The sequence below is a fragment of the Telopea speciosissima genome, chromosome 2 (genome assembly GCF_018873765.1).
Source record: "Telopea speciosissima isolate NSW1024214 ecotype Mountain lineage chromosome 2, Tspe_v1, whole genome shotgun sequence".
Classification (NCBI taxonomy): Eukaryota; Viridiplantae; Streptophyta; class Magnoliopsida; order Proteales; family Proteaceae; genus Telopea; species Telopea speciosissima.
Genome location: NC_057917.1, coordinates 57891984 through 58036162, shown reverse-complemented (window position 1 = coordinate 58036162; position 144179 = coordinate 57891984). Strand labels below are relative to the sequence as shown.

Here is a 144179-nt window from a genome sequence, read left to right as displayed (position 1 = left end):
ATGCCATCCATATGGGATCCAGAGGAGGAGTCCACTAATTAGGAATTGCTTACCACTAATTATATTACTTAGTCCTCCCCTGTTTAATCATTTTGGATAATGTTGCCTTGGAAACAACAACATCAACATATCATCTTGTGAACAATGGGGGGAAAAAAGAAAAAAAAGAATGTTGGTAGCAAAAAGGTTGCCAATCGGTTGGAACTGGGAACAGTTTTGGGTGGAGTTGCTGAACACCCTTTAGATCCTGATGTTTCGGAGGGAGCTGAGGGCGTGAGGGAGGGAGAGTCCATATTTGCTGGGTCCCTTTCTGACGGTGCTGCTTTCCCTCCCCTTGCGGGTGTTGATGCTCCTAACTCTAAAACAGCTGAGCTTGCAATTAACAGTGAGGTGAGGGATGCGGGTGATGCTTTTCAGAACCAGCAGGTGTCTTCTGGGGTGGGAGCTTCTGGATCTGCTGAGAAGTTGCCGCGTAGGGCTAGGCTGGCTTCTTCTTCCCCTTCTTCCCCTCAGTCTGGCATTGTTGGTGGTGGAGGAAACAATTGGTCCTTCTTGTTCTCTCGAAGCTGTGGTGTGGAAGGAGGATTTAAACTCCACTTTGTCTCGCCTACGTCGGTGGAAGGGAAGCTTGTAGCAATATGCCCAAAAGATATCTTACAAGAGGGAGCTAACCAATGGAACAACACTCTCCTGGGTTATTTCTTGGGCCGAAAACTGTCGTTTATGCTTACTCGAGATGTCCTTCTTAGGCAATGGAAGCCTGTAGGCTCTGTTGAAGTCTTATTACTGGTGAGTGGTATCTTTATCTTCAAATTCGCCTCAGAAGATGATAAAATTCATGCCTGAGAGGAGGGACCCTGATTCGTTCAAAAGAAACAAATCTTTCTTAGGCCATGGTCTCCTCATTCTTGCTTATCCCAGATTTCTTGTTCTTCTGTTCCCATCTGGGTAAATTTACCTAACCTCCCCTTCCACTTGTGGACAGAGAAACTCATTGGAAGTACTCTAGGAACTCCACTGTACTCGGGTAAATGGACCAAATCACAAGCAAGACTATCATTTGCTCGGATTTGTATTGAAATTTTAGCGGCTAGTGATCTTCCATCCTCCATAACCATTGCCGATGAAGATGGGCGGAGTTTCACTCAATCGGTGCTCTATGATTGGTAGCCGTCTCGTTGCTCCCACTGTCTTGTGTTTGGGCATGGGAAAAACCAGTGCTCTCGCAATGGCCCATCTACTCCTGCTGCTTCTCAAGCTGCGATGAGAAGGGGGGTATCTTCTAATCGACCCTCTAATGAAATGGGGTTCTCAAAGCCCGCTATGAGGCATAGGCATCAGACTTGGATGGCTACTGGTCCCAAGAGATTGGAAGTCGATAGTTTGGAGAAACTTGTGTGGGATGAAGGTGTTACTCGGATGCCGGAGAAATCAGGGACGTTTCAATGTGCAGGATGTGTTGAAGAAGATGTTGATGTGGCTCTTGCGTCTGATTTGATGCCGAATGAGAGAGTGGGAATGGTGGATGAGCTGCAACAATGGGAAGAACGCAGATCTTTGCAGGCCCAAGCTTGCATGTTTTTGGATCAACAACCTTCTCCTTTGAACCAAGAGCCAACTGTCATGCCCGAATATAGCCACAATAGGTTTACAGCTCTTGCGTGTGAAGAGGGTGTGACTGATACAGAATTAATGCTACAGAAGTGGGTGGATGTCAGTCAACACCCTGTCGTTGAAACTGCTGAAGTGTTGCATCGATCAGATCCTTTGCTAGTGGATTTGCCTTCCCAATCAGATATCCACACATCCGACAATTTGTATAAGAGAGGGAAAGACCCTTTTTCAGATCCGCATACTCCTTCCAATGTAATCACCATAGTCTCAAAGGTGCTTCAATTTACAAATGTGATCGGTCATAGTGAACCCCAGTGCTAGGCTGGAGGTCAGTCCCTTCCAGTTGGAGAGGGTCAACCAAGAACTCATAGGAATCCTATCCACATTGGAAGCCAGCTGCAGGTCACCAACGAATCAAGCTTAAGGCTTTTGCCATCTGAGAAGCACAATGCCAAAGACTTCGATGAAGGTACTATAGCTCGAGGTGGTGAAATCCATGTAGTGCTTGAAGTTAATCCCGTTGATGCTGTTTCGAAAGTAATAGACAATGGCCCGTCTTATGGTCCTTCCTCTGCTTTGAAGAATCAAAGTGGGAGATGGGTGGTTCCACCCATTCCTCCCTTTAACCCGAATGGGAAGAAGGTCAATTTTATATTCAGATGATTGATGCTCTAAGCGGTGAGCCTATTGTCTCGGGTTAGTTGGCCTTTTTCGAGCCTGGCTTGGTTCTTTGGTTCTTTGGTTTGCCTGGCTTGTTATTTTTGAGTGTTTTTTTGGGTTGGGCTTTGCCCCTTGTCTTATCCTTGCTTTTGGTAGGGTTTGTGTCGGCTTTTTCTTGTATCCCCCCCCCCCCCCCCCCCCTTTTCTTCTCCCTTTGGTAATTGATTTACTTATTCATTCAAAAATAAAATAAAATTATATTACTTAGTAATAGTAACCCATTTGGCTAGTTGGATTGATTTCAAGTTAATTATGTTGTTCTTCTTTCCCTTCTCTACTTTTCATCTTACATTCTACTACATCCCTAACCCCCCCTCTTGGATGCCTAGGAAATGATGTGGATTGTTCATATGTCAAATTTAAGATTAATATTTAATACTTTCTCTCATATTTAGGTACACCCTCTTGTGTATGTACATGTACTCACCTGTAGTGTTTTTCGATATTGTCTTTTGATAGAGGATCTTAGGGTTCTCCTACACACAAACTTTCGGTCCCACTTAAACTACCTCGCGGTAGTTATTGGAGGGCGTGCTATTCTACGTCTAGGTGTGGGCATGCGAGTCCTTACTCCTAACAAAAAAAAAATGCCAAAAATGATAACTCACATACATTTGGAAGATATTTACTATCTAATCCATTAATACATGGCAGGATTAGCAACATTTGCCACATGATTTGTTATGTAAAGGTATCAATGTTTATGACTGAATATGAATGAAGAGATAGGAATTTTCATGTTTGTCACTCATATTTTGGATAGACCCTTTTATTTAAAAAAAGAAGAAAACATTTGAAAGGCTTTTCATACATATGCCGAATGTTTTGGCTTATGTTTCTTTCAATCCACCCATTATTGTCATCAAACATCAAATGACCTAAATATCTTCAGTGCCATAAAATGATGACCTATAGGGGAAAATGACAAAGATATTTTGATCAGTAAACTCCTAAGGTAGTGACATTATGAGAGAAATAGCTAATGGGTCACTTAATCTATCTTTTTGTATTATTTTGGGGATCTAGCTCCTCTCTCCTCTATTATAACTCTTTTAGTGGAAAAAAAAAACTAAAAACTTGTTGACCCCAAGGTACATTTTTTTACATTCTTAAACCCTTCCAACCGCCTCCACAAAATAATAAATAAGCTCTTAATTTCTAAATAAATCTTTCAATTTCTACCTTTAGTGAACAAATGACTATTGATCTAGGATCATTCCTTTAAACTAAGAAAATAGGATTCCAAATACTTTTGGCACCATAACAACAACAATAAAAACAAAGACAACAACAAATACTACAATAAACTCAGTCTTATCCCAACTTAATTGGGTTGGCTATATGGATCAAAACAAAACAAAGTAGGTAAACTGAGGTCTAAACAAAACAGGTGAATGAAAATATGGGAAAAGGGGGATGGGGCATGAGATGAGAACTGAAAAAAAAGGGAAAATGACAAATAAAAGATTGAAAAAAAAGAAAGAGGAAAGTAAGAGGAAATAGGCACAGCCCAGCAAGTTAGGAGAATCTCAGCTAGATGGAGTCTGCTACATGAACCCTTGCCCTCCAATACGCTCTATCCGAGGTCATATTTGGAATAAGACCTAGACTATGCATGTCCTTACTCACCACTTCTCCTATGGTCATTTTAGGTCTGCGCGTAGTTCTTTGGAGGATCATGATGATAAGTCATGATCATTTAATGAAGTTTGACTAAAAACAAAGACAACAATAATAATTATGAGGATGATGATGATAAGTCAATAATTCAATCATTTAATGAAGTTTGATTTTCCTTAATGGTTTCTACCATTTTTTTTGGGAAGGGGGGGGGGGACGGGAATTACCCAGATCTACGAGATAAGAAAACTAATTACAAAACAAGTAGGTTTGACTTATTTTTACACTTACTTGCCTTGTAAACCTACTTGTTTTGTAATTAATTTTTTTTATCTCATATGTCTAGAAAATTTCCCCTTTTTTCCCCATTTGTTTAGGGTTGTTTTAACTCTCTTTTGGGAAATATTGTAATATTGCTGGTAATTTGTAGGTCATATTGATGGTTAAAATTTTAAGAATCTTATAACCTACGTGAATTCAAAGAAAATGGATAGACTATTATAATTTATACAAATTGTCATAAGTTTTGCATTGTTTGCATGCAAATGTAGTTGTAAGTTTGCATTGAGGGTTAGGTTTTCTGATCTAGTGCTTCACATAACCAAGTTGTAGTCGGCTGCCTATTTCTGCCAGATGACAGATGCGTTGAGTTGAGTTTTTGGGGATAAGTAGAACCCAAGGTCCCCTGCTCACATGTTTCAGCCCAAATGGAGTTGGAAATATGGTGAAACATATCACTAAAATATGAGAAAAAGAACGCTGCCTGGTCGTTTGCAGCTTGCGCCCAGACACAGCCCCCTGAAATGACCACCCTGCCCCCTACAAAATGAAAAATTCCCATAGTTGATGCCCCTACGCATCCCCCCTCATTAGCCCCCCATGTTGGTGCAGGGGCCACGCAACCGGGCAGCATTCTTCTTCACTCAAAGTATTTAGGAATTTTACATGGGTACAAGGGACCACTGAAGAAGTGCATGGACACACTTGGCAAGGTATGGTATTACAGGGCTCGATCAATTATTGAATTTGGGTCTAAAATCTGACATGTGATCTATCCAGACCTTCGCCTAAGAATTCATCGGTCAGGTTTATCATTTGATCCTTCCACGTGGTGGAATTAGGTGTCTCGACCAGAGACCCCATATTTTGTCTGCCAACCAGGGAAATTTTTGCATTTATGTCTTATCAAAATTACAATAGTGTGAAGATTGTAAAATATAAAAATGATGGAAATCAAATAAAAATTGGGTTACATTAACTCATACCAACTGTTCAAGGTCGATTAGACAACGAACTTGAGGTATAAGCAAGGACTGTGTAATTGTCAAGGCTTTGCATGGACATCAGCAACACCCTATGTATATATTTATCCAAATCGAATTACTATATAATGCTTCAGATGACATCAAAGGAAGATAGAAATTGGAGGCGTAAGTTTAAGTCTTGGAGGTTTTAGGTAATTAAGATGTCTACACTCCTTATTTCAGTCGATACTTTACATTACATATCTCACTGAGTTAATGGTTCATCCATGCTTGTGGAGGCAGCTAGCTAGTGATGTTCAGTCTCATCATGCATCGCTTATAGTCTCACTCACCAATGTATCTTTTGCAAATATTGATGATTGAGAGACATTGGAAGCAAGTATTTGAAAGCCCAAACACAACTCTCAAGTCAAAAGAAAGATGGGTCAACCTCGATCTTGTATTGCTATTTTGCACTCAACTGGAACTCTATCGACAGAGATAAGACTGGATGAAGATCACCTCCTACAAGATAACAGCCGATAAAGGTTTCTCACATGTGATATATAACAATCTAATTGATTCAGGACTCTTTATATCACATGTGGTAACACTCTGTGTACTCAAGGACTCTCGGAATGTATATATATATATATATATATATATAGATATAGATAGATAGGACTCTGGTACTTGTAAAACTCTATCCTATCTATATATATATATATACTTGATATAATCGGATTACGATTGAATAAGAGAAGTCATTTAAGGATCAGGATCGTCTACGGCCTGCCGCCCGTAGCAGTCATAGCAGCGCACTAATGAGGCACAGTGCAATGACCATCTTACCCCTCCTCGGACACGGCGCTTGGGCAGGGGTAAGGTGGTCATTGCACCGCGCCTCATTAAGGCGCTGCTATGGCTGTAAACGATCCAAATTCATCATGTAATCCAATTAGTCATATTGGAAGGTGTAGTACGTACCAATGGATTTGGTAATGGCCTAGAAGTCGACTCAAGAGAGTATAAACCGAGTTGACTTGGGATCATATCAGGATTGGCAGGGGCATCCTATCTTCAATATCTTATTATTTTGATTACTTAACTAACTTAGTTGAATCAACCGATTTGAAAAATGTTCAATTAAGCAAGTCACCGAATTTGATAGTCATATTGCATTTCTACGTTTAAGTTAAACCAACAAGATTTATGGCACCACCGTACCAAAAATGTTATAATGCCTTCAACAAGGCATAAAAGCAACGAAAGTGATAGAGACATGGCAAAGTCTTTTATATTGGATAGTTTTTTTTTGGGTAAATTTTATATTGGATGGTTAAGAAAAGAAAAATGCAAAGCCTTATTTACATCTACTAGTCTAGGATTTTGGCCTTTCTAGTAAAGTCATGTGGAAGTTTGAACCCATGTTCTGTAATTTCCTTTGGCCCGCCCCCTCTTTTGACTGGAAAATCCACTTCATAGTTTGATTGGCCGATTCGTATTGGTATTGGTGGGACTGATATTGATTCTTGATCGATTCTATATCGTGGATCAATATGAGTAGTGTAAAAAATTCTGATTTTTTTTAATTTTTTTTTTTTTTTTTGAAGAAAATAAGGATAAACCTGTCTGACCCAGACTGATACCAATCGATCCGATTACTAAAACCCTAGGTGGGAGTGTACTTGATAATCCAAGAATCGTATTACATGAACTAATGGAGAAGAGATTAATTTCTCTACTCTAAGGAGTGAAGGAAAACTTTATCCATTAAATAAAGGAAGATTTGACCCATGAGTGTTCAAACCGTTAAGGGGCTTCATTAGTTAACTTTTCTCCCACATAATCGGTGTTTGGTAAAACATTTTTCAACTTACCCAAAACTTAAATTGGTTGGCTTGCAACACGTGGAGGAGTTGGGTTTTAATAATAGATATTCTAGGGAAACCCAAATTTCGGTTTACCTAGATTTTGCCTTTTTGGTTGAGTTGGTTTTTCCTTGGTGATGGTAATGCCGCAGGTGGGGGTCGGGTCTCCTCTTTTGTTTTTGTATTCGTCTAGGTATGCTTAGACAAGGCATTTATTTCGAGAATATGATGTCGATCTTGATGGCATTTATTTTGAGAATACGATGTTGATCTTGATGGTGTTGTTTAGTTGGTTGGTTAGAGATATGACATGAGTGGTATGCAGAGTAAAGGAAGGAAAGTAGGTTATTCCTATGGTGAAGGAGAAAGAATACTTTCAACCAACAAATTGGAATATTAAAAATAAAAATCACTATTGTAATATTGTTGGTAGTTATATGTGTGAACTATGTTTTAAATATTACTTGGAGATATTAAAAATTAATGAAAAAGCAAGGATACATATGTTGGTGACAACGGCTTAGGCATCTAGCTCATCCATTTATGGGTTTCACCTTTTAAGAATAATGTTTGATAATTGATATTTCGTTAGTATATTAACATTTATTTTAATTATTTGAATATTTAATGGGTGCATCGATCGTTGTCACAATGGTTGTGAAGTAAGAAATTGTACTATACTTTTGATTGCCCTTTGTCTTATTCCCAAAATTTGTTTACTGTACGAGTAAAAAGGTTTTTCAAAGGTGATTTATTATTATGTTTGTACATTTTTTCTAGTAGACAATAGGCATGTGAAATGATAAGATGTTGCTCATTGAAACAATTGTGATATACTAAAAGACAAAAAAAAAAAAGTAAGAACTTTACCAACCTTGGTTACAACAAGATTTTTCTTGTTGTGTATTTAATTAGAATTTTATTTATAATATAAACTAAATCTTATCTTTGTTTATTTAAATTGTTTGTATTTTCTTTTATCGTTTTGTGAAAATTTATGTTTATCATTAGTTCCTATTTTTTTTAAAAAAAATTTATTATTCATCATTTTTACATTTTTTTACAACTCATTCTTATTTTTATGTATTCTTATGTATTTTAAATGAGGAACATCTTAAGGTATTAAATAATTTCTAATCTTACTTTTTAATACTTTTAATATAATACATTTTTTTTTTCAATGAGAATAAATATTTTCATTTCACATTTGTACTCAAAAAATGCGCAAGATAATGTCAACTTTTGATGATGACATAATGATAAGTCACTTTCAATTTATTTTTGAAAACATTTTTATACCCATAACTTAATGAAATTTTGTGGATAAGACAAGGGGGAGGGGGAATAAAAGAAAGGGAAACAAACACTACCAAGCTGCGCTGCGTATGATAGTGTCTCCCTGTGGGAGGAGAGAGATAGATACAAGGAGACATTAATGTATGCAACGCAATTGGACAAGGAATTCAATCCTCCACTATTTGCCACTTGATATTACATAAGTTAGTCCATGTAATAGAAGACTCCACATACATCTCAATGGCCAGATTTTAGTCCAAAGTAAATAACGAAAGTTGTTCAAACTTTGATTTAATGATTTAGTAAAATTATCAAAATCCCATCAAATGCAGATCAAAATAAAATACAAAATGACATCTTTTTTAATTTTAGCTATTTCCTCTACTCATTTTAATTTGAAATTGTATTTGGTTTTTTTTTTTTTTTTTTGGGGTGCTAAAAGGTCATGTATATTAAAGAAGAAAAATGATAGAAACATAGAAGTTAGGAGATTCAAAAACAAAAACAAAAACCAACTAGATCAATCACCCACCTATGGCATTGCCATCAGTAGGAAATCAATCAGCGGACAAATAAAAACTCACAATAAAGAAAATAGCTTAGACCAAACGAATCTCGATCACCCTTGTGCATCAATCTTGAGTTCATCTTCCACTGAAGAAGGCCAAGAAGACAGAGGAGAGGAAATTTCAAACTTAGCAGCCGACTTTGCGAGGAAGTCCGCCACCGGATTTGCATCACGATAGCAATGCGTAATCTTCCAATCAATAAACCCAAGAAACTCTAAAGGGCAAACCACTGTTGCTAAACAAACCACGGGACTATCTTGTTGAACACCCTGATCACCACCACACCTGAGTAGCACTCAATCCAAAGTTTTGAAATGTGAAGTAATTTTGTCTACTCCAAACTCTGAACCAAAGCACTAAACTCGACCACAAAATTCATAGTGACAACCAGGAACGATCTAAAAGAAGTTGAAATTGTACCAATGAGATGCTTTCTTGGTCCTCTATCATGTGGACTAACCCATGTACTATTTTTTACCAAAAGAAAACCATGTACTACCATATAGCAAATAGTGAAGTTTATATTTCACTAGCCATAGTGACGGGCAGGAAAAAAAAACCCTTTAAATAATATTTAAACATTATGCAGACATATATGAGAGGATCGAGTTTTCCTCCACTCACAGTGAATGGGATTCATTCACCGCGGTCAAAAGAAGGTGGGAGGGGGTATCAGGATGGCATTTGGGGAACATCCTAAAACCCTATTTGGGTTTGTGAATCCTAGGATAGTGAGTGAACCAACCTCTATGGATGGAGGGAAACTTAGTCTTATATGTTATAACTATTTGAAAAAAATTTGCTTTTAATGTTTAAAATTGTTGATATATTCCCTCAAAAGAAAACTAGCTTTCACCCTCTCACTCTAGAAAGACTCATGAGACCCCATTTGTTTAGAGGGGAATGTGAGGTGGGATTGTGGGGAAGATGGGACTCAGATGTTGGTGGAGTTTTGTTAGGATGAAATTGTTGAGATAAAGTTATTTTTTCATGAATAGTAATCAAAGTGAAAGGTTAAGGGTGAGATTTTAAAATGCCACATCAAACAAACCAGTTAATGGTGTCCCCTTTAGTTTTTATCGGTTCACCATCACCCCAAGTCCCAAGATAACCAAACCGATACGAACATTGACATCCAATGCTCAATCGCAATTCAGAATATGACGAACTCATCTATCCCGTCTTCCCTCTCCCCTCTATACACTGATTACGTACTCCCCCCGGTACTGAAACGCTTTCTGCTGGACATTAATGCTCCCTTGACTCTAATGTACGGTTTTGGTTCCCCCTGGAGTTTATGTGAGAGAGAGAGAGAGAGAGACAGGTGGCGAGGTATGTGAAGGAAGAGGATAAAAAAGGTGGTGGTTGTTGCAGGATTCACATGCGTGGCTTTTTTAACTACCCGTGGGTCAAAGGCTTCAAAGCTTTGAGGAGAGAGAGAGAGAGAGACAGTGGTGGTGGTGGGATGTAAGCAGATACACCCACACGTGTTAGCAATAGCAGTAGGTATTAAGCTAATAACCTCATCAGAATCTATCTATAAAATCAGGCCCCAAACCACCCAACTCACATATGCCTTTACTGGGTCAGGTTCAGTTAATTAGTTCGATTAGTTCTTCCAGTGTTTAGCTATGAAATATCATGGTATGTCTTCTTCACTCTTTCTCCTCCTTTACTTTCTTGGCTTGATTGAATTGAAGGAGTTCATACTTAATTAATCCGTAGTTAACTCACTTCCTCTTTGTTTTGTTGTTTTCCTTTCAGATGGTAGCTGTTAGCTTGCTTTTACATGCTATTAATCCATAATTAATCATCCAAAAGCTGCTAAGAAAAGAGGAAGAATATTATTTGTTGGAGAGCGCATGGCCGGTGAGTGATTTCCATGTGAATATAACCTTGCCAAGCATACAGTCTTCTGCGGATTCACCTCTATTTCGTTGTCTGTTCGACCTTGAATTGAACCTACCAACATATATAGAACGAACAAACCCTAATCTCAAGCATCGATCTACCATGTTTTCTGATTTCATGTGTGTTTGTTATAAATTGTATCTAGCTTTACGGATCTTTTAAGGTGTCTGTCTTAGTGATAATCTGATGGATATACTAGGAAAAAGGTAATAGAATTGTTGAAGGGAGGAGAACAGTAAATAGAGAGGAGAGAGACAGAGAGATTAAGTAGAAAGAAGGATTGGAAACGAAACAAAATAGTGGCGGAAGCTCAGCTTCACAGGGGTATATATATTTCTATGTAATTTTATCTAAATGAACAGTAATTAACTACTTCGAGATTGTTACTGTTCACTTGATGAAGACAAAGATCGATCGAAGTGAAAGAATGAAACCAAATGAAATGCACAGATAAGTCCCACCTTAATTTGTTAGGCCTGAGATTACCATTCTACAAGACTACAACAACAGAAAGGGTTATACTACAGTACTTGGCGGAAGGAGAAACTTTTTGCAGATATTAATGAAGGGGTAAGCTAACAAAAAAACAAAAAAGGTTGTTTTAGGAAACGAGAGAATTATATCGGAAACTGTCTGAAGAGGTTCTCTGAGTCAGTTAGGCGGGGTGATGAAAATCCTTTACCGTACTGCAGGGTGTGTGGGTGGAGGAAGTGTATCACGCTAATGTACTTCATCTTTCCTTGCCACAGGGTGTGCAGTAGTCCTGCACTACGGCAGAGGATCCGGATTCCAAGGAGCTGCTGAAGAGGATCTGAATTGGGACATACCTACCCCTTCCCCCCGCCACCCCATTCGAGGATTCCCTCACCGAAAATAAACTGACATGTCCTGCTTTCACATAAGGAAAGGCATTCTAAAATTCTGACTACTGAACATTTAGGAAATGATGTTGATTGCTCACATCAAATTTCAGATCTAAGAATCAATGTTTTCTCCCATAAGTAGGTATACCTTCCTACAATTTGGATCCTCTATTGCTGTCTGTTTATGCGGTCGGAATGCAGCCTCACTCAGACAGGACATGGACTCCACCTGGGCATTGGGTAAGGTGGTCATTTCTCCCTTATCTGTATGAGGTTGCACACCGGCCACACGGGCAGGTGGCAACAGAGGATTCCAATTCACCTTCCTATGTGTGTCCCTGCACTAACATGTAGTCTTTTTTTTTTTTTTTTTTTTTTGTTCTTTTTTGATAGTTTTTATTTTTCTTTCAATAATTTGTTTTGCCATTTTTAGCAAATTTAGACTAGATTGAAACTTGACAAATAAATAGAGGACATTTGGGTCCACCTAAGCACAAAATTTTAACCTTACTAGAATTGCCACATGATAGTAATTGAAGGACATGTTATTCTAATTTGTTGTGAGCGAGCCCCTACCTACTCGTAGTGCCAAAAATAAGGAATCACATTTGGAAGACATTTAATATCTACCACCACAAAGATGGAACATACACCATCTAATGAGACATTAATACTTGACACCATCAATGTTTATGACTGAATAGGAACGACGATAAAGGAATTTTCTTGTTCACATTCTGGATTTTTGAAGGTCCTTTAACTGAATATAAAGAAAAACTTGAAAAGCTTTTAAATACATATGCCGGATGTTTTGGTTTATATATTCTTTTTCTTCCCATTTCACCAGTGATGTGACCACGCAATTGGATTCTTGTCTAATCATAAACTTCCACCCCTATTTTTTGGGTTGGAAGCAACTTTCTCTTTGGATTGACGGTTGCCCATGGTCAAGGAATCCCTCCTCCTCCATGGCCAGGGTGAAGGAAATTCACGTTGATCTTAATAAAGTTCATATATTCCTACCAAAATAAAAAAACCATGGCCAGATATTTTGGTCCCATCTATTATTTTCTTTAAACATATCAAACGACCAGAATACCTTAAATGCCATAACATAATGACTTGTAGTAGAAAACGGCTAAAGATATTTTGGTCACTTAACCCCAGGGGTGTAAGTTTGGCCTTATTGGCCCGGGCCCGTCCTAGCCCACCTTGAGCCCTAGCAGCGACTGGACTGGATTTTCAACCTTGAGGGCGGGTTAGGGTTACAATTTTCAGGCCCGAGGTTAGGGTCAGGCTCGGCCAGGGTTGAGGCCTCAGGCTGAGCCCCGCCTGGCCCTATGTTAGGTTATGCTTTACAGTTTTAGGGTTAACCCAAATCTCGGGCCAACATATATGTTTTCTAATAGTCAATTGAGTATGAAACAAACCAATACCCAATCACATGTTTCTCAATTTTTTTAATGCATAGAATGACACAAATGGAAAAAAAAAAAAAAAAAAAAAAAGGGTATGTAGGATCGCAAAAATATGGTCAATCAGGGCCAACTCAGCCTAGCCCACCCCAATCAAGGTCGATCTGGGTTCGAATGAGCCCCATAGGGTTAGGCCTGGGCTGAGATATCTCAACCCAACCTAGGACCAGGTTAGGCTTGGTCTGAGCTAAGAGGACTTAGGATTGGGCAGGGGTATTTGAATTTGAGGCTAACTTTTAACATGTGATCTATCCAAACCATCACCTAGGTTTTCAACAGCCAGATTTACCATTTGATCCTTCCCACGTGGTGGCCGGAATTAGGTGTCCCGACCAAGGACTTCCTTACATCATCAATCTACTAGTGAAACTTTTGGCTGTATGTTTTTATCAAAACTACAATAATGTAAAGATTTTAGGATTTAAAAAATTGAACAAAATTAAAATGTGCTCATATCAAGTGTTTAAGGTCGAATTGACAACGAATTTGAGGTATAAGCGAGGACTGTATACTTGTCAAGGCTTCACATGGACATCAACAACACCTTAGCTATGACATGAAAGGAAGATGAAATTAGAATAGATAGCTAGCCTTTAATTAATTACTTGGTTGAGGTATTGGATGTTTCAGGTAAGATGTTTGCAGTACTTTCTTAATTTATTTCAGTTCATCCTTTACATAGATTAATGGCTTCTCATAGTTTATCTATTTGCAAAGATTTATGTTTGAGGCATTGGAGGAAACAAAGATTGATGTTCGAGGCATTGGAGGGAAAAAAAGGTCGGCTCCTCTCCTATGCTGGCCGCCTTCAACTTATAAATTCAGTGCTACAACAGGGCTATATCTATTGGTCAGGTTTGAATCTATATTCTCTCACTTCCTTTGGTCAAGAGTCAGGACCAACCCTCACTAAGAAGATCCATTACATCTCAAGGGGTGAAGAGGATTCAAGATATGAACATTTCAAGGATTATCAAACAAATTTGGTGGATTGCTTCGAGGAAAGAGTCTTTGGGTACCTTGGATTCTCCAACGTACAGTATTTGAAGAGAGATTTTATTTGGACTGTGAAACAACTTCAAGATTGTTCCCGGGTTGGCATAAAGTGTTGAAGTACCGCAGTAAAGCAGAATGCTGCATGGTTCATCACAGTATAGGTAATGGCTGCATAACTCGCATCTGGCTTGATCCTTGGCACACGGATAGTGTTCTTCTTAATCGTAGAGGTTTTCTCCTTAACACTGAGATTAGCTGCCTTTGATTTGTAATTATTTTCATCCTTCTTCAATAAATTGATATTACCTATCAAAAAATTAAAAAGAAAAAAAAGGGATGTGTTAACTTTGATATTCTGTATTTAAAAATGTTTTATCAACCACATATATATAAGCTAAATTTCAGATTCAGATTTGATTATTGATCCTTCCATGTATGTCCATGCATGCACCCTCTTGGTAGTCCATAAACCCTAATCTCGACTGTCTGTGATCCTAACCTTAACTTTCAAATTTTAAGGCTGATGTGGCAAGTTTCAAAACTTTGGATTGAATGTGACACAGTGGCAGTGGTCTTGCTTATCCAATCTCTTCGGCTTCCATGTTTTGCTTGGTAGGATTGGTGTTTTTTGCAACCTTATTGATCTCTCTTCCATTGCTTGGCGAAGGAGGCAGCTAAGTATGGTCCTTCTACTATTTTAGATTTCCCTTTTCATATCAAAGAAGATTCAATAATATAGATGTTCTAGGGAAACCAGACTTTGGTTTACTTAGAATTTGCCTTTTTTGGTTGAGTTGGTTTCTCCCTTCAGATAGTAATGCCTAAGGTGGGGGTCTCCTTCTCTTTTGCTTTTGTATTTCTCTGGGTATTCCCAGACATTAATTTTGTATCCTTCATTTATAATTTTTCTGATCCAATAAAAAAAAATCCATAAAACCTCTCCCATCAATAATTTTTTTACTTTTGCATTCACTCAAGTGCAAGTGAACAATAGATTATCTAAAATTTATCATAAAAAATGAACTTAAAAGCATGGTAGATGTTGGTGATGTTGATATACGCGTCTTTGCAAGGGTAATGCCGCTATCATGTATATGAGACGCGATGCTCATCCTAACTTGTCAGCAGATCTGGCTAGAGCGCAACAAGAGTCGATTCGACAATAGGTGCAGCATCCCTTTGCAGGTAATACAGTTGGTCTATAATGAAATTTCAATATGGACCAATATTGATGGAGTCAGGGTCAAATCTACTCAAGACCTCCTATTGGCAAGAAGGCGGAATGTCCCCATTCTTAAGCCCCCTACACAGAACGTAGTCGAGGTTATTTGGAAACTACTAATGCCAGGGTGGAGCAAGCTCAACATTGATGGATCTTCATTGGGGAACCCAGACACCATTGGTGCAGGAGGCATCTTCAGGGATCACCTTGGCGCTCTTGTAAGATGCTTTGCTTCCTACCAAGGGGTGGGAACCAATTACATGGCTGAAATGGCAGCCTTCATGGTAGGGGTAAATGAGGCTCGTGGCTTAGGCATAGAGAAGCTTTGGATTGAAAGTGACTTGGCAGCCTTGGTAATCGCTATCCTCTCACGCAAGGTTCCCTGGAATTTTCTACAGTGTTGGTGGTCGGCCATGACCTTTCTAGACACTATCCAATGGAGAATCACCCACTGTTATAGGGAAGCTAACGTGGTAGCTGATGCCCTAGCAAATTACGTGGCCAAGCAATAGAGCCGGAGTTCTTGGGACAATCCACATTCCTTCATTGCTACAGCAGTCTCCTATGACGCGCAAGGCAGACCGAAATACAGATTTCCCTAGCTTGAGCGAGTGAAATTCTTGTCTTTGTTGTTCTCTAGGCTTGAGTGATTGCTAATGGCATTGCTGAAGGTGATCACCTAGGTTACTTTGAGATAATTGTGGATTTTTCCGACTACCTTGTAACACATTCACTTTATATTAATATATACATTGCTGATCTTTAGCAAAAAAAAAGATTAAGACCTTTGAAAATACAATTTTAAATGTAAAAATAATTAAATAAATAAAAATAATCGAAGATTTAACAAAGCTTTTTTTTTTTTTTAATAGCAACGTTAGTTAAATAGCATTAGAGAGAGAGGTCGTTCTTACTACACCTACCGATACAGTTCGTCACCAATACTAGCAATTATCCACAGATTAGAACTTCTCTTTGCCCATCCACAACATGCTGTAACTAGCAACCAAGAAATCTGTGAAGTTGCGTGCAGTGTGGAATGCTACACTAGGGACAACTCTTCCTCTCTAAAGCCCTATTCCTCTCGCCTCCTCTCCCCCTCGCCCCTCGCCCTCGCCCTCAATGGAAAAATTCTGAAACAAATCCTTACCCCTCCCCCTCTCGCCCCCTCTCTCGCTCCCTCTCCCTCACGCCCTCTTCCTCTCGTCCCCTCTCTCCCTCGCCCCTCTCCCTCGCCCTCATGGAAAAATTCTGACCCCAAATAAAGGTTAGGGATGCCTGGAGTGATCTCGGGCGATGCACAAGACCCCGATGGCCAAAAAGTGGTTGATTTGTGGGGTTTCCTGGGTTTCCCGGCTTTGTCACAGCAAGCTAAGGACACTACGCTCCCACGAGCGTCTTATGCTGCGGTGGCCAAGTCTACTCTACCAGAGATTGAGAGCCTGCCCTCGCCAGTTAGGGATGGCTCTCTTACGAGAATCAAGATACCTCAGGCAACGTACGTGGAGCAGTTGGATAAGCTTAAGTTCTCGCTTCTAGGAAGGTTGAATTTCAAGTTTACTACGATTGTGAAATTGTGAGAAGCTTCTCTACAATGGGGGTTAAAGGAGGGTGTTGTCATGAAGTCTCTCAAGAAGGGATTCGTTCTTTTCGGTTTCAACATTTTGGAGGATATGATGAGCATGTGGCGTCGAAGTCCTATTCGAGTGGATGGCCAAACTTTAAGGTTTCAGCAACGGAAGAAGGATTTCAAAGTTGATGATCAGTCCATTACATGCAGGCTCTCCTGGGTTCGTTTTTCGAATTTGCCTCAAGAATATTGGCATGAACAAGTGTTGTTATCTATTGCTAAGGCAGTGGGGAGACCAATTGCGATTGATAGAAGGGCCAAGGAGTCTCACTTCGGTCAGTTTGCATGGTTTGAGTTTATATTGATGACTCTATCCCCCGTGTCGAAGAGATTTTTGTGGAGAGAGAGCAAGAGGGCTCCTTTGAGATGTACGTGTTTAAGCAATCGGTTATCTTTGAGGTTCCTCCATCTCCCTGCTCCGGCTGTAGGCGCTATGGTCATAGGGTGGATTCCTGCCCACAACGTGTGGATGAATAGCCTGTTGAAGCTGAGGTTCCAGGGGCCAATTATGTGGATCCTCCTGCTCAAGTTAGGCGGCAGCGGCAAGAATGGCGTCCAAGAGCTGTACCTACAAGAGTTGCTCCGGCGGTAGTGCAAGTTGTTGATGGTTTGTTACCTTCAAATAGGATTTCTGGGGAGCAAGTCACGGATTCTGTGGATCCAGCTTTGACAACTTCCAATCCGAGGGCGATGATTAAAGAGCCGTTACGTAACATCGACATCTCTCCAAATCTGGACTTTTCTCCTTCCAGAGTCTCAGACTCTCTTTCCTTATCTGCTGAATTTGTTATCTCAGAAATCCCTGGAGGCCAGGGAGTCGTGCGTGAAGAGGAGGGTTCAAAGTCTGGTCTGACTTTGGGTCAGTTTGAACTGAACCGGGTTGGCTCGGTAGGGTGTCAAGCATAGGAAGGTGGAAGATTGGATGTGGTTCTCTCACCCATCTCGGTTACTAGCCACGACAATGGGCGAACAGTGGTGGCGACCCATTCTGTTCCTGGACTAGAAAATGAGGCAAAAGTTCAAGCCTCATTCTCTGAAGTGTCTCGTCATCGTCACGGGCAAGAGAAGCATATTGAATAGGCCAACATTATCACTGGTGCACGTTGGTGAGGCAAGTGCAATGTGGAGACTGATTTAGTGGCAGCCAGTTTGCAAGGTGTGCAGCAAGTGCACGATAACTCGAACTCTCTGTGATCATGCACTGCATGTTTTGGAATATTAGAGGAGTTGGAAACGAGAGGGCTCGAGCTCATCTACGCATGATTGTGAAGGATTGTAAGCCGGACTTTTTGTGTCTTGTTGAGCCAAAATTAAAGGTTGAAAGGTGTCCCAAGAGATTTTTCTCTATGTTTGGTATGAACTCTGAGCTTATTGCCCACCATAAAGAGGAGGGTATGCCGAACATTTGGTTCCTATGGAAGGAGGGATTGTCAAGGCCGGTTGTTATTCTTGAATCCAATTAGCACATCTCTCTCCAAGTGGAATTCAAAGGAGTTAAAACCTTTATATCAGTAGTTCTCGCTAGTTGCTTGCGAGCAGCTAGGCGGCAACTTTTGTGTGACTTGGTCTCGATCTCTGGGGGCGGCAGGCCCTTGGCTTGTCATTGGTGATTTTAATGCTTACATGTATGCTAATGAAAAACGAGGACCAGGGTGTTTTAATGTGGGCTCAGCAGAAGATTTTGCTACCATGGTGGACTCAGCCGCCCTAACGTCTATCCCCTTTTTTTTCAAAAGCTCATTGACATTAAAGAACAAAAAAAGAACAAATTACAGGACATAATCGAGATCGAAAATAGTAGGCAAGAACCCCACCGTCGGCATGGCCATCACCAGGGAACCTACCCACCACTAAAGAAATCTAAATCTCGGCATGCCCATGGCATCATGCCCCATCTGATCTTCAACAGGTTCACTTGGACAAACAATAGGATAGTTGGGAATGTTCAGGCGGTCTTGGATCGCAGTTTTTGCAATGACGAGTGGTGGCAGCACTATGACGACAATGTGCAACGGGTTTTGGTTAGGGGCTCCTCTAATCATTCACCTCTGTTGGTGTTTTTACGACAACCCTCCCCGTCCTACCAATCCTCCTTTTCGCATGTAGCGTTTCTGGGCGAAACATGAGGATTTTTGTCGCTTTGTGCAAAGTTCTTGGGCCGAGCCAGTGTTGGGTTCCCCTATTGTTGTGGTGGTAAAAAAATTGAAGAGACTGAAAGGCCCCTTACGGGAATGGGCGAGAGGAGTTTTTCCTAACATAGATCATGAGGTTTCGTGCTCTAAAACCAATTTAGAATCTATTCAAAGAGCAATCGATGCTGATGGTTTTACAGAAGATGTTCGATCGTGAAGTGCTAGTTCGCAAGGAATACGACATGGTGGTTGGTCTTCAGGAGTTTCTTTATGGAGTGAAAGAGCAAGGGATAAATGGGTTAAGTATGGGGATAGGTGCACTAAATACTTCCATTTATCTACACGAATTCGGCGTGCTAGAAACTCAATTCGAGAAATCAAGGATGATGGCTCGGCTTTGACTGATGTAGGGGAGATTGGAGAATTCATGGCCTCTCACTTTGAAAGTTTTTTCAAGAAAGGTTTGTCCGCCAGAAATGATGATTTGCTTTCTGCGATTCCCACTTTGGTCTCTGAGGAGGACAATGAAATGCTAGCCAGAATCCCATCCCAAAAGGAGATTAGAGATGCGGTTTTTGATCTGGACCCTACTAGTGCTCCAGGCCCGGACAGGCTCCCAAGGACTTTTTTCAAGGTCTGTTGGGACATTGTCGGCAGGGATGTCTGTAATGGAATCCAGAATTTCTTCCGGGAAGGGGTTGTTACAAAAGGGGTAAACTGCAATTTTTTTAGCCTAATCCCAAAAGTAGATAACGCTAATAAGGTGGGGCAGTTCAGGCCAATATGCTTGGGGAATTTTTTCTTTAAAAGTATTCCTAAGATGATGGCGTCCAGGCTATCTTCTATTCTCCACAAGTTGATTTTTGCGGAGCAAGGGGTGTTCCAAAGGGGCAAGGTAATCTTTGAAAACATCGGTGTTGCTTCAGAATTAACTAATTTGATGGAAGCAAGATGCAGAGGTGGTGGTCTGGGTATGCAGTTAGACATTCAAAAGGCCTTTGACATTCTGGAGTGGAACTTTCTTTTTGATGTCCTCAGGGCCTTTAGCTTCTCAGAGCTTTGGATTACTTGGGTGCACCGAATTCTGCTATCCACTAGGATCTCTGTTCTGATTAATGTTGGTCTTGTGGGATTCTTTGGTGTGGAAAGAGGGCTATCACAAGGAGATCCGCTCTTCCCTCTTTTATTTATTTTATCGGAAGAGGTCTTGTGTAGAGGCCTTGGAGGGCTGCGTGCCAGGGGGTGGATTAATGCTCTTCCAGGTCCTCGTCAGGTATTTACCCCTCGCATATTCTTTATGCTGACAATCTTTTAATCTTCATGAAAGCAGACTTGAGGAATGTGAAGCGGGTAAAACGGTTCTTAGAAGTCTATGGGGAGTGCTCTGGCCAAGTGATTAACCTGGCACAGAGCAAATTATTTCTCAGGCGAGTATCTGCTGTCAGAAGGCAACAGTTGGCCACGGTGCTCCAAATTCCTATCTGTACTTTCCCTACAAGGTACTTAGGCATGGAATTGATGAAAGGCAGAGTGAAACACGACATCATTCAACCCCTAGTGGATCAGTTTATAAAATGCCTTGCTGCTTGGAAGGGGCGTCTTCTATCCATGGCGAGCCATGTCGAGTTAGTTCGATCTGTGATGGGAAGCATCCCAGTGCATAATTTCTCTATCTACCTTTGGTCGGCTGCAACCATTGAGGTGATGGAGAGATGGATTAGGAATTTTATCTGGTCAGGTGAAGCGGATCATTCGAAGGCAATCACTGTGCGTTGGAAGGGTCTTTGTAAGTCTAAAAAACAGGGGGGGGTCTTATTATTCATCGATTGAGGGATCTAAGGAAATTAATTCTAAGATACCCTCACCCAAATTAAACTAACATGTCCTGGGCTTTTTGACACATGGAAAAACTTTGAATTCTGACCATTGGATATTCAGGAAATAATGTTTATTGCTCAAATATCAAATCTCAGATCAAGATTCAATGCTTTCTCTCATAACTAGGTATATCTTCCTATGTATGTTTATGCACTCACGTGCATAGTTGGAAAACTAGATTTTGACTGGGCGAGTCGTTCGAGTCGAGTCAAATTTTTAGAAAACCTGGTCAAGAGTCATGTGACCATGCAATGGGAATGGCATTCTCATTCCATTACGAAATCACACTCCCTATTGTCTGGCGTATGAAATAACCAAAATACCTTAAATGAGATAACATGCTGGCTTATACTGGAAAACGACTTAAGATATTATACTCACTTAACCCCTAAAGGTAGTGACAATAGGATAGAAATAACTAATGGACAAAATATATATCTTTCTACCCCTTGACCCTTCTTCTCTCCCCTTCATTAAAATTTTTTTTTTTTTTTTTTGAAAAAAATAAAATAAAAAACTTGTTATAGAAAATGGTAGGGAGGGGAGGGGGGGGGGGAGGAAGTGGAGAGGTTGCAGAGAGGGAGGGCTGGTAATTTGAAATGTACATTATTCTCTCCCATTATCATAATAGAAACAAAAATATCTTTCTCAAATTCTTCTCTCAATTTTTTAAGTAAATGTATTTCAATTTCTTGCTCTAGTTGTGAGATTCCACTTTATTGGAGCATCACAGTTAATTCCTTACCTCCTAGTTTGTAGAAAATAATGATGATTAAAAATTTTAAGAATGTGATAAATTACGTGAACTAGTAGAATTTCATACAAATTGTTTTTATATCTGATTTATTTGCAAGTTTGTCAAAACTAGTTATAAATTTATGTCTAGGATTATGTTTTCTTTTCTGGCAGTGCATATAATCAAGCCATGGCCGGATGCTTACTTCTGCCGCATGATAGATGGATTGAGCTGAAATTTTGTGTATAGGTAGAATCTAAGGTCTCTTACTCACATGTCAAGGTTCATCCCAAATAGAGTTGACAATGTGGCAAAACAGATGATTGAAACATCTAGGAATTTGATATGGGTTCTATGAACTACCAAGGGAATGCAAGGACATATTTGGGAGGCTGTAGCATTTGAAGGGCTAATAATTTTTTAGGTTAAATTTTAACATGTGATCTATCCAAACTATCACTTAGATTTTCAACAGCAAGATTTACCATTTGATCCTTCCCACGTGGTGGAAATAGGTGTCCCGACCAAGGAATCCCTTACCTTCTCTGTCTAGTGTCTATCAGAGCCGAAACTTTTGTCTTGTCGTTATATCAAAACTACAATTTAAAAAATGAATAAAACTAAAAGACCAAATGTTCTCGGAGGTGCAGGCTGTGCCCAGACACATGGAAGTGGGTGAAATGACCACCCTATCCCCCTAAATGGCAGGCTCATATGTCTAGGCGCAGGCTGCGCTGTGGCACAAAGAACATCAGCCCAGATTAAAATTAGCTCTAATATATAAACTGTTTAAGGTCGAATTGACAACGAAGTTGAGGTATAAGCAAGGACTGTGTACTTGCCAAGGCTTCACATGGACATCAACAACACCCTATCTATATATCCAAATCACTCTATTTGTTGCTCCAGAGATGACATCAAAGGAAGGTGGAAATAGAGGCGTAAATAGCTAGCTAGCTTTTAAATTAATTACTTGGTCGAGGTCTTGGATGTTTCAGAGGTAAGATGCCTGCAATACTCTCTTAATTAATTTATTTCAGTTCATCCTTTACATGGATTAATTAATGGCTTCATAGTTTGTTCATTCGTGCTTTTGCTTGTGGTGGCAGCGAGTGACGTTCAGTATCCTTGTGTTTGGAACCACCTCCATTGAGCTTACGGCCAATGCCCCGAGAGAATGCATGGCTAGCTGGAACCTGAACCTCCTCCTTTAAGAATATAATATAGCCTTGTCAGCAGCAGTTAATTCTTGATGACGTTTTGACCTCCTTGGAGGTTCCTCAGATTTTCTTGCTCGCAAATTCACCACAGTTGTGAAAGATTAATTATTTTGATTAACAGGAACTGGACTTTCCTCAGTGATGAGATCGAACCACTTCTAATCGACCACCTTCATGGCGCAAAAGATCGAGAAGAAGGAAAACTAGTATTGGTCTGGCCCACAAATTTCCAAAGCACGATTCATTGTTCCATCAACAGCACAATCCAAATTCCAAAGCTCCACTAACACCCAAAGGAGATTAATTGAACCGGATTCATTGCTCCACAAGCTTCCAAACCCGACTCCCAAGAAATACCGAAAGTTATCCAACGGAATAACAGCAACTAGGGCTGCAACAGGGTCGGGACTTTTAAAACCCAAGCCCAGGGTCGGGTTGGGTTGGGTCGGGCCTTTTAAAACCCCAGCCCAACCACTGAGTCCCTTTAGTGGGCCTAGGTCCGACCGGTCTGATTCGAGGCGAGAAAAATCCAACCTTGACTGCCCTCGGGGTCGGGCTGGGCGACCCTGATTGGCCCTAGCCATGGGGAGGAATGGAGATGCATGGGCTGGCCAAGTTGGGAAAGGTAGATGTATAGGCTGGCCAAGCTGGGAAAGGGAGATGAATGGGCTGGTTAGACTGGGAAAGGAAGATGCATGGGCTTGCTAGGCTGGGAAGAAGAAGAAAGAACAAAAACTAAAACAAAAAATAGAGGACGGGGTCGGGTTGGGCCGGGCTGGGCTAAGCCGAGGCCTCAACCACCGGCCCGCCCGACTCGACTCAAGGCCGAAATTCCTAACCTTGACCCGCCCTCGGGGTCAAGGTATCTCAACCTAGGCCTGTCCGGGCTCGGGGTGGGCCAGGGCGGAGTTCGAGCCGCCTGGGCCAAACTTGCACCCTTACAACAACGTGATTCAAAAGTATAGGATCTTCTAATAAAGATTCTTTCACCAAGTCCAAACCTCAGTCCTCATCCAAAATATTCAATCCCATATTAGGCACCCCGAACCTTAACTCATATAAAAAAGTGACTCATTTTGACCGGGTTTGATAAGACTAAGTCACAAGGTTTTTGAAAGGCAGTAGAGTCAGAAAACCTGGTTTTCCAACTACACTTAAAGATATTAAAAATTCATGAAAAAGCAAAGATACAATTGTTGGTGACAAGCGACAACTAGTGGGGCAAGTTTGGTGCGGACGGCTGAACCCGTCCTAGCCCGCCATGACCCGAGCAGTGCAGGTTGAGATACCTTGGCCCTAAGGGCGGGTCGAGGGTTGGAAATTTCTAGCCCTAAGATAGAATCGGGTTAGGGTTGAGGCCTCGGGCTAATCTCGGCTGGCCCTTACCCTGTCTTCTTCTTCCTGTTCTTTTCTTTTCTTTTTTTTTTTGTTATTCTTCTTCTTCTTCTCATCCTGGCCAACCCATGCATCTCCCTTTCCTAGCCCACCCATGCATTTTCCTTTCCGCTTGGCCAGCGTTGCATATCTCCCTCCCCCATTATCAAGGCCAATCGGGTTTGAGTGGCCCAGCCACGAGGGCAAGTCGGGGTTGGATTTCTTGGCTGAGTCGGGGACCAGGTCGGACACAGGCCCAACTTAGGACACTCGGGGGTTCGATTGTGGTTTTAAAAGGCTCGGCCAACCCAACCTGTTGCGACCCTAGTGACAACGGGTTAGGCATCTCATCAATGTATGGATCTCACCTTTTAAGAATAATGTTTGATAATAGATATTTCGTTAGTACATTAGTACTTATTTTAATTATTTGATTATTTAATGGGTGCACACCTTTGTCACTAAGGTGGTGAAGTGAGATGTTGTAATATTCTTTTGATTGCCCCTTGTCTTGTTCCAAAAGATATTTAATGTAGGGGTAAAAAAGGATTTTCAAAATAATTTGGAAGTGATTAGTAATTATGTTTGCACACTTTTTCTAGTAGGCATGTGAAATGACAAGACTTATCCTCGGAAGAAAATGTGATATATTAAATGGGCAAAAATTAAGTTTAAAACTTTTTTCCCCAACTTCTATTACAACAAGATGTTCTCTTGTTGGGTATTTAATTAAATTCTATTTATAATATAATATCAATCTTATTTTTGTTTATTTTTATTAATTTTTTGTATTTTCTTTTATCGTTTTGTGAAAATTAATGTTTATCATTGAAATGTCATAAAATAACCCTCCACTCGGGGCGTGACATGTGGACGGACTAGCGCAAGACCAGGAGTCAGGCCGAGCACACGATGCAGCGTCACTAGACCGGTTGCCTACAAGGGGGATGACCACTCCGTCCCGAGGCATGGCGAGCTCATGTCGAGCACTATGCCCTCCAAGCCATGGCCGAGCCCGCTCGGATCAGCCATAGGTGAGCACCCGGACAACTGAGCTTGGCGGTGACACACATGCACAGGGGCAGCTCCCACGCCAGTGTGTCGAGCACCCGGGCCTTGCCGCCCAAGGCCGAGCCCTCTCCAGAAGCAACGATAACGGCTCACCGGGGATCACGGAGCCACGTCAACATGCCCCAACAATCACGTGGAATTGATGAAAGGCAGAGTGAAACCCGACATCATTCAACCCCTAGTGGATCAGTTTAAAAAATGCCTTGCTGCTTGGAAGGGGCGTCTTCTATGCATGGCGAGGCATGTCGAGTTAGTCCGATCTGTGATGGGAGTCCGATCTGCGATGGGAAGCATCCCAGTGCATAATTTCTCTATCTACCTTTGGTCGGCTGCAACCATTGAGGTGATGGAGAGATGGATTAGGAATTTTATCTGGTCAGGTGAAGCGGATCGTTCGAAGGCAATCACTGTGCGTTGGGATGGTCTTTGTAAGTCTAAAAAAGAGGGGGGGTCTTAGTATTCATCGACTGAGGGATCTAAATTTGGCTATGATCTCCAAGTTTGCTTGGGCAATCATTAATGAAGATTCAGTTTTCGCTGCATTTATGCGAGGGAGATTTATGAATTTAGATGGCTCCTTGAAAAAGCATGTTGGGTCATCTACCATCCTCCCAGGTCTCAGGAAGGTGTGGGATTTCGTGAAAGCTGCTGAACGTTGGGTGGTTGGGAGTGGTTGCTCGATTCGATTTTGGTATGACAAATGGATTGGGGATCAAAGTATTGAGGATTTGCTTCTCCTCGCCCAGATTCCTCGCACTTTATCGGCTTCGTTACTGATTTTTGGGAAGAGGGCGCTTGGTGCTTTCCGGTGGTAACGGCTCCTGCTCTTCAATAGGTTTTCTCTAAGATCCTAGACCTGGGCCTTCCTACCTCGGATCGGAGGGACTTGCGTTTTTGGGCTCACTCTCTTTCTGGAACCTTCACAGTTAAGTCTGCCTAGAACGCTCTTAGAGGTAAGGCTACTACGTCGAATTGGACCTGGTCGGTGTAGCAGTGGGTCCTCCACCCCTGTTCTTCTGTGTTTGGCTGGCAGCTTATGCACGGAGCCCTTCCTACTAACGATAAGGTGTGTAGGAAGACAGTGCCTCTGGCATCCAGATGTGATCTCTGTCGGGCTGATGTCGAATCCGAAAATCACTAGCTTATAAACTGTGCTTTCTCACTTCAAGTTTGGGGAGAAATTCTCTATCTCTTTAGTGAAAGTTGGAGTGGCTTCCCATCAATTGAGCTTCTATTTTCCTAGTGGTGTAGAAAGGCTAAGGTGGTCCCCCTCCCCGATATTTGGGGGTTAACTCTGATTATTACTTGCCAACAAATTTGGATGGAGCGCAACAGACGAAGGTATGAAAACATGAGTAGAACTCCAAGGCAAGTGGTAAAGTTATGCCTCAATGATGTCGCGTCCTGTTCTCGCGGTACTGGGGTAATACTTAAATCAGTCCATGATCTGATGTTGGCAAAGAAGTTGCATCTTGACATATCCAGACCTCCTACGAAAAATATCATTGAGGTAAAGTGGAGACAACCCCCCCTGGATGGTGGAAACTAAACATCGATGGTTCATCCTTGGGTAACCCCGGGTCCTCAAGCACTGGCGGAATTTTCAAAGACTATTTTTGTTCAGTGATCAGAAGTTTTGCATCTTACCAAGGAGTGGGAACAAACTTCATGGCAGAGATGGCTGCCTTCTTTATTGGAGTCAAGCATGCCGGGAACTACATGTTGCAAACTTATGGATTGAGAGTGATTCGGAGGCAATGGCAACCTATATTATTTCTCGCAAAATTCCTTGGCAGTTCATGCAAGCATGGTGGTCAATCTCAATATTCTTGGACTCTATACAGTGGCGAATTTCACACTGTTATTGTAAAGCGAATGCGGCAGCAGATGCGCTGGCTAATCATGCATCTAAAGTGAAAGCTTCAAGTGCTTGGAGCATCGCCCCGGGCTTCATATCACAACCTGTCTCTTGGGACGCTCTAGGATGCCCCTCTTATAGGTTTACCTAATTGTTTTTAGGCATTTGGGTTTTCTTCTTTTCTCTTTGTAAAGAGTTCCAGGAGTTGCTATTTTGCTGATGGCATTGCCGAAGGTGAAATTAATGGCTATCTCCTCTTTTTGTTGTTTCTCCAGTCATTCTTGTAACATCCTTTCTTTCATTATAATTCATACGTTGCTGATCTTTACCAAAAAAAAAAAAAGAGTTAAATAGCATTGGTAACCTATTGTAAGTATGAGAAGGAATAGACATTTAGTTGAAAGCTCTTTTTTTAAAATTTTCTGTGAACCAGGAAATATTAAACAATTCTTGAGTAGATGGAAAGAAAAGGAAATGATGGCAAGGTATCTAGTTTGAGAATACGATTTGACCTTGATGTTGTTGTTGTTGTTGTCATGGTTGTTGTTTAGTTGAGTGATATGGAGAGTAAAGGAAGAAAATTAATTAGGTTAATTCTATGGTGGAGGAGAGAAAATACTTTCAACCAACGAATTGGAATATTTAAAAAAATACTATTGTTGATAATTATATACTTATATGCGTCTGAATTATGTTTTAAATATTACTTAGAGATATTAAAAATTCACAAAAACACAAGGATACATATGTTGGTGACAACGGGTTAGGCACCTCTTCCATGTATGGGTCTCACTTTTAAGAATAATGTTTGATAATTGTTATTTCGTTAGTATATTATTATTCATTTTAATTATTTGATTTATTTAATGGGTGCACATTTTCTAGCGCCCACATTCTCTCTCCGGGAGAGCATTTGGGCGTAGGCTACGCCCAGACACATGGGGCTTGACATAGGCAGGGATTGGGTCATCCAAGGGTTGGGCTGGTCATTTCGCCCACCCCCATGTGACTTTTCCCTTTTTCCCAAGTGGTGCATTCTTTCAATAGATTTCTAGGGGTCTCCAGTATTTTTGTGGTAGAATTTGAGGCTCTGTTGGATGGTTTGTTCATTGCTAAGGAGATATAGGTATAAGGGAGCTGTGGATTGAATCTGATTCGGCCTCTTTGGTAATGCCAATTCACTCTTCAAATATCCCTTGGTTTGTCCTTCAAAGATAGTTGGTGCTTAAACCATATTAGGATTTTTGCAATTGGAAAATTTCCCACTGCTTTAGAGAAGCTAACCCTATTACAGATTACATGACAAAGCAAGCGGCAAAATCTGGGGAGTCGATTTCAAACTGTGCTTTTCCTAGACACATTGAAGAACAGCTGGCACATGATGCCATGGGAATGCCGAGATTTAGATTTCTTTAGTGGTGGGTGTGATCCCGGCTAATGGCCTTGCCATAAGTGGGGTTCATCGCTTGCGTGTTTGTGTCTTGGTTTTGGTCTTTCTATAATTTGTTCTTTTTGTTTCCTTAATTCAATGATCTCTTAATAACAAAAAAAAAAAAGATTTATCTTCATTGAAAAAAATATGACATACTAAAAAGACAAAAGTAAAATTAAATTTTTTTTATCACCAGTCTTGATTACAATAAGATTTTTTCTTGTTGGGTATTTAATTATAAGGGACCCTAATTATAATTACAATTTTTCCTAGTGGTTAAATGTCATTCGTTGTTGGGTATTTAATTATAAGGGACCCTAATTATAATTATAATTTTTCCTAATGGTTAAATGTCATTCGAGAGGATCTTTTCACGTAAGAAGTACATAATCCCCTTTTTTTCTGGACATTAATGCTCTCTTGACTCTGATGAACGGTTTTGGTTCCTCCACCTAGAGTTTATATGAGAGAGAGAGAGAGAGAGACGGCATGGTATGTGAAGGTGGTTGTTGTTACAGGATTCACATGCGTAGCTTTTTTAACCACCCGTGGGTCAAAGGCTTCAAAGCTTTGAGGAGAGAGACAGAGAGAGAGAGACACACACACACGAAACACCCACACGCGTTAGCGATAGCAGTAGCAAATAATCTATCTATAAATCAGGGACCAGAGCACCCAACTTCTCACTCACATATGCCTTTCAGGGTCAGGTTCAGTTAAGTAGCTCAGTTCTTCCAGTGTTAGCATATATGATATACTTAGTATGGTATGATATGTCTTCTTCTTCTTCACTCTCCTTCTCCTTTTATGGTATGGCTTGATTGAAGGGGTTGGTACTTAATTAAACCATAACTCACCTTCCCTTGGTTTTGTTGTTTTCCTTTCAGATGCTACCTAGCTTGCTTTTGCATGCTATTAATCCATAATTAATCATCCAAAAGCTGCTAAGAAGAGAGGAAGATTAATATTTGTTGGAGCGCGCATGGCCGGTGAGTGATTTCCATGTTAATTCCCTTGTCAAGTATACAGTCTTCTGCGGATTCACCTCTATTTCATTGTCTGTTCGACCTTGAATTGAACCCACATATATAGAACAAACCCTAATCTCAATCATCCAACGATGTTTTCTTCTTCTTCTTCTTTTTAATTAAGATAGACAACAATTAAATCAAATCAAATCAAATCGAACCTTTTTGATTTCATGTGTGTTAATTGTTTTAAATTTTATCTGATTTTCTATGTGTTAGATAAGATTCTGTTTGGAGAAGGAAACTTTAAACTGTTTTGAATGCATACTCACTTTAAAGGAGATATTTTGTCTTTCATAACCTCAGGTTTAGCTTTCTGGATCTTTAAGGTGTGTGTTTTTATGTTCACAAACTAGTGGTGCAATGAATTAAGAGCCCATACCTTTCAGAACCATGCTGTTAGTACTTCATCAGAATTCATATAAGCTGATCGATATACTAGGAAAAGGTGTTAGAGATATATTAGGAATATATTAGTATTAGAATAAGAGAAGGATCTTCTTTTTTAATTAAGATAAAACCAACGATCAAATCGAACCCTTTTGATTTTATGTGTGTTAATTGTTTTAAATTTTATCTGGTTTTCTCAGTGTCAGATAAGATTTCGTTTGGAGAAGGAAACTATAAACTGTTTTAAACGCGTACTAGCTGTTTTAAAGGAGATGTTTTGTCTTTCATGGCCTCAGGTTTAGCTTTCTGAATCTTTAAGGTGTGTGTTTTTATGTTCACAAACTAGTGGTGCAATGAATTAGAAGCCTGGCGCCATACCTTTTGATCAGAACCATGCTATCAGTACTTCATAAGAATTCATATAAGCTGATCGACATACTAGGAAAAGGTAATAGAATAATTGAATGGAGAACAGTAAATAGAGAGGAGATCGATTAAGTAGAAAGAAGGAATGGAAGCTTCAATTCACAGGGTATATTGATGCAATATTGTAATTGTGTATCCAAATGAACACGGACAAGCGAGGGATGGACCATGTTCAGTTGTTGATCAGGACAAAGCTGGATAACAGACAAGTTATAGTTGTACGATGGTTGGTTGGTGTGGAAACAGAAACTTTTTGCAGATATTAATAATGAAAGGGTAAGGTAAAAAAGCTGTTTTAGGAAACCAGCAGAGAATTAGATAAAAAACTGTCTGGATATATAAAGAAAGAAAGAACTATAGTAGACTCATCTATCTCCATTTTATTGGGAGAAGAGGGTTCTCTCCTCTCCTCGGAGCTGCTGGGCAGGGCTGCTCAGAGACACTTTTTTTAAAAAGTGTTTCGAGCTACGAGTCAGAGGAATTACTAACTTGAAGTAGTAGATGTCGAGTAGTGAATGCATATCATGCAGATATGTGGTACATACCTACCCCTTCCATCCCCAACACACACCCACCCTCCTACCCACCCACCACACCCACCCAAAAAACTAAGGAAATTAATTCTAAGATACCCTCACCCAAATTAAACTAACATGTCCTGGGCTTTTTGACACATGGAAAAACTTTGAATTCTGACCATTGGCTATTCAGGAAATAATGTTTATTGTTCAAATATCAAATCTCAGATCAAGATTCAATGCTTTCTCTCATAACTAGGTATATCTTCCTATGTATGTTTATGCACTCATGTGCATAGTTGGAAAACTAGATTTTGACTGGGCGAGTCGTTCGAGTTGAGTCAAATTTTTAGAAAACCTGGTCAAGAGTCATGTGACCATGCAATGGGAATGGGATTCTCGTCCCATTACGAAATCACACTCCCTATTGTCTGGCGTATGAAATAACCAAAATACCTTAAATGAGATAACATGCTGGCTTATACTGGAAAACGACTTAAGATATTATACTCACTTAACCCCTAAAGGTAGTGACAATAGGATAGAAATAACTAATGGACAAAATATATATCTTTCTACCCCTTGACCCTTCTTCTCTCCCCTTCATTAAAGTTTTTTTTTTTTTTTTTGAAAAAAATAAAATAAAAAACTTGTTATGGAAAATGGTGGGGATGGGGGGGGGGGGGGGAGGAAGTGGAGAGGTTGCAGAGAGGGAGGGCTGGTAATTTGAAATGTACTTTATTCTCTCCCATTATCATAATAGAAACAAAAATATCTTTCTCAAATTCTTCTCTCAATTTTTTAAGTAAATGTATTTCAATTTCTTGCTCTAGTTGTGAGATTCCACTTTATTGGAGCATCACAGTTAATTCCTTAGCTCCTAGTTTGTAGAAAATAATGACGATTAAAAATTGTAAGAATGTGATAAATTACGTGAACTAGTAGAATTTCATACAAATTGTTTTTATATCTGATTTATTTGCATGTTTGTCAAAACTAGTTATAAATTTATGTCTAGGATTATGTTTTCTTTTCTGGCAGTGCATATAATCAAGCCATGGCCGGATGCTTACTTCTGCCGCATGATAGATGGATTGAGCTGAAATTTTGTGTGTAGGTAGAATCTAAGGTCTCTTACTCACATGTCAAGGTTCATCCCAAATAGAGTTAACAATGTGGCAAAACAGATGATTGAAACATCTAGGAATTTGATATGGGTTCTATGAACTACCAAGGAAATGCAAGGACATATTTGGGAGGCTATAGCATTTGAAGGGCTAATAATTTTTTAGGTTAAATTTTAACATGTGATCTATCCAAACTATCACCTAGATTTTCAACAGCAAGATTTACCATTTGATCCTTCCCATGTGGTGGAAATAGGTGTCCCGACCAAGGAATCCCTTACCTTCTCTGTCTAGTGTCTATCAGAGCCGAAACTTTTGTCTTCTTGTTATATCAAAACTACAATTTAAAAAATGAATAAAATTAAAACACCAAATGTTCTCGGAGGTGCAGGCTGCGCCCAGACACATGGAGGTGGGTGAAATGATCACCCTGTCCCCCCTAAATGGCAGGCCCATATGTCTAAGCGCAGGCTGCGCTGTGGCACAAAGACTATCAGCCCAGATTAAAATTAGCTCTAATATATAAACTGTTTAAGGTCGAATTGACAACGAAGTTGAGATATAAGCAAGGACTGTGTACTTGTCAAGGCTTCACATGGACATCAACAACACCCTATCTATATATCCAAATCACTCTATTTGTTGCTCCAGAGATGACACCAAAGGAAGGTGGAAATAGAGGCGTAAATAGCTAGCTAGCTTTTAAATTAATTACTTGGTCGAGGTCTTGGATGTTTCAGAGGTAAGATGCCTGCAATACTCTCTTAATTAATTTATTTCAGTTCATCCTTTAGATGGATTAATTAATGGCTTCATAGTTTGTTCATTCGTGCTTTTGCTTGTGGTGGCAGCGAGTGACGTTCAGTATCATTATGTTTGGAACCACCTCCATTGAGCTTACGGCCAATGCCCCGAGAGAATGCATGGCTAGCTGGAACCTGAACCTCCTCCTTTAAGAATATAATATAGCCTTGTCAGCAGCAGTTAATTCTTGATGACGTTTTGACCTCCTTGGAGGTTCCTCAGATTTTCTTGCTCGCAAATTCACCACAGTTGTGAAAGATTAATTATTTTGATTAACAGGAACTGGACTTTCCTCAGTGATGAGATCGAACCACTTCTAATCGACCACCTTCATGGCGCAAAAGATCGAGAAGAAGGAAAACTAGTATTGGTCTGGCCCACAAATTTCCAAAGCACGATTCATTGTTCCATCAACAGCACAATCCAAATTCCAAAGCTCCACTAACACCCAAAGGAGATTAATTGAACCGGATTCATTGCTCCACAAGCTTCCAAACCCGACTCCCAAGAAATACCGAAAGTTACCCAACGGAATAACAGCAACTAGGGCTGCAACAGGGTCGGGCCTTTTAAAACCCAAGCCCAACCCTGAGTCCCTTTAGCTGGGCCTAGGTCCGACCCGGTCCTGATTCAGGGTCAGAAAAATCCAACCCTGACCTGCCCTCAGGGTCGGGCTGGACTGACCCTGATTGGCCCTAGCCATGGGGAGGAATGGAGATGCATGGGCTGGCCAAGTTGGGAAAGGTAGATGTATAGGCTGGCCAAGCTGGGAAAGGGAGATGAATGGGCTGGTTAGACTGGGAAAGGAAGATGCATGGGCTTGCTAGGCTGGGAAGAAGAAGAAAGAACAAAAACAAAAACAAAAAATAGAGGACAGGGTCGGGTTGGGCCGGGCTGGGCTAAGCCCGAGGCCTCAACCCTGACCCGGCCCGACCCTGACTCAAGGCCAGAAATTCCTAACCTTGACCCGCCCTCAGGATCAGGGTATCTCAACCTAGGCCCTGTCCGGGCTCAGGGTGGGCCAGGGCGGGTTCGAGCCGCCAAGGCCAAACTTGCACCCCTACAGCAACGTGATTCAAAATTATAGGATCTTCTAATAAAGATTCTTTCACCAAGTCCAAACCTCAGTCCTCATCCAAAATATTCAATCCCATATTAGGCACCCCTGAACCTTAACTCATATAAAAAAACGTGACTCATTTTGACCGGGTTTGATAAGACTGAGTCACAAGGTTTTTGAAAGACGAGTAGAGTCAGAAAACCTGGTTTTCCAACTACACTTAAAGATATTAAAAATTCATGAAAAAGCAAAGATACAAATGTTGGTGACAACTGACAACTAGTGGGGCAAGTTTGGTCTGGACGGCCTGAACCCGTCCTAGCCTGCCATGACCCCGAACAGGGTCTGGCTTGAGATACCTTGGCCCTAAGGGCGGGTCAGGGTTGGAAATTTCTAGCCCTAAGATAGAATCGGGTTAGGGTTGAGGCCTCGGGCTAATCTCGGCCTGGCCCTACCCTGTCTTCTTCTTCCTGTTCTTTTCTTTTTTTTTTTTTTTTTTGTTATTCTTCTTCTTCTTCTCATCCTGGCCAACCCATGCATCTCCCTTTCCTAGCCTGCCCAGCCCATGCATTTTCCTTTCCCAGCTTGGCCAACGTTGCATATCTCCCTCCCCCCATTATCAAGGCCAATCAGGTTTGGTCTGGCCCAACCCTGAGGGCAAGTCAGGGTTGGATTTTACTGGCCCTGAGTCAGGACCAGGTCGGACCTGGGCCCAACTTAGGACACTCAGGGTTCGATTGTGGTTTTAAAAGGCTCGGCCCAACCCAACCCTGTTGCAGCCCTAGTGACAACGGGTTAGGCATCTCATCAATGTATGGATCTCACCTTTTAAGAATAATGTTTGATAATAGATATTTCGTTAGTACATTAGTACTTATTTTAATTATTTGATTATTTAATGGGTGCACACCTTTGTCACTAAGGTGGTGAAGTGAGATGTTGTAATATTCTTTTGATTGCCCCTTGTCTTGTTCCAAAAAGATATTTAATGTAGGGGTAAAAAAAGGATTTTCAAAATAATTTGGAAGTGATTAGTAATTATGTTTGCACACTTTTTCTAGTAGGCATGTGAAATGACAAGACTTATCCTCAGTAAGAAAATGTGATATATTAAACGGGCAAAAAATTAAGTTTAAAACTTTTTTTCCCCAACTTCTATTACAACAAGATGTTCTCTTGTTGGGTATTTAATTAGAATTCTATTTATAATATAATATCAATCTTATTTTTGTTTATTTTAATTAATTTTTTGTATTTTCTTTTATCGTTTTGTGAAAATTAATGTTTATCATTGATATGTCATAAAATAACCCTCCACTCAAGACGTGACATGTGGACGGACTAGCGCAAGACCGAGGTCCGAGCCGAGCACACAGTACGTGTCACTAGACCGGTTGCCTACAAGAAGGGATGACCACTCCGTCCCCGACGTGGCCGAGCTCCGCAATCGAGCACTATGCCCTCCAAGCCATGAGCCGAGCCCGCTCAGATCAGCCATAGGCTGAGCACCCGGACAACCTGAGCTCGGCCGAGCTGACACACACTCCTGGGGGCAGCTCCCATGCCAATTGTGCCGAGCACCGAGGGCATTGCCGCCCAAGGCCGAGCCCTCTCCAAAAGCAACGATAACGGCTCACTGGGGATCACGGAGCCACGTCAACATGCCCCGACAATCACGGGATACTAATCGGGCCGCGATCCCATGACAGGATCGAGACACACTCCCACAAGGACTCTTACCTCACTAGGAGCCCGACTCCGAGAATAACTCTCCATTCCGCTCCGTACGGAAGAGCCCTATCAATAGTGGACTCTTGCCGTCCCAGGACTCCTCCAACCGCCTCACCTCATCTATAAATACTCAAGTAAGGAGCTCAAAGGCTCAAGTTACTTTTCATTACGCTGTTGCATTGGAGACCTGACTTAAGCGTCGGAGAGCCTTAGACCGGAGCCACACCGGCTCTCTTGCGCTCACTCGATTTTTGCAAGCTCATCCATGGGTGAACCGGACATCGGAGGTTTTCATCCGCAACAGATTTGGCGCCGTCTGTGAGAACGACGTTAGCCAGTCACCGTCGTTTCTACCAATCAACAAAGCGAAGACAATGGTTGTGCAAACAAGATTGGGACAACACGGCTCTGCATCCTGCGGGGATGAGCCGCAACCCAATAGACAAGCGAGGCACTCACCATCGCCCCCTGAAACGTCACAACAAGGTGCAGCCGGGAGACCCCCACAAGGGAGAGGAACTCAGCGCAACGCGGGCGTCACGGCCAACCCGGCCCGCGGTACTGAAAGGCTTTCTTCTGGACATTAATGCTCCCTTGACTCTAATGAACGGTTTTGGTTCCCCCTGGAGTTTATGTGAGAGAGAGAGAGAGAGACGGCGAGGTATGTGAAGGGGATAAAAAAGGTGGTGGTTGTTGCAGGATTCACATGCGTGGCTTTTTTAACCACCCGTTGGTCAAAGGCTTCAAAGCTTTGAGGAGAGAGAGAGAGACAGAGACACTGGTGGTGGGATGTAGCAGATACACCCACACGTGTTAGCAATAGCAGTAGCTAATAACCTCAGAATCTATCTATAAAATCAGCAGGGCCCAAACCACCCAACCTCTCACTCACTCACATATGCCTTTTCTGGTTCAGGTTCAGTTAATTAGTTCAATTCCTCCAGTGTTTAGCTATGAAATATTATGGTGTGTCTTCTTCACTCCTCCTTCTTTTTTAGTTTCTTGGCTTGATTGAAGGAGTTCACACTTAATCAATCCGTAATTAACTTACTTCCTCTTTGTTTTATTGTTTACCTTTCAGATGGTAGCTAGCTAGCTAGCTAGCTTTTGCGTGCTACTCCATAATCCAAAACCTAAGAGAGGATCGAAGATTTGTTCTTGGAGCAAGCATGGCTGGTGAGTGATTTCCAGGTGAATATACCCTTGCCAAGTATACAGTCTTCTGCGGATTCACCTCTATTTCGTTGTCTGTTCGACCTTGAATATTGAACCTACCTACCTACCTACATATATAGAACGAACAAACCCTAGCTAGTCTCAATCATCTAACAATGTTTTCTTCTTCTTCTTCTTTTTCAAATCGAACCCTTCTGATTTCATGTGTGTTTGTTTTAAATTTTATCTAGCTTTACGGATCTTTTAAGGTGTCTGTCTGAGTCATAATCTGATCGATATACTAGGAAAAAGGTAATAGAATAGTTGAAGGGAGGAGAACATATATTAAATAGAGAGGAGAGAGAGAGAGAGAGAGAGATTAAGTAGAAAGAAAGATTGGAGACGAACCAAATAGTGGAAGCTCAGCTTCAATTGATGAAGACAAAGATCGACCGCAGTGAAAGAAAGAAACCAAATAACATGCACAGATAATTAGGCCCACCTTTGTCCGGCCTGACTGAGATTACCATTCTACGGTAGTTGGTGGAAGGAGAAATTTTTTGCGTGCAGTGCACATCCGCACATCCTGGAGGAAGTGTACCACATTGGCACGGACTTTAATCCACTGCTGTAACTGCAGTGCTACAAGTATCATGTGTGTACGGTGAACCCCACATGACACACATGGTAGCTGCAGTGTCGCACGATGAGTATAGCAACAGATAAAAATCCCACTGGCACACTTCATCTTTGTTGTGTCAAGGATGTACGGTAATCCTGTAATATGGCAGAGGATCCGGATTCCAAGGACCGGTAGAGAGAGAGTTAAAGAGGAGCTGCTGGAGAAGATCTGAATTGGTACATACCTACCCTTTTCATCCCAAATCCCAACACACCCCCACCATCCACCCAATAAAAAAAACAAGGAAATTAGTTGTAGGATTCCCTCCACCCAAAATAAACTTACACGTCCTGTGCTTTCACATAAGGAAAGGCATTCTAAAATTCTGAATATTGAACATTGAGGAAATGATGTTGATTGCTCACATATCAAATTTCAGATCTAAGAATCAATGTTTTCTCCCATGAGTAGGTATACGTTCCTACAATTTGGATCCTTTACTGCTGTCTGCTCATGCAGTCGGAATGCAGCCTCACACAGACAGGACATGGACTCCACCTGGGCATTGGGTAAGGTGGTCATTTCTCCCTTGTCTGTATGAGGTTGCACACCGGCTGCACGGGCATGTGGCAACAAAGGATTCCAATTCACCTTCCTATGTGTGTCCCTGCACTAACATGTAGTCTTTTTTCTTTTTCTTTTTTGATAGTTTTTTATTTTTCTTTCAATAATTTGTTTTGCCATTTTTAACAAATTTAGATTAGATTGAAACTTGACAAATAAATAGAGGACATTTGGGTCCACCTAAGCACAAAATTTTAACCTTACTAGAATTGCCACATGACAGTAATTGGAGGACATGTTATTCTAATTTGTTGTGAGCGAGCCCCTAGCTACTCTTAGTGCCAAAAATAAGGAATCACATTTGGAAGACATTTAATATCTACCACCACAAAGATGGAACATACACCATCTAATGAGACATTAATACTTGACACCATCAATGGTTATGACTGAATAGGAACGACGATAAAGGAATTTTCTTGTTCACATTCTGGATTTTTGAAGGTCCTTTAACTGAATATAAAGAAAAACTTGAAAAGCTTTTAAATACATATGCCGTATGTTTTGGTTTATATATTCTTTTTCTTCCCATTTCACCAGTGATGTGACCACGCAATTGGATTATTGTCTAATCATAAACTTCCACACCTATTGTTTGGGTTGGAAGCAAACTCTCTCTTTGCACTGACGGTTGCCCATGGTCAAGGAATCCATCCTCCTCCATGGCCAGGGTGAAGGAAATTCATGTTGATCTTAATAAAGTTCATATATTCCTACCAAAATAAAAAAACCATGGCCAGATATTTTGGTCCCATCTATTATTTTCATTAAACATATCAAACGACCAGAATACCTTAAATGCCATAACATAATGACTTGTGGTAGAAAACGGCTAAAGATATTTTGGTCACTTAACCCTAGGGGTGTAAGTTTGGCCTTATTGGCCTGGGCCCGTCCTAGCCCGCCCTGAGCCCTAACAGGTACTGGACTGGATTTTTCAACCTTGAGGGCGGGTTAGAGTTACAATTTTTAGGCCCGAGGTTAGGGTGGGGCTCGGCCAGGGTTGAGGCCTCAGGCTGAGCCCCGCCTGGCCCTATGTTAGGTTATGCTTTACAGTTTTAAGATTAACCCAAATCTCGGGCCAACATATATATTTTCTAATAGTCAATGAAGTATGAAACAAACCAATACCCAATCACATGTTTCTCAATTTTTTTAATGCATAGAATGATGCAAATGGAAGAAAAAAAAAAAAAAAAAGGGTATGTAGGAGCGCAAAAATATGGTCAATCAGGGCCAACTCAGCCTAGCCCACCCCAATCAAGGGCGGTCTGGGTTCGACTGAGCCCCATAGGGTTAGGCCTGGGCTGAGATATCTCAACCCGACCTAGGACCAGGTTAGGCTTGGTCTGAGCTAAGAGGACTTAGGATTGGACAGGGGTATTTGAATTTGAGGCTAACTTTTAACATGTGATCTATCCAAACCATCACCTAGGTTTTCAACAGCCAGATTTACCATTTGATCCTTCCCACGTGGTGGCCGGAATTAGGTGTCCCGACCAAGGACTTCCTTACATCATCAATCTACCAGTGAAACTTTTGGCTGTATGTTTTTATCAAAACTACAATAATGTAAAGATTATAGGATTTAAAAATTGAATAAAATTAAAATATGCTCATATCAGTGTTTAAGGTCGAATTGACAACGAATTTGAGGTATAAGCGAGGACTGTATACTAGTCAAGGCTTCACATGGACATCAACAACACCCTATGACATGAAAGGAAGATGAAATTAGAGGCGTAAATAGATAGAGCTAGCCTTTAATTAATTACTTCGTTGAGGTGTTGGATGTTTCAGGTAAGATGTTTGCAGTACTCTCTTAATTTATTTCAGTTCATCCTTTACATAGATTAATGGCTTCTCATAGTTTATCTTTTTGCAAAGATTTATGTTTGAGGCATTGGAGGAAAAAAGTCGGCTCCTCTCCTATGCTGGCCGTCTTCGACTTATAAATTCGATCAGTACTACTACGGGGCTATATCATCTATTGGTCAGGTTTGAATCTATATTCTCTCACTTCCTTTGGTCAAGAGTCAGGATCAACCCTCACTAAGAAGATCCATTACATCTCAAGGGGTGAAGAGGATTCAAGATATGAACATTTCAAGGATTATCAAACAAATTTGGTGGATTGCTTCGAGGAAAGAGTCTTTGGGTATCTTGGATTCTCCAACGTACAGTATTTGAAGACAGATTTTATTTGGACTGTGAAACAACTTCAAGATTGTTCCCAGGTTGGCATAAAGTGTTGGAAGTACCGCTCCAAAGCAGAATGCTGCATGGTTCATCACAGTATAGGTAATGGCTGCACAACTCGCATCTGGCTTGATCCTTGGCACACGGATAGTGTTCTTCTTAATCTTAGAAGTTTTCTCCTTAAGACTGAGATTAGCTGCCTTTGATTTGTAATTATTTTCATCCTTCTTCAATAAATTGATATTACCTATCAAAAAATTAAAAAGAAAAAACGGGATGTGGTAACTTTGATATTCTGTATTTAAAAATGTTTTATCAACCACATATATATAAGCTAAATTTCAGATTCAGATTTGATTATTGATCCTTCCATGTATGTCCATGCATGCACCTTCTTGGTAGTCCATAAACCCTAATCTCGACTCTCTGTGATCCTAAACTTAACTTTTAAATTTTTTTTTCCCACGTGGTCTACTCAAACTAGACTGGAACTTTACATGTGAGAAAAAAAGTGATCTTTGGGTTTACTTGTCCATAAACCTTGAACCTGCCTTGTGGCAGAACTAGATGCCATTTATAGATTCCAAATAGGTGTGTTCATTCCTGTTAGAATTTAGTAATTTTCTGATACAAAACAGAAATGGCCGGATTGGATAAAACTGAATATAGATGGGTGTTCTCTTGGAAATCCAAGTAGAGTCGGAGTAGGTGGAGTTTTTCAGGAACCATTTGGGATCTGTTAATTCACTATTTTCACAAATATTTGGGGCATAAATCAAATTTTAAGGCTGATGTGGCGAGTTTCAAAACTTTGGATTGAATGTGACACAGTGGCAGTGGTCTTGCTTATCCAATCTCTTCGGCTTCCATGTTTTGCTTGGTAGGATTGGTGTTTTTTGCAACCTTATTGATCTCTCTTCCATTGCTTGGCGAAGGAGGCAGCTAAGTATGGTCCTTCTACTATTTTAGATTTCCCTTTTCATATCAAAGAAGATTCAACAATATAGATGTTCTAGGGAAACCAGACTTTGGTTTACTTAGAAATTGCCTTTTTTGGTTGAGTTGGTTTCTCCCTTCAGATAGTAATGCCTAAGGTGGGGGTCTCCTTCTCTTTTGCTTTTGTATTTCTCTGGGTATTCCCAGACATTAATTTTGTATCCTTCATTTATAATTTTTCTGATCCAATAAAAGAAAATCCATAAAACGTCTCCCATCAATAATTTTTTTACTTTTGCATTCACTCAAGTGCAAGTGAACAATAGATTATCTAAAATTTATCATAAAAAATGAACTTAAAAGCATGGTAGATGTTGGTGATGTTGATATACGCATGATTAAGACCTTTGCAAGGGTAATGCCGCTATCATGTATATGGGACACGATGCTCATCCTAACTTGTTAGCAGATCTGGCTAGAGCGCAACAAGCGTCGATTCAACAATAGGCGTAGCATCCCTTCGCAGGTAATACACTTGGTCTATAATGAAATTTCAATATGGACCAATATTGATGGAGTCAGGGTCAAATCTACTCAAGACCTCCTATTGGCAAGAAGGCTGAATGTCCCCATTCTTAAGCCCCCTACACAGAACATAGTCGAGGTTATTTGGAAACTACCAATGACAGGGTGGAGCAAGCTCAACATTGATGGATCTTCATTGGGGAACCCAAGCGCCACTGGTGCAGGAGGCATCTTCAGGGATCACCTTGGCGCTCTTGTAAGATGCTTTGCTTCCTACCAAGGGGTGGGAACCAATTACATGGCTGAAATGGCAGCCTTCATGGTAGGGCTAAATGAGGCTTGTGGCTTAGGCATAGAGAAGCTCTGGATTGAAAGTGACTTGGCAGCCTTGGTAATCGCTATCCTCTCACGCAAGGTTCCCTGGAATTTTCTACCGTGTTGGTGGTCGACCATGACCTTTCTAGACACTATCCAATGGAGAATCACCCACTGTTATAGGGAAGCTAACGTGGTAGCTGATGCCCTAGCAAATTACGTGGCCAAGCAATAGAGCCGGAGTTCTTGGGACAACCCACATTCCTTCATTGCTGCAGCAATCTCCTATGACGCGCAAGGCAGACCGAAATACAGATTTCCCTAGCTTGATTGAGTGAAATTCTTGTCTCTGTTGTTCTCTAGGCCTGAGTGATTGCTAATGGCATTGCCGAAGGTGATCACCTGGGTTACTTTGAGATAATTGTGGATTTTTCCGTCTACCTTGTAACACCTTCACTTTATATTAATATATACATTGCTGATCTTTAGCAAAGAAAAAGATTAAGACCTTTGACAATACAATTTTAAATGTAAAAATAATTAAATAAATAAAAATAATCGAAGATTTAACAAAGCTTTTTTTTTTTTTTTTAAAGCTAGCAACGTTAGTTAAATAGCATTGGAAACCTATTGTAAGTATGAGAAGGAATAGGCAATTAGTTGAAAGCTCTTTTTTTTTTTTTTTTTTTTCTGTGAACCAAGAAATATTAAACAATTCTTGTGTAGATGGAAAGAAAAGGAAATGATGGCAAGGTATCTAGTTTGAGAATAGATCATTATCTTCTCCGGCTCCCCAGCCCGGTACAGTGGTTTGGTTCCTCTCATAGGGGGTTGAAAATGACGATCTAACCCCCTACCCGAACACACTGCTTGAGGGAGGTTAAAACATTATTTCTGCCTCTCTATGAGAGGAACTGGACCACTGTATCGGACAAGGAACCGGATTGGAAAAAAAATTGTTTGAGAATACGATTTGACCTTGATGTTGTTGTTGTTGTTGTCATGGTTGTTGTTTAGCTGAGTGGTATGGAGAGTAAAGGAAAAAAATTAGGTTAATTCTATGGTGGAGGAGAGAAAATACTTTCAACCAACAAATTGGAATATTTAAAAAAATACTATTGTTGATAGTTATATACTTATATGTGTCTGAATTATGTTTTAAATATTACTTAGGCCATCTTTGGTATAGTTTTTATTTTTGATTTTTGCCTTAAAAATCGTTTTTGGTTGTGTTTGGTATCATTTATGGAGCCTGTTTCTATTTAAAAAAGATTGAAAAAAAATCAAAAACCAAAAACGACTCTTGACCTATTTTTGTGTTTTGGCCAAAAGCTATTTTTTGTTCTATTTGTGCGCTCAATGTTAATGAACATGTGCTCTTATATGTTGCAAAAGTGGGGGTAAAAATGTCATTTGGTTTTATTATTAGAAATGCAAGCCCCAGTCCCCCTCGCCTCTTCTTCTTCTTCTTATTCTTCTTCGTTTGCTTCTCACCCTCTTCCCTGTCCCTGCTCATCGGCTCCCAACCCCTTCCCCTACAGCCCCACTCCCATTCATGCTCCCTCCCCCACAAATCTCCTATCTTCCTCACCCGCCTCAACCCCTGCAAACCCCCCCAATCTCCCATCTTCTTATTCCTGTCCCGTTTCACTTCTCCTTCGTTCTTCGGTTGCAGAGAGAACGTACAAAAATAGTTTTCACAAATAATTTTTATTAAATAGGAAAAAATCAAAAATAAAAAGCATACCAAAGAGCTAGATACTTAGAGATATTAAAAATTTATGAAAACACTTTTTTTTTTGGTAGCAAGAGGGTTATTCATTCATGCGCGCCCAACGCCAAGTAAAGGAAAATGAAATACATAAAAAAGATAGAGAGCATGATAAACACAAGGCCCGGATATACGGTATCCACAACCAAGGAATGAAAATTGACCCTGTCGCACATGCTATTGACTAGGTCATCCAGACTAGGAGTTGGGTCACAACCACTTCCCTAGGTAACAAGTAGTAGCCACTGCTAAAGTTGAGCGCACAACCGATGATAAACTCGGTGCCACAAGCACCTTGATTGGCTTCACCTGCAAACACATAAAACAAGAACAAAGAAAAGTCTCCCACATAGATTCCGGATATAACAACATGACCTTGGAGTACAACAACAGGAAATTCAGGCCGACGATGGCAAAAGACTCTAATCAAACACAGAGCAGGCCCATCGCTTTTCAGCACCAGCACGATGGAGCCCTTGGGGGACATAGCCACACTCTCAGTCGCCAGTGCCTCGGCGGCATCACACCCAAGTGCATTCTGTAGGTGCAGCGGACGAATGGTATATGCGAAAACAATAGTTCTCCTAGTCCTGAGAACGGGGAACAAACTCTTGAGGTCGGAGATCAAACTTCCACCACTGCACTACAAGAAAAAGGGTCTTTCGCAGCATTTTTAGACGGGCCTTAGCGGCGTTTATTGGTAAACGCAGTCATATAGGAATATTCAACGGCGTTTACTAACAAACGTCGGTATATAAAGTATAATACGTAGAAATCATGGCATTTATATGTAATCACCGCTACACATACATCTTTGGGGGCGTTTGGTTTGAACTGCTGGGATATGTAACAATACAACAGCGTTTATTTATAAACGTCGTAGTATCATAAATCTTTGGGGGCGTTCGTTCTGAATTGTCGGGGTATGTAACAATATAAACGCCGTAGTATCATAAATCTTTGGGGGCTTTCGATTTGAATTGCCGGGGTATGTAACAATACAGCGACGTTTATTTGTAAATGCTGTAGTATCATACTATATGTATCCGCCACATATGTATTTTTGGGCATTTAGTACAAAACGCCGTTATATGGGGTACAATATCACGACGTTTATTAATAATCGCCGCTTAATATAATGCCTTTTTTCGCACAAAAACTCCAAGCTCTATTCATTTCCCGTCTCTTGCCGCATGCTAAGATGCCCTCTCTAAATTCTCAAATCCCAATCCCTCGCGTTTCTCTCTCAATCTATCACGATGGTTCTCCCTCAAATCCCAATCCCTCACGTTTCTCTCCCAATCTCTCACATTCTCCCTCAAATCTCTCTCAATCTCTCACAGTCTCTTTCACTCTTGCTTCTGCTGCAAGCTCTGGACTATTTGTGGTTCAGCAGACAACCCAAACTATTCACTTCCTGTGCACTGATCACCGTCCCTCTGTCCCTCTCTAATCTTCACATTTTTTGTCAGATTTCTCTCAAATCTCTTTCAACCTCGCTCCCGCTGCAGCCGTTGTGGACCATTTGGGGCTAAAACAGGCGATTGAGGATCAAGGGACAGATTCTAGGGTTGGTGTTGCTCCGGCTACCACTGCCAGGAGCTCCAGCCTGCTGTAGCTGACGGTGGTGTTGCTCTCGGCCTCCTTGCTCGGGGAACATCTCCTACTCTGAGGTACGTAGTAAGCTCTTACTGTTCTTATTCCTCTTTGATCTCTTTCTATCTTTCTCTCACGTCGGTGGTTTAGGGCAAGCGATAAGTGTCAGCGAGAGAAAAGAAAGACGATTAATGGTGATGATCTGCTCTGGGCGATGGCGACGTTGGGTTTCAAAGATTATATTGATACCCTTAAGGTGTATCTGAATAGGAACAGAGAGGTAATTTGTGAACTTTCTTGTATGGTGTTTTTGTTTAGTTGAATTTTCTTTTTTATGTTCACTTGTGTTTGCTTATTCTTTTCATCGATCTCCAATCTTGTGCTCTTTGACTAGTTTGGAAAGTTTAAAACTAACTCGTTGATGTTTTCTTTTTCCCTGGTTGATTTTCGTGGATGGACGTGTTGCAGTAGATGGAGGTATTTTTTCTCCCCTTTATGTTGTGGCTCTGCTCTTTTCGTTTTTCTGCTAACCTCCAACATCTGTTCATTGTATTTTTTTCTTTCATTCTGTGGAATGGTTTACTCATCTTGTTGTCTATTTATGGTTCTGATAGGGTGATACCAAGGGATCTGCAAAGAGTGGTGATAAAAGGGATGCTGTTGGAGTTCAACCTGGTCCAAATGCACAGGTAATGGATTCTCCACTTAAGTTTGTGTTTCTAATCCTTCGTCGTCCAGCTTACGTATAAATGCTTACAGTGGTGTATTTATTGCCTGGTAAATAAATTTCACAGATTGCTCATCAGGAATCCTTCACACAGGGAGTGAGCTATATGAATTCTCAAGTAATAATTTTACCTCTGTTTCTATTTCAGCATTTAGATCAACATAGACATTCCGATCAAGCCGGACATTAAAAAGTTATATTAATTTCTAATGTACCACACATTTTTCTCTTTTAACCGGAGTAAGTTGTCTCTCCTGAGCGTCTCTAGCTGGTATCTAGTATACATTCCAGCCTTCTAGGTTCTTGGTCCAAGTGACCTATCAGTTATTGATCTTATGATGGTAGTAGAATGTACAGTAGGAAAATCAATATATATTAAGATGATAAGCTTTAGTTAATCCAAACTTATCTGATCATACTTTTGCTCAATTTTGGTGTAAAAAGGATCGAATTAAAGGGTAAAATAGGAGAGGAATTAGAAGTTTTAATTCTTCTTTTCCTTTTAAACTGACCTTTTGTTGTTGTATCCTTGAGAGAGAGAGAAGGAAAAGAGAAAAGTTGAAAACTTTTTCTTTTTTGGATTGTTAGGCCTGAAAAGGATTTTGGATTCATGTATGAAATTGAGTGGAGATGTGCTTAATGGCTCTTGATTATGATGATAATGGTGGGTTCTCTTCTTTCCGTTTCAATGTTTCTTTCTGAGATTTAGGGAGGAGAGTGAGTTCACATGTCCTTCAATGTGAACACTATTTGACTGATTTTGGAGTCGATGATGATGAATTGTGGGCTGCTACATTCACATCCACATCCCACCATACCCCTTTTTCTCTGTTCTGGCCTTGTGCTTCTGCAGTTCATTTAAATTCTCACCTGCCTTAGCTGAAATGTCTCAGAAATACTTTCAGAGTACAGCCTTTGACTCTTAACAGGAGAATCACTTTTGTCCCATTTCTTGATTTCCCTCCCTCTCTGGTGCTTGAATTGATAATTCTTGAAGCACAATGCGAAGTGGTCTCTCATTTTCCAACAAGATGGCTCACACAATAAGCTGTCTTATCTAAGAAGAATGATTTCAAAGCAACATGAACACTGTGGATGATACCCTTTGCTGATCCAACCACCAATAGCTCTATAGTCCTCTATCTGGGTTTGTTTTAGACATTTAGTTGAGCTTATTTAAAGCTAAAGTTGTATGGTATTTACTATTCAGTTTAACATCATTTTCTACCCTTAAATTTCATCAATTTTGTTTAATTTTGAGTTGTAGCTTTCTATAATACCTAGGTTTTAGCAGTAACTCTATTCTTGAATTTCTATTCTTTCTTCTTTTGTATTAGTTTCTCTAAGTTTCCATTCATTAGAGGGTCCCATGACTCCCATCCTCTAAATCTATTAATGATTATTAAGCTATTTGAAAATTGACTCTGTCCCCCACAAACATCAGAGATTAAAGTGGCTATCTCATTATTTACTCCTACTTTTAATTCAGGAAAGTTGGTTTAAGAGATCTCATGTTATTGAGATTATACATGATGGCTAGTTTGAATTTCTCAATGTAGCAAAACAATTTACCTTGTACCAGTGAATATCTTTTCCAAGACTATCAAAACCATGAAGCAAAACACTCTAATTTCAATACTAAAATGCTTAAGATTTTCTGAGTTCACTGATTTGATCCAAAGAAGAATCTGTCAACTTCTTTACTGTGGTTTTGAAATTTTTTTTTTTTTTGGTCTAAGGGAAAAATATTTGTCATAAACCTAAATACTAGAAATGAACCCAGGTGACCTTATGATGAAAGAAAGGGAACTAGGGACTGGTGATTCCTGGGTTTGCTTTAAATTCAAAAGTAGTTCCTTTCCTCATAGAAGCTTTTGTTTGACTCAGTTATTTTGAAAGCAATGGAGTAAATGATGAAAGCTTCTCAACTCTCTAATCTCAACACCACCCCATACATCTTCTTCCCCTGTTTGTTACTCTCAATCTCTAACTCCCTCTCATTGTAGAGATGGACATTGACCTAAAAAAAATATTTTAACAGGGGAAGGGATTGATATTTGATACTTCTCAGATTTGCTGTTAAATTTGTTGCTTTTCTCCATATATTCATTCACCTCTCTAAGTTTCTGATATTAATGGATTTATCTCCCCTCTTCTCCTTGTTACCTTCAACTCTTGAACTTTTTCCCAAATCCCAACCATTCACAGATTCTTATATGTTTTAAAACCAACTAAAGAAAGATCTCCAATAGGTTTTGTCTTGATTCTGACTTTATGGGTTGTACCGGGTGATTTATTCCTACATTTTTTTGGATCTTCTTATATGTTTTCTCACACATCAACAATCCATTGGTCTAAACATGACATTAGAAGAAAATTTTTTTAATTAAGATCCATTAATAATGGTCTCTCATTATAAGGTCAAGACCATGACCCCTTTCCTTTTAGTAAATCACCCTAAGGTCATATATGAACATTACAGCTTGACACCAGCACCCCCAGCCCCTTAATTCTCCCCTCTTGGCCTAAGAAGATCAAGATTGGGATTGGAAGTTGGAACTAAATATCACTTGTATGTATCTTTGAGATTTCTATTCATCTTGGGTTTTAAAACATAGATTACAGAGAAACATTTCTGTATTAAATCAATTATATACAGAGAAACACCAAAAGACACATATAGAATCTAGCCTTTTGGTTCAAACTTGGAAAATTTTCGGGTGCACAACCTTAAATATTCATAGACAGAGACATTGTTTTACTTTGTTTTCCCCTCAATAAGCAAACCTTAACAAGTGAAAGGAGACTATCTCAATTCTCCTGGCTGTTTGTTATGAAAGTTGAGTACCATGGGTTCTGGGTATATATAGAAAAGATTTTACAGAGTAGTGTATAGAAAGAAAAAAAACAGAGAAAAGGAGGGAAAAGGGTAATGTGGAGTTGGTAGCTTTGTCAATCCCTCTTTCTCTCTCTCTCTCTCTCTCTCTCTCTCTCTCTCTCTCTCTCTCTCTCTCTCTCTCTCTCTCTCGCTTCTTGAATATTTTCTGTTCAGTAGACAATATCCATAAGTTCTATTCGTGCTTTTGTGAAAATGTGTGTTCATGACTCTCCCTCTTTGGTGCTTTTCTAATATTTGGTTTGAGTGTGATGAAAGAGTGCAATTTGTTTCCTCATCCGCCATGAGAAAGTCTCATTTTATGAATTGATCAGCGAGGTCTTTAAAATGGCTCAGGTGGTGGAGTAATGATTGGACACCATCCATGTAGTTTCTTGGGGATGAAAACATGATGTCCTATGCTCCAACATCTACGGTAATCTGAATTTGACTTCATACTTTTCTCTTGGCCTACTAACTTATTATTTTTATAATGACAATGGAGATGTTGATGAGGTAATGGATAGTCTTTTATTCTTCTGTAAATTGGTCTAGATGTTTTTAAATGAGTTGCTTTCCGTGTAGCAAACTTCACTTGATGGCATAGAGTTGTTCATGATTCTTTCTCAATAATTACTCTTCCTTTCATTCTAATTCCCATTTTGTATACTGCACTCCCCATTGCTATTGGCTCCCCAATGCAACTCTAGGGTACATGGAAATTTGTTTGATTCATACATACTTTTTTTTTTTTTCTTTTAATGTTCTAGAAACTCCGGAAACAAGCAGAGATAGGTGTTGTGGTGTGGTGTGGAACTTTGCATGGCAGTTCAGTCATGAAGAAGTTGTTTCATGGAACAAATTTTGTAAAAAACACGACTTCCTTCTCCACATTATTTATTTTTAATTGTTGCTTTGTATTTATTTTTTTCACTTTCGAATAAATGTGTCTATATGTTTCCCTTGTTAGGTCAATGTACATTGCTGCAGAGTTATATGAGACGAGAGAGAGGAAGGCCAGAGAAGAAGAATAGAAAAACAACGAGCATTTTTAGCCAAGTGAGTAGTAGTTTTCTAGGTTCTTTGACTTTATTATCTTTTTCTAACTCAAGTAGGGAACCTATTCCATTTGGTTTAGGATTTCCTTTGTTCTCTTTTCAAACTTGGGTATTTTTTGAACTCTATTTTCAATCTTAAAGATATAGTTGTTAGCATTAGTTTTTTTCATGGTAGTTTAGGCATATTCATTGGTTGAAATTGGATATAGATGATGTATTGAAAATCTGGTCATGCTTCTTAGTTGAAAGTTAGCAAAAGTGTGTCTGCAGTAGTTCTTTTTTAGTTTGTTCTTTTGGGGATATTATCAGAAGATATGATTGAACTATACAGTGACATAGAGATGGTGTATCAATCATTGTAAATTCTTCTTCTTTGTTCTCTATGATACTTTTTGCCGATATGAGCTGATAAAATTGGTACATGGTTATATTGCTACAGGTACTGCCTATTGCGAGTTTGATTTCAAACCAGACACTTTTTTGACATGATCAAACTAATAAAGATTGGTACATGGTTATATTGCTGCAGGTAACGTCCATTTGAATACTAATGTCAATGAGTTATTGCTAAATTTTGTGTGTTTACTGGAGTTGCTTGGTGATTTAAAGCACTCCTTGTCTAAGGTGTTCATTGATTGAAGACATAGAGCAAAGTATATACATTGTTTATTTTGTTTTTGAATTTTAACAATTAGTCATAGGTTGTAAGTGTCCTTTGGGGTAAGGTAGATTAAATGTAATTAAGTTTCAAACGGTCATTTGTACAGATAAACTTAAACTATTTTGGATCTTGTCATTATCTCATTGTTTTTAGGGATGAATGTTTTCTTTTTTTTTGTAGAAGTCTTATGTCTCTTCACATCAATAGGTTAAAGGATAAGATAACTAAACAGGTTAAAGGATTTGTACCACAAAAATAACAGGTTAAAGGATTAAGTAAATAAATTTTTTTTTAAAATACTATATGTAGCGGCGTTTCTTACTAAATGCCGCTATATGGAACTTTTATAAACGCCGCTCTAGGATATTTTACCGGCGTTTATGTAAACATGTCGCAAATAAATCATATTATACCAATGCTTACCAATCTATAGCGACATTTCATAAAACGCTGTTATAAAGTATATATGGCAACATTTGTTAACAAACGCCGGCGAAAGTGATACATTTTCGGTGGTACATTTGACGACATATGTGCGGCGTTTATAATAAACGCCGCTGAATCATATAGCGGCGTTTTTTTAAGCTACAGAGACACTTAAAAAACGTCGCAAAAGACGCCTTTTCTTGTAGTGCCGGAGACATCCTTAGTCGCATCCGCCATGGCGGATTCTCCAGATTGTTCTTCTCCAAACAGGCAAATACCATTCCAAAGCCCCCAAAAAAACTACCTAGACGATGAACACTTTCGCTAGTCCCTAGTGGCTATTATCCCACTTCAGAGTTCAGAGCAAATACAATGACAGAGGGAGAGAGAGAGAGAGAGCAAAAAGAGGTCGTTGTAGTCTTTTAAGTCTCTCTCTCTCTCTCTCTCTCTCTCTCTCTTGTTGTCGAGAGTAACTACTGTTATGTGAATAAGTGTGCATTTTCTCAATGGGATTATTAAATGATGGAATTATATTTTAAAGACAAAATTATTTATAGGTAACTAGGGTTTAGATCAGATGGGCTAATTACTAGATTGCCCCTCACAGTCTGGGCATTAATACAAGTAGAATTATATTAGAACATATGAAGGGATATTACATAAATACCCTTACATCATCCACTATATAATGAGAAACATGAGATTGAAACCCTTTTAACAACAAAGGATTCAGATTTGATTTCTCCACAAGTGTTAAATCACTCAACCACTTGTCGGTCCAAAAATTAATCTTCCCCCCATTGCCCACCGTCCACCTTTTTTTACTCTCAACAAAATTCCACATTCTCCTCACCCCAGGCCAAACAGAGGATGATTTGTAACTCCTTTTGATAGAAATGTCAGAATTAACAAACCTAGGCCGAATGAACTTACTTAAAGCTGAATCATGGTGCTTGATTTACCAAACTAGCTTGCAAATGAGGGCCTTATTCACTTCCCTTAGTCTTCTAATTCCAAGAACTTCCCGTTTGGGTTTGCAAACATCCATCCATTAAACACACTTTCTTGGGGGTTTCTGCATCACCTGACCAAATAAATTTTGTGATCCATTTTCAGCAATATTTATAATGGACTCAGGCCACCAATAGACTGAAAAATTATGCACTGGAATGCCAGATATAACAAACTTCACTGACACCACCCGACTGGCTATGGACAACAACTTTTCTTTCCAACCCGATAGCCGACTCTTGTTATTATCAAGCAAAGGGAGAAGAGAATCTCTCTTAACACGTCCTTTGAAGATCTCAACACCCAGGTAACATGTAGGAAAGGAACACGTAGGAATATCCAAAGTATTTGCAATTCTCTATTTTCTTCTTGGAGGAATATGGCCAAAAATAGTTTCTTCTTAGGGGTTTCTGCCCCTCGCTGTGTCTATCTCTCTTCTCCTTATGAACATATCGATCTACCCCCTATTGTGGGAGGAGAGAGATAGACACAGGGAGGCACTAAAGTATGCTATGTAGCTAGACAAGGAACTCAAACCCTTGAAAGAAAACCTATAGAAGTGTGTTTTTTAAACCTATAAAAGTGTGTCATTTAGACGATCGATCCTTTTTAAAAGGGTCTTTCGAGGTGTCACTATGCCTAGTGAAGTATAGCACTTCACTATTTGCCACTTGCCCATACATGAGTTAGTCCACATGGTAGAGGACCCCAGCCACATACATCTCAATGGCCAAATTTTAGTACAACGTAAACAGGAAAAGTTGCTCAATCTCTGACTCAAAGATTTAGTAAAATTATCAAAATGTCATCAAATGAAGATGAATATAAAATACAAAAATGACATCTTTTGTAATTTTAACTATTTTCACTACTCATATTAAGTTGAAATTGTACCAATAAGATGCTTGTTTGATCCTTTTATCAGATGGATTAACTGCCCCCCCGCCCCCCCCACCACCACCACCACCACCACCACCATGTGCTACCACGTCGGTAATAGTGAAAAGTTATTTTTAACTGGGCATAGTCATGCATGGGCCCGGAAGACAACCGTCTTTGGAATCTAACAAGAAGAAAAAAAGGAAAAAGGAAAAGGAAAAGGAAAACTTTCTGTGTCTCACTCTAGAAAGATTTGGAAAAAATAAAGCGAAGGAATAAAGAAGTCAAGAGACCTCCACTCCTACAGTGGCGGAGGAGGGTAGATGACAAAAACAAGACGATCGAGCATTGATAATGTGAATAGCTCAAAACCGACACGAATATTCCGATCCAATACTTACCGCAATTCAGAATCTCATCACGAGCGCATCTAACCCCTCTCCTCCTCTATACCCTAATAATTACATAATCCCCAGTACTGAAAGCTTTTCTTATGGACATTAATGCTCCCTTGACTCTGATGAACGGTTTTGGTTCCCCCTAGAGTTTATATGAGAGAGAGAGAGAGAGAGAGGGATGTGAAGGTGGTTGTTGTTACACAGGATTCACATGCGTAGCTTTTTTAACCACCCGTGGGTCAAAGGCTTCAAAGGTTTGAGGAGAGACACAGACACGCGTTAGCAATAGAAGTAGCGCGCTAATTAAACCTATCTATCTATAAATCAAGGCCCAGAACACCCAATCTATCTCTCACATATGCCTCTCTGGGTAGGGTTCAGTTAATTAGTTGAGTTCTTCCAGTGTCAGCTATATGAGATCGATATAGTATGGTATGATATGTCTACTTCACTCCTCCTTTTATAGTTTCTTTGGAGTTTTGGGGAGTTGAGATCTTCTTGGATTGATAGAAGAAGGACCAGTTCATACCTATTTAAACCACCTTAACTCCTTTGTTTTCTTGTTTTCCTTTCAGATGCTATCTAGCTTGCTTTTGCATGCTATTAATCCATAATTAATCATCCAAAAGCTGCTAAGAAGAGAGGAAGATTAATATTTGTTGGAGCGCGCATGGCCGGTGAGTGATTTCCATGTGAATATACCCTTGCCAAGTATACAGTCTTTTGCGGATTCACCTCTATTTCATTGTCTGTTCGACCTTGAATTGAACCTACCTACATATATAGAACAAACCCTAATCTCAATCATCTAACGAATGTTTTCTTCTTCTTCTTCTTCTTTTAAAGAGGTTTTAGGTGGCTTTCTGTGTTTTTGTATATTTATTTTTTTCTTTTTTTTTTCTTAATATAATTTACTAATCCCAAAAAAAAAAAATTCAAATTTAAATCGAACCCTTTTGATTTCATGTGTGTTAATTGTTATAAATTTTATTTGGTTTTCTATATGTTAGATAAGATTTCATTTGAAGAAAGAAACTATAAGCTGCTTTGAAAGCGTACTCACTGTTTTAAAAGAGATATTTTGTCTTTCATGACCTCAGGTTTAGGTTTCTGGATCTTTAAGGTGTGTGTCTGTATATCTTTTATGTTTACAAACTAGTGGTGCAATGAATTAGAAGCCCATACCTTTCAGAACCAAGCTATCAGTACTTCATCAGAATTCATATAAGCTGATCGATATAGTAGGAAAAGGTAATAGAATAGTTGAAAGGAGAAAGGAGTGGAAACCAACAAAATAGTGGAAGCTTCACAGGTAATTGTGTATCCAAATGAACACTGACAAGGGATGGACCATGTTCAGTTGAGCACGAATATAGTACGAGGTTGGTGGAAGCAGAAACTTTTTGCAGATATTAAGGAAGGGGTAAGGTAAAAAGCTTTTTTTAGGAAACCAGCAGAGAATAAAATCTGAAACTGTCTGGATATATAAAGAAAGAACTATAGTAGACTCATCTATCCTGTCTCCATTTTATTGGGAGAGGGTTCTCTCCTCTCCTCTCTGAGGAGCTGCTGGGCAGGGCTGCCCAGAGAGACTTTTTCTATAAAGTGTTTCGAGCTACGAGTCAGAGGAATTACTAACTTCAAGCAGTAGATCGAGTAGTGAATGTATATCATGCAAACATGTGGTGTACATACCTACCCTTTCCATCCCAAACACACACCAACCACCTACCCAAAAATAATAATAATAATTCTAGGATGCCCTCACCCAAAATACACTAACATGTCCTCTTCTTTTTTACACTAGAAAGGCATTGAATTCTGACCATTGGATATTCAGGAAATGATGTCCATGGCGTCCCGAGCTCGCCCTAACCTGTCCTAAGTCCGAACCAGGCCTGGGTTGAGATATCTGGAAAATAGTCCTCTCCAATTCCCTAAAAATGTGCAGTGTATCAATGCTAGGTGGAGATGTCGACACCTGGCAGCTCGGACATCAAACGGTCCAAACTCATTGACTTGTATTGTGCTTGGACTGTTGGATGTCCGAGCTGCCAGGTGTTGAAATCTCCACCTAGCACTGCCGCACTGCACACTTTTAGGAATTGGAGAGGATTAAAATCTTGAGATATCTTGGCCTTGAGGGGGGGCCAAGGTCAAGAATTTCAAAGCCTGATTTAGGGCCAGGGTTGAGGCCTCTGGCTGAGCCCGATCAGGCCCAACCCGACCCTATTTTTTTGTTCATGTTCTCTCTTCTTATTCTTTTTTCTTTTCCTTCTTCTTCCTCTTCTTTCTTCTTTATTTTTCTTATTCTTTTTCTTCTTCTTCCCTCCCTTCCCTCCCGTGGTCAGGGTCAATCAGGTTCAACCCGGCCCGACCTTGAGGGTGGGTCAGGGTTAGGTTTTTCTGGTCCTGATTCAAGGTCGGGCTTGGGCCCAGCTAAGGAGACTCAGGTTGGATTGGGGGGTTTAAAGGGTCCGCCCCTGTTACTCATAGATATGCTTAAGGTCTACCTTTGTGAAATCTACTTTATTCTCTCCCACTATCATAATAGAAATAACAATTTCTTTTCCTATTTCTTCTCTTAATTTCTATATAAATGTATTTCAATTTCTTGTTCTAATTGTGAGATTCCACTTTATTGGAAAAATGAGTATTCAACTACTTGAAACGAAAAAGTAAAAATAAAAAAATAAGAGCACAAATACTCTTTCCACCATAATATAACAGCAGCAACAACAATAATAATGATGCTTATGATAAAATTCAGTAATTCAATCAATTAATAAAGTTAGATTTTCTTTGATGGTTTCTACCAGTTTTTTTTTTCTTCTTCTTGATTCAGGTTGTTTTAAGGCTCTTTAATTTGGGGAATATTCCTATTGGAGCATCACAGTAATTTCCTTGGCTCGCAGTTTGTAGAGACGATGATTAATTAAATTTTTAACCATTTATAGAATTTCATAAAATTGTTTTGATATCTGATTTATTTGCATGCACAAGTAGTTATAAATTTATGTCGAGGATTATGTGTTTTTTTTTTTTTTTTTTTTTTTAATCTCTCGCAGTCCATATAACCAAGCCACGGTTGGGTGCTTAATTAGTTGCTTACTTCTGCCACATGATAGATAAATTGAGCTGAAATTTTATACGTAGATAGTAACCCAAGGTCCCCGGCCTACTCACATGTAAAGTTTCATCACAAGTGGAGTTAGCAATGTGGCAAAAATAGATCATTGAAACATCTGGGAATTTGATATGGGTTCTAGGAACCGCGAGGAAATGCATGGACGACATACTTGAGAGGGTATGACATTACAAGTGGTAATTGAATTTGAGGCTAAACCATCACTTAGGTTTTCAATGGCCAGGTTTACCATTTGATGCTTCCCACTTGGTGGAATTAGGTGTCCCGGCCAAGGAATCCCTTACCTCGTATGTTTACCAGCAAAACTTTTGCCTTTATGTTATATCGAAACTACAATTTAAAAATTGAATAAAATTCAAAAAACTTAGCTCATAGATATCAAGTGTTTAAGGTCGAATTGACGACGAAGTTGAGGTATAAGCAAGGACTGTGTACTTGTCAAGGCTTCACATGGACATCAACAACACCTCTTGGTTGAGGTCTTGGATATTTCAGGTAATTAAGATGCCTGCACACTCTCTTTATTTTGTTCATTCAATTCGTGCTTGTGGAGGCAGTGATCGAGTGATGTTCAATTTCAATACCATTATGTCTTAATTGCCTGCGTTGTACTTTCACACACTATTTTATCTTTTTGCAAAGATTGTTGATGTTTGAGACATTGCTGCAGGGAGGTGGAATTGCAGCTACCCTCCAAGGTGTATTCTCTCTCACTCATTCTTTTGTTTTAGATATTTTATAATAAATATAAGAGACAAGTTGTCCGGCCACTAATTTGATAATGTAGGCATCTCATTTTGTCACATCATTAGCGGGCTAGGCGTGATGAGCTAGCAAAGTGTTCTATATGTCGTGGGACCCATTTTTATAGAAAATTATCTCTTCCAATTCTTTGTTTGACGCAGTTCCCCATTTCCTTTAATTGTAGGAGGGGGTGGATGGACCCCATCCCAGCAAGAGTAGGGTGGTCATTCCAGCTCCCTTGTTAGAGGAATTGGGGACCAGGCTTGACAGAGAACTGAAGGAGATAAAGATCCTATTTTTATGGCTTTGAAAGTCCTTCATGTCTCAATGATGTTGTAAATCTTTAAAATGAACCTAGAAAAAATGGTTGAATTAAAATAAGTTTTAATTAAATTATTAAAACAAACTTTTGATGTATAAGTTAGACCTAACCCAAACCAAGAATTAGGTTTAGCCTTGGCCTAGGGTTAGACTTTGACTAAACTTAAACTCCAAGTGTTGTCAGTCCGAGTCAATTGAAGAAAACTGACTTTTTTTTGTCGGTGCTGGTTTCTTGGTAGTTGCAGAAGTTAAGACTCTTAAGTTGCAGCTTCAAACGCTTGAATAAGTATTATCAGATCATTGCCAACCTAAGGACTGATCTATACTCATCTAGAAAAAAGTCTAAAGATTGTAGTGGAATCAACCAATTAATTGAGTTGTCATTGATGAACCTCAAATGCCCTCTTCGAGAGAGAGACAAAAGTTTGCACCCTTTCGTAGTAGCTCAGATTTTTGCTCCTTCTCACCTGAGCCTAGGCCAATCTAAAGCTCTTAGTCCCTTCTTGAGTTTTGTTTCTTGGTAAGTCTTTTTTCTTTCAGTGCTTTTGATTTCATTTAAATTGATCAAAGGTCCCTCTTCCTTCGGTATGGAGGTATTGTCTTGCCATTATTCTTCATAAAGTATGGGAGGAGCGGAATCGTAGAAGATCTGAGGCATATTTACTTCCGTGGAACCTAGTTAGTCGAAGCATCTTAAAGGAAATGGCTCTTCTCTCATCGTCTTTTTCTTGTAAGGTACCCTCTATTGTTGATCTAAATCTTTCAAAGAAGCTTAGAATCAGGATCACTCATCCTCGTGATCCGATTGGTGGAAATCGTTTGGAAGAACCCAATTGTACGTGAATTGGACTAAGCTCAATATAGATGGGTGTTTCTTGGGTAACCCAGGACTAGCAGAGGCAGGAGGTATTTTTCGTAATCACACTGGTAATCCATGTGGAAACTTTTCCAAAGGAATTGGTGTGGGTACTGTGAGCAAATTAATAATCCCATGGATACAGTTTGGATCTTTACCTGAACGGATATGGGAAGGCAGCGAAAGAGATCAAGAATCAAGCTTTTGATTACTAGCACCACTGACACGAACAATCTTTTGCAAGCCCTAGATATCTTGCAAGGCTTCTCCACAAAGAACACAAAGACAGAAAATAAACAATAGCCCAAAATCAAAAACAAGATCAAAGAACCTGAAAAAGAAATCTGGAAAGCAATAGTGATGCAGGCCCGAAATTGGAAGCAGACCAAGTAGAGACCCAACTCAGTCAACGGTTTAAGTTAAATTCAGTTTGGAACCAACCCTGCTAGTCCAGTTACCCCTTTACTAGGCTTAATGGGCTCCATATTAAGTAGTAGAGCTTGGGCTGGACACTCTTCATCAATTACTTCATGAATTAGGAATGATATTATGCGTGAGAGTGTAAAAGAGGCTAAACCATGTGGATATGTAACTTCTCAATTGGATTTCCTACTTTATTGGTGCTTCCTATTTTATTGGAGTTGAATTAACAAATTTAGTTCCAACTTATTAGAATTTACTATGTGATTGAATAAATCCTCCTCTATCTGTTGTGGGTCGAGGGCTCCTTCCCCTTCTTCAAACTTTGATTCGTATTTTTCATATAGAAATCTCTGATCAATGATAGAACAAGTATTTGTCTCTTTACTTTGTGTAGGATTTTATTTCTATTAATGTAAGTTTTCTTTTGTTATTAGATTTAATATCAACCATAGGATCTCGGGGTTGATATTGGGTTTTGGGATTCCTAATTTTGGAGTTTATTTTATAGCAATAATGTGTTATTGAATCCTCTACCGATTAGGGTTACCAAGCTAGTTTCTTCTACATTTTTTAATCCGCTTTGATGTAATTTTGATCGTAGGATGTAGCAGTCTTAGATATGAGAATTAGAGTTTATTCTTCTTTTTAAATATGTAAGACCTATGCTCCTTTAAAGGTGAATAATGGATTAATGAAAGTTTACTCTTTGTTGAGTATTTGGAACCTTGAAGTGTTCTCTCCTGTAAACCTGAAAAATTATGTTGCATCCTTGAAGAGTTGTAATTTTTCCGTGTCCTTGAAGAGTCACGTTAAACCCATTGCGATTTCTTTCTCCTTGTGTTCGTGTGTTTGACTCTCTCGATCTGTATCTTCCAACAAGACTGCATTAAATAGCCTAAGTAGCCGATTTGCCTCCTCAATGAAGCAAACCCCAGAGCCTCTTTTGTTTTCTCTTAGCTAGTATCCTCAAAAAGCTGTTGGAAACCCACATACATAGAGAGAGGATAACAAAAAGATTGAAATGACAAAGATATTGAGAGCAAGAGAGTGACTAGAGGTAGATTAAGGGTGAGGGCGACAGAGATCAATAAGAGATTGAGGGCGAGGGCGACAAAGATGAGCGAGGAGTTCGTAGGTGAGAGGGATCAGTGAGAGATTGAAGGCGAGAGAGATCAGAGAGGGCAAGAGAGATGAGAGGAGTTGTAGGTGAGAGGAACCAGTGTGAGATTGAGGGCAAGAGAGACGAAGCAATTCGTATAGAGTGAGAGTGAGAGAGAAAGACCTTATCGTATTAGTTTTCGACATATCAATATTAAAAGGAAATTAGTGGAATCTACGATTACCTCGATGTTGATTTCCACGTAACAAAAAAAATCTAGTTGCTCTACTTGTCGATCTACATGAACTCTAATAACACAGGCTTCACGACGATCTCACTAGGTTGTGGGATGAAGATTCTTCACAACAATCCACTCTCCAAATACAAGGATAGTAATGGAGATCCTTGGAAGCACTCACTCACAATTTGGGAGAGACAAAGCCTAAAGAGAAGAAGGGCCGCAAAGAGATGGGGCAGCCGACTAGCACCAACATTGTGCGCGGCTGCCTCCTTAAATATACAAAGAAAGAGGGATCGGTTAGGGCGCTCCAAAACCCGTTAGGTGGGTCCCACCTAATTCCTTTGAGGGCGTAGAATTTGGATGCAACCCAAATTCTAACAGGTACTAAGAAAGTAACACTTCCTTAGGTAATCCAGGACTAACTGGAGCAGGAGGTATTTTTCGTAATCACACTGGTAATCCACTTGGGAGTTTCTCCAAAGGAGTTGGTGTCAATGCAAGGCTATGCGATTAGGGAGTATTCCTTTTTCCATTTATTATTTATAACTATTTACCAGTCATGTTGACTAGCTTTGGTCATTAGTCATCTTTGGAAGCGTTCATGTCAGTTGACAGGTGCCTTTTTTAGAGTTAAATAAATGTATGAGAACTTGAGAAGTGTCCAAAACTGTTAAGAAATCGCAATCAAACCATCTTATTATTAAATGGAAAACTGTTAAGAAATCGAAATCAAACCATCTTATTATTAAATGGAAATGTTTCTTAATTTAGAATTCATTTGGTAAACGATACCGACTTTGAGATTATACCTACTGGATCAGAAGTCAGAACCAATAAAAATAGCGTCTCAATTCCTCAGAACCATTCAATTTGACATTTTTACCCAAATGGTCCCTGACTCGAAGTTAGCTCATCTCCAGGGAGTCCAGCATGTCTAGAGTGATGTCAGCCATTGGATTGTGCCACACATATCCCTAAGTATACACCGAAATGTATGCAGCACAGCTCAACCACTGGATGACCCCTGACAGCATCGTGGGCACTGAACTCCTTGGAGATGATCCTGATCCAAAACATCCCTGACTCTCATATTTATCGGTAGGCAAGGCAGACTTGAAAGGAAAGGAAGGTAGGTAAAGCAACGAAGTAGGATACCGATTTGACTTGCCTGATTTAAAAGGCAGCTTGTCTTACCAGTAATCATCATAAGAATATGTGGTCATCTATGCTCGAATTAAACCTTCTTCTAGTTATTAAATAATTGGACTTGGGTGATATATCATCTAAAGTATGGTAGTCTACCGTTGTAGTGGAGAAACTTTAATTTCTGGTCCTCACCTTTGCTTTGTATTGGCTCTAAAGAATTAATTAAAAATATGGAAAGAGTTTCTCTCTTCTTATAAGAAATGGCTTAATTGTGTTTCTATGTATGATATTATTTTATCGCATCTCATTGGTGGGTTCTCCTATTCTACTTACTTAGAGAACTTTGTCTTTTTTTGTTTTAATAAGCAAAGGTACAAAAGTTTGAGTAATTCTAAACCGTGAAAAATACCAAGAAAATGTATAATACAAGGTTTGTCATATCATTGCATTAAGGTCTTAATTTTGACAAATAAATAAAGGTTTTCGAAGTACACCCCACATCTACATCAAAGAGTGCATTTTTTTTGCTTATTAATTTTACAAAAAAGTTTGGGTCAGTTCAAAAATACCCGACCCAAGATTCAAACGGTCTTAAATATAGATATTTTAAGCTTGATCTTAGTTCATCTTTACCTACAAAAAAAAGTTTAATCTTAGTTCAAGTATTTAAGTTTGATCTTCCTTCATGTATATCAGTAGTGCTATATATACCTCTTGTTCTTCCAACTTACCATCCAATTGAGATTGGGGTTTAGTAATCGGTATAGGGATCTGTATTGGTCTTGGTCGATAGCGATCTTGATCAGTCTATATCGGTTTGGATCGGACAAATATACACATGTTTTCTGGTTTTTTTTTTTTTTTTTAAAGTTGTATTTATTTTTTTTTTACATATTTACCCTTGATGCATATTGATCCATTGATACACGATCGACGACAAGGTATCGATCTCTACCGATCCAATACCGTTTCCTCAAACCATGATTGAGATGTAAACTTAACCCAATCCAACATATTTTAAATGGACATAAGCTTCAGATCAATATAGTTGGAAAACAGTTTTTCTTTTCACAAATAGAGACTATTTTTTGGTTAATGGACACAATAGTACTCATAGAGCTTAATTGGTTACTTATTGTGTGGCCCACCTAGGAGAAGGGCTTCTTGCACCACCCCACCCCCAATATCAACCAATCGCATTTGGTGCCCAGTCCCTACTCACATATCAAATTTCAGTCGAAATAGAGTTTACTTAGGTTCCATTTGTTTTGGCGGGAAATTTTCACTTTCAAAAAATTTTGGATGTAAAATTTAAATATTGAAAAGTGTACCAATGTTTGTTTTTTCATAGAAACAAACATTAGAAAATTTTCAACATGTAAAATTTTACATTTACGAAGTAAAATTTGTCCAAAACAAATGGAGCCTTAGTGACAAAATAGAGCTTTGGAAAATATGGATTATGAAAATGTGCATACGATGGTCGAGGTACCAGTTGATATTCATGGACATACGAGGAGATGCATACCAATACATATATTTGATCAAGGGCATTATATTAATGTCTAGTCGTGTAGCACATGCACCATCATGGGGGTCAATGAGAGCGAACACATGAAGATCTGCCTGAATGAAATCTTTTATTTCACATGGGGTTGTAAATTCATCCGGAACTATGTCTGGACATAGTAACCACACAACCAGTTAGCGTTATTTTTCCCTTGATTCAATTAGGATATAAATTTTTTATTTTTTTTTTTGGTAAACAGAAAATTAGGATATAAATTTTGACATCTCCATCCAATGATCATACTAGCTATATCGCTTGTCCACATGACACAACAACAATGGGAAGCATTGTATGTAGTGGAAAGATAAAATGTAAAAAAAATCATTGGCCCTATTATAACGTATGAAGACACCAAGGATTTGAACAAACCGATGTTGGACGCAATAACAATTGGAAGCATTCTTTTCCCCCAAAAAAAAATTGTGAAAAAGCCCAGGAAATATCCTCACAATTTACATCTAATTAATGAGTGTTATTTGAGAAATGGTCACCCATAAAAACTCAGATTATCAAATCATCAAAATGCCTGAGCCACTTACTAATCTCCGAAAGAAGTAATAAGCGCATTACTCTCCTTTTCAAGAGGTGATTCCGGCAGGGTTTCGTTCATAACCATGAACTATCTCACCGGAAAATTCTAACGGACGACACCGTTCTCCCATCATAATTTTCTTCCTCCAAACTGCTTCCTCATTGTAATCACCTTCATCATCAACTTTTCTCAGAGAAATCTTCTTTGCCATCAAAAGAGCTTTACTGCTAATATTGTTGCTTAGATTCGATAAATGCTTTTGATGTTTCGTATATGAGTTGATCCCTTTGTCGTGTCTTTGTGATCTTACTCGTTTATGAGAAGCACATAAAATTGATAGAATTGAAATAACTGAGAAGAATGCTATTAGTCCAAAGAAGGTTATGGAAGCCGGAAAGAATGAAAACTTTTCCATGGGGAGGTGGAGAAGAGGCCTTGCCATGGTTACAAAGAAGAAGAAGAAGAAGAAAGACTTAGAAGAGAAGGGAAGGGGAGAGAGACATAGAATAGGGTTAAGCTTGAAGGAGAATTTATATGAATTATTGTTGTGTTATTTCAACACTTATTAGTGGAAATAGCTAAAACCCATTTTTTAGTACTTATTAGTGTTTTACCCGTCACACTGACTCGGACTATATATGGAAGAAGGAATGTTGATTTCTTATATTTGGGTCTTAGCTTTGAAGCTTTGCTTGATCGATGAGTTAGTTTTTGAGTCATTGAAAGGTCCCCACAGGTAAGGTAGACACGAGAAGAGAGAGAGAGTGTTTATAGGTTCACCTTTGCTTTGTTTTGTATCTGAAGAAATTAATTTATTGGTCAAGCTTCAAAGCTAAAAATTGGGGACTTTTTCTTCTGTTCTCCTTCTTTTACCGGAATGGAATATTATATAGTTTTTAGTAGGAGAATGAAGTGGGAACTTTTTCTAATGTTTAAACAGTGGGTCGGTAGATGACTACTATATATTAAGAATCTTACGCGGAAAGGAGAAGCAATGGGTACGATATATTGTTGGAAGAATGTTCATCAAATTTATTTTTTAATGATTTAATTTAACAGAAAAAGAACAATATTGCCTGGTACGGTGGGTAAGTGGGCTAGCAATTTGTTGGAGTTGGGTCAGTTTTGATAGGGCCACCTCAGTTCTAATACCTGCACTGTAACCGCAAGTTTAAGTAGCCCGGCCAACATTGGGCTGGTTCCATTTATGAACGGTTAGTTGGGTTTCAATTTTTAATCGGGCTTACCATTAATCAGACTAAACGGGTCTTAAATGGGTTACTGAATGATTTATCTCTAAATAGGTTATTAATTAAATACTTCAATTTTTAAAGGCTCGTATTACCAAGATAATAGTCCAGGTATAGAACTTAATTGTGTTCAAATTAAACACTTGACTTTATTTTTATTTTTTTGATAAAAAAACATTTTATTCATAGTCAACATGTAAAACTCATTCTCACAAAAAAAAGAAAATAACATGCAAAATTTATGGAAGGAAAAGAACACATCTTCAGAATCCATGAAATGGAATTGGGTCAAACTGTCGTACATGCCACTGATAGAGCCCTCTTATACAGGGAGTCAGTCATACTATTAATCTCCCTTGGAACACAGTTAAAGTTAGAAGCAACAAAATATGAAGACAAAAAACTAAATGTCTTCAGTTTACACTACAGTTCATGGTGTTAGATCATTAGTTCGTAGACAAATTGTAGTTATCAGCATGATAAGGTAGCGGTTGAGAACCCATACAAGGATAGGCATTATGGGAAACACATGGTGCAGCATTGAGATCATCTTTATTAATTAAAAAAATGTCATCTTCTCCATCTCCGACTACCGAAGTTGAACGTTGGTCATCTGAATGGGTAGAACAAGACCATAACAATAGTGAATTTTTCAATTGTCTTTGTGTCAAACTAAATCCACGCAAAGAGGAATTAAATCCTATTAATTTAGGTCCTGTAGAGCGCTCTTCCAGCTCCAAACAGCCATGATCCGATCGATGAGAAGTACTCGCATCATAAAATTGCACACAATGAGGAAGCAAATAGTTCGGGGGAGGGAGTGGGGGATGAGGTTTGAAGTGGCCATAGTTTGGCTAGGAAGATGAAGACATAATCATGAAATCTTATTCGTGTAAACATAATCAATGATTGCAATAGTGGAAAAAAACGATGAATTTCAAACTTACAGAGAATACGTACAATGAAGGAAAGAGAACACGCACAAAAGTGGATAGGAAAAGAAAGGAGGCTTGGAATTGGAAGAAGGGAGAGAGAGACGTCCCAACTCCCAACCCTACACTCTGCCCCTATTCACGTTAGTGATAGAAATAACAGAAAAAGGAGAAGAAAACCTCTACGATTAGTTGTAGAAAAATGAGAAGATTTTGTGTTGGTTTAGAGAGATCTATACTTGACTAATGCAAAAGGGCTTTATAATGATAAAGATTTAGATTGATTCATAAAATTTATCTAACACAATAGCAATTCAGAAATAGTCAGGCATATTCGGATTCTTAGGTGTTCCATCCCAGTCGGGTGACCGTCGAGCTAGACCCTCGCATTGGGAATGACCGTCTAAGAATTGGTTTAGGCTTAAGCCCGACAGTTTTGATAAATGGTCCAGACCGTTCTTGGGTTTGCCCAATTGAGCTCGATCAGGCTAATCAGTCGAATAGGAAAAGAATAGAATAGAATTGATTCGATTCAGATTCGATTTTGAGGTTACGAATATTATTCAGTTTCAATTCGGTTTTGATTTATACATACTGTATCTTGAATTGAATTAAAGTTTTGACCATGTTGTTTGATTGATTGACCGGATTCCATTCCGTGGCTTCAAAACATTTGTAGGCCAGAGGGACCTTTATCGGCAAATTATCTCCTCAATTTGCCTGTCCGTCAATTTCCTCAATTTTATCTAATAGGAGGAGGTGGACCCCATCAAGGTAGTGTGTTCGGGCAAAGGGTAGGGTGATCATTTTCACCCCCTATTAGATGAAATTGAGGTAATTACATGCTAGTTTCTACCCTTCCTCTGTAAATAATATTTTTAGGCTTAACATTTCCCCCAGTGATGATTCCTGGAAATGTACTTTAACGAAAAATAGATGTTTCTCTACAACACTGGCTGCCAAGTTCATTACCAACTCTAGTCCTATCAATCCTTTGCTATCCAAGTGGTGGAAGTTTTTTTCGAAACTCAACATTCACCCTCGTTTTAAAATTTTCTTTTGACGTGTTTTAAATGCAGGACTCCCTGTCAGAGACACTCTTTCAAAATGGATGCCCGTCGAGCCTCAATGTGTTTTTTATGACTCTTGTGTTGAATTAATTTGATGTCTATTCTTATCTTGTGATTGGACTAAGCGTATCTAGGCTTCTAGTCCTTTTGGACTGAGAACTTAACATTTCTCTGGCCCATCCTTCTTCTCCACCTAGTTGCATCTTTGATTGGATCCACTATTATGGATAAACAATCTTTAATCTGATTTTTCTCTATTTTTATTATAACATATTATTTCATTTGGAATGTAAGAAACAAAGTTATCATTTGTGATTCTAAAGCTGACCCCATGTTGATCATAAAAGATATATTAACATGGCCATCAGATTTGAATATTAAACCCCGCACAAGGAACCAGACCATGATGGACATTCCCATTATACATCTTTAGTACAACTTACCCCTAGCTTTGCTAACTTTGAATTGGAAATATCTGGTTTGCTAGTCGCAGGAATATATGAACAAGATCTTAAATTAGCAAAGTGGACTTATAATATTTTGATAGATGGAAAGAGTGTCCTAACAGATGCAGAAGAAGTGGAGCTTTTTGGCATTTGACAAGGATGGTGTAGAGCTAAGAAAGAAAATATCACAATCAAGTAGATCCGGCTATGCAATAGAACATTTTTTTATTTTTTAGTTTTTAGAACCAACTTTCCTATATCCTGGAATCTTATAAATATGTTTTTTATCCTAGTAGAAGAAACTGAAAATTTTTCTAACATAGAATTTCTAATGTATAGGCACAACATGACTGACCAAAATACGATGTACCCTGTTTTCTAAGTATTAATATAGTTTTATTTCCATAAAAATAAAAAAATAAAAATAAAAATAAAAATAAAAAATAGAAAAAAAAAATAAAAGGGGATCAATATCCCACCATTATCTGCTCCATTTCCTGGACAAGTCTATTTTCCCAAGTTCTTCTAATAGAGAGGTCTAATAGAGAGGGGCCAAAATGACCACCCTACTCCTATCCAAACACATTGCCTCAAATGGGATCCATCACCCTCATTTAGTGGAACTTGAAGAAATGGAGCGCACAGGAAATGGAATAGATAAAAATACCAGGTCGGAGGCTTGTACACATGTTTAATAAGTAAATCTCCTTCCTACAAAAAATTTCTCGTTTCATTCATTTGTGTTTTTTACATTACCATTCTGGAAATCGACCAGGAACTGGAAGACTGGAACTCCACAGGGTCGGAGTAGTAGGCAAAGGAGGAGCAGAACCGGGGATCAAAGCCGGCTAGGAAAGTTCGCAAAGAGAAGAATGGCTTTATCGTCAGTAAAACTGGTGAGCCTATCTCCTTTGGTGGCAAGTAGCAGACAACCTCGACCTAAACGCTTAACAGTACTAGGGTTACACAGATCGCCACCGGTCCAGGTAAATGGTCCTTTAGTTTCCCCCCCTCTTCTTTCATTTTCACGCTCTTTGCTCTGTTTTTACATCATACTTCGATCCTTAAAGACTCTCAGGACATTAAAACCTTCTCTGTTTGCTATGTAATCACAATGACTTTTATCCTTTATTCGTTGTGATAAGTATGCATTGATCCATTTCTAGATCAGTGATGTGCAAAGTTTGTGCTCTCTTCTCTGTGAAATTTATATCTAACTCTTCATTTTCCCTAGCATCGTATTTTTTGAGTTACTGCTTCGGGGATTTTATATGGATCGAATTGGGTTTCTTCCCATCACTTTGCTTTTGATATCTGTCTTCATTTGAAGTGTGGTTTCATTGAATCAATGGTTCATCTTCAAGGTTTTGTTTTTGAATTAAACAATTGTTTTTTCCTTACTGTCTATCTTGTTCTCTGAACTAATTTAATCCATGGCACTTGGGCCTTATTTAAATTATGTATAGTAGCTTGACTTATCTGTCTCCATTTTTTTTAGGTTCTTCAGCTTCACGAGATGAATGCAACTATTTCCTTTATAATCCATTTGCATCTCAATTATACAAAAATTGACAAAGTATACCTCAACTATCCTCATCATGATTACCCTGTTCTAAATATTAGATGGGTTAGAATAGGAAGATTCTTCCTATGGAACTTTTAGGGCCATGTTTTAAAAGATCATAATAACTTTTTTGGTTGCGCAAACCAAAAGAAATGATGACTTTTGGTTACAAATTTTTTTTTTTTTTTTGGAGGGGGGGGGTGTTGCCATTGAATTTCGATGCTTTGTTAGGGTATTAACATGTCTAGACCTCCACCTGCAACTACCAAGTGCTAAACTCTGTGATGAACCACTTAGGAGACATTGCAGGACAAGCATATGAATGCAATCTTCTCAAACAGACAAAGAGAAAACATGTATGGGTAGATGGTTTGTGTTATCCCATTGAAGTGATTTTTTCATACAAAATCTCCAAGATGGAAATCCTCTCTACCCTGACATTACATGAATCTGTATATCATTGGGTTTAACCAACAATTATTCAGCATATTACAAATTGGGCTTGATAGCATACGAGATTCATATTGAATTACCTATGATGTAGATCAAAGCATGAAGAAGAGGAGGACAATAGAATTCAGAACAAAGTTACTGTTCATGTGAACAGTGTCACAGCCTATATTTGCCTTGTGTGGGAATGGTTTTCAGAAGCTCTTGTGGGCTCATTGGAGATATCTGGTGGAGAAATATTCTATCCTTATGCTGCCATAGTTTTAGTTTCTATTTTCACTTTTAGAAATTAGATTTTATTTCAATGCGATAGAACATTAGGTAGTTACTAATTTCAGTCTTTCGTAATAGTTATAGGGAGATTTGGTTTCTATTTTTGTTTCTTTCTATATGTGTCTTTAGAGTTTCTTAGGCAGCAAGTTTTTCAAGTTTTATTTCTAGTGACTTAGTCCTATATATTATAATAGACCCAAGGGGTCTCCCCACGATTTAATGAATGAAGTTATGTTGTTGTTTTGCAATGCCTTGTCCTGAAAGAGGCTGAGAAGGGTGAGATGCCCAGGCTGAGATAGCTTGTTAAGGAGAAGTGACTCACGCCGCTCATATATTGTTGATTTCTAGAAGAGAGCTTGAGCGGAAGGGAAGAATGAACATTCAACGAAACGAGAGACGAAGAAGAAGAAGAATCAGTGATGGAAGGCGAACCAGACAGGTCAGAAGCCATTAGAGAAAAAAAAAAGGGAGCTCGTGATATCATGCTGAGTTTAATATTTTCCACACGTTCTTTGTTAACTTTCAATCATATATATAATACAAGAAGTGAAACTAATCTTGGAGAATTAATCAAGAAGCTTCTAGAGCCACTTGGAAAGTGACATGTAATCGCTAATCTAAACAAGTATGGATATCAACAGTATATGAGCGGTGTGTCACTTCTCCTTAACATAGCCAACCCCCTCCTATCCCTATTCCTTCCCTACACGATCCCCCTTCTCTTCCTTGTCTTTATTTTGTTTCCTTCATCTGCAACTAACTAACTGACCCATTACTGCAGCTGTTAGTCTCTTCTATAGATCACCACATAGTTGCACACCTATTGGAGTTTGTTCACTGATCTGTGGCACCAATCACACCTATGGGTTAGTTTCTAATTTCCTGCTGCCTGGTTCAAACCTGGTTTTCTCTGAAACTAAAGAGCCCCTGCTGCTGCAACTTGAAGGAGCCATATCTCAACAACTCCTGGTTGGAATCAACCCAAATTTTGAGGGCTATCCTTGCATCATAAGAGCTAAGTTTGATCCTAATTTGGTCCTCTTTCTCTGGGTGGGGTTATTCACCCTATGGAAGTCTAATCTCAATATGAATATAAGTCCCATCTGAGTTTTCTAGGTGCTATTTCTGGTTGAGTCAATTTTTTATTGTTAATTGTCTCTTACAGACCTGCGGCAGTGCTGATTAGACTGCTGGGTGTTGACCTATGGTGTTTGGAATACAAGGCCATATTGTGGGCTATTATTGAGGATTAGGAAACCTATTTATTCTACTGTTTTAGACCTGAGTTCCAGAATTGCATCATTGTTTCAAATCTGAAATCAGTACCCATATTGGTGTTATTTGTGATCCTGACCGGGGTTGGATAGTTCCTATCTAACCTGACATCAGGAACTTATGTTGTGTGTTTAATAGGAACTGATTCTGTTGGAATATGTAATCCAGAATACCGTGGGGGTATTCTGGTCTTTTTGGGGTTGGTTTATTTATTATGTTATTAGGTACAGTCGGCAATGTGGGTTTTAGTCCCACATCGCCTAGTTTAGTCTATTTGTAATTTCCCCTCTATTATAAATAGAGGGGCTTACCTATCAATTAATTAATTCAAGTATTTTACAATTTCCATCTTCTCTTCTCTCTTTTCTTCTCTCTAGAGTTACTGGTTACAGGTCCTAGGTTTTCTAGATGGTATCAAAGCTAGGCAACTAGTGACTCATTCTCTCCAAGATTGCCGATTTGAGAGTCGTTCCAAGTTTCTTTGATTTATGGAGAAACCCTAGTTCATAAAAGAAGGAGAACTAGGGTTTCGTATAAGTTTCGTTGAAGATTGATGTATGTTAATCATACCGGATCGTTAAATCTTTGCTCTCGGCTGTTCTCATTTATCTTTGATCGTGGCTTCTGCTTCTCTACTGGTTGCATGATACCCTGATGCAGTGGTGCTACTGTGATACCCCTGCTGTTACAGGTTCTGGTTCCTGTTATCGTCACTGGCCGAACACCTTTTTATCCTTGTTCTTGGTTGCAAATCCTTTATTTTCGTATGTAGTACTGGCTCTGCTTCGCTGCGATTGATTATTTACCTCTACTGCTGATCAATTGAGTCTGCTAAGTTCTGCTATCAATTTTCTGAACAAGGTCTGTCATCGATGTTCAATCTCTGTTGCAGTTTATTGCTGATATCTATTACTGTTTGGCGGTACCATTGGGTCTGAGAAGAAGATCTACGACACACCATATTGCTACTTTCCTCCTTCTCCGAGAAGCACTGCTGGTTCTACTTGTGTTATGATACAGGTAGCTGGCCGTTCTTTAAGTTTCGCCTCTTGGTCGAAGGTTTTCCCTTTTGTATCGTGAGGAAGAAGAAATCTTCTTCACTGTTCTCGTTCGCTGGTTGTTACAGGTTTCAGATCTCCGCCTGATACGTTGAAGTCGATGAGGGTATTGGGTTCCGTCTCAAATCTGATCTCTGCCGCTCCTCCTTCTTTCTCTGGTTTCTCATTGCAAGGTTGAAGACGTTCTTTCTTCTTCTATCTTGCTAGTTTCTTGCTTTGCCTTTTAAATTCATATCTTATTTTTATTCCTCTATTACCCCTCGTTTCTCTCTTTATTCCACTTAGCCTATATTTTACAGCCCTTCTAAGTATGTCCCCCATCTATAAATCTAATTCCCTACATGATCCATTACTTTCTTATTTACCAAGGGCCCCTTGCAAAATTCTGGTTATTTACAGAACTGCCATCCCTTATTCCACTTTATGTTATTTGCAATTTTGCCATTCCCCTATTTGACTACCCAATTGACCCTTGAAAATTCTGGTTTATTACCAGTTTGCCCTTTGGCTTGGATTATATTTAAAAGTGGATTTCCACCAAATTACAGTCATGCCATCCTTTTTTACCAACACCGTTCCTTTTCAATAACTCTAATTCCCGTCATATCCCATACATTTGGTATTTACCCATAACCCTTGGAAACTTCTGGTAAATTACAATTTTGCCATTCCTTCCTTTTTACTTACCCATAGCACCTTTGGAAAATTCTGGAATCTTATGTTTTTGCCCTATCTCTAACCTAATCTCTCTTATGTCCACGTGCACTACACGTGAGGGGGGGATTATATACAGTATACCTGCAGACATTGCAGAACGCAGAACTTGCAGGAACATTGGTGCAAAACATAGAAGATCAGTTTTCTCCATCATTGCCATTGGGTATCCTTCATTATTGGGTTGAGTTTGTCGTAAGGGGGAGATTGAAGTATTGAAGAGTATTGAAGATATTTGGTTGTTGCCTATTTGAGGACTTTCAGTTGGGTTGATACAGTATTTTTTCCGCTGCTTGATTCAGTTTGTTTTCACTGCTTGCTGCTCTAATTATTTCACTTCAAGATTCTATATCACTATGACAATCTGAGATTCATCACTGGATAGTTATTGAAGATCGTTGAAAGCTGCCTTTTTTGGAAGACATTCCAGTCCCAGTTTGCTGATCATGTCTGTCCAAGTTTTGAAAATCTATTTTTTCAAGTTCTTGAAGGTTTATTTGGGAGCTGCATTCATATGTCAAACTGGATTCTGCTGCAACTTAGTTTTTTTTTTCCCATTTTTGTTCAAGTTGGGCATTAGTACCTTGTAAGCGCCAACTTGAGGGGGAGTGTTAGCATTATTTAGAGTTTTTTTTCTTTAGTTCAAGCTGGATCTTCTTTCTTTACTTATTTGTATAATCCAGCTTGAGGGGGAGTGTTGGAATATGTAATCCAGAATACCTTGGGGGTATTCTGGTCCTTTTGGGGTTAGTTTATTTATTATGTTATTAGGTACAGTCGGCAATGTGGGTTTTAGTCCCACATTGCCTAGTTTAGTCTATTTGTAATTTCCCCTCTATTATAAATAGAGGGGCTTACCTATCAATTAATTAATTCAAGTATTTTACAATTTCCATCTTCTCTTCTCTCTTTTCTTCTCTCTAGAGTTACTGGTTACAGGTCCTAGGTTTTCTACAGATTCCTATCCAATGTAAGAAGAATCTCATGACAAATCAGTGGCAAGCATGGTTCATCACAATCTTACAAATTGATTTGACTTCTATGCAAGCTTTTCTCCATTCCACCTTATTACATTAACTAAAGATAGTTCAGGGACTTGGCTCAATTCAACTCAACAAGGCCCTATCCCAACCAAATGGTGTTTGTACACGAATCTTGTTCTGCCATTCAGGACTAAGACAAATAGAGATTGTTATGGATTTCTAAAGGGGGAAAAAAAAAAAAAAAAAAAAGAGTATATGCAAATAAAGATAGTGGAAATCCTCTGGCAGTGATATATCAAAAGAAAATAATTATGGCTATTTCATTTGGTGAGGTTCATTTAACCAAGGTATTCTTACTTTCAAAATTGCAGGTGAATTCTGAGATGTATTGCCAACAACGATTGCCACCTCAATCTATTAACTCTTCACGAAGAGATGTCGTGCTTAGATTGATGATTGCTTCTCTGGCTGCAATCAACATCTTATCTGTAGAATCAGTTGATGCACGCAATGTGAAACCTGAGATCAGACGAAAAATCAAGGAGAAGCTTGAAATGCTCAGGGAAAAGGCTGGAATAACAAAGTCTCAATCTGAGGATAAGAGCTCATCCGACAAGGGTAAGATGCTAGCATCACCACCCCCAACACTATATCCCCAAGACATCCTTGGGGGATCTCTGGTGGAAACAACCTTTCCTGACAGAGAAATAACATCTTAGTTGTTTGAACATTTAAGTGAAACATTAGTGGATCATGTTTGGATGTTTTAAACACTGATGTGGGATGGGAATCCAAACAACTATTTATTAGGATGATTCTGAAGCTACCATCTATGCCTCATAAATCTAATTCAAAATGTAATTAGCTAGGTCTATGTGCACTACATGGGTTTGGCTACATGAATCATGTTCCACCATTCACATTGTCTTTTTTTTTTTTTTTGTGGAAATTTGGGGGGGGGCGGGTGGAGCGGGTTGGTGTTAAGCCATTCCACGCTATTTAAACTCCTATTTGTCAACTCATGCCATTCTCCTTCCCATGTATAATAATAGATGAACAATTAAGTGATGCTTCAAAATCATGAATGTGGAATGATGCCAATTCATATGGTTCATAATGGCCTTTACTTTCAGTGCCGTCCACAGATGGTACCATGCTCCAGAGCAGCGAGAAAGGAGGGTTCTCTTCACTCCTCGCTGCATTCTGTGACTGCAAAGGCTATTCTGTTCACTCTCTGGAATGTCCATAATTCTCTGGACATCTTATGATTTTCACATGACAGAATAAACCTACCGGAGAATCCACTTTCACATTATTGTTCTGATAATACTTTGAGATGGTACTTAAGACCCAATATGTGCATAATCTGAGGGAGTTCAGATCCAAACTAATGGACTTTCCCGTGGGTATCACCAGTAACTGTGCTTAACGCAGGTCACAAAATGATCACTACCTGGCACCTGCCCTTCATCTGGCACAAAATGTAGGCCGTTTTAGATGATTGACGAGGTCTATCTTATTCAGGTTATGTTCATACCCAATTTATTAAATGAACTGGAGTCAAATGTACTGAATCAACCCAATGAATGATTAGTTGCTTCCCATGACAGATGATATCCTCAAGCGTGCTAGTCATTATTGTTATAACCACTGGATCATAAGAATCATATGAAAGGATCTTGGATTACAATCAAGTGATTGGGACATGGCAATCAGAGAAATTTAGAATAATCTGCAGGCAAGAGCGGTTTTTTATAATTCTGCAGAGTTTGATTTGCTTGTGCACCTTCAATCTGTATATTGGAGTGTTGGGTTTATCCGTTTTTGTTCCCAGTTTCTGGACTTCTGAAGTTTGGTCTGATATGAATTTCTGTAGGTAGGCATGTTCATCTCTGTTTTTCTGTTCTCGGGTGAGTTTTGATGTTTATACGATAAAGGGGGTGGTTCTGATCCGGCGATTCAAAACGTTAATCGGGATCTGGATCGGTTCCAGCTGATTCTGACCCAGATCAGATTCAGATTCTGCCCTAGCCTTAGAATCCATGTATGAATTGGCAAATCAGTCGCCATTGTTCTGATCCTGTGAATGTTCTGATTGAATTGTTGTAACTAGTATTAAATAAATTCATAAAAATTACAAATTCATTAGTTTGTCTCCACCCCACTCCCCTCCCCCCTCCCCCCTCCCCAATTTTAATGGAGTTGCAATGCCTTAATACTGTTTTTTGAAATGGAATCGCAAGCATGGATTTAGGTATCGGTATTGTATTGGTTGTATTGGTGTTGCCAGTAGCCGATACCGATACCGATACTTGACCAATACTTGCACAGTTGACCGTATCGGTCATGGTAACAGGCATATTAGTTGGATCAGCCGTGACTGATGACCTGATAGTCTGATACAGTAAAAACCTGCGATTCATGATTTAAAAGTATGATACCATATACGATATACATATTGACTATTTTTTTATATAAATTTCAGGACTTTATTTTTTATTAGTTTCCGCTTGATAAAATAGTGATACAATGGCCAAGCCCAAAAAGTAACTCAGATCGGCCGATTGATCCTAGCAAAACCCAAAATTATAATTGTCACAACCTCTCACCCATTGGATCAATTGTCATATGCATGCATAAAGATCTCTTGTAACTCAACACCATTAACTTTTCCATCCAAAAATATAAAGGATTAAGTTCCCCCTCCATCTATAGAAGATGGATTTTTTTAAATATTCTGGCCCTTCATGAAAGCTCCTTGCTCTTCTAAGTTGATCTTAAGAAGCAGCAAGCTAGGCCTAGAAGCAATTCATTTATATTCGTATACTGAAAATTATATAAGTTTATGTGCGCTTAAAATCTTATATAAGGATTGAGCTCCTATCTCCAGGGAGCCCAGCACGCCCAGGGAGCATCCAGTCGTTGAGTTGTGCCGCACACCAAGATGTGTGCGGCACAACCCAACCCTTGGATGCCCCTTGGGCACTCCCTGGGTGCTGAGCTCCGTAGAGGGGAGTTAGATCCAGCTTTCAATGCACAGAGTATCTCATCTGTACACGGTGGCACCCTAAGCAAACCCCACCATCCTAAGGTTCACAAACCCCTTATACGATTTTAGTATGTTCCAAAATACCCCTCTCAATACCCTTTCCCGTCCTCTCCTGGCTCCGTGGGCGGAGGAAAACTTGATCTATAAATAAATAACACCTTAACATTGATAAAAATTATATCAAGATTTGGTTGGTCAGGGGAATTTTTCATGGCTTACAGAAGACAAGGGATGGAGGGATGTTGTATTATTATTTTATAGAAGCACATTTTGGGTCAAAGCACTTTTTCAAGTGTGTGTCAAAGTTTCAAAATTGTGTTTTGTTTCATTCCCTCCTCTATTTTGTTTGAAAATGGTTGTACTCTCTTGTGTGCAAGAGGCTAGAATTGAGCTCAAGAATAGTCCCACATTGGTTGTGGGAGAGTTACTTGAGGGGTATATATATAAGATTGTTTCCTTAAGGTGTGAGCCCTTTGGAGAGGAAGTCACCCTATTCTCTAGTATGTGGAGGAGTCCTTGGGGTGCTTTTGAATCGCACCGAGCCGAGCCGAGCCTAGGCCGGGGTGTAGGTGTGGGCAAAACCTTATAGGAGTTTTGTACTTTTGAGTTTTAATGTTTTATTTAAAACTCGATTTGGTTCACCCGTGGTTGGTTCATCTATATGGTTGAACCATACTTGTCTATTCGTACATATATATGAATAGTTACAACCCCTCCCTGTACGTGGAGGTATACATACGGTCACACCTCCCTTGTAAGAGTTACACTCCTGTACGTATATCACCTGTATTCATACGGATGTATCACTTCATGAAAGGGTACTCCAGCATTATATATACACCATGTCATGCCTGCATTTCATATACACAACAGAAACGTATTGTCTCTGCAACAGTCCGTTCCAGAGACAGATACTTACTGTATTTTTGTTTAAGTAATAAGAGGGTTGTATAGCCGTTTGGTATCCTTGGTACTCGTATTAGGTTATGCAACCTATACGTTTAGGAGTTGTATTTATCTTGAAGGGTAAGGTGCAAGGTCAACCCCGTTGCAGAAGAGGGGGCATCTAAATCCTTAAGGAAAGTATCTTTCAGATACGACTCAACTCGGTCGTCTGTGCTTCTTCTTTTCTGGTTCGTTTCACTCTGCAACTGTTATGCGATAACAGGTATTTCTCTATTTTTGCATACCTGATTTGTCTTACAGTATATGCCTAGTATAACAAGAGATGAAAAATTAGAGATTTAGACTGATAGTTTGCAACTGATAACAGCTTAGGTAAGGGAGTTGAGAGATGGCTTTGTTTTTACTACATCAAAATCGGTCAGAATTAATCTGAAAAATAACCTTAGAATGCACGCTCAGATCTGAAAACTCAGCAATTTAAACCCAAAAACCTTAAAATCCTCGGGATCGGCTAATTCCGATTTTGAAACAGTGCTTCAAGCAGTTTTCTTGTTCATATCTTTAACAAGTCGACCCATCTGAAACCTCCAATATGAGAATAAAGCTAAACCCAACCCAAACAAAACATACAACCAAACAGCCTCCTCTTTGCTCTCCATCGCCGACTCTATCTCTTCTATACTAAACTCCTCCATTTTCACATTTCCAGCCATACCCTTATCCACCTTCCCATATACCACATAAGCCCTATTCCCCTCTCTGATAGTAACCGAAGTGGGAAACCTTTCAGTATCAAGGGTAGTTTCGTCATATACCACAGCCTCTCCCCAACCATCCCTGCTCCTCAAAAACCAAGCCCTGAATTGCGACACAACAACCAGAACGCCGTCCTTTCGAACGGCGATCCCATCCGCCGCCGTCAAATCCTTCCCTATCTTCACCAACCGAGTCGTGCCGTCGTCGGGATCGACTTTGAATAACTTTCCGGTGTTCGTCTGTACCACCAGCAGATACCCGTTGTTGACGTAAGCAATGCCGTTGAGGCCGCAGAAACGGTAGGGTTCATCGCGGTAGACGTGTTGGGAAGTGAAGAGTCGAGATCTTGATAAGATGGACGGTTCTCCGTCGACGTTTACTTTCCAGATGAAGTTGCCGGCGGCGTTAGTGACGTAAGCATTGCCGTGGTAATCGGCGGTGACGTCGTTAGCGATTTGACGGTCAGAGGAGTTAGGGTCAGTGAGTAAAGCCAGGAAGAGTCGTTGGCGAGAACGGAGGTCGTAGGCGGCGAGGGCGTTGAAGTGTGGGTGAGGATCGAAAGCGTGGATGACGACGAGGAGACGGCGGTTGAAGGAATCTACGGTGAGGCCGAGGATGGAGACGTTGGTGGGAAGGTCGAGGTCGGTGATTAGGGTTTCAACGACGCCTGCATCGGAGACAGCTTTAATGGAGCGATCGTGAAGCGAGCCTACGACGAAGTGCTGGGCTTTGGGATCCCAAGTTAAGCCTTCTGGGAAGAGATTTGATGATCGGAAATTGACTATATGTCGATTTCTGGCGATTACTAGATGGATAGATACGAAAAAGAAGACGATTAAGATCTTCAATTGAACGAACGAGGACATGACTCTCTCAATCTCTCTCTCTCTCTCGCTCTCTCAGTGGGATCTTTATCCTCTCAAGACTCAAGTGCAGAGCACGAAGGTGGGTGATAGGATCATCGGGATCCACATCAAACAGTCATAATTTTGTTTTAGTTTTCCTTTTCAAGTTTGGAGAGCTTACGGGAACTCGAACTTACAAATTCATGGTAGAAAGACTAAGTTCAAGTTCGGATCCGCCGATTACGACGGCAACGCTTACGTCACCAACGCCGCCGCCCCTCCACCTATTTATTTGTCTTGGATCAAAATTAGCCGGGACTGAGTCGGAACCAATTCCAATCTTCTAAACCAGGAAATCAGATTCATTCCCTGTAGCCATGTAGGTCTGCAACAGGGTCAGGTTGGATCGGGCCGGGCTCAGCCCAAGACCTCAATCTTGACCCTGTCCAACCTTTACTCAGGGTAAAAAAATTTTCCGACCCGTTCTCAGGTTCAAGGTATCTCAACTCAGGCCCTATTCGGGCCAGGGTGGGCTTGGGTCGTTAGGGCCAATCTTGCACCCCTAATTCCATGTTATAGACTATAGAGGATCCAAGATCGATATTAATGGTCTGACTTTAACCCATACAAGCATCTAAAACTATGGCAAATATATATAGGGCAAGGTTTCTCTAAGCACAATTTGGATCCTCTACTACCGAGTTGTCCGACAGGACCCTACTGCCAAGACACAGTAAGGCAGTAAATGATCGCCTTACCCCCACTCGGGCAAGGAGCTCGGGCAGGGGGTAAGACGGTAATTTATTGCCTTGTTGTGTCTTGGCAGTAGGGTCCTATCAGGCAGCTCGGCAATAGAGGATTAGGGTCCCTCTAAGCAACAAATACCTGATGCCACCTCATTATGATTTTATATTTATTTTTTGGGAAAAGGATGTCTGAGCCACCAGGGTTGGGTACGATAGCACCTCTATGTCTATTTCTCTCCTTCTCAAATGAAATGACTTTGTTGCCCTTCAATGTATAATACCATTTTGTTTCACCAAGGATGTGCTCCCCTACGTTGCTTACTTTGAAACCCTCTCCCTATTTTTTTTGGGGGCGTTGTTCTTTGTGTCACAGCACAGGTTGAGCCCCAGGCACATGGGGGTGGGCGCAATGATCATCCTGCCCCCTTGCATAGGTTGCCCTTTAGTAAAAAGAAGAAATAAATATAAAAATATCTAGGGTACAATTACCACCCCAAAAACTTTCAAACAACTGCTACCCGCCCCTGTTGCATACTAATAACTAAGTGACCCCCACCGTTATAGACCCGTAATGGAAAGGGTTAGTAGTGATACTGTGCCATTGTCACAAAATTTGTAGGACGAAAATGCCCTTCGTCCAAAGTGAAATTTTTTACAATTACCACCCCAAAAACTTTCATATCTACTATTACCCTCCCCCCCCCCCCCCCAAAAAAAAAACTTTCAAACAACTGCTACCCTCCCCTGTTGCATACTAATGACTAAGTGACCCCCACCGTTACAGACCCGAAACGGAGGGGGTTAGTAATGATACTGTGCTGTTGTCACGGAATTTGTAGGACAAAAATGCCCTTCGTCCAAAGTGAAATAAAACAATCTTCAAAGGGTTATTTTTTTGTTTTCTTCGTCTCAGCGACTTGCCCTCCATAGGAATTAGGATGATTTACTACTATAGCTACTCTCTTTCATAGAAATTGCGTTCCTTGAAGGAGAACCATAACCCTTTATTATCTCATCTTCTTCATCTTCTTGTCTCCCTATCCATATCCAACACTTCGCCACAGATACTTTTTCTTCTCTTGATTACCATTTTCAAGCCAAATCGTCATCGAAAACCTTATCCCTCTTTCATTCTCAATCTCGATGATGGTTATTGCCTTAGGTGAGAGAGAGTCTGGATTGAATCGTATAGGTTCGGACGTTTATGGCTGAAAATGGTGAAGACAAACTCATCGCTGTGGCTCGCCACATTGCTAAGACTCTTGGCTAGACCGAGACCATGGCTGATGACATTCTTCAGTTCTTCTCCTCCTTCGACGATCGCTTCTCTAGAGAGAAGTTGTCTGAGAAGATCAACAGCGACGATCCTCGAAGTTATGCTGCCTTGGAGCAGACTCTGAAATCTCTTGATCGTCAAATCTCTCAGTATGTCTCGGCTGATCAGCCCATTTGGTCTGTTTTCGTCGATGCCTCAGCCTTCCTCGACACCATTGATGAATTACTCTCCACATCCAGGGATTGGAATTCCTTAGCTGGCGAGAAATCCATTGCTGCTTGTTTGGATCGCGTTGATGAACTTCTTCAGCTGGCGATGTTTCGGCAGCCGACGAAGTTCTTCTTCCTTCGGTTTACTGCAATAGGTGAAGTGAAGAGGAAGTGAAGGTATAACCCTTTGAAGATTATTTTATTTCACTTTGGACGAAGGGCATTTTCGTCTTACAAATTCTGTGACAATGGCACGGTATCACTACTAACCCCCTCCGTTACGGGTCTGTAACGGTGGGGGTCACTTAGTCATTAGTATGCAACAGGGGAGGGTAGCAGTTGTTTGAAAGTTTTTTTTTGGGGGGGGGGTAATAGTAGATATGAAAGTTTTTGGGGTGGTAATTGTAAAAAATTTTACTTTAGATGAAGGGCATTTTCATCCTACAAATTCAATGACAATGGCACAATATCACTACTAACCCCCTCCGTTACAGGTCTGTAACGGTGGGGGTCACTTAGTTATTAGTATGCAACAGGGGAGGGTAGCAGTTGTTTGAAAGTTTTTTTTTGGGAGGGGAATAATAGATATGAAAGTTTTTGGGGTGATAATTGTAAAAAACCCAAATATCTATGAGGTGGCATAGGATCCCCGAGCGGTTCAAAGATACTTTTCCCCATATATAATAGTGTGTTATCCGTTAACTGATGGTTGTAGGCTTGTAGCCAAGAGTGGGGTTCCTTGCTCTAGCATTAACTGTGAAAGAACATTATAATTATGGACACAGATTTAATCCCTTATTGGGACTGTCTGAATACACCTCTATCATTGTATTTAGAACTTGTCACATTCCTTTAATTGCCCCTTGTCTTAATCCTAACAATTCTTTAAAATAGGGGTATAAAAGGATTTTCAAAAATAAATTGAAAGTAATATATCATTATCAAAAGGTATCAATGTCATGCATATTTTTCAAGTACACATGTGAAATGACATTGTTACCTTTGTTGGGAAAAAAAAATTATGTCATACTAAAAGGGCAAAAACGTATGATTACAACAATAGTTGTCAAGGCACCACCTTGACGTCCAGGCGGTTTCTTGGGGGTCTAGGCAACTATCGCCTTATTGCTAGGCACCTTGCACTGGTTTTAATGGTATCGAACCTGGTTCTTGACACTTATTTATGCCAAATATCATTTAACTAAATGATTTATTTCATTTTCTTAAGACATTATTCATAAGGGCAAGAGATTTCTACTTTGTTGCATAGTCTCTACACAAGCGTCTGGGCCAATGGGTGAGCACGCCTGGGTATCTACCCAGGAGGCAGAAGTGACATCTCACGGTGCCTTGTGAGAGGACGTAGGAAACACCACCAAATAGAGATCTTTTTCCCTATTCATAACTAAGCAAACACCCTTATTTGAATCCCAAAAAAAAAAAAAAATAGTCCAAAAATCAAATTCAAAATGGTTAAAAAATCAACCCCAATTTAAGAACAAAAAACTGGATTTTTTCGGCAATAGGTGGAAATTTCAACTTTCAAATGCTAAGATTTGTCTAAAATCTAGAAATTCTATAACTTTTAATAGAAATATTTTTGAAATTCTCATAATCATGTTAACTAATTATTACTAAAGTTATTTTCGTCCCGTCCCGGCCCTTTTACTTACAATGCTCTGTTTTGGTTGCAAGGAAAATTGAAGGAAATGGAACATAAGGGAAATTTTTGAAATAATTTCTCAACATAATTGTATAAACTACCTAAATTTCTTACCATATTAAAGTAATGATACTTTTTAATTTACATTTTAAATCTAAGAGATTTATTTCCAAAGTAAAGTGACATTTAATAACCCGTAAGGACATGACCATGTGGGGTAAAAATTACAAAGGGCTTTTTTTTTTGGTTAGTTTAAAATTTCACTTCCCTTCTCTTCAATTTTCCTTGCAACCAAACGGAGCCACAATGAAAACGAGCATGAAGATTACATGAGCTTGAGTTGGCCTAGTTTTGTTGGCTTTGCCAAATGTGCGGCTCTGGGGTGTGGACTAGGGGAGTCAACTTGGGTGTCAATCTGGAACTGAAATCGTATACCGAAATCGAAACCGCCCGCGTAAAACCGTACCAAACCGCATCGTTGCAAAAACGGTACTGTACAGTATATTCAAACGGTATTGACCACGGTACGGTTTTTACGTTCATACCATCGGTATGTACCGAAACCGTACCGTTTTACCGAATTTGTACCGTGTACCAAAACCATACCGTTTTACTGAATTTGTACTGTAATCGTACCGTTTTGGGGTATAAACATGTAAAAATGGAAAATAAAAGAGTATACACCATACGGTGATACACTAAATACTAATACTAATATGGCATTATCTGATTTACCAAAAAAATATGGCATTCTTTGTTTTAAAGATCCCATATTTAGACCATTTTTTAATACCATTTTTGTGAAAATCGATTTCGTACCGTAGTGATATGGTAACGGTATTGGAAATAGGATTCTTAAATGGTACGGTACGGTAACGGTATTAAGTACCTATTTTTTATACCGTACCATATTACCGAAACCATACCGGTTGACACCCTTACTTGTTAGGCCTGATTGGTTGTGGTCAAGCCTAATAGTTCCCCACCAATTTGAGGCCTTGAATAGTTTCTATCTATTTAAGTAAGTGGACCTCATAGATGGTTTTACATGTTTCTATTCAATTGATCGGTCCTTACCATGGTTAGCAAAAACGTGAACAACAAAAAAAGGGAAACGGATGGCATGAATTTTAAACGGTAAATAATTTTAAACAAACGATCAAATAAAACGGTTGAAAGAAAAGAGAATAGTAAAGAACAAAAAATAAACAGTACAGGTTTTAGACTCAAAACAAAAAAAAATGACACTATTCTTATATAAATTGAGGAATTTTTACTTGAATACTTGCTTCTAATATTCAAAACAACTATATCATCTAAAATTTATATATATATATTTATTCCACAATCCATTGTACGTTCCAACTTCCAAGATATATCATCTAATATCAATTTTCAATTCATCCTTCATAATGTCCAAAGTCTTGTTCAACGATGTGGTATATTTATGGTGTTGCTCATTATTGTCAACACACTAATGGAGTAACACATTAGTTGTAGTTGGGAGTCATCGCTTTAAAAATCCTTTTTAGTAGATGTATTATTTTTAACTCATTTTCAGGGTCCATGCAATGATTTTTAGTTGAAGGGGATATGAAGAGAAATGTAGTTCTTCGAGTCATCTTTACGTCGGTGAAAAAATCAGGTCAATCAGAGCTTGGGAGAAAGAGATATGGTCAGTTAAGTGAGTCAGTGCAGACGACAAGCAATTTTGGATTAAAAAAAGGTCAAAAAACTAGAAAGCATTTTAAACGAAAAAGGGGATTGGTTTCCGTTTCTTACCTTATGTTTGGGAAACAAACAGAAATACGCGTTTAAAACGGTAAAACACTGCAACACTGTTAAACACGTTTTTGCTAACTAGGGCCCTTACTTGTCCATAATCAGGCTTTAAGCAAGCTAATAGGGCTAAATGAGCTTAAACAAGTTATAAATAGTCGGTTATTGTTTGATCAATATATTTGGACGATCCTAATCGAATGATCGTTTGACCATTACCTTGCATCGAGAATGCCTAATTATTAGTAGGGCAGTAGTTGAACGGATCATTCTCTCTTCCATTTCCTTGCCCCAATCCATTTCCTCCTCTAAAAAGGGGCGAAAATGACCACCCTATCCTCTGCCCAAACACACTAATCGGATGGGATTTTTATCTTCTCCGTTACTGACATGTTCCATTTTGCTCCATTACACCCTTAGATTGCCGACACATGGCATATTAAAACCTACGGTCAGATTTGGAGATGACATTCACTCACCCAACCCTAACCTAACCCGAGTTATTCTCTCTCCTCTCTCACTCCTCCCTCCCCCTCTCTCTCTCTGCTGCGACTCTCCAAAAACGACGAGCAGTTCAGGCGGAAACTCTCCCTAGGGCTCTCATTTTTTTTATCTTTATTGTCTTGTTGAAATTTCTCTGTGTGCGCTTGCTTCTGTACCTATGAATTCTCTGTTTCCTCTCTTCTGGGCTATACCTTCTTACTTTGAAGTTGGTTTTCCTCTGTGATTGTGCTATATACAGCTAACAGGTTGAAAGAAAATCCATGATTCAAGTGTGTTCGTGTGATTCTCTAAAAGACCCAATTAAAGAAAATAAACCATTAGAGCCCAATATATAACATAAATACAGGAAAGAAGGCAGAGAAAGAAAGCAGGGACGGGTGGTTGTTCTAACATGTAAATCACCTGTGTTGCAGACCGTCCGCATGGGCACGTTGCAGTTAGTGTTCTCAGGTGGAACCACAACTTGATTTGGGAAATTTGGGACTCCATTAAAGTACTGATGCGAGGATGGTACGAAAAAACCGGGTCTTTGGTCGAGAGATTGGCTCCTGAAGCTCCTCTGAAACATTCCAGTTGGGTCCTTTAGGAAGAAGAGAAGATTCAAGATTCACATAACAACCTTCTGACATCAACCCAAGTGTGTCCATATCCAAAGCAGACAAACATGTGAGCCTATCAGCAGAATTGAGTTCGGTAGGTTGAGATTGAGCCTGGGTCTTTGGCTCAAGCAACAAGTAACTCAATTTTTGGCTGGGTGGAGAACAAGAGAAGAGATTAACCGAGAGCATAGTTCAGTTTTGAAAATTGATGAAAACCGTTTGGTTGGCTGTCAGAGAAACCATGGAGGATTTCAGTGGGCAGTGATGACGGATCAGTGAGAAAGGCAAAAGAGGGAAGTCGACATCGGAGGAGACAATATCAGAGGTAGGGCGTCGAAAGAAAGAACCATCTAAGAGAAAAAGATCGTATGACATTGAAAACAAAGACGAAGAGTTGAATGAAATAAAAAGCAGAAAAGAAAGATAGAAAGGAGAGGTTTGATTTTATTTGCTTTGTGTTCTTTGATGGAAATACCTGAACAGAGAGAGAGAATAATGGGCAAATGACTTATTTTATTGAGGCCTCTGCAAAGGTGAGACTTGGGAGGAAGAAGAAGACAAAGCAAAATGGCAACTTCAGGGCTGCTGAGTGACGCCTGTCCCAGTTTCTCTAATAAGTCTCTCAAAACTCTTAAAAAACTGTGTCTCGGATTTTTATCAAAAGGGCTCCTGTTTTATTCCGTTCGCGTTTCTTCCTCCCAAATCTCTGCGCCCACGATTTGCAGGGCTTTGATATGCCCTCGGGAGAGTTTCCGCCGGAGCTGCTCGTCGTTTTTGGAGAGTCGCAGCAGAGAGAGCGGGGGAGGGAGGAGAGAAAGAGGAGAGAGAATGGGTAACTCGGGTTAGGTTAGTGTTGGGTGAATAAATGTCATCCTCCAAATCTGACCGTAGGATTTTAATATACCATGTATCGGCAATCTAAGTGTGTAATGAAGCTAAATGGAACATAACAGTAATAGAGCAGATTAAAATCCAATCGGATGGATCCACTCCCTCTATTAGAGGAACAGGGAAAATGAACCAGACAGAAAACACATTTAGTAATCGGTCGGTCGAACCGGTCCCTCTTCAATTAATCGGTTCAGGCGGGCCGCTAGTTCACAACTATGACACTTTCCTAGACTGTGGATTGTAGATTATAGACCGTAGACTGTAGAGTTGTGTAAGGAAATTTAGTATAACATAAACGGAAAAATATTGTTACGTGGTCACATCGTGGTCGTGTGACTCCTGTGTCAGAACATAGGAACATTTGAAAGTACTTTTCTACCCCATGAATAAAAAATCACATCCATAATGATTCCTTGTAGAGTGTGTGCTCATTGGCCCACGTTACTACACTAGTGCAAGCGTTACACGCGATCAAACAGCAATATTTTTTCTATATAAAAAATCTGCTAAAGTACAGTTTTTCTGGTCTATTATTGGCTGATGTAGTGGTGGAATCGGATGGAGACAGATCCTTTCTTGCGATTAGTAAAAATAAATGCTGTGCGCCAGGGAGTACAAAGAGTTTTTTTATCTTTAGTGGTTCATTGTAACACGTCATCAATAGCGTATGACGGTGAGTCCGGACCCTCTATTTTCAGCTACCCTTATTTTCGTGTGCATCTTACCCACAATGAGGTGCGTAAAGACTATGGTACCTTTGTCCAAGCGTCTTGTCCAAATGAGAGTAAAACGGTCATTACGTGTCTCGTTATGTGTATGGTGCACATGAAAATAGGGGAGACAGAAATAGAGGATGTCGATTCTATGACAGTGGACCAAAATTTAAAAAGCTAATTAGCATTAGCGAGTTCTGGACGAACGTAGAGGCAAACAGAAGAACCATCGAGAGTGTAAAAAAATATCTATGCTGCTGCTTTGGTCCCCCAGAATCTTATGTGGAAGCTTATCGGTCTTCCACGTCTGCCAAAACGTTCTTGAAGGTTCCGAAAACCCAAACGTTCAAACCCTATACAAAAGCTTCAGATATTTTCTCCATGTCTCCAGATATTTTCTCCATGTCTCGAAGATATATATAAACAAGAAAGACTTTAAAAGTAAGGAACCATCCCTTTTTTGTTTATGTTTTGTCTAAAAGTTAAAACAAATCTCTGCGGTAAACAATTTCCTAAGTTCAGATCGCGTGAGATACTACGTTTACTTTTCTATTAAATTGAATTCACTCATTCCACTGTTACGATTTAAGAAGAATTATCGATCATCATTGCCGAATTTGCCGCCGATTTTTGTCTGTAAACGAAGATAGGATCTTCTCCCACTGGTGGATGAACTGAAAGTTTTCGAATCGACAATGGAGATGGATTCCGACCAACGAAGTCGATCTGCTTCTTATTACGGCATCCTTGGCGTTGATAAGAATTCCTCAATCAATGAGATAAGAAGCGCCTACCGGAAGCTTGCTATGGTATGTCCTCTCTCTCTCTCTCTCTCTCTCTCTCTCTCTCTCTCTCTCTCGGAGCTGAAAGAATTGAAATTATGTAATTAGAGTGGAATATTGAAGGTAACACTGAAATTAAGATTGTTTGTGTAGCAGCAATGGCATCCAGACAAGTGGACGAGAAATCTGTCGGTGTTAGAAGAAGCGAAGCGTAAATTCCAGCAAATTCAGGAGGCATATTCCGGTATTATTTAGAAATTCGTTCTTTGTTCGTTTCTCAAAGTTTTCCTGATTTCGTTTCCCTCTTTTATAATTTTAATAACTGAATGTAGAGTTTTTTCTTGAATGTTTGTTTGGTGAGTACAGTTTTATCGGATCGGAGGAAGAGAACAATGTACGATGCTGGCTTACATGATCCGTACAACGATGAAGATGAAGAAGAGGAGGTTAGCATCCTTCCTCTTCTCTTTCTTCTCTCTCTCTCTCTCTCTCTCTCTCTCTCTCTCTCTCTCTGGTTTCGTGTTTTCATCTCTTTTGATGACTGTGTGATCTGAAAATTTTCTATCTAAGATTATTGTTTAACAATGGTTACCTTATTTGACATTTTTTTCAGGGCTTCGTGGATTTCTTACAGGAAATGGTATCGCTAATGGCGGACGTTGAGAGAGAGGTAACGATTGGTCTAACAAAATGACCTTTTTTCCGTGTTGGTATTCAATTCGTCGGATTAAACCCAAAGTATTAACTGATTATTCTAATTGGATGGACATTAGAGACATTGAAAATTGATCCTGCAGTAGATATTTGCTGCGTGTTTGCCCCCCACGCCACAAAAAAAAAAGAAAATATTTGCTGCGTGCATATCCTGATTCTGATAAGCGTAGAAAATATCTGGCATCTGGGCGTGTCGATTTGCCAGACAAGAACTTTCCTGAAGAGGATAGCGATTCTAATTTTAGATATTATGTAAGGGTAATTTGGTCTTTGTATACATTATAAAAAAAATTGTAGATCTTTATGTTCTGGTAGAGCGTCGGGCAAGCTACTTCCGATAGAGATTTCACAATAAACGGTGATGAGGTGTGGACAAATAGATTAATCAAAGTGATTGTTTGGCATTTTTGCGCTTGCGCAGGAGAAAGATTACAGTATGGAGGAGCTGCAGCAGATGTTCGAGGAGATGGCTCAAGGGTACGACAGCTGTTCTACTTCTACATGGTACGGTGGACCCCCCTCATTTTTCCAAGTGAAAGAAGAAAAAGACTCCTCTTGTAGACAGTTGAAGAAAAGGGCAAGAATGGACTCCAAATCGACGGTGGAGAAAGATTCATCTGTAAACGCGTCAGGCTTAGAAACGTTTGGAAGGACGAGTTTTGCCAATTAGCCACCCCCCGCTCGTTCCTATGATTCGTAGCCACGTGTTTTGAATCTTTCAAGTGGAGGAGAAAGGAGGGATTTTTTGGTATTATCTTCCCACTCTAGATAGGTTGTTAGGTAGCTTTTGGATCAGAATTTGTGTAGGTCGGCAAGACATTCAAAAAGTGGGTGTACGAATTAAGTATTATTAATTTGGACATTAAAATCACATTCCTCATCCTATGATCCAACGCTTTGAAACAAAATCTTTTTGACCCCATCCATTTAATAAGGCCCAGCTTCAAAAGATTCCAATAATAATATAGTATCTTCTACCAAAAAAAAAATATTAATATAGTATAAATACACTATGATATCGGTTAATACATGGTTTTTTTTTTTAAATATCATCTGATTTGGATTGATACAGTTTTTATCAAACCGATTTTTGAACCTTGATTATGACCCTTTATAAAATCTAATTGCATTGCGCTATCAACCAGCCCCTAAACCAATGAATCAAAGAAATAAATGCATAAAGAATGATTAGAGCTGATGTGGTAGTAGCCCCCAATTCAAAATAAGTTACGAGAAAATCATCTGAGGTGGTATGGTTAGGTTCAACTAAAGCCTTCGTATGCCTCTATTCGGATGATTGACTTGATTCAAATTGAAGGTATTAAAAGAGTTAGGGGTAGATATAAAATGACCTTTGGAGAAGTGGTGAGACAAGACATACATAGTTTGGTCGAGCCTTGTTTCAAGTATGACATCAAATAGAGCTAATTGGAGGGCAAAGATCCAATCCCTATTAATTTAAATAAGATTAATTTATAATTGTTGTGTTGTGTTCATTTTTTTATTATTATTAATATTTTGTCTTTATAAGAATCTATGTAATGGACTTCATTTAATTGAGATAAGGTTGGATTATTGTTGTTATTACTTTTCAGGGTGATTGGTCGTAGTGCTATCCTTATTTTACTTAAACGCAGCATTAAACGCAACAGATCAATGTTAGCCGTTGATTCTTATGACTGCAATCTTAACCGTTGGTATTAATTGTACCTAATTAACCTAAGGTTACCAGTACCACCTCCTATCTCCGGTTATGAAAACAACTTAAATGAAGAAATGAAAATTACTTTCTTCTCCGGTTATGAACAGGCCGTCTCTGGCGATAAACCAGCTGGAGACGAAGAAGGAGATGGAGAAGAAGTGTCATATGTGTTCTGCAGATCGTCTATGGACACGACAAATAGCGTTTCCAGGTATCAGCCAAGATAAGAAAAGCTCCCGTGGCAACGCCGAAGACAACAAATGAAGAAGAGGAACCATTGAAACCGTCGGAGATTTGAGAAGAAGAAATTTTTTTTCAAACCCTAATGCGGAATGATGGTTCCTGCAACTTCTTTTTGAATAGTGCATCATTGAAACTAGCCTCTTGTACCAAGATTCCCAAGTGTATTCAATAAAATTTAAAAAAAAAATACAAGTTTTGAAAAACTTTTCTTCTTCTTTCTAATTCCAATTTCTGTTGCGCAGTCCATAGAATTCGTTTTATGTGATCTTTCAATTTCATCATCAAGACAATAGATGGGTTAGGGGAGGAGTAGGGAAGAGGGAACATTAGGTTAATACCACGAACTCTGCAATAAACCCTAATATCCTAAAAAAAAAAGTGGAATTCTACTGAGATGGGATGAAAAAACAGAGCCTGGGTAGGGACTGGGATGGGGGTGAGGGGTTAGGGGAGGAGTAGGGAAGAGGGAAGGCATGAACAGGGTTGAAAGAGTAATAGTCATCTCTGCTTACATGAGGTACCTATACTGGATGACTCTGTTGGATTCAAGTTCTTGATTTGGGGATTTCTCAGTTGGATTCTTAGGGTTCTAAAGACTCTGTGTTTCTAATCTTCTGAAGTCTCGCACCCCCAAAAAGAAAAAAATAAATTTATTAACTTTCCACGAAGAACAATATTATTCAACACATTATTGATTGAGGTCTCTGACAATAGTCTAAAAAAATAGCTGGTTTTCAAGAAAAATTTTAATCAACCCTTATGTTTCCAGAGTCATACTCATACATCAGTCTTTATAGGATTTGGGTTTGCAAATCCTGAACCTGTTTGAAATTCCTTACCCTTAACCACAAAAATTAATCTACCATTAATAAAGAAGAAGAAGACTAACAATTCAAAGCCAATCTACCATTACTCTGTTTTTATCTTCCTTCATGTGTCCATGGTTGTACAAAGTACAAGTTAGATTTTCTCTCAATTGATTGAAATATAGCGAAGATTCGCCGGAACGATGTTGGATCTCAAATGGGGTATTTCTCACAAATGAAGGAAGAACATTTACCAGAAAAAAGGTTTTCCCCACCACGAGCCGAGAAGAAGACCCTTTGATGTTCGATGAGGGCTTCTTTTTTTTTTTTTTTTTTCCGTCTTCTCCTCTAACCGGTTAAGGGAAAAGTGTTAGCCAGTTAAAGGAAAAATGTTAACAAGTTATGGGTTCACATGTTGGACAGTAGTCACAGTACATATGATTGTGAATTAAAATCAACGATTTATATTGATCCGTTGCGTCTAACGCTCCGTTTAAAGAAAATATGGCTCGTGGCACGATCTTTTTCCCTTTCATCAATATGGAGTGAGACCACAATGATGTCAAAGAGCGACAAAGAAGAACTGTAAGCAAGTGTTTTGTCTCTTTAATACTATTAGTTACTGGCGGCTGTCCTTATAACTTACAAACTAGAAAAACCTTCTACAGAGGCTGAGGCTAAAGGGAAAGCACAAGACAGAGCTAAATACTTAAAAAGATATAAATAATTATTTTATATCTATTTTTTTTTTTTATTAATAATTATTTTTTCAAAAAAAATACATTAACAATTTTATCCATGTGGGATGAAGCCATGAAGATGTTAGAAGATTCAGACGTTTTATTTGTTTCATACATATCAAATCAAAACTTAAATCAGTTTAAATAATTAAACTCAAATTATTAAATCAAAAAAAGAATCATTTATTAAATGGTTTCACCCATTTCCCTTTTGATCATGATAGGCTCAGTAAAAATCGTCGTCCGCATCACATATAACCGTGAGAGCATCGAACAGTGGTTGTTGCTTCGTCAAGAGCACGATGTGTCCGATCAAGAAGTAGACCCTTTTGGAAACCTTTCTCTCTCTCTCTCTCTCTCTCTCTCTCTCTCTCTCTCATTCGCTTAGAACTTATTTTGAAAATAGGCATTACTATACCTATTTTCCATTGTAGAAAGTAGAAACTATTTTATCTATTACTCCTATAAATTGTTATTGTAAATAATTTTTCATAAATAAAACATAAACAAAAAATATAAATAGATAATGCCAAAGAAAAAGTATGGAGCGGAAGTGACAAAGTGAAAAAGTATCACCCATGACCCACCTACCCTTGGAGCAGTCCATATTCCATAATATATGGTGGTCGTTGAATGGAACTGACTGGTGTGAGTCATGACATTCATACGTGTGATCCACGACTCTATTAGTGTACTCTTTGATATTTGTCCCCATTTTGGGCCAACGTGGATGATGATGAAGAAGATGATGCTTTGAGGTCATCGTACTAATTAAATTACTAAGACTGAGGAAGACCACTTAGACACCTTCCCTTACTGGCTGGTTTACTCCTTACCAACTGCATATCATATCATATCATATCCATTTTGGTTGGTAATGGGTTTTTGGATGGACACTTGGGACTTCACCATTTGGTTGGATGACCTTAAGCCAAGAATAATTATCACCTCCAATTCGTCGATACCTCCAATTCCTCTAATAAAGGGAAGTGAACCCCATCTTGGGTTGTGTTTTTGGGTAGGGATAGGGTGATCATTTTCGCCCCCATGTGAGGATTTGAAGGAAGTGGAGGAGGGGACAGCGAATTAGAGGGGACAACGATTCCCTCAGCGAGCATGAATCACACCCCATGTAAGACTCTTAACTCGTCTTATGTGGCAAAAGAAATCCAATGAAGTTGGATTGAAATAAAGTAAATATAATGGTGTGTATGTGATGATCTAGGTATCCAACCCAGTCACATTACACCAGATGTGTCTCTTTAAGATCGATCGAATCTCATGGCACTAGCAAGGTTGGTTTCTCTTATGGACTAGTTAGAGGTGTCAATTGGTTAGTTTCAAAGTCTGGTTTTGGTCAGTTGCATTAGTTTTGATTCAGATCAATCGATTGCTCGATTTGGAATGGAATTGGCAGTGATTTATCGATCTTGATTTCGGACATTCCGGAGTGATCAATTCTAGGGTTTTTGGAATTGATTCCAATTAGTTCAGAACCAGTAGGGACCGATTCAACCCTGATTGACTTAACAGACTCTTATCATGCTGTTATTCGATTTTCAAATTTTCATATACATATAGAGAAGGATTGAGTTTTCCTTCTCCCTTGACCGAGACCTTCAGATGGCATCAAGAGGGTATCATCCAAGGGATAGGGCTATTATCGATCATTCATAAATAGAGGGAACAAAGAAGTACAACTAGGGATAGCTGTCGGGTTTCTTCACCGCATAGTAAAGAAAAATTAACCTCAAAAAATGAAGTAAAACATTGGTTTTTATCGTTTTTTCAGGTTTTGTTTGTCCCTTCGGTTGGTCCGGTTCGATTTCAACTAGTTTTGTAGCAGCTCAGCCAAAAGCTGAACCAACCAGGGTATTGGCTTCAATAGGTCCGATCGACTCGGGTTGGAATTTGATACCCCTAGGACCAATGATGGATGCAGTGTTTACCAGAAATTTATGGTTTTATTTATGGGGGAAAGAATGCCACTCGATCGTGTGCTGAGGCTGGAAAAGCAGAGGTGTGTCGATCATTTTGCGTCCAACTGTGTCTAGGCACAGGTACACGCCACAGCACACGGCCGGGTGGTCTACCTTTTCCCTTTATTTATTTATTTATTATTATTATTTATCAATCCTAGACAAGGTGCAGAGCGGTGATAAGTGCATTAGTGGAGACAATGTAAAGCTAAATGCTCTATCGAATCACTAACATTTTCAGTGGATTCTATGCTTTGCATGCACTTTGCATCTATTTATCCACCTGAAATTTCTAATGTCTAATTCCTACAGAGAGAAATAGATTAAAAGCTAAAGTAAAATTTTAAGAAATCGTTTTCAATTTTCTTCCCAGAACCAGAAGCTACAATCTTCATCGAAACAGAGCAGGAGAAATCTAAAAGCCACAAAAGCTGCAACAAAAAATTTAAAGAAATTCGAAATTTGATTAACTGTTATTCAAGTCAAAACAATTGAGAAGAACATAGAGGAAATAGTCTCTCCTCTACCAACCAAACAAATCAAAGATGGAGAAACTGAAAGACATGGATACACAGAAAGATGATCGCTTTAAACAATTGAGTAAAAGGGCTAAACTAACCTAAGGATTATTCTCTCCCAAAGACCCAATCTTTGAAAATCCAAGTCTTTAATCCTCATAGTCTCCAAAAAGGAAGCAATCCCAACAGTCCACATCCAACAAGAAGCGGAATTCCGGCAACTGAATTCCGGCTAGAAACAGAGTAATACGGGTCGAAGGGATACAAATTTCCTGGGGGACCAGTTATATAATAATAAGGAGTCGGTGGTGATTGACCTGAGGATGATGGTGGTGGAGGGCAGTTCTGCGTGTAAGGATTCTTTGGAGGCGGCGGTGGTGGTGGCAGTGATGGTGGTGGCGGCGGCGGAGGATGCTGTTCACATGGTGTACACTTGACTCCGGAGTCGGGCGTCGCGGATACGTCGCCGTTGATAGGTGTAGAAGAGACAGCGACGATCACAAGAATCACAATTGCGAATCCACTTGTTGAAGACAACATGTTTCGATGGAGATGGAGGTCTTGTGATGTGAATCTAATGGAGTCTCGATTGAGAAAGAAGTAAAGGGTTTTGAAGAAGAGAACCAAGAACGAAGTGGGAATTAAGAGGTAAGTATAGTATTTGACTACTCGAGTTTGAGTCGTTTGAGACTTTTGATGAACGTTTTGTACACGTTAGGTGCATGGGCAATTGGGCAGTGTAAAAGGTCACTCGGTTTGGTAGCTTTTTTTTTTTTTTTTTTTTTTAATGGAAACTTGGTTTGGTAGTTTTTTTTATTTTTTTATGGAAACTCGGTTTGGTAGTTTTTTTTATTTTTTATGGAAACTCGGTTTGGTAGTTTTATTAAGGCCAAAGCCATCTCTCTCGGACGAAATTATGCTGTTGGAATGTTCCTGCTACAAGGTTGGCAGCCAAGGAAATGAGATCTTAAAGGGTATTTTAAATACTCTTCTAGGTTTTACTATTTTCTAAAATACCCTTTAAGATCTCATTTCCTTGGCTGCCAACCTTGTAGCAGGAACATTCCTGCTACAAGTGTAACAACAAAATATTTTCCATCTCTCTCTCTCTCTCTCTCTCTCTCTCTCTCTCTCTCTCATTTAACATTATCCATACCCGTATCGGTCTTAGCCGACATCAATATCGATATGTATCGGTTGAATTGGTCATTTAATCCAATCCGAGATCAAAAACTCACTTTTTGATTAAAAAACCGTTTTTAGCCACATTGGTTGATCTATATATCGGTATTGTATTGGTATCATCGTATCGAATTCCGACACTACCAATACATATTGGCCGATATGATCTATAGGATACCGATAATTAGAACATTGCTCTTGATACAACATAAAATCACCTCACCAATCAGAAGCCGCCACGTGGCCGAGCCGAGGTCACCCCAAGAACCGAACCGAGCTGAAGCAGAAACAGGGCCGACCTGCTCTCCATCAAGTCGCATGGCTGGGCCGAGCACTCGGTTGAGCCCGAGACACATCACCCATGCCGACCTCCCTGGCCAAGCATACACATGACGGCCTAGGCCGAGGTGACAGCCGAGATCGACCTCCCATGCTGACCTCCATGGCCGACCTCCGAGGCCGAGCCCTCCACCAAGGTCATCACAACGGCCCGCCAGGAATCGCGGAGCCACATCAGCATATCCTGAGAATCACGGGATAAGGATTTAGCCACCATCCCAACGCGATACGGAATCACGCCAAGTATGGACTCTTACTTTAACAAGAGTCCGACCCCGAAAATAACTCTCCACTTCGCTCTACGCGAGAGAGCCTTCTAAGAGAAGAACTCCTACCATACTGGGACTCTCCCAACCTCCTCACCTCACTCTATAAATACTCAGGTATGGAGCTCGATTGCTCTTCTCACTTTTTACTAGCTGTTACGCTGTTGCATTGGAGACCTAACTTGAGCGTCGGAGATTCCTAGGCCGGAGCCACACCAGCTCTCTTGCTCTCACTTGTCTTTTTGCAGGCTCATCCATGGGCGAACCGAACGGCGGAGGTTTTCACACGCAACAGATTTGGCGCCATCTGTGGGAACGACGTCAGCAAGCCATCGTCGTTTCTACCAACTTCAAGAGCAGGAACAATGGTGCAAACAAGATCAGGACAGCACGGCTCTGCCTCCTGCGGGGATGAGCCGCAACTTGATAGGCAAGCGAGACATTCGTCGCCCCCTGAGGCATCACGGCAAGGTGCGACCGAAGACCCCCTCGGGCAGTGGGTGTGCAGCCCCGCAAGAGCGTCGCGGCCAATCCAACTCCCCCACCTGAGGGTGGGAATGGTGGAAGTGTGCTGGACACAACAGCAGCTGATCGGACACAGGTCGAGCCATACTTGAACGGGCTGAACCTACCACTGCCGCCACCCTTACCGAAGGATTTGGATTCGGAAGTCCCGACTCATAACCGACAAGTTATGGATTTGCAGCTGCAGATGCTCCACACCAACGAGATGCTGCGTACTTTCATGACGCAGATGGCCCAGGGTGGGTTGATGGGTCAACCACTAATTGCACCCCCTCTAGCCCCGGTGGTTCGCGTAGAGGGAAATTTATCGTAGAATGGTGGCCGGCATCGGGCCGAGCCTAGCCGAGCCGCATCGTCACATCCGCCTAGTCAGAAAACTCCTCCTCCGCGTCCCAACAGGAGTGCTCGTCGGGGTGAGTAGGAGCATCGTCAGAGCCCAAAGACCGGGCAAGAGATCGAACCAGGGGCTTCCGTAGAGAGGAGATCGGTATTTTTGGGCTGGCTCGAAGAGGACGGACAACAGAGGGCACATCGAGAACAGCAGGAGGTAGCCCCCCAGCGCCGAAGCCCACCGCCTCTTAGAGAAGAAGAGCCGAGAAGGCCCCGTGGGTCCAATTTCTAGATGGAAAGAAGAATAAGGAGAGGCGATGCTGACTGAGCGGACCAGAATGGCCGACCTCAATGAGAAGACCGAGCAAACAGAGCCCAAGCTGAAGGATAAAATGGTCGACCTCGGCCAAATAAATGGGATGATTTACACCGAGTGGACGAGCCGAACGGTCGAGCACATGAAACAGAGCCGGAAAAGCGGCTACGAGACTTGGCAGAGCAGGTTGTGGGATTAAAAAAATAGGTGACCCCGGACGCCTATTCACTGGTTGGACGACACCCATATCCTCCCGAGATCATGATCGCGCCACTACCGGTCGAGTTCAAGCCTCCTCCCTTAGATCGGTATGACAGGTCGACGGACCCGACGGATCATATCAACTACTTCAATGCGATGATGACCATGTACGGGGGAACCAAGATTGTCTCTTGTCGGGCTTTCCCTGCATCCCTCAAGGGCGCGGTGACCTCATGGTTCTCCTGGTTGCCACTGAACTCCATAATAGGCTTCGCTTAGCTCTGTCGAGCCTTCATCACGCGCTTCCAGAGTAGTATGAAACACAAGAAGACGACGGTCAACCTCCTCAGCGTGAAGCAACAATCTGATGAGTCGATCTAAGCGTTCGTCTCACGTTTCAACAAAGAATCCTTAGACATTAAGGATTTGGATGAGGCCACGCCCAATACTGCGATGAGTAATGGGCTAGCTAACATGGATCTCATCAAGGACTTGGCCTGGAAGCCGACCAGAAACCTGGCCGAGATCTTGGAGAGGTACAATGAGTTTGCAAATATGGCCGAGGTGCTCTAAGCCCGGAAGGGAAACGAAGGTCGAGCCGAGAAGAATAGGCCGACGATCGATGACCGTAAGGAGGAAAAGCGGCCCAGGACAGATCGTCGAACCGAGAGATCAGACCTAGCTCGGAGTCCCGATTACACCCCACTGAATACCTCGCGCAAGGAGATTTTGATGCAAATACAGGACGGCGGGTACATCCGCCGACCCCGACCGATGCAAGCCGGGTCATCTCAAAATCCCAACAAGTATTGTCAATTCCACAAGGACACCGGTCATGACATCGAGGATTGTTATCAGCTGAAAAGAGAAATTGAAGAGCTGATAAAAGCGGGGCACCTGAAGCGATATGTCAAGGGAGGCCGAGAAGAACGTGGGGGTCGGCAACCTGAAGATCGCGATCAAAGGAGAGCCGAGCCGAGGTCCAAAAATAGGCAGGCCGAGCGTGACGAAGATAAAGCCCGAGCTGAGAAGAAAGATGACGGATTTGGGCTGAGCAGTGACAAGGGAGCTCCCATATACACTATCCTTGGAGGGCCCGGACAAGAGTCCACTTGGAAGGCTAAGGCAAATGCACGGTTCATCGGAGTCGCTGAGATGCCTGGCAAAAGGCCAAAGTCTGAGGCGACGATCTCCTTCACCGAGGCTGACCTGGAAGGTATAAGTCTACCTCACGATGATGCTTTGGTGGTGCAGGTGGAAATTGCAAAGAGACCCATTCATCGCGTATTGGTCGACACGGGCGCATCCGTGGACCTTTTGTCGCTAGACACATACTGACAATTTGGCTTCGGCGATGAAGCGCTTAAGCCAAAGGGCACCTCACTTCATGGGTTCTCGGGAGCCGCCGCCACCATCAAGGGCTCAATCGACCTACTGGTCACGTTCGGACAAGCTCCATGTCAAGCGATGATCCAAGTCAAATTCATGGTAGTGCGATCGATGGTGGCCTTCAACGCCATACTCGGCCGACCATCATTGACTGCTCTCCAAGCCATCATCTCGCCGATACACTTGAAGATGAAGTTCCCAATAGAGAACGGCATTGGAGAAATCCGAGGTGATCAAAAGAAAGCTCGTGAGTGTTACGCCACATTTGTCAAGCAAAATAAAGGCAACGTTCGAGGAATGGCGATGTGCATCGAACACCTCCCAGAAGACCAGCGAAATGAGCTCACATAAAGGCACGAAAGACCCGTAGAAGACCTCACCCCGTTCTCCCTCAGGGATGAAGATCTGACGAAGATGGTACAACTCGGGTCATTGTTGAGCAAGGAACAAAGGAATCGGTTCAGAAAATTCTTGAAGACTAATGTAGACGTATTCGCCTGGTTGACTTCCGACATGCCCGGTATACCTCGACATATAGCCGAGCATCGACTGCATATAGATTCGAGTCGAAAGTCGATTCAATAGAAGAGAAGGAACTATACCCTTGATCGCCAAGCTAACATCAATGAAGAAGTAGAGAAGCTAAGCCAATCAGGATTCATCTGAGAAGAAAAATTCTCGACTTGGTTGGCGAACGTCATTATGGTTCCCAAGCCAAACGGGAAATGGAGGATGTGAGTCGACTATACCGACCTTAACAAGGCCTGCCCAAAGGATGAATACCCGCTACCTCGAATTGATCTCTTGATTGACGCCACGGTGGGGCACGAAATGCTGAGCTTCATGGACGCGTACTCCAGCTACAATCAAATCATGATGCATGAGGAGGATGAGTCATACACAGCATTCTGAACTGACCAATAAATTATTTGCTACAAGGTCATGCCGTTCAAATTGAAGAATGCCGGAGCAACATATCAACGGCTGGTGAACTATATATTCTACAGGCAGATCGGAACAAACATGGAAGTCTACGTGGATGACATGTTAGTAAAGAGCTTGAAGGCCGAGCACAACTTGGCCGACCTGGAAGAGGCCTTTGGCATATTAAGGAAGAACCAAATGAAACTGAACCCCGCCAAGTGTGCATTCGGCGTGACCTCAGGAAAGTTCCTCGGCTTCATGGTCTCTATCAAAGGCATCGAAACCAATCCTAGAAAAATCAAGGCCATCCAAGAGATGAGCCCTCCAAGCCCTTCAAGGCCCTCAAGAACATCCGAAACCCGAAGGACTTCGTCTGGTTGGACGAGTGCCAACAAGCTTTTGAAGAGCTGAAGAAATACTTAGAGAACCCGCCTCTTCTCAGCCGAATCGAGCCAAAAGAGGAGCTTCAAGTTTACTTAGCTGCTACCCGGTGGCGCTCAGCGTGGTGTTGGTCAGAGAAGAAGGCCAAGCTCAGAAGCCTATATACTACATTAGTCATGTTCTTGTCGACGCCGAGTCGAGATACTCCAAGTTCGAGAAGTTAGCATTCGCTCTTGTCACAGCCGCGAGAAAGCTAAGGCCATATTTTTAAGCTTATTCGATCGCGGTGCTGACCGACCAGCCTCTCAAGAAGATATTGCACAAGCCCGACGTGTCAGGTCGGCGGATCACCTAGGCCATTGAGCTGAGTGAGTACGATATAAACTATCGCCCGAGGACCACGATAAAAGGAAAAACCCTTGCCGACTTCGTCGCCGAGTGCATAATACCTGACCTCAAGGTCGAGGAAGAGAAGACAGCAGAAGAAGCCAATGCAGAAGCTAAGGCCGACCCGACCTGGACCATGAACGTTGACAGCTCAAGCACCCCCGGAGGAAGCGGGGCTGGGCTGATCCTGGTGAGCCTCGAGGGCTTTCGCATCCAATATGCCCTAAGGTTCAAATTCCCAGCCTCAAACAATGAGGCCGAGTATGAGGCTCTCCTAGCCGGACTCCGAGTCAGCAGAGCCATAGGCATAAAGCGATTGAAGGTGCGAGGAGACTCCCAACTCATGGTCAACCAGGTCAATGAAGACTATGAGGCGAAAGATGAAAGGATGATAGCTTACCTGAACCGAGCACGAGATTTGATCTCCGAGCTTGAGCACTTTGAGGTGACCCGAGTACCGAGAAAGGAGAACGCGACGACAGACTCCCTGTCAAAGTTGGCTGAGGCCGACCTCCAACATCTGAGCCGACCAGTGTACATAGAAATCCTAGAGAGGCCCTCATTGCATGAAGAAAGCGTCAAACACATTGAGGAGGATGGGCTGACCTGGATGGACCCCATTGTCAACTACTTGGAGAATGACCAACTCTCGGAGAATCAAGATGAAGCAAGGAAAGTCAAAATCCGAGCTGCCAAGTACACCATGATCGATAGGGTGCTCTATAAAAAAGCCATCTTAGCGCCCCTTCTCCGATGTCTCAGTCCAAAGGGAGCCGAGTATGCCTTAGCCGAGTTGCATGAAGGAATATGCGGAAGCCACATGGGTGGCCGAGCTCTAGCATACAAAATACTACGACATGGATTTTATTGGCTGAGAATGCAAGAAGAGGCCATGAAGTATGTGAAGACATACGAAAAGTGTCAGCTCTTTGCACCAGTGCCGAGCCGACCTGCAACAAAGCTGACCCCAATGCTAAGCCTGATCCCTTTTGCTATGTGGGGGATGGATATTCTCGGAGATTTCACCCCGGCATCAGGGAATCGAAAGTATGTGGTTGTGGCAATCGACTACTTCACCAAGTGGGTCGAGGCTGAGCCCCTGGCAACCATCACCGAGAAGACCAAGGAGAAGTTCTTCCGGGATAAGGTCATCTACCGGTTCGGACTACCAAAAGTGCTCATCACAGATAATGACACGTAATTCAATAACCCAGACTTTTGAGAGTTCTGCGAGCAATTCTATATTGACTTTCGACCAGTCTCGATAGCTCATCCACAAGCAAATGGACAAGTAGAAATGTCCAACCGAACACTACTCGCCGGTATCAAGAGAAGGTTGGATGAGGCCAAAGGAAGATGGGTGGAAGAGCTCCCAAGTGTCCTATGGGCATATAGGACAACTGTAAGAACACCAACCGGGGAGAGCCCTTTTAGGCTAGGATACGGGACCGAGGCCCTCACCCCGGTCGAGGTCATGGCATCTTCATACCGAGTGCTCAATTTCGATGAGAAGACCTACGAAGATGGGCTGAGTGCCAACCTTAATTTTCTCGACGAAGTTTGAGAAAATGCCCTACTTCGGAACACAACATACCAACAGAGGATGGCAAAGTACTACGACTTAAGGGTGAAGGAACGACACTTCCGCCAAGGGGACCTCGTCCTAAGAAAGCTCAGCGTGTCCCAGCTAAGACAGCAAGGAAAGTTAGCACCAAATTGGGAAGGCCCATACATAGTCTCCAAGCATATTCACCCAGGGACTTATCGCTTGCAGACTCCGGGGGCAGGAAGGTACCGAGACCTTGGAACTCGAAAAATTTGAAGAAATTTTTTTAGTAATTTCCTCAAGCATTCTGCTCGGCATGGTTTATGATGAGCATATTTGTATTTGGCTTCGGTCCCGACGTTTGATTCAATAAAACAAAGTCTTTCTCCACCACTTGGTGTATTTTTAAGCTCCGAGATCAAGTCATAAGATCGGTCCTCATAGACCTGGCCGACCTCCAAGACCGACCCTCATAGGTCGGCAACCAAGTCATAAGATCGGTCCTCATAGACCTGGCCGACCTCCAAGATCGACCCTCATAGGTCGACAACCAAGTCATAAGATCGGTCCTCATTGACCTGGCCGACGTCAAAGACCGACTCTCATAGGTTGGCAATCAAGTCGTAAGACCGGTCCTCATAGACCTGGCCGACGTCAAAGACCAACCCTCATAGGTCGACAACCAAGTCGTAAGACCGGTCCTCATAGACCTGGCCAACCTCCAAAACCGACCCTCATAGGTCGGCAACTAAGTCATAAGATCGGTCCTCAGAGACCTGGCCGACCTCGAAGACCGATCCTCATAGGCCGATAACAAAATCATAACACCGGTCTACATAGACTTGGCCGAGCCGAACGAATACCAAAGTTCAAGCAAAATTTTTAAGGCATTGGGCTCGACCCTAGCGTCGACTCGACAGCGTAGCCACTCAAAGGGTATCCGACCCGAGCTCGGCTACGAGGCCAGGTCGGCAGTTCAACCTCAACATTTAAAACAAATTCACAAAGAAAGGAAAGCAAACAACTGCCGAGCTCAAACACTTAGGCAAATTTGGAAAAGAACGTTCTATTCATTGAAGGCTGGCTCCTCGGCAAGGTTACAAAAAGTAGGTAGCTCGACCCTATACAAAAAAATAAATAAATAAATAAAGAGAGAGAGAGAGAGAAAAAGAGAAAAATTTGTTCAAAACCCCGCGCAGGGGGACATGTACATCAAAGAAAAAGAAAAAAAAAGGGGGGGGAGACCTAGAGCTCGGCGATATGGAGGGGGTCCTCGGCGGCAGGGTCCTCGACGGTAACCTCCTTGTCAGCAACATCCTCGATAGAAGGGGCGACCTCTTCCGGGGGACCGATCTCGGCCAGGCCGGCCTAGTCAACCTCCACCCCAGCCTCGTCTCCCAACTCCTCAACCACAGTGGTCGCGTCGTTATCAAATCGAGAAAGGCTGAGGATAGGGAAGGCAGCCTTTATGTCCTTCAGGAGGACGACTCGGCCCTCGTCATAGCCCTCTCCGTACGGCAACTTCCTTATTTGATGGCACACCTTAGTGTATTCCTCCGAAATGAGGTACTCGGTAATAGCATCGACAAGAGGTCTTCTTTGGCCTTCTTCTTGGCTCGGTCGAGCTGAGCCTTTAAGGCCTCAACCTCTTCCCCCCGCTTCACCTCAGTCTCCTCCGGGGCCTTGACCTTCTCCTCGGCCTTGACCTTCTCCTTGACCTTCACCACGACCTCGCGAGCTTCTTTATTCCCCTGCTAGACCTGGACCTCGAGAGAGTCATTCTCGGTTAGAAGCCGCTCAAAATGGAGCATGGTCTCCACTGCCTTGGCGAAGCCCTGCAAGAAAATTGCCAACCCAAGATCAGATCAGGTCATACCGGTCGGGTCAAATTAAAGAAGCCGAGCAGGAAACTCACCATGTTGAAGTCCTGGAAGAGAGTGGAGAGGAGCTTGGGGTCGGACAGCGCCTCGAGCTTCTCCTTATCGGCAGTGAGCCTACCCGTGTCTAGCCACTCCTTGGCATGCACGGCAGAGGTCAAACCCGAGTCCCCTGGGAAGAGCCTCCAGGTCAGCTGAAGTGGACGGTTGCTGGCCAAGGTCCTTCCCAAGATCAGCCGAGCTATAAGGGGAGGCGGGGCCACTGACGGAGGATTGTTGCCCGTTAAGTTGACGGAGATCATCTTGGACCGCTTGGGGCCCCTCGAAGGGCTCGGCTCTCCCCTCCGATCCTTCCCCTTCCTAGAAGGGCTCAGCGGGGCCTTACCCTTGTCGGCCTTAAGGCCGACCATTGCATCGGTTGGGCTCGACAGCGTCGCCTTTCCCTTCTGCACCTTGGAAGACTCACCTCGAGACTTTTCTTCTCGGTGTTCTTCCTCCTTCTGTCCGCAATGGTCTCGGCCCTGAGCCGAGCTAAATCCATTGGGGGAATGTGGCCGACCACTGCAAAAAAGATAAAACGTTAGAAGCATACCAAAAAAGAAAGAAGACTAAGTAAATGGGTCAGCTCGGGCGATAGAAACCGGCTCAGCACAGACTCGTACCAGGGGTCATATGCCACCTTTGAAGGAACCCCTCGTCCTAAAGCTGGAGGACGTTGAAGGGCTGACGCTGGAGGATCAGGTCGAGCGAGGTCAGCTCATTCTCGGTCAGGGGCAAGACCCTATTAACGTAGTTCAAGTGGATCTCCTTCCACTCGGCTCGGAGAGGGCTGTTTGGAATGGAAGCAAAGAAAAAATGAGGCTTCCAAAACTTATTGAAGCTTGGGGTACCAACCAAAAACTTGTAGCCGCTTAAGGCCGCACCCTTCCCAGTTCGGCGAGTGAAATAGTACCACCCCTTCTCTAGCGACTTCTTCAAGAAAAAGAGCCAAGAGAAATGCTCTACGCTTGCACCTTGCCACATCTCACAAAATAGGGCATAAAAGCCATACACGGCCAGCCAAGAGTTCAGCACAAGCTGACCTAGGAACAGGTGGAAGTAGTCCAAGATCTGGTCCACCAGGTCGAGCACGGGGAGCCTGAATGCGTACTTGAAAGGTAGCTCGTACAAAGCCACCTTGTCGGGCCTGATATAGCAGGCTATCTCCCCTGGGTTGGGAGCTCGGAGTTGGATGTTCTCGGGATGGTGTAGGTCGTCCTGAGGCAGTTGAGGTCGGCATCCATGATTGTGCTCGGGACGGTGCCGACACTCCCTTCTTAGGGTTCAGGGGCATCAGCGGATGAGCTGACCGAACCAACCCCACCTTTTGAAGAACTATCCTCACTGGACTCCTCATCATCGGACGAGGATGATCCGGAGCTCTCAGCTCGATCCTCGGGAATTGGTTGGGCCTTGAGGCAAGACTCCAGAGGTGACAGAATCTCGGCAACATCGGCCTGACGAGGTTTCACTACACCGAGCTCGTCCGAAGTCTAGCCCAACAAGTCTATCGTGGGAGAACGAGCTGGGAGCTCTCGGCTAGGACTCGCGCCCTCTGCCACCCCGGTGAGCACCTCGCCCACATGACTACTACCAACTGACATACTGTGCGGAGAGGACTTTCTGGTTGAAGAAGAGCTGAAGACGAGCTGAATACGAACGAAGAAAAAGTTGAGCTGAGCATGAACTAGAAAGCACCGAGCACGGTAGAGCTGAGAAATCTGAGCTAGCCGAGCAGTCAACTACTTGCAGCAGTGAAGAATGAACAGGGAGGAGTTGCCTATTTATAACTCTTGGGCCGAACTGATCCAACGGCCAAGGAGAGTTTAGCACGATTTAATGGTCCAGATCAAAAGACGATTCGAATTCCAGAGCTCATTTATGGCGATGGATGATGTGGCACTGACAGCTCAGCTGTCAGACCGTACAAAGTCATGTCACTGACAAAGTAAGGTCAGCTCGACCACAAGAAGGACCAACCGAGCTGACCAAAAAACTTCACTCATCCGCGTTGGACCGACCCTTGATGAGTGGGGGGGCCTGTGATACAGCATAAAATCACCTCACCAGTCAGAAGCTGCCATGTGGCTGAGCTGAGGTCACCCCAAGAACCGAACTGAGCTGAAGTAAACACCGGGCCGACCTGCTCTCCATCAAGTCGCATGGCTGGGCTGAGCACTCGGTTGAGCCCACGACACATCACCCATGTCGACCTCCCTGGCTGAGCATACATAGGACTGCCTAGGCCGAGGTGACTGCCGAGATTGACCTCCCATGTCGACCTCCATGGCCGATCTCCAAGGCCGAGCCCTCCACCAAGGTCATCACAATGGGTCACCAGGAATCACGGAGCCACGTCAACACATCCGGAGAATCACGGAATAAGGATCGAGCCACAATCCCAATGCGATACAGAATCACGCCAAGTATGGACTCTTACGTTAACAAGAGTCTGACCCCAAAAATAACTCTCTACTTCGCTTTACGCGAGAGAGCCTTCTAAGAGAAGAACTCCTACCATACTGGGACTCTCCCAATCGCCTCACCTCATTCTATAAATACTCAGGTATGGAGCTCTATTGCTCATCTCACTTTTTACTAGTTGTTACGCTGTTGCACTAGAGACCTGACTTGAGCGTCGGAGATTCCTAGGCCGGAGCCACACCGGCTCTCTTGCGCTCACTCGTCTTTTTGCAGGCTCATCCATGGGCGAACTGAACGACGGAGGTTTTCACACGCAACAGCTCTCTCTATCTCTCTCTCTCTCTCTCTCTCTCTCTCACACACACACACACACAAACACACACATATATCCTATATAGTCTATGTATTTCTTTGATTTCCTTCAAGGCTTCAATTATATGTGGCTCATTTATATATGGAAAAATCTTGTTATTAACAAGTTTGTGCAATGTCACATACAAAATTTTATCTAAGCTTATTACCAATCGACTCAAATCTTCGCTTAGTTCATTCATTTCACCTCTCCAGGCCGCCTTTATACCAGGTAGGCAAGTCAATGATAATATTATTATTGCTCAAAAAATTCTCTACTTTCTCAACCACACTCGTGGTAAATCGGGATTTATGGCAATCAAAATTGATATGTCTAAAGCATATGATAGGATTGAGTGGGACCTTATTTTATCAGTCTTCAAATTCCTTGGTTTCGGAGAAAAATGTGGCTTACTAGTCCGTGCTCTTATCTCTTCTACCTCTTTCACCATTAAGTTAGATGGAAGTCCCTTTGAATTTTTCCATGCTTCTAGAGGTTTGCGATAGGATTGCCCTCTTAGCCCATATCTTTTCCTAGTCATTATGGAAGTTCTTTCCCGTCTTCTTTTTGTTTATTACGAATTAAATATGTTTTGCATAGTGAAAATCTCTAGATATGCTCCTGAAGTCACTCATCTTCTCTTTGCTGATGACATTTTCATTTTTTGTCGAGCCACCTCTGATGACATTTTAACTATTAAGGCAATTTTGGATCTTTTTTCTGACCTCTTTGGACAAGAGATTAATTTGTCCAAAAGTTGCATCCATTTTAGTAAAAATGTCCCTACAGATCTCAGACATTCCCTTAGCTCTCTGGTGGGTATTAAAGAGATGCCCTCTGATGCTATTTGTTTGGGTACTAACTTATTTCATGGCAGATCAAAACATAGGGAGCTGGAGGGCGTGCTTGCTAGAATGCAAAGAAAGCTTACGGCCTAGAAATCTAATCTTTTAACCTATGTTGGACTTAGTGTCCTTATTAAATCGGTGCTCGCTTTGACTCCTGCGTTCTTAATGAACTGCTTTCGATTCCCTCTGACAATTTGCCGTAAAATTGATTCCTTATGTCCAAACTTTTGGCTGGGAAATTGTAGTGGCTCAAAGAGAAAGAAAGCCCTAATCTTTTGGAGCAGAATGTACACACCCAAAGTGTTTGGAGGCTTTGGATTCCATAAGGTAGAAAACCACAACAGAGCCCTCTTGCTAAAACTGGGTTGGAGATTGCTCACAGAACCTCACTCGTTGTGGGTTAGAGTGCTCAAAGCCAAATACTTTCATAAGCATTCGTTGTTTGATCGTGCAACAAGAAATAGGAAAGGCTCTTGCGTTTGGAATAGTATATCATATGTTATTCCAAATCTGGAAAAGTTGGTGATTAAGAAACTTGGTAATGGATCATCTACTTTCTTTTGGTTTGACAAATGGATTCCTAACCTGTCAGGTAGCCTTTCTGACCTACTTTCTTCCCCTATAACTTCCATTGATAAAACAAAACTTGTTAAGTGTTTTTTACAAGGTAATCATTGGAACTCTGACCTCCTTAATTCTATTATCCCTTCATCTATAACTTCCCTTATACAATCTATTAGTATTACTGATTCTGATGATAGGTGGTGGTGTATCAAAGCTAAAAATGGCATTTTAACCACCAAAGTGGCTGCTCTTGAATTTGATTTTCGTTGTACTAATGTTTCTGATATTGAATTTGCTTGGTGGAAGTTCTTTTGGAAGATTCAGATTCATCCTAAATTTAAATTCTTCATATGGCATTTGCTACATGCACGAATTCCCACCAAGGCTATTCTCTCGAAGTGGATCCAGATTGACTCCACATGCGCTCTTTGTGAAAATGGTGTTGAATCATCATGGCACCTTTTCCTTTCTTGTGATTGGGTCAAACACATCTAGGTGGGAGGTCCTTTGGGGCTAAAAACCGATTATTTGGCCTTGAGTGATCTGAAATCTACATGTCTGTTCTTTTTCCTCCAATTTAAGTCAAACAAACATCTTCTTTGTTGGTTTTTTAGTGTGTTTTTTATCACTTGTTACTTTATTTGGGCTGTTAGAAATAAGGCTGTGGCGCCTTTAGAGAGACCTAATCCTATGTGGGTTATGAACAACATTCAAAAGTGGATTTCTAATTTGAAAATATCCCCCCCCCCACTCTTTCATCCCTGGTTGTAATGGATAACTCTAATGATTTTTTAGTTTCTCCCTCCTCCTTCAAATTACCCGTGCTTAACTTTCCTGTTTTAATCTGTGCAGGATACTCTAGTACTAGACTAACTACAGCTGGATGGTCCTATTTCTTTTTGATAGATGGAGGCTAAAGTTTTTTGATACAGGAACTCTTCAAAATACGGATGAGTTAGCTGCTGTTCTTCTTGCTCTCCGGAAGGGTTGTGACCATGCTGCCTGCATTGGGTCGAAGATCAAAGAAGTTTGGGTTGATCACAAGTTGATTACAGATACTCTTCCATCTCCAACCAAATGCTCATGGCCGTGGTTTTTGTTCAAGGACTTTCTATATATTTCTAATCTTACTCAAAATGTAAAGTTCACCAGGTTTGGTGATAAGTTTTGCCTAACAATGGCTAGGAACATGGCTAGAAACAGTTGCTCAAGCAACCTAAACAATCCTGTAAGTTAGCTTCTATTTTTAATATATTTTATTTTACTCATCAAAAAAAAAAAAAAACAAGTTTGGTGAAAAAGAAGTTGTAATCTTACTGCATTTGGTAGACATTCTTGGAATGCGTTCTAGCTCAATTTCGCATCCTCGGATAATAAAAAATAGTTGTTTTAATCATCAAAGAATGCAAAATTGCCCTAGAATGCATACTGTTGCATGTGAAAACCTCCATCACCCGGTTCGCCCACGGATGAGCCTGCAAAAATCGAGTGAGTGCAAGAGAGCCGGTGTGGCTCCGCGAAGGACTCTCCAACGCTCAAGTCAGGTCTCTAGTGCAACAGTGTAACAACTTAGTAGAAGTGAGATGAGCGTTTGAACTCCTTACCTTAATATTTATAGGATGAGATGAGGCGATTGGAGGAGTCCTTGTATGATAAGAGTCCTCTATTAGTAGGGCTCTTCCATGCGGAGGGAGTGGAGAGTTATTTTCGGAGTCGGACTCCTAAAGAGGTAAGAGTCCTTGTGAGAATGTGACTTGATTCTATGGCGGGATCGCGACCCGATTCGTATCCCGCGATTGTCAGGGTGTGCGGAGGTGGCTCCGTGATTCCTGGGGAGTTGGTGTCACTACTTCTGGTGAGGCCTTGACCTCGGACAGCCGTGTCCTCAGGGCTCGGGCTCGTGCTCAGCATATGTGGTGTGGGAGTTGCTCCCAGATGTGTGTACGAGCTCGGCTGAGCCCAGCCCATGGCTGATTTGTACGGGCTCGGGTCAGGGCTCGGCAGGCCTGACGCTCGGCCACAGAGCCCGACCAAGTTGGAGACGGGGGAGATCGTCCTCTTAGTCGGTGTGGGCCGGTACAGCGCTGCGCACTGGATGCTCAGCTCAGTTCTCGACGGATTACCTGCTCGATCGTGGTGCTCGGCCAAGCAGGGGATTGAAGTGATGTCCCATCTCTGGGTGACCGGTTTGGCGCGGCCTTCATCAGTTCGGTTCAATCCTCGGGTTCGGTCTCAGCGCCTCCACATGGCAGCTTCTGCTTGGTTGGCGATTTTATGACACATCACATACCAAACACAGAGTAATTTTTACCCTTTTATATATGGAAAAATCAAGTCATTCATATGGAGAATGACAATTATTGAACATGATATGATCATAAGTCATTTTTAATTTATTTTAAAAATACTTTTTACTTCTAACTTAAATAATATTAGACAAGTCAACGATCAGTAGTAGGTTGCATTTGACACGTCACCTTTTGATTATTGTAATCTATGATCAGATGGATTAAAACTGAAAATTGGTGATCAATGTTGCATTTTTTGAGACAATATAGATTTCTCCTACAAAATTACAATTTGATATAAGGAAGCATTATAACAATGTGACTAAAGCTACACAAGGAATCATATGCCTTGCAAAGGTGATTAGCCATTGGGGCTTTCTTTTTTTTCTTGCAAAAGATGAACTTTGTACAGCCTATACGTTGGAGGGAAAATTACAGAATACCACTTGCACGTCAAAGCTTTATTCCTTACATATCCTTCACTACTTAGTAGTGTCGATCAGGATTGACCACAGAACTGGTGTGGTACCAACTCTTTCATCTGATTCCATACAATGTATTGGCAATGAAGTCGAAGCTAGAGTCTTATGTGTTGAGATGTTGAGAGTTATAGAGTTATAGTCTAACATTGATTTATTCAGATCCTTAGTATTGTCATATATTTGAGGAGCTCTCTCTACCTAATGAACAAAGGTTTTCAGTTGAACCGTCCAACATGATAGCAAAGCTTAGGTCCCCTTGTTATACTTTCTTAGTGGTCTATCCACGTGTAAAGTTAGGTATGACAAAGATATATACGAAGGAGGTGTTGAGATGTTGGGAGTTATAGAACACTCACATCAATTTTGTTCAGATCCTAATTGATGCCTTGAGATACTTTAGGAGCTTTCAACACCTAATGTCTTTAAGGGTTTTCAAATGATTAATATTGGAAAACAAAAGATAATTAAGGTGAAATAGACTCGTGAACGGTGGTGAACCAATTGATCATATGTCATTTTCGCTAAATAAATTATTATGTTTTTCTTATAGATTCCAAAAGGTATTAGAGTGTATGGGCTCTATAATATATACAACTCAAATTCCATCATACAAATAAAGACAAATGTGAGTGACAAAATTGTCTTTATCAGTACCAAGAGATACCCACCATCAACATCATCTAATGTTTCAGTCCAAGTCCATTGGTTTATGATAAGGGGAAAGTTTTCCTACACCAGATAAAAGAAAAGTACGCACATCTAGGATCATTATTACTCTTCTTCTATATGAAGTAAATACTGCCTCACTAGTATTCTGATGCCCATCACACGGAAGTAACACCCCATTAGTGAAGAAAATCCTCCTCCATCGTTTTATGTGACAAAAAAGGATTGGTGAGTTGAAGAAGGTGTTTTGTTGGAATTAAAAAGAAGGTAGGAGTGAGAAGGGATGGTGATTCATGAGTCATGATCAAGATTAATATTGAAGAGTTGGGTATTTGTCAATTTACACATATCGATAGGGACCAAAGAGCAGAAAGAAGGGAGGAACTGGGGAAGGGAAAGAGGACTTAGTTCTTACTTCTTACGGCTCTATTGGTATTTAAACGTGACTTGAAGAATGGGCAAAAGGACAGAAAAAGAAGGTTAGGGATAGAGAATCCCACACTCATTGATGAGTGATTGAGAAGAAAGGAAGTAGGGACCAAAGCCCCACCGCCCCACATGGTTACCTTAAAAGCCATCTTTTAATCAATTTCTTTTTAGTTCTTCGCCTTTGTTTTCTTTCTGGTGAGTCAAACTATTTTGATAAAAAAAAAGTATAAACTTGCTCCTCTTAGGTTCTTACCCACCGAAGGACAGGCTCTCTCCTTTTTCTTAAAAGAAGATGATTGAATGGTATATTGACCTCCCTTGTAGATGGATATCTCTTCATTGATTGATACCGGATTCAGGTAAGTTTGTTTGAAATCCTTCCTCATGTTGCAATTCTCTTTTTTGGGTTAAATAGGATAACCATGTATACAGCCTAAAGCTTCAGACGTACAAAGTCTTGAGAGCCAAAGAATGGAATGCAACCATTCTGTCCTACACATGATGGACAGCGTCTTCCTAGTTAGGGCATCTACTTCATAATTCACAGCCCTTTATACACAAAAAAGAAATGGATTGAAAAGATGATAAAAGTGATCTAATATCCAGTAGTACAACTATAATCTCCAATAGTAGTTTTGAGGGATCATTGATCAGTTTCAATGATCTCCTTGTTATCCGTTTCGACTTTTAGGCATGCATGTATAATAGTGTTAAACGGTTCAATTCTGGTTAATTGGCATCGGGGAAGCGAGATATTCACATGTGTTGCTACTCACAGGAGAACCGTTACTCACAAAGCAATGGGTAGCAATTGTCGCTAGTTTTGATTCAATTCAAGGTACGGAAGGTAGAAACCAGAATCGAACTGTTTAGTAAATGCTTCTTATATTATTTCAAAATCGAAACAATAAAAAGTATAAAACGGTTCCAATTAAAAGGTTTTTATAGGTTTCAGTTTTAGTTTTGTAGTTAATTCGAGTTAATAGTTCTAGGGCCAATTAGAAACAAACCTATTGTGAAGGCCAATAAGGATGTTTGATGTTGCTCAGCTTGAACAACGACATCTAGACCTAAATTGTGGCTTAAGAAATTTTTTTTAAAAAATAATAATAATAATTTAACTTAATTTATATGGTATAAATCAGTGACTAATCGATTTAGTATGTATAATTGGTTCAATAACATACCAGATCTAATAGGTTCAAAACCAATGATTTATCAATTTTAAATTAAACTAAATTGTTTCATAAACAGTTTCACTTTTTAAATCAAAGTCGAATCGATTAATAAATGATTTAACAGTTTCGATTTAAATGGTTCAATTCGATTTCTATAAATGCTTTCGATTAACAATTCAGATCCTTATGCATGTGCTCTTGGATGATCTGGGGAAAGAAAGTGGATTTTAGAAGCCCCAAAAGGATGAACATTCTCCCATGGGATGTAGAACCATATTAGGACCAAGTCTTTCCCTTCCTTAGAAAGTGGGAACTAACTCGGAATCAAGATTCTGATCTGGTCCAGCCGCCTGAACCCTAGATCATGGACCGGCTGCTCCAGATTGATTGGAATTGGGATCGGGCTTGGCCAATTCCAATCTGAATGGGTCGATTCGACCGAACCAATGGAAAATGATGTTTTTGGCGTCTTCTTCTCCAAAAGCTATAGGTGTGACTGTAAGGTGCATATTAGATTGCTTCTCCTTCAAACTCTGTTGAGTGGAAAGGAGCTGAGCATAAAGCCCTTGCTTAAGCTTCTGTAAGTAGCCGAAGCCATCAGAAGCAGGTTCTCCAATTCTCAAGCCCAGTTGATTGTATCCAGTAGCTACTCGGGCCTAATTAAACCCAAAATATTTTGTATGGACCAATAGCCCATAATACATCTTTTGGGATTTATGGGCCTAAATAAGGAAGCCCAATTTTGATTAATTGTTGGATCTCCACTCCCATCATAATATGTTGTCATTCCCAGCATGTCTTACTAATGATTGTGGGCATTACACCAAAACTAAATAGGACTATCGCTCCCCTACACTTAGTCTATATTTACTAAAACTCCCTTACCTTAAACTTGTTAACCGGTTGGTTCTTTTTTAGTTCGGTAAAAGTAACTTGTGAGCTACTCACTAAGAATGGATAAATAGATTAGCAAGTTACTAGATGAAAAGAAAAGGCTATCTAGGTATTTAAAAACATGAGGGGAGAAGGACATGTAAAAGTTTAAAAACAGGGGAGTATCACAAAAAGAAATTTAAGATAGTGGAGTTTTAGTCAATATAGGCTAAGTGGAGGGGAGAGAGAGTAATTGCCCCAACTAAATACAAAACTCTACTCTACATTGATCGCCACCTTCTTAATTGTGATGGTTTGTGTGAACTCAAATATACATTTCTCTAGATGCACATGAATTTTAATTTATAGTTCTGGATTTCATTTTGTTACTTTGAGTTGTGGTGTTTCATGGACGTTGCTGGTATCAAAAGCTAAAGGCATCATGCATGGTTTGTCCTAAGCCATGGAAGAAGGAAAAAATAATCCCATTAGAAAGTGTCCATAAGAGGACTGCTACCAAGATTAATTATGGACCGAAATAGCATAACCCAATTGGCCTGAATATGAATCAAACCGATTACATCGTTTTATAGCTGGTTTGGTATGAATCCAATTATAGACAGCTATCCCATAGACTGATTATAAATAGGTCCATGTATGGCCTATAAGAATCGATTAGTTGATGGGTGTTTTCATGGTGTAGAGTCTTAAAGTAAAGTGCGGTTCAGGTTCACGTACGAGAACCATCTCGTATACCTCTGAGCTGACGTGATGGAATTCATTTTGTAGACCCCACTTTGTGGATTCCATTAGATCGGCTCATGGGCGTACGAGATTATATAAGGCAAAAATGGTATTGCACAATATTAATAAAATAAAATTCAATGATATCATATGATAAGTATTCCTTGTCTTATTCAATTTACGTAGGACGATTAGAGTCACAATGTAACCATAACCATGACTGGTTATACAAAATAATGCCCATAACGTAACTGTTTTGCAAACCAAATTACCTAACAAAACGACATTTCACACTGCCCATGTTTATACAACTAAAATTCTAAACAAGGGCAAAAAGCTTAGATTCCTCCTCTATTTCCTCAGCTAGCTACCAATATCAAAATATATCGGATCTGTCCATTAAAGATCAAGAAGAGTGTCAATAAGTTAAAAGAGAAGGGCCTTTAGTGTCCGGAAATGTTGTTGCCTCCAAACTCCTGCTTATGCTTCTAGATTAAGTTTTCCTTCACCCGTTGTCACTAATGGTATTGTGACATTATGTTATACTTTGGGTTTATCATTAACTCCCACCCCTTACGGTTACCAAGAAAGATCGCTTTTGAGTTTTGCCATAGGAAATATTTGACAGGTGGCCCATTCCACTCTTGACTGAGGGTCATCCCCCTGCATGTGTAGCATATGGGTTTATTATTTTTTAGTAGTGCGTAATACATCACGTTAGGGTTGTCAACAAATCGAGCCTAGTTAGTTTCAGTGTGGTCTTATCTGTCTCCACTAATTTTAAGGTCTCACACTGTTATCGGCCGTTTAGATAATCATGTCTTGTAGGCTAGGGTATTGACACGTTTTTATTCGACCGGATGTTTAGCGATTTATAATCAGACTCATGGTAATCAGAATTAAATGGACTAATTGATGAATTACACCATACTCAACTTAAATGGGCTTAAACAGGTTAATCGGACTATAAACGCTATAACCCCCATTAATGGGGTCTATAGTCTTTGTCAGGCAATTGTCTAGTTACAACCAAACACCATTACCAACCCTTTCAATAATTGAGCTAAGCCTGACACCAGACTATTTACTAACCGATCAATCCAATATCAGGTTAAAATCCAATGTCGGGCTTTAACCGATCAAGCATACCAATGCAAGCTACTATTTAACACCCCTACACCGGATAGGGTGGTAGCGACTTGGGTGAGTCAATTAAAACACATGTTAGTTTAGGAACCCACATCGCTAGCTGATCCTTGCTAGTCGGGCTGAGATTTATCAACCCGATTGCCCAAGGCATCGCAACCATATAATTTTGTTCTTAAAACAGTTAAAACCCAAGTCCTCTTATCATTATCATGTAAGGAGAAAATTTTCTTTATTGATGGAAAAGGAAGACAGAAAAGTGGGCAAAAGGGTCCCAACCTCCTTTTTTTTTTTTTTTTTCTTCTCCCGATAACTAAGAAGGCAGGGTAAAGCAAGAAAAGAAATGATTCTAGTAGCTCTTTTTGTATTTTTTCTTTGGTAAAGATTCTAACTCTGTCAGAGTCGATCTATTTTACTTGTGTAAGAAGATTTTATGTAAATAATTTTCTTAATAAGTAGTTAGACCTGCTACATGGTTTGGTAGATGGGGATGAAAATTTTCTAGGTTGGTAGACACTGTGGTCTTCTATTCACATCTTAACTTTTAGACAAATCCAAATATTCCAAGAGTCAACAAGGAATTCAATAGGCTTAGACTATTAAAGGTGGGGAGAAAGAATATAATGGGATGCATTGGATATATATGGGAGGATATGACATTACATCGGAGTATGATTTGAGTTATTGGCATTGGTATCCATATTGGTCAGTAAAAAATGAGAGAGAGAGAGAGAAGAAGCGGGTGGGTGCTTTCATTTTTTACTATTTTAATGATAAAAAAAAAAAAAAAGAAAAGAATGATAGGTTAAATAGATTAGCAAGTTACTGGGTGAAAAGGAAGGACACTCTGAATATTTAAAAACAAGAGGATGGAAAGAGATGTAAAAGTTTAAAAGCAGGATAGTTTCAGAAAAGAAATTTAAGATACGATAGTTTTAATAAATATAAACTAAGTATAAGATAGTGATAGTAATTGCCTCCCACAAAAAATGGAAAAGAACCATGCCATCACAAGCCCTCACCTCTCTCTCTCTCTCTCTCTCTCTCTCTCTCTCCTTCCTGCAAGTCCCACGCCTGCCACAAAACATCACAACTGCAAAACTCCAAGCCATCGAAACTCCCTGCTATCACAAGCCCTCACCTTGCACTATCTCTCTCTCTACCCCCTCCGACCTCTTTGGCAGTCTGGCTTTTAGTCTCGAGAACATTCCAACCTCGCACAGAACAACCAAACAAAAACCAAATTTGTAAAGTAATGGTCGGATGAAGTTTCCTGTTATTTTACTTCCCTGTCTTTCACCCCACTAGCACGTGTGTCCCATCCTCGTAACAATTCCAACCCATATTGCCCGCCAAACAAACGTGGCCTATGTGATTTATCTAGGGTTTCTCAAAAGAAACAATAAATAAGATCCCGATCTGCTACTTCCGAGCTGCCCCTACTGCTGTGCGCCCTAGACACAGCAAGGTGGTAAAGACTGCCTTATCCCCGCTCGAACAGGGGTAAGGTGGTCTTTTCATCGCCTTGCTGTGCCTGGGGCAGCTCGGCAGTAGAGGACCCCAACGCCAATAAATAAGCATTCTAGAAATCCTGAATTCCACACAATTATAATTTTATCCTTATACATATAATTCACCCAAAATTAATATAATTAAACATATACAAAGTAATTACAAACCCAATAGTTACTGCGTGAACTCTACATAATATAAGACATAAACTCAACATTTGTAAAGCAAAACCAATAGGGAGAGGAAAAAATAGAAAGAAACGCAAGCAATGAAAAATAAGAAAGGATGACAGCTCTAGGCAAGTAAATATAAAACCCCCTCATCCCTCCTTCCTAAGAACCAAAGTTGGCAATGGTCTAAACCTGGATCGGATTAAATATGGATAATTTGATAAATCTCTTGCAAAGCATCTGGAGTCAATGCTAAACTGGCTTAAAGTTTCTCAATCTAGCCCAAATTTCATTTAATCTTTTTTGGCAACTAATAATTGCCATGTACTCCACCTGCCCTTAACCACCACCACCACATTTTCTTTCTTTGACTGCAAGGAACAAGACCAAATCCATCATTGTACAGCACCAACTGGGTCTGGTTCTGGACTCTGGATCAGTGTTATCCAGTGACCCAAAGGAGGGGAGGAAGATGTTGTGACTTGTGACTAGGGAATGCTGTGATGCGTGATGAAGTGAAGGTATTTCTGTCAATATGCATGTCTTCTTCAGTCAATAAACTCAATACCCACAAGTGGAAACACATGTTCTCTTCAGAGTTCAGACATTATTCTCAGGAAGGAAAATCTGATCACAAGATGGGTCCATATAGGAGGCCCATTTCCATCCCCATACTAATATCATCAGCCTATCCACATCGAACACGTCATCCAGGTCCATCACTCACCTTTCTTATTTTTCCAATTCCATTTTTGGCCGTTCTCAGTTCAAAGTTCTTTCTAAGTTCTAATCACTTCACAACTAAAAGTCTAAAACTGCACCATGGCCATCAGTGTCCACAGCCCCCCCCCCCCCCCGGATCTTTATCACCTCCAGTTTGCTGACCGGCCCAGTTCCCCAGTTCCTCTAACAAAGGGGGGCTGAAATGACCTCTCTACCCATGCCCAAACACCCTGCCCGGGTGGGGTCCACCATCCCCCTATTAGAGGAACTGGGGAACTGGGCCGGTCAGCAAACTAGAGGTGATAATTTCCCCCCCCCACCCCATAATCCCCACCAGTCCATACCCCACATTTGATGCCAAACATGGTTTTATCGGTATTGGTATTGATAGTTTGATACCATACGTATACTTAAAACAGTGGGATCAATTACAACCTACAACTACCAAGGATGGGGGGGATGGGGGGGGGGGGAGAGAGATCCTCTACAGTGCTCTAATCTAACAGTGCACTATAGTGCGGGCCTGAGAGCTCGACACGTGGAAGATGCAACATTCAACGGTGCCTAGCTCGAAAAGAAAGAAAAAAAAAACTGTCTTGCATTGAGCTCGCACCGTTGGATGAAACGTGCACCACCAAATGCCCACTCTGCGGAGGATTTTATCCCAACGGGGGAGGGGATTCCTTTATTTTTTGGCACAATATGCAAACCAGCAGAGTCTATCCCTTGTTCTCCTGGGGGCATACACTCTAACCGACAAGCCACCAGCCAACCGACCAAGCAATTGTTAGCATTATACTTGCTTTATGTGGGGTAAAGCAAGAGTTCTCCAACCAAATGGCATAGGGAATGTACCACTGAAGTGCGAAGAAATAGTTTCGAAATAATTTCAGAAGATAAAGGATAGCGAGATCTTTCATATGAGGTGGAGAGATAGATAGAAGCAAGTGTATCCTACCCGACGGCTTAGACAACCTTTCCCTTTTTAGAAATTTCCATTCCATTTGACACTACCTGCTTCTTGAGCTGAAACTGAGACTAGTGTTGATGCTTAAACAATACGTATTACGCAGAGGTTGCTTTCAGTGAGGTTCAATAATTCAATCAGTCCACCATCCACTTTGTGACAAAATTTCTCTAATTAGTCTTCTAGTAATCCTTTCAATCCCTTCCTAGTCTCTTCTCTCTTAACAAACCCTTCCTCACCCACTTCTCTTTAATTCTCTGTGGTCCTTCTTTCTTTTCATCTTCTCCCTTTTCTTCTTCTTCCTGCTACTTCACATGATCAAATGGCTAGAATGTTCACTCAAGTTGTTCTCCTTTTAGTCACCATAGTCATGAATTTCCCATCCCAGGCAATGGCTGAAACAACGATCTCCGATCAAGTAGGGAAGCAGAGGTCACTGGCGACCGAATGCCCATACCCTTGTCTCCCACCACCGATCTCTGTTCAGAATTGTCCGCCACCGCCACCGCCACCGCAGCCGTCAACTCCAACTCTGTCACCACCTCCGGGAGGATCATCAGGTTATTACTATCCACCACCACCACCATCATCTGCTTCGGTATATTACCCTCCACCAACTGGGTATTTCCCTTATTATCCTCCCCCTTACGTCAACCGCTATTCTCCTCCCCCTCCTGATCCAATCTTGCCTTACTTTCCGTTTTACTTCAAAAAAACTCCACCCTCATCGAATCTCTCCTCGGCATCTTCTCTCAAGGGGTCTCTGGCTGGATTGTTTCTGAACTTAATTTTGTTGGGTTCGTTTGGTTTCTTTAATTTGTTATAGTTTGATCATGCATATGAGGGTGATTTGGGGATTAGAAGCTGTAGAAGCAGGGGAGAGCAGAAATTAATTGGGATGACCTCTGTTCCATCTTGAATGAAATTTTGTAACAGTTTGGATTCATCATTCACTCACTTACTTTAAGGTGTACTTATCAAAAGAAAGAAATTCTCATTTGCGAGAACAAAAATAGTTTATTAATTACTATGATGATAATTGAGAGTGCTGCATTTCATCACAAAACGTCTGAGCCACTTGGAGATTTCGGCTGTGTTTGGTACGCATTCTCAATAAGATTGGTATGCATTATCTGTTAGATCATGGGTTTAGAATGCATTCTGAAATCTTATTATTCTCTATTTTTTCTTTTCAAAACGTATTGTTGACACAAAATCTATTGCAATAATGCATATCAAACACAACATTTTCGTTTCAAGAAAAGGTAGTCGAACGGGTATTTAAGTCACTTGCTCTATCTTTACCTTTTTTTCCCTGTGAAATGACCCAAACATTAGGCTTGTAAACGGATCGGATGCTTGGATACGGATAGGATGTAATCGGATTCGGATATTTCTTGGTCGAATTCGGATACCTCTAAACGGATTCGGATGCGGATCGAATTCAGATTTTCGACCATCCGTTTACATCTCTGCCTTGTATAACCCGATCCTTCCCCCCTAGTGGATACAATTCACTCTCAATCCATAGTTTTAGATCATGATTATCTTTTCCTCATATTCTAGAACCTGTTGAATCTTCAAAAACCCTCAAGATCATTATTTACTTAATTTTTTATAATTAAGTATTCGGATTCAGATTTTTATCGAAGTATTCGGATTTTTTTCTGGATATCTCTAAATGAATTCGGATGCCCTGAAATGGATACGAATGCGGATCGAATTCAGATTTTCGATTATCCATTTACAGCCCTACCAAACATCCCTGTTTTGGCTGGGCTAAATCCTCCAGCTCCCGGCCGCCATGGCCGAAGGAGGGCCAAATTGACAAGCTAGGTTGCGTGGTTGGTCTTTGCTAACCCACCTTGAATGAAGGAAAGTTTCTATAAAAATACCACTTGTCCTGTAAACTTGTGACTCATCAAAGGAGGAGAGAAGGTGACGTGGCAAATAGGAGGAGTCCTTTCTAAGTTTTAAGGTTAGCTCTTCTACTTGATCTACCACACCAAGGGTGACAAGAGGTTCTTCTTAGTTTGGTAGACCATAATCATATTTGATAGTTTGATAGATTGTAGGACAAAGTTTTCTTCCACGGAGGAACAATCACCGCACCATCCTAGGATTGACAAACTCTTACAGGGTTTTAGTATTTTCTAAAAAGAACCTTTGCGATACCCTCTCACGCCCATCCCACAGTCGTGGCTAATGGGTTATCATTCACCATAGGTGAATTGTAAGCAAATTTCTTTCCAATTATATTATTTGATAATTGGGAAAAAGAAAGCTGTCTCGCTGCGTGGCTCTATGTCCTAACACAAAAAAGATACCCTGTCTCATGAAATGAAAAATCCTATCCCTATTGTATACTTCCAAATGCAATTTCATTGGCCCTCGCATTGGTCTAGGAGCTACGCAGCTTGGCAACGACACCCCTTGCCCTATTTGATTTTTCTTTTGTGTAGAAATTTTGATTTACCCAAATCCTTAGGTCATTATCACTCCCTTGCTATTTAAAGGTCCAAAATAACTTCCCCTACTTTTTGGCATTCATTCCATCGCACTGATGGACTACAATGAAGGCCTCCTTCTCTATGGATGGAGGGAAACTTATTGTCTAAGAGAAGAGCATAATGCCATAAAACCAGTAATTAACTCATGATATCAAAATGTGACGCTAACATCCCACCTATTGGTCAAATCGAACCATCAATATATGGGGCCTGTAATTGTAATCAATCATGGGGAAGAGGTTTAACATTCGACTTAAGTAGAGATTAAAGAATCTTCCCCATGTGGATTAATAATGAGTTAGCAAAAATGATTTTAAAAAGATTGCAAGAACTTGAGCAAATAATGTCCAGCTTTTTAGATTGTTATATTGGAATCCACTTGATAGTCTCTTCTTGCATGTATATTGATGCTAATATCGATTTAATTACACCATAAAATTTCGGAATGATATGAAGTGGGGTTATTAGTCTTTTAAATCATCAATCCATGTAATTGGAAAAAAATTTAGTCGAGGCATAATGAATTTTTTTTCTTAAAAAATAAGAAGCACTTTCCAAACAATTTCTAAAAGATTAATAAAATTCTTGATTTTCAGCTTTCGGATTGAGTTTGGGGTTTACTAAAAGGGGAGTGGGGGTGGGGGAGCGAGGGAAGAAAATCTTAAAAGACAGCAAATTATAAGGAAACTCTTGAATCAAAACTTGGACAAGGTTTTTCTGGTCCATACTCCATAGGTCTAGAGATATTTTCTCTAGATTTAATTTTCCCTACACTAAGAGAAATATCTACAACATGTTGGATAGAGCTAGAAATTTTGTGTATGAGTGGACCTGAAGGTCCCCTCTTTACATATTGGCCAACTGGTAAAATTAGTTTTCCGATTTAAAGCAAAAATAAATAAAAAATCAATCAATAAAAATAATGACAAGGGAATGTGTTAACATATGGAAAGGTATATGGTTGAATACTTAGGTTTAAAATTTGACTTGTAATCAATCTAGAGTATTTTTTTAGATTTCTATACAGTCAAGATTACCATCGGAGGACATTTTCTGTTATTGGTAGACTAGAAAAACTTGTCGATCATTGTAAAAGGAAAATAAGTGACTTCTAGCTTGAGGAACAAGGATTCTAGTAAAAAATAAAAAGAATGAAACGAATAACAACATGGTTACTTGCCCAGTGTTATGAAAAGTCATAATAGAAGATTTGGCCCCTATCCTGTGAGTCCATGGAGTGGTCAGAGAGGCATCCAATGGTGCTGGGCTGCTAGGCACGTTGGGATTCGTATCGAGCCCCACGCAGGCACACATCCCCGTGCATCCAATAGCTCAGTGTCATTGAATGCCTCCCTGGGCATTGGGATCGTCGCAGAAGAGGATTCCAATCCCAGAATAGATGTCAAAATACATAGAGGAGTTTAGGAGAGATAAACAAAGTTTTTTTTTTTTTTAAACAAAAAGAAAAAAGCTTTTGTTTTTGGTTCACACCCCCTGGAAAATTGTCTCCTCCAGTTCCCCAGTGCCTCTACCCCACTCGGGCAGAGGTAGGGTGATCATTGCCTCCCCCCTCCTTGTTAGGGGCACTGGGGAATTAGACTAGGCAGGGTACCAGAGAAGATAAAGATTCCACCCCCACCCCCCCCCACAAAAAATAAAAGAAAAAAAAAAAACGATCATGACCCTTTGTCATGTTCATTGTAGCTTGCTTGTCACTCGGGGCAAGATGATTTGACATCCTTCACGAATCCAGATCGTCTACGGCCTACTGCCCGTAGCAGCCATAGTAGCGCACTAATGAGGTGCGGCGCAATGATCGCCTTACCCCTGTTTGGGCAAGGCGCTCGGACAGGGGTAAGGTGGTCATTGCACCACGCTTCATTAGTGCGCTGCTATGGCTGCTACAGGCAGGCAAGCCGAAGACGATCACGATCCTATCATTCACACCTTCCTAAGTTAAGGTTTACATGGGCTTTGGTTAAAAAGTTTTGATTCCACCCATCAAAATGGAATATGGACACATGTCCATTCCTATACTATTAACTATAAATCATTAGAATAGGAACTCCCCTATCAATCCCTATGTTTCTTTTGGTATAAGAAAGATGGGAGAATGTTCTCTGTACCGCAACGCAGGCTATGTCCAGGCACATGGGGAGCCTGTATAGGGGGCAAGGTGGCCATTGCACCCACCCCATATGCCTGGGTGCATCCAGTGTTGTGGCCCAGAGAACAACGCCCCAAGAAAGATACATTATATTTGACCCCTAATGAAGAAGGATACTAGACCTCTTACTACCTAGCCACTTGTAAGAGTACCAGTGTACCACCAATTTGCTAGCGGTTTATCTTCTCCCCTTTTTCTCCTCTCATCCCTCTCCATGTTCTCTGCTCCTCTCAGTGTAATTTTTGGTTTTTACATTTTGGCTTTGTAATTTGCATGTAATCTCCCAATTTTTTGTGGTCATCCCTTGATTACTCCATTGCTTTTTGTAATGTTACATACTTGGAACTATTTCTAAGAAGAATGGTAGTACGTATAAAATTTACCTTTTCGGCCACAAAGGGAGGATGCCTTGACCATATCATATTTTTGGATCCAAGTGGACGGCTCAACCCGTCAAAAGGGCAATCCATGTACAACCAGATTAAGGTAGGTAATCCATAAACAAACTCTAATCTAGTGTTTAGGAGGAAAATTACCACATCACTCGTGGACCTTTTCTTGTTTGAGTAATAAGTACATCTTAATTGTTTGCCATATAATTACACAATGGTTTTGCTAAGGTCATGAGAAACTTGATTGGCTAACTCTAATACAAACATATATTAGGCTTTCTTTTTGGATGTTACGAACTACGAAGGGGGATCAAGGGGAGGGGAAAGGGGATACAAGGGGGACACAAGGTTTGCAATTGAGGCTTGAAACTGAGACTTCAAGGGATCAAGATCGTCTCCAGGGAGCCCAGCGCCCAGGGTGCTGCCAGGGGGCAGCTAGCGATCAAGCTGTTCCGCACGCATCTCAATGCACACCTAGGGATGTGTGTGGCACAACCCAACGGCTGGCAGCACCCTGGGCGTGCTGGGCTCCCTAAAGACGAGCTAAATTCGACTTTAGGGGACCTAAGTGCCTACCACACTAGCCCATTACAGCTGGGTGTGCAGCTGTCCACAGCTGATTTGCATCTCGATGTATATGTAGTACTGAATTCATGACACTCAGATTTTCCTTGTTACAAAATTTTGTATTAGAGCATGTTTTAGTATTAGCCATGCAATGTACGTATCACTTCTAATATAACCTTCGTGATTGCGAGTGTAACAAAATTGAGTTCGATTCCTCAGCACGTACCAACAGGTGAACGTACATGTGATAGCCAACCACCTATCATATTTTTACCATTTACAAGGGGATGAGGGATTTTTATGGAAACAAAATTAAAATGTGATTGACTCTGAGATGTACATTCACCTGTTGGTACGTGCAGATGATCCGTTCTCACAAAATTCAAGTGCTAATTAAACAACTATCTTGATTTTAAGAAATCGGATCAGATTAACCGAATCAGCTGTTTTGGTCGATCCTGGTCTAGGCAATCCAGATCGGGTTTTTTGGGGCTTTTTTATCCATTCTTGTATAATCATGGCTGATTCAGCCCGATTATTCCCGATTAGGATTTTAAATCAAATTGGAATTGTGATCGTTCCCAATGCTGATTCCAATTACTCAAATTTTAGACTACTAATCTACCATGGCTACTTCTCTAACAAGTGAACCACATGATAACAATTGTCATATAATCATTGGCAAAAGTTTTCCCCTTCACCATGGATGAAATGACCTCATGATTGGATTCTTGGGGTTTCATTACACTCCCACCTCATGTCAAAAGATTTGAAATTATCCTTACCAGTGGTCATCCGACGGTACCAATGCCTATGTTGAAGGAATTCCCTCTTCACCATGAGTGAAGGGAAACTTAAATCTTAATAATTTGTCCAATAGTCGACCTCAATATCCTTTTTGTGTTTAGATTGACTTGATGGAGAAAATTAGTGTTAAAAAAAATACTCTACTAGACCAACAATCTCAATAACAACACATCTGGATTGAAAGTGTTCCACAGTTGAACTCAACCAGGGTCTTAGGAATTGGCATCGAATAGGCCCTATCGATATTGGCCAACACCGATATATGGCCCTACCGAGGATAAAATGGTCAAAATCCATATTCGTATCGGTATAGGGCAAAAATGTCCAATATGTATCGATATTGTTATCGATTTTGAAACTAGATACCTGATCCAATACTGTGAAAACTAAGGCCTAACTTGGTATGTGATACATCCAAGATTCACCGGACCAATCAGCGGCTGCCACGCGTCACAGAACGACCCGCTCCAGAACCAAGGAGAACCAACCGGGGGTCCCACCCGGGCGCGGCCTCACCCAGGCGGCCACACCCAGGCGCGGCCTGCACCCAGGCGCGACCTCTCACCCAGGCGCGGCATCGTGGACGCAGACGTGATGTACACGGACACCAGGGTTACTCGTCTATGACCCAATCGTGTCACTACAAACTAATGTCACCACCAAGACTTTAGGCCACCGCTTAGAAGTCATGTCACCCAGACAGATTCAAGCACCAATGACGTTATCACCACACGCGGGTATCTATCCACCAAGGATCTTGATACCACCAGGACACTCCCTCCCGCGGGGAGATGGCCAATCAGGATAGAGCCCCGTTACCCAGGGCCTCTATCCACTCAACGGCACAATCGCCATCAAACTGGGACTCTCCACACCGCCATACACTACTATAAAAGGCCAGGTACACAACCCCATTGGGGGACATGAAAACTCATATTGAATAATCACTATTCATCCATTTACTCAGGAGATCTAACTTTGGCATCGGAGAGCCCTAGGCCGGAACCACACCGGTTCTCTCTGTTGATCCCTTGGTCCACTTGCAGGTGAAGGCACCTGCAGGACCGCTCGACGATTTCTTGACGGAACAGATTGGCGCCGTCTGTGGGAACGACGCTAGCCATTACAGCTACTAGCTCGCTTCCATATTCATTCAATGGCACAAAGGAAGACTACCACCACCAACAACGGAGCAAGGAATGGATCACCACCCCCAGAGTGCTCTCGCCGCAGAGCCAATGACCAGGACCATGTCCCTCTGGAGGAAGAGATCCCCCTTAATGACCAGTTTGTGGTCGACGAGCCCAACAATGATGAGGCAGATGATGTGGTGGTGGAGGTGATACCTGACCCCAACGCTCCAGCCACTGTGGGTCAGATCAACGACCTGCAACGACATATCCTCGATGAACAACGACTATTTTGAGAATACCTGACACAGCGTGCGACGTCTCACCGCCAAAGGACTTCGCCATCAGTAAGGGTGGAGTCCGTACCTCGACAAGAGCCGAACCCTAGGAGACCATCTCCCAGGGGCGTGGGATCAAAGAGACTTGCGCAACGGGCAGCCCCCACTCCACAGCAGGGGGAGCCTTCCCAGCATCCCAGGAGAACAAGAGACCTCTCGCCAAGGTCAAAACGTGGGAGGATGCCAACACCCAGGGCCAGGGTGTCTAGCCCGCAGAGATTGGTCCGGAGGTCTGTGTTAGACGGACAACTTGAAGAAGGTCACATACTACGACGAAGCTGGACCTACAGAGAGGAAAGCCCCTCACCTTCACGATAGGGTTCATCACGGCGTGACCATTCACCATCCCGCCAACACTCAAGACGGGAGGGGACATCCAGGAGAGAGCATGAACGGGGTCACAGTGAACGTTCGGCCAGGCGTAAGGGACAGACACGGGACAAGGAACTCAATCGAAGACTCCGCGACCTGGATGAGAAGCTGGAAGGGCTGAAGAAGTAGACCAAAGGCAAGACACATTCCATACCTGGACAACACCCATTCTCGACAGAGATCATGTTAGCCACGCTACCTTCCAGGTTTCGACTACCCACCTTTGAACTTTACAGTGGTACCACTGACCCTAATGACCACATCAACTACTTTAATAGCATGATGACACTGTATGGTGGGTCAGACGTGGTCTCCTGTCAGGCATTCCCTGCATCCCTCAAGGGCGTAGCCACATCATGGTTCTCCAGGCTACGATCAAGATCTATACGCTCATTCGCAGAGCTATGCGAACAGTTCGTCACCCGCTTCCAAAGCAGTGTCAAGCAGAAGAAGACCACTGTCAATCTACTGAACGTGGTACAGAACCCTGGGGAATCTCTCAGGGAGTACATTAGCAGGTTCACCAAGGAGTCCCTGGAGGTTCGAGACTTGGACGACCAGACACAGCATGCAGCCCTAGCAGGAGGTATCAGGGACCTGGACCTGATCAAGGACCTTGCACGTCATGAGACCAGGACTATGAAAGAGCTCCTGGAGCGGTGCAACGGGTTTGCAAATATGGCCGAGGTACTACAAGCTAGAACGAAGATAATTGAGGCCAAGCCACAGGATAACAAGAGGTCAGCACCTGATGACCGTAAAGAAAGTAAGAGGTCGAGGACAGAGCGTCGACAAGAGAAGGGTAACTGCCCATCTGGGAGGACAGACCGTCGCCCAGAGAGAAGTGAGAGGGCATGCACCCCTGAGTTCACACCGCTGAATACCACCAGGTCCCAGATACTCATGCAGATCCAAGACCGTGACCTACTCCATTGGCCACGGCCCATGCTAGCCAGACCAGAGAAGCGAAACCCTAACAAGTACTATCTCTTCCACAAAGAGAATGGGCACGACACAGAGGAGTGCTATCAATTGAAGAGAGAGATAGAACAACTTGTAAGAGCAGGAAGCTTGAACAAGTATGTGAAGGGGAGATGTGACAACCGCTCAGGCCAAGGAGACAGAGGTCGTGACGGAGACAGAGTGGAACTGAGACGAGAAGAAAGGATAATAGATCGAGGGAGAGAGACCGCCCAGAAGAGCAAAGAGATGCAACAGAACCTAGTGGCACCAAGGGACCTCCTATCCTCACCATACTTGGAGGACCGGGGCAAGAGTCCACCAGAAAAGCTAAAGCCCATGCCAGGTTCGTTGGAGTAGCAGAGAAGCCAAGCAAGATAGCCAAGACCAAGGCAGTGATCTCCTTCTCGGATGAAGACCTGGAAGGACTAAACTTCCCACATGAGGATGCCCTGGTAGTACAGGTGGAGGTAGCCAACCGACCTGTACATAGGGTACTGATAGACACAGGGGCATCTGTTGACGTACTCTCCTTGGACGCCTATCGACAGTTCAGGTTCGGGGATGATCAGCTCAAACCAGAGCCCACGTACCTCCATGGATTCTCAGGTGCCACCGCCTCCATCAGAGGTACCATAGAACTACCCGTCACCTTCGGGGTACACCCTCGACAAGTGACTATCATGGTGAATTTCATGATCGTCAAGTCTGTGCTGTCCTTCAACGACCTCCTAGGACGACCATCTCTGACAGTCCTTAGAGGAGTCATATCGCCACTTCACCTGAAGATGAAGTTCCCCATCGAGAATGGGGTAGGCGAAGACCGAGGAGATCAGAAGAAAGCAAGGGAGTGCTATGCTACCTTCATGAAAAAAAACAATGGTAACACTTGTGGAATGGCACTCTGCCTAGAGAACATGGTCAGTGACCAGAGAGATGGACTGACAGAGAGAAGAGGAAGACCAGTGGAAGACCTCATCCTATGGCCCCTCAGTCAGGACGACCCCTCCAAGGTCGTACAGGTTGGCTCGCTACTAAGCAAGGAACAGAAAGAAGGGCTTGGACACCTCCTCCAAGCGAACATGGATGTCTTGGCATGGTCAACCTTCGACATGCCGGGAATACCATGTTCCATAGCAGAGCACTGACTACATGTCGACCCAACCAGGAAGCCCATTCAACAGAAGCGGCGTAACTTCGCCCTCAATCGACAAGCAACAATCAAGGAAGAGGTCGAGAAGTTAAGCCAATCAGGGTTCATCAGAAAGGAGAAGTTCCCAACCTGGCTCGCAAACGTGGTCATGGTACCAAAGCCAAGTGGGAAGTGGAGGATGTGTGTCGTCTACACCGACCTAAATAAGGCAAGCCCAAAAGATGAGTACCCACTGCCCAATATCGACCTACTGATCGACGCCACCGCCGGCCATGAGATGCTGAGTTTCATGGATGCCTACTCCGGGTACAACCAGATCCTCATGCATGAGGGTGATGAGTCCTACACCGCATTCCGGATGGACAAAGAGAGCTAGTGCTACAACGTCATGTCGTTCGGGTTGAAGAATGCAGGGGCCACCTATCACAGGATGGTCAACAAGATGTTCGAGGAGCAGATCGGGCGCAACATGGAGGTATATGTGGATGACATGCTCGTGAAAAACATCCACGCCAACCAACACCTGACCGACTTAGAGGAAGCATTCACAGTACTGAGGAGGAACCAGATGAAGCTAAACCCTGCAAAGTGCACCTTCGGTGTAACGTCAGGAAAATTCTTGGGGTTCATGGTCTCAGTACGTGGAATAGAAGCCAACCATCCAAGATCAAGGCCATCCAAGAGATGGCACCTCCTCGGACGGTCAGGGAAGTACAGAGGTTGAATGGAAGGGTTGCCGCCCTTTCCAGGTTCGTGTCACGATCAGGTGATAAGTGCTTACCATTCTTCAAAACATTGAAGAACCTCCGAAGCCCTAAAGATTTCACATGGACAGAAGAGTGCCAGAAGGCGTTCGAAGAATTGAAGGAGTACCTAGAGAGCCCACCACTGCTTGGGCTACCAAAACCTAACGAAGAGTTACAGCTCTACCTGGCCGCCACCCCTATCGCGATCAGCGCAGTACTGCTGAAGGAAGAGGACAAAGTCCAGAGGCCTATCTACTACGTCAGCCATGTTCTGATCGATGCAGAGACCAGGTACACTAGGATCGAGAAGGTAGCCTATGCGTTGGTAATCGCAACTAGGAAGCTACGACCATACTTCCAAGCCCATACCATCACGGTCCCCACAGACCTACCTTTGAAGAAGATACTCCACAAGCCAGACGTCTTCGGACGATTAATAGCATGGGCGGTGGAGTTAAGTGAGCATGACATTAGGTTCCAACCAAGGACAGCCATCAAAGGCCAGGCTCTTGCAGATTTTATTGCAGAGTGTACCCTGTCTGAGATCGAACCAGAGATAGGGGAGCCCGAGGAGAAGGATCATGGATAGTGGGACATGTTTGTGGACGGGTCGAGTAACGCGGCGGGAAGCGACGCTGGCATCATATTAACCAGCCCCAAAGGATTCCGTATCCAATATGTTCTCCAATTCACCTTCCAAGCATCCAATAATGAAGCAGAATACGAAGCACTACTAGTTGGACTCCGGGTGGCCAGAGCCATCCAAGTCACACACCTATCCACTCAGAGCGACTCCCAGCTTGTGGTGAATCAGGTGAATGGAGAGTACGAGGTGAAAGATGATAGGATGGCATCATACCTAGCATGTGCTCAAGCATTGATCGAGGATTTTATGAAGTTCGAGATGGTTCGAGTTCCCAGGGACAAGAACGTCGCCGCCGATGCCCTATCCAGGCTAGCCAATGAGGAACTCCAAAATTTGGCTAGTGCAGTCTATGTTGAGATCCTGCATGAGCCAACGTATAAGGAAAAGCAGGTTAACGAAATTGAGGAGGGACCTAGCTGGATGGACCCTCTACTCAACTACCTCCAGAACGACGTCTTATCAGAAGACAAGGCCGAGGCAAGGAAGATCAAGATGAGAGCTGCAAAGTACATCGTCCTAGACGGGGTACTGTACAAGCGGGGGGCAACAACACCACTACTCTGGTGCCTAGGACCCAAGGGGGCAGAGTACGCCTTAGCAGAAGTCCATGAGGGGATAGGTAGAAGCCACATGGGGGGACGAGCCCTAGCCTACAAAATCCTCCGCCAGGGACTATACTGGCCACGAATGCAAGAGGAGGCCATCCAATATGCCAAGAAGTGTGAGCAATGTCAGTTGTTCGCCCCAGTACCCCATCTACCCGCCACTAAGCTGACATCAATCCTCAACCCCATACCTTTTACCATGTGGGGACTAGACATCTTAGGCAACTTCACCGCAGCACCGGGAAATAGAAAGTACTTGGTCGTCGTGATTGACTACTTCACCTAGTGGGTCAAAGCTAAACCCTTGGCTAAGATAACAGAGACAGAGATGGAGAAATTCATCCGCGATGATGTCATCTATAGGTTTGGGGTACCACAGATCCTCGTCTCAGACAACGGCAAACAATTCAACAACCCCAAATTCCAAGCATTCTGTCATAGCTACAACATCGACTATCGGCATGTATCGGTAGCATACCCATAGGTCAATGGTCAGGTGGAGGTCACCAATAGAACACTACTGGAAGGAGTCAAGAAAAGGCTAGAGGGAGCCAAAGGGAAATGGGTCAAAGAGCTACCAAGCGTTCTGTGGGCGTACCGAACTACAGTGCGGATACCCACAGGAGAGAGCCCATTCCGCCTAGCATATGGCACTGAAGGATTGGCACCAGTAGAGGTCTGCGCCATGTCCCATAGGGTTCTACACTTCAACGAACGTACCTATATTGGCGGACTACGGGCGAACCTAGACTTTATAGATGAGGTCCGTGAGAGAGCACTACTAAGGAACGTCGCCTACCAACAACGTACTGCCAGGTACTATAATGCCAGGGTCAAGGAAAGGCTATTCCACCAGGGAGATCTAGTCCTACGGAGGGCAAGTGCATCACAACCACAGAAGGCAGGGAAGTTGTCAGCCAACTGGGAAGGACCCTACATAGTCTCCAAGCAGATACGTCCAGGGACCTACCGCTTAAAGACTCCGGGGGGCAAGAAGGTAGACCGTACCTAGAACTCAGAACACCTGAAGAAGTATTACCAATAGAAGCAAATAGCTCCATCAATAGTAGCAGTCAAGTAGTAGCAGTAGTGGTAGTGGTAACAGCAGTAGTAGCAGCAGCAGTAGCAGTAGACGACATCACTGTTTTAAGGGCAATTTGAAACTTTTCATTCAAAATAAAGAGGTGTTTCAGGAATACTTGTCTTCTTCTACCACTCAATCGAATCACTGCCACTACACCAAGGCGTCATGCCACCATGGAGGCTTTATGCCTAAGGCGTCACGCCACCACGGAGGATTTATGCCTAAGGCGTCATGCCACCAGCGAGGCTTTATGCCTAAGGCAACAGGCCACCACTGAGGTTTTATGCCTAAGGCATCATGCCACCACGGAGGCTTTATGCCTAAGGCGTCATGCCACCATCGAGGCTTTATGCCTAAGGCAACATGCCACCACTGAGGCTTTATGCCTAAGGCGTCATGCCACCATCGAGGCTTTATGCCTAAGGCATCATGCCAATACTGAGGCTTCATGCCTAAGGCGTTATGCCACCATTGAGGCTTCATGCCTAAGGCGTCATACCACCACCGAGGCCTAAGGCATCATACCACCACCGAGGCTTTATGCCTAAGGCGTCATGCCACCACTGAGGCTTTACGCCTAAGGCGTTATGCCACCAAGGTCCGATGACCGCCCAGGCGCAAGGCCACTACCAAAATCCCATGACTATCAAAGGTCATAGGGCATCAATGCGCAATCAACCACCAAGAGACAATGCAATCAAAGAAAAGCAACAGCGATCACATAGAGAAGTCATAATAGTTACAACTCAAGTTCAAAAAGGAAAAAGTTCAAGACATCTACAAGATCGGTACGGCCATAGGGTCAAGGGACCACAGAGGGGTGGGTCACCTCTGACCCAGCAGGAGACATCATGTCCACCTCGAGAAGGCACGCAGCAGCACCCCCCTCAGGCAGGGCAGCCTCCACCTCTGACATTGGAACGCTCTCCACCACCACTACACCAGGAAGCACCGCAGCAAATTCAGAGAACCCCAAGACAGAGAAGTCATAATCGAGGGTCACCTCCAGGACACAAGCGGCTAAGTCCCGGACCCCTCCCTCATAGGCAGGCTGAAGCTGCTCCTGATATAGCACCGAGAACGTCAAGGATGCCTGGAACTCAGCCACAACTCGCTCGCCTGCAGATGGCAGGCCAGCTCTGCCTCATGACTCCCCCTCAACGAATGAAGCTCCTCCTCCAAGGCAAGAACCATGGCCAAGCTCTCGGCCACACCAGCAGAGGTCACACGAAGCTCCTCAGACACCTCCAGGAGCTTCCCGAACGCCACCACGAGCTCCTCCGATGCCCTCTACGCGCCGGCCTCGACCCTCTCGCGGGCATTGATCTATCCCTGGAGCTCCCTCTCCACATCACGCAAGGTGCACTGTATCTGCACCTTGCGAGAAGCGTGACCCTCCAGTCGAAGCACCGCCTCAGTAACACGGTGATGGACCTACAATCAACATGGCAAGCTATAAAACACTCTAAGTATAAGTGGAGCAGCGAACATGACGAGACAAAAAAGGGATAACTCACCGAAGCCATATCATGGTAGAGAGTCTGTGTCACGCCCCTATTCCAGACAAGGAATATAATATCATATAAAGGGTGACTAGGACGACGCGTGTCATCCTACTAAACCGCCCGGATCACTGACACAGTGTCCCAACGCATGATCATATCCAATATTAACACAATATAATATCGAAATGCGAAAAAGAGGAATATTACATTCCAAGGATCGTAGTATTGCGAAGCGTATAAATCGAATAGTTACAAGATGTTCAAAGCTAGATGATAAATACGGAATTAGTTACATTTCCAATGATCATCTAATAACTATCAAAAATGGTATTACAAAGAAGTATTTCACCATAGGCCTTAGCCTCAAAAGTAATCAAAAGGGATCGAGTCCGAATATCCTCACGGCCCGTAGGCACAATCATCGCAAGGACACCCGTCGCCATGTTCTCAAACACGGCCTCCGGTTCCTCCTCACCGATCTCATCGTATCCCGAGGGCTGAACTCCAAGTCCCGCGAGATATCCGTCACCGCACCATAATCTAAAAAAATGTGCGCACGAGGGGTTAGCTCCACTGAGCCAGGGGATGGGAATGCACAAACACGCAATTCACATAGTCCAATGATGCATGCACATGTTAAGTTCATTTTTCCACCTAACAAACAACTAAGTCAATGGCATATGCTACTTGTGACAACTCGGGAGACACTGTGGGTCACTTAACTTATCGCCACAATGAAACCTCAATTGTCACGTGGGACCTACGCCGATCGAAGCCTCCAAGACCACTCGGTGGCACCACGATAACCAATACTACCATGATCGGCCTCTCCCACCTCCACGTAATCCGGTGTAATCGATTACCCAACACCTAAACCCCTGTTGGTAAGGGTCGTAGCATAAGGGTGTGAAATCCTAGCCACAATATACTACATGCAAGTCCTATCGTCCCAGAGGTAATCCGGGCGCATCAACTTTTCATCGGTTTAGTGCCCTTACACAAGACGACACGCATACGATTCAACATGACATTCAACATAATTTCTTCATAAATGTTTATAGAGTTCGGTTCGCACCGGTACCCACCGCACCGAGACCCATCAAGATACAACATTATCAATCAACATTATAACAAATAGATATAAAATTATGCAATATGCGCACACATGCTTATTAATTATAATGAGTACATAATATATAGTGCAATAGTAATAACAAGCCCAAACAACCAAACCCACTCACAACGTATATGCCAAGCACCCGGTTTATCATTGTCGCCTCGATCAAGCAATAAGCCACAAAAGTGAATATTTTAACCTATACAAAGAGTGGAATAAGGTTAAACGAGCGAAAGGAACGGATCCCAAAAGATCTCCCATAAACACTTAAGTATAAGGTTTCGAGAGACGAAGTGGTTGCGGGGAGTGGTTTCATGCCCAAATTCTCGCAACCACATGTAAATCCTAGGAAACCGGGACGGTTTTAGTCAAGGTCGGATGCGATGTGGTTTGAAAAACGAATCCAAGTGTAAATCCGAGCTTCACAGGGGCTCGGACAATTTTTGCCAAGGTCGGATGCGGATGTGGTTTCGAAAAAACAATCGAGTGTAAATCCGACCTTCAGAATCCTTCTCGGGAAGGTAGTTTCGTGGGGTTTCTTGCGGTCTGAAATCACATGTAACCCTCACACCTTCGGTCCAAAATCCAAGGATTCCCCCAAGGACCCCATTTCAAGTGGTTTTAAAGCACAAGGACTTCTAGAAAACTCTATCCTAAGCTCCTTAGGGTCCAACCTTAAATCTCCCAATTGGCAATGAGAACCCTCACATTAGAGCTCATAATGGAGTGAACTAACTCCACCATAGCTTGGCTTTAAAGCTCCATCTACTCCCTAGGTTCCAAGAGAGATCTAGGTCAATCTCTCCCATTACCCAACCCCTTTTTGAAATCCAAAATAGAAGAAGGAAGAAGCTTACCTACCCCCAAGATGAGAGCTCCACGATTTCTCGCCCAAGAGATGGGGTCTCCACCTTCCTCCAAGCCTCTCTCTCCTTCCTCCTTCTCTTTCTCTCCTCTTTCTCTCCTCTTTCTCTCCTCCACGATTTAGGGTAGAAGAGGATGTTGAAGAAGAAGTAATGTTCTCTCCCCTCCTCCTCTCTTTTATAATAAATGGGTCTATGGGTACCCTTAGTCAAATGGGTCATGAGGCCTAATGGGTCAACCCATTAGTCCTATGTGGGTAAGTGGATGGAATAACCCATCATTGGGCCAATAGGTTAAATGGGCCGCCCACAACCTTACTTAAGGAAAAGCCCATTCTTAGATGGGCTCATATGAGATGGGTATAAGTCCCCAATGTACTTCCTAAAGGTACGCGGGACCCGAACTTAAATTATTCCCTTCTCTCATGAAATAGCTCGAGCGGTTCAAGCCCGGACCCGCACTTCGAGGTTACCAAGGAAGAATAATTAATAAGACTTGAGGCTAGAACTTACTTTTCCCCCTGTCATGGTTTATTACCCATGACCCACACAACGCCACGGCAACGCTAAGCTCATCACCGAACGAAATATCCACGAGGTGACGGTCCGATGCTCTCTCCCGAACTCCTCGCTTCCCGGGCTGGTACTTGGAGGGTAGTCGGCTAAGTCGCCACAACGAACTTTCCCCCGGGCGGTTGAGGAATCTTTCCTCCACGGGCAAACCCGTCTTGTGGTCAACGATTTTGTAGCTAGGTTTGACCATCATGGAGAACAGGTCACCAAAGATACATGGCGGCGGTATCTACACGTCACGAGAAGAAATGATATTTAATTATATCCGGGCACGTATAACATCCCCCCACCTTATAAGAAATTTCGTCCTCGAAATTCGACGTACCTTGTAGATAGGCAAGAAAAGGGTATTTCGCCCGCATTTCTACCTCTGCCTCCCAAGAAGCTTCCTCTTCGGATGGTTGCACCATTTTATCTTCACATAATGAATGGGCCGGTTGCGAAGATGAACAACCTTGCTTTGTCCAAAATCTTTTCGAGCAACTCTTTATAGGACATGTCGGCCGCAGTTCCGGTGGTTCATGCGTCAATACATGGCTTGGATCATGGACATACTTCCTCAACATAGACACGTGGAAGACGTCGTGCACACCTTCTAAAGATGGAGGGAGTGCTAACCGATATGCCACCGGTCCAATCCGTGCAAGGATCTCAAAAGGTCCTATAAATCTCGGACTCGACTTGCCCTTCTTGTTAAACGCATCACCCCTTTGGAGGGTGATACCTTAAGGAACACTTTATCGCCAGCAAGTGAACTCAAGGTCCTTCCGTCTCAAGTCCGCATAACCCTTCTGCTGGATCGAGCCGCCTTGATCCGCTCACGAATCAAGTCCACCTTCTCGCATGTTGCCCAATCAACTCGGGTCCAAGAATACGCCCGTTCACCTACTTCGTCCCAATATAACGGTGTCCGACACTTCTTCCCATCTTGAGCCTCAAACGGTGCCATGCCTATAGTAGCACAGGTAACCGTTATTGTAAGCAAACTCAATAAGTGAGAGATGCTCATCCCATGCCTTGCATATCAATGGCACGGCTCGGAGCATATCTTCTAATGTCTCGAATAGTCCTCTCCGATGTCCGTCGGTTTGAGGGTGGAAGGCTGTACTAAAATTCAACAAGTGTACCCATTGCCTTCCAAAACCTCCCCGTAACTTAGATGTAAATGCGGATCCCGATCGGAGATGATGCTTGTGAGAACTCCGTGTAGACGAACTACATTATCAATGTACAAGCGAGCCGCTTGTCCATCGAATAGGTAATCTTCATGGGGATGAAGTGAGCCGTCTTTGTCAATCTGTCAACGACAACCCATATGGTATCGACACCTCTAGGCGTGCGGGCAACCCGGTGACAAAATCCATGGTAACATGCTCCCACTTCCACTCGGACAGTGCAATGACCGTAAGAGGCCATGAGGTCGCGTCTATCCGCCTTCACCGCCGACAAGTAAGACATTTTGCCACATACTCAGCCACATCCCTCTTCATTCCACTCCACCAAGAATATTCCTTCGATCTCTATACATCTTCGTACTACCGGATGAATAGAATAGGAGAGTCATGGGCCTCGCCAACACTTCCTTCCTCAATCGAGGGTTACTAGGAACACCTAGCCGTTGTCCGAACATGAGAACACCACTCTCTTAAAGTAAAATCCAGCTTCATGCGTGTCCCCCTTGATAGTCTCAATAACCTTTTGAATCTCCTCATCGAAGCCTCGGGCTGATTGAATTCGCCCTACCAAAGGTGGATTGTATTGATAAAGCCGATAGAGATAAGGTAACACCATCAACCAAGAATTCCAGGTCCATCCTTCTAGCTTCCTCGATGAGTTTCTCACTTGGCCGCTAGTGATGCCATGACAAGGACTGAGATTTCCGGCTCAGCGCATCCGCTACTACATTTGCCTTGCCTGGTGGTAATGGATAGTACAATCATAATCTTTCAACAACTCCAACCACCGTCGCTGCCTCATATTGAGCTCCTTTTGTGTAAAGAAGTATTTGAGGCTCTTGTGATCACATATATTTCGCTCTTCTCACCATATAAATAATGTCTCCGGATCTTGAGCGAAAACCACAAAGCAAGCTCCAAATCATGGGTCGGGTAGTTCTTCTCATAGTCCTTCAATTGCCGAGAAGCATAGGCCACTACCTTCCCATCTTGCATTAGAACACAACCCAAACCCATTTTAGATGCATCATCAGACTACCATCCCTCCGGTACCATTAGGAATGGTAAGTCTTGGAGCGGAAACCACCTCTGCTGAGCTCTTGGAAGCTCTTTTCACGGCTATCGAGACCACTCGAACTTCACTCCCTTTGGGTCGGTCGTGTCATAGGAGCGGAGAGCCTTGAGAAGTTCTCAATAAATCTCCTGTAATAGCCACTAGTCCCAGGAAACTACGAATGTCCGCCACATTCTTGGGTATCGCCACAACTCTCGACTTCACCTTGCCAGGGTCAACCTCTATACCCTTACCGAAAACAAGGTGTCCTGAATCCACCTGTTGTAGCCAAAACTCACACTTACTGAATTTGGCGTACAACCGCTTCTCCCTTAGGCGTTGTAATACTAGGCGAAGATGGTCTCGTGCTCCTCCTCGCTCTTGGAATAGACCAAGATGTCATCAATGAAGACAATGACATACTTGTCTAGAACATCGTGGAACACCCGGTTCATCAACTCCATAAAGGCGGCGGGGCATTGGTCAGCCCGAAGGACATGACCAAGAACTCATAATGACCATAGCGAGATCTGAATCTTGTCTTGCTGATATCACTATTTCGATCTTCAACTCGATGGTACCACCGGAGATCAATTTTTGAGAACACCTTCGCACCTGTAGTTGATCGAATAGGTCATCGATCCTAGGCAAAGGATACCGGTTCTTGATTGTCAATTTGTTGAGCTCACGGTAGTCAATGCACGACGCATACTACCGTCCTTCTTTTCACAAACAACACAGTGCTCCCAGGAGATACACTGGGTCTAATGAAACCCTTCTTCAACAGGTCCTTCAACTGCTCTTGTAGCTCCTTTAGCTCGATTGGGGCCTTCCCGTAAGGTGCCTTGAATCCTGGGCTGCACCAGAATCGAGATCTATCATGAACTCGCCTCGCGATCCGGTGGCAACGCGTTAGATCCTCGGGAAAGACATCCGGAAAGTCTTTCACCACGTGCAACTCTTCCAAAGGCTCGCCTTTGGCTTCAGATGTCTATCACGGATGCTAGATAACACCGACATCCCTCGCAACAACTTCGTACTTGGAGGGCGGAGATGATAACTTTCTTGGGTCTCTCCCGCTTAGTACCCATAAACACAAACTCTTCACCTTCAATTTGGTTTGAATAGAACCTTCCTCTCTCGAACAGATTAGGTGGCTTTGTGAGTTGATAGCCAATCCATTCCCAAAATCACATCAAAGTCTTTCATATCCAGCAGAGTACTAAGCTTGCTTCGAGTCCGTGACCACCCACACATACCGGGCAAGGATCATAAACCGAGTTAAGTTCAACCTTGCTACCCGTTGGTGTAATCGACTATCAGTTTACGGCCATTAGCTTTGGTTCAATGGACATCTTCTTAGCAAAACTAGGGGACACAAAAGAGTGTGATGCCCCGAATCAAATAAAGCATAAGCGGTGAGAGCAAACAAGAACGACACCGACAAGCAACATGACAACCAATCATAGAAACAAAAGCTATTATATGCACATCTTAAGAGTAGAGTGCATTACCGTAATAACACCGGGATCGGCCTCGGCCTCTTCATTTGTCACGAATACACCCGACCTTGAGATCTATGGGCCGGAGCAGAAGAAGAGAACGCACTGCGCTTGGCTTGGGGTGCCTTACATAGCTGCACTGGAGGACCTATCATCCGCGGATGAGGACAGTCTCGAACCATATGCCCGGACTCTTGCAATTGTAACATATAAGAGTCTCAGGGAACCATAGTGAGGAGTTGATGTAGGCCTGGGTGCTTGCACCGCATCGACCTCCGGATCGACCGGAAAAGTAGTAGTGTAAGATCCTCTCCTTTGGAATTTTGTGGATCCCTAGGTTCGTGAGAGGTCATGGGCCTTTTACCACGGCTGAATGGCCTGTAATTCTCTCTCTGCTTGGTCCTCAATCACCTTAGCGGCTGGACCGTCTCAGCGTAAGTAGGGTACTTGTGTAGCACCACGATACTAATGCTAGGTCTAAGCCCCTTCTCAAACTTCCTAGCCTTCACATTCTCGGCCTTCATGTGTACCGGCGAAGTAAAACAGCTCCTCAAAAGCTTGCTGGTACTCAAGGACCGATTTGGATCCTTGAAAGAAGCTCATAAACTCGAGACTCCTTCCTATCACGGAAGTTTTGAGGGAAGAAATTTTTGAAGAAGACTTCCTTGAATTGAGCCCAAGTTGCCTCGGGTGAGTTGCCCAAAATGGTCTTTAGAGGAGAGCCACCACGCATCGAATCACCCGGAGCTGGTAGGTAGCACACCGGATCTTGTCCGTGTCATTGCAATCGTATCACTTCAAAGATTCTCTCAAGATCCCTTATAAATGTTGCGGGAAAAAGGAATCATGGGCCATCTTGTAGAAGGTTGGAGGACGATGTTTCTAAATCTCTCCGATAACCTAGCAAGATCCACCCAAGCCGAGTCACCGCTTGGACCGAAGGAGCCACGAAGTGGAAGGTAGAATAGGTGCTGGCACCTCTTGTGTCAAAGGAATTCCGGCAGTGGCTTGAGCCGAGGAACACTAGGTACAGCAGAACCCACAAAGGCGGTGGGGAGGATTGACTTGCACGGAGGAGGCACTGGCTGCCTTTCCCTAACAAAGGCTTGGAACATAGCCGTCATGTTTTGCATAAATTGGCGCTGCTCTTGTTGCGCCTCCCTATGCTCTCGTTCCATGGATTGCAACCTATTGCTCAACAACGCGGCGACATCCGCATTATTACTAATTGGCGGTGCTACCGGTAGAACCGTATTCAAGCCTCACCGGCCTCTTCCCTAGCAGGAGAACGGTTGGCATTTGGCCGTGTATTAACCATGGTTCACACCTGGTTACCAACACCCACGCTTATAGGCACAATTGCAATATTAAGCAAACCAATCAAAAAATCGATTTGCAAAAGGTAAACATAGGTTACACGAGGGGTAAGGGAAGCAATTATGAGGGTAATAAACATTAGAAACAAGTTGGTTAAGCAAAACAGGCCAAAAACCTTTTAAGGGGTCGGATTTACATGCGGTTTCACTAGGTGCATCCGAGTGTAAATCCGACCTTCACAGGACCAAAGGCTGGTCTCGGGAATCCGCGGATTCACAATGGATTCAAAATCTTGCATCCGAGTGTAAAACCGCATGGCCTAAAAACAGAATTTCTCACTCGAACTCTCCTTCAAAACCCAAATTTCTTTTTCCAAACACCCCTACGCTCTGGAGAACCCAAAACCGCACTCGTTCCTTGCTCCCTCTCCCTTCTAGGTGGATTTTTGGCACTCAATCCACGCACAACAGCTCCGATCGAGTTCGGTATGCCCTCTTCCCTCTCTATCGATCTATCTCTTTCTCCTTTCGACTTCTATTATGGAGAAACCCCAAAATCCATTTCAGGGTTTACAAGATTTGGGTTTTTTTGTTTTCTCCTAGCTATTTAGATGGATTTTTGTCCATCCTACCTTCGTTTCCCTTCATATGCAACCTAGTTGGGGCATTTCCCCCAATCTTGCACCATCACCAAGGGTTTGGGTTGGATTTTGGAGAAATCCCCAAACCCTAACCAAATTCTATGTCTTTTGCCCAATTCAAGTTCGGTTTTGCTAGGTAGGCTTGGTGTATATCATTTGGGGTTGTCTCAAGCCATTACTTATTTATTTCTTGCAAATTGGAACTTCAAGAATCACATCTGAATTTTCTTTTAGAGATTCAAGCATTATTTACCACAATTTAGCTCCATATATTGCTTGAACTAGGTATTTAGTATAAACTTCATGTGTTAGGTGTACTATGGCCATGTATATATATTGTGTATTATATCATTCAACTTCCAACCAAATTCTGAAAATTTCCTCTTTGGGTTCATAGTATAATTTTGTTTTCAATTCAGTCCAACTTGTTTGAACTAATTGCTTGTATGATATAATGCTCTCCAAGCATAATGTGGCCATGTACCTTTATCCTCTATGATTGCATCTACATAGTGGCCATGCATCAAGGTCTAGGTTCTCTGCCTTGTTTCTTTTCATTGTATATTTGCTTAGACCTTAATATCCAAGCATGGACTTAATGTGTTTCGTATTCTTGGCCTTCCTTGGTTGCGGGTTAGGGAATCTAAATGGCTCCTAGAACAAGGCGTGCACGGGCCGAACAAGCTGCCCAGCTTGCTTTGGATACGCAATGGTTCCAAGACCTAGAGAAGCAGGAGATGTACCAAGACCACTTTCGCTTTAAGAATATCTTGGAGGAA

General features: G+C 41.6%; 5 protein-coding genes and 1 long non-coding RNA gene across 6 annotated transcripts; 4 read left to right on the top strand and 2 right to left on the bottom strand.

Moving 5' to 3' along the window:
* The first annotated feature begins 42034 nt into the window (after positions 1 to 42034).
* LOC122650919 lies at positions 42035 to 46476 on the top strand. The gene is made up of 6 exons (XM_043844280.1): positions 42035 to 42268; positions 45563 to 45636; positions 45710 to 45839; positions 46031 to 46036; positions 46174 to 46248; positions 46354 to 46476. The coding sequence occupies exons 1-6, from the start codon at positions 42035 to 42037 to the stop codon at positions 46474 to 46476; spliced, it is 642 nt and encodes a 213-aa protein (XP_043700215.1).
* Positions 46477 to 56205: 9729 nt separating this feature from the next.
* Positions 56206 to 74568, top strand: LOC122652135. The gene is made up of 3 exons (XM_043845807.1): positions 56206 to 56210; positions 68148 to 68358; positions 74061 to 74568. The coding sequence occupies exons 2-3, from the start codon at positions 68245 to 68247 to the stop codon at positions 74406 to 74408; spliced, it is 462 nt and encodes a 153-aa protein (XP_043701742.1). The 5' UTR covers positions 56206 to 56210; positions 68148 to 68244; the 3' UTR covers positions 74409 to 74568.
* LOC122652134 lies at positions 72239 to 79301 on the bottom strand. The gene is made up of 5 exons (XM_043845806.1): positions 78179 to 79301; positions 76253 to 76260; positions 75129 to 75136; positions 73779 to 73783; positions 72239 to 72251 (listed from the first exon to the last, which is right to left on the bottom strand). Exon 1 carries the CDS (start codon positions 79264 to 79266, stop codon positions 78181 to 78183), a length of 1086 nt encoding a protein of 361 aa, XP_043701741.1. The 5' UTR covers positions 79267 to 79301; the 3' UTR covers positions 72239 to 72251; positions 73779 to 73783; positions 75129 to 75136; positions 76253 to 76260; positions 78179 to 78180.
* An 8931-nt stretch (positions 79302 to 88232) lies between these two features.
* LOC122652262 (chaperone protein dnaJ 6-like) lies at positions 88233 to 89815 on the top strand. Its single transcript, XM_043845953.1, has 5 exons — positions 88233 to 88434; positions 88564 to 88651; positions 88774 to 88853; positions 89021 to 89077; positions 89543 to 89815. The coding sequence occupies exons 1-5, from the start codon at positions 88321 to 88323 to the stop codon at positions 89789 to 89791; spliced, it is 588 nt and encodes a 195-aa protein (XP_043701888.1). The 5' UTR covers positions 88233 to 88320; the 3' UTR covers positions 89792 to 89815.
* A 5192-nt stretch (positions 89816 to 95007) lies between these two features.
* On the bottom strand, positions 95008 to 95664 carry LOC122652306 (leucine-rich repeat extensin-like protein 6). The gene has a single exon (XM_043846013.1). It carries the CDS (start codon positions 95647 to 95649, stop codon positions 95266 to 95268), a length of 384 nt encoding a protein of 127 aa, XP_043701948.1. The 5' UTR covers positions 95650 to 95664; the 3' UTR covers positions 95008 to 95265.
* An 11454-nt stretch (positions 95665 to 107118) lies between these two features.
* Positions 107119 to 121134, top strand: LOC122649925. Its single transcript, XR_006331343.1, has 3 exons — positions 107119 to 107131; positions 112043 to 112044; positions 120738 to 121134. It is a non-coding gene; the product is annotated as an uncharacterized LOC122649925 (long non-coding RNA).
* Positions 121135 to 144179: the final 23045 nt, after the last annotated feature.

Excerpts from the sequence above, each read along its gene's own strand:
- LOC122652134 (XM_043845806.1), bottom strand. The coding sequence starts at position 79,266 with ATGTCCTCGTTCGTTCAATTGAAGATCTTAATCGTCTTCTTTTTCGTA.
- LOC122652306 (XM_043846013.1), bottom strand. The coding sequence starts at position 95,649 with ATGTTGTCTTCAACAAGTGGATTCGCAATTGTGATTCTTGTGATCGTC.
- LOC122650919 (XM_043844280.1), top strand. The coding sequence starts at position 42,035 with ATGACAGGGTGGAGCAAGCTCAACATTGATGGATCTTCATTGGGGAAC. Across the intron at positions 42,269-45,562 it reads AAAGTGACTTGGCAGCCTTG|GAGCTCCAGCCTGCTGTAGC; the intron begins GTAATCGCTATC and ends TACCACTGCCAG. Across the intron at positions 45,637-45,709 it reads GGAACATCTCCTACTCTGAG|GGCAAGCGATAAGTGTCAGC; the intron begins GTACGTAGTAAG and ends TCGGTGGTTTAG.
- LOC122652135 (XM_043845807.1), top strand. The coding sequence starts at position 68,245 with ATGGCTTTATCGTCAGTAAAACTGGTGAGCCTATCTCCTTTGGTGGCA. Across the intron at positions 68,359-74,060 it reads ACAGATCGCCACCGGTCCAG|GTGAATTCTGAGATGTATTG; the intron begins GTAAATGGTCCT and ends TCAAAATTGCAG.
- LOC122652262 (XM_043845953.1), top strand. The coding sequence starts at position 88,321 with ATGGAGATGGATTCCGACCAACGAAGTCGATCTGCTTCTTATTACGGC. Across the intron at positions 88,435-88,563 it reads CCTACCGGAAGCTTGCTATG|CAATGGCATCCAGACAAGTG; the intron begins GTATGTCCTCTC and ends TTTGTGTAGCAG. Across the intron at positions 88,652-88,773 it reads AATTCAGGAGGCATATTCCG|TTTTATCGGATCGGAGGAAG; the intron begins GTATTATTTAGA and ends TGGTGAGTACAG.